Genomic DNA, 144,179 nt, shown 5'->3' on the forward strand with positions numbered 1-144,179 from the left:
TATGGGATTACATAGTTGTTCTGGCTCCTCTTTTCAATCTTTTCTTCGAAGACAGAACTGATATTCTTCATTTCAAGCATTCAGTAAATTAATCATCCATCCCTAAGTATAGCATATATTTCACTTAATCCGTTTTTTTCTTCCAGATATTTGAAATGGTCTTTGTTCATTCGTATTGTTATTCTAACCCATTCTTACCCACATCTTAAAAAGTCTGGGAAAGAACAATGTCTATCTGACAGCAAAATAAGTCCTCTTTCTTCAAATGTGCTGTCTTTGAAGCAGTGACAGTTGTTTGCTGTTTTACAGAACAGATTAGTTTCCCCACTCATTGCAAACTTCATTTTTTTGCAAGACCTGGGTAACCAACTTGCAATGTTAAATGTAGATTATCAACACTGTGAGGAACATACATTTGTATAAATGTTCTCCATATAGTTGTTTTCAGTAGATTTAGTCTCTTTAAGAATAACACATCTACCCTCTAGAACTGGAGTCAGTTTATATTATTTAAAATCAATTATTTTCTGAAAAAAGTACACATTCTACTTTAATATCAAGAAATTGGTGCAGAAATGAATTTGGTCAACTCATTCAATAGCTCTTGCAAACGTTCTTTGTCTCTGTGAGATGAGTCACTTCGAGGAAGAGGCTTTTGGAACCAAATATCTTCATGTAATTAAAAAATCTCTTTGTGGTTGAGCGCAGGACGTGGATATTTAAAGAGTTTTAAACCACCACATAAATCATGTTGGAGAAACCAGATCGAAGCTTTGAGTTGTTGTACAGTCTCAAATATTCCAGACCAAACATTATGGCAAGTTACTTTCTGCAACAGTAAGGACAGTGAAGCATAGAACCGTCCAAATTAAAGACAAGATATAAAACACCACAAAACACAAGATAGGATAAGTGTAACCAGAGTAAAAAGGCGTGGTGCAGCTGGGAAATACCTTACAAAATCAACATTTAACAGATGTACAAATCTTCAAAAGACAACAAAGAGAGGGAAAAAGGCAAGACAGCCATGTTTTCCTTTGGTGCAATTTTCGCTGTAGCTACTTGTTAAATTAATTACACTTCATTGATGAAGGTCCTATGGGTTAAGGGGAATGGAGTGGATTCTTCAGGTAGAATTTCTGTAATTGGAAGATATCTTACTTTTTTTGTTACAAAAAGATTTTTAGTGAGGTATGTTGTGCTGACCAAAACTGGACTTAGTTAAAGTTCAACTCATTAAAAAAACAGGAAACCCCCAGCTATCTCCACCGTAAATTATGAATAAGGTAGAAATAGTAAGATGAGAGTGAAGCAAATTTTGCACTTTGGCACCTCCAGAGACAGCGCGGGGACCATGCTGAAGGGCAACAAATAAGATCTTCCTAATAGTCATATGCAATCATATTGTTTTGGCAATAAAACAGGTGTACACATATCACCACCTTAGCAGTGGTCTTATGGAATGTGTAAGAGAGTAGTGAAAATGGGTTGAATTTCAGGTAAGCTATTAGCCAAATACAAAGATTTTTGAGTCAGAGGAGTTTCACTCTCAATATGGAGTACCTAATAGGGTTGGCAAACCAGAAATATCTGAGGATGTTACTGTGAATCTATGGCTTTGCATAATGTTAGCCATTGGGAAAAGGCTTTCATGTTGGTAAAATCTGTAAATAAGGCAGCACTGAAAAAGCGAGGTAGTGAAAATGTTTACAAATAATAGTAACATTAATATTTTTGAAAGGCCTGCACTGTGATCAGACATTCAGCGGAAGTCCAGTCTCTGTAGCACAATATAGAGGGTCGGGGAAGAAGCAAGTTACCAGGGTCAACTATGGATGCATTGCCGACGAAGAGCGGCCAGCAGGTGAATGTGCCCCATGTCATCACTCTGGGTTTTGTGGGACTGCTTTATAGATGAGGAGAAGTTGGCAGCACATTAGTGACAATTTGGTAGACTCTTGGGGGTCACATTGTCCATGCTGCATGCAAAGCTTGACATGCAGCCTTGAGCACTTTGGAGAGAGACCAACAGAAAGAGCAATTGTTTCATTTTCTAGCTGACCTCTGTTGAAAGGATAGCGAATTCTTTGCAGTTTTAAATGGTGCGAACATGCTCCAGAGTGATGGAAGTGCTTTACAAGATCACTGGATAGCATTATGTTCTCACACACACACACACACACACCCACACACACACTTAAATGTTTAAAATGAAACGAAACGGAGTTCATTGTATATACATCTTACATGGAACCGTAATAGGATGTGCATTTTAGCTATGCATACAAGAACCATCATAATGTGAGTTAATTGTATTGTGAATTACACAATGTGTTGTAAAGAACATATGGGCCAAAGGTAATAGCATCTGTGATGGGAGAAAAATGGAGGACACTAAATGTCAAATTGCACAATGGATTACAGCTCTAGTGCTCAAAGGCCTGATGAGATGGAGAAAGGACTAAGTGGTTAAATATATTCCACTGCAGTGGTTGGTTAGGCCCAGCTGAAAGCGTGAACCAAAACACGTCAGCCGTATATACTTTACGTTTTGTATGTTTTGATTTGGCATTCACTTGATAAAATTGAAGAAAAAAGATTTTGGGATGGGCTACCTGGCTTGGATTAATTTTTTTGCTATGCCGCCGTATCGGAGGTCTGTGAAAGGGACTGGATGTGAGGATATATATATATATATGCATCACCTACTCTGTCGCCAGTAAGTATTTATAGTTAGGTCTTAGGGGCATATTTATGAGAGGCTTGCATCTGATTTCACTACGCAAAGTGGTACATGCACGACTCAAAGCCCCAGGTCATATTTATGAGACCACACAAAGCCACCTTGCATGACTTTGAAGGGCTTCACAAATATGGAGTAATGCTGCATTGTGTTACTCTGTGCAAGTGAGGCGTTCCATGAGCGTTGCAGTGGGTGTTCCCCATGCAACTCCCATAGTTTTTGACACTTTCCCAGATTTACAAGGACTTGCAAACTTGGGAATGCGTCAAACTCCTACGCCTCCAGATGTGAGGCATGATGAGGAGAAATATCTTTGTTTCTCCATATTTCTTCCTCTTTCTATGTTTGCTACATTCTGCAACACAGATAGAAAGAGGAAAATGCTTCAATGGATTGTTTTTGTACTATAAGGTGCCCCTTTCATCACAAAAACAATCCTGCAGACAAAACACAACTCATGCTGTAAGGTTACTATGTCTCGAGCCCACGCCAATCACTGCTAAATACCCCATATATTACATCAGTAATGACATATTTTATGACATCATTCACAATATAACTGCAATATAAGTTAGAATACATTTTTTTTTAGGGGGAATCTTTCCAATTGTATGCAGAAGCAATACCAGACCGAGCATGCAACTGATAAAATCAGGACTCATGGCTTTAAGTCCAAGCAGGGTATGAAATGTGATGCGTTAGAATGATCATGCTTTGTATTTACTTGTGCCGCGGTCAGCCGCTCTACTGTACAACATGTAAAAGTTAAAAAAAAGTTTAAAAAGAATAACATTAATTGTTTTATTTTTTTTATTTTCCATTTCAGATTATTTGGAAGAAAACATAACACATTTATCAGCAGGAGTTCTGGTAGCGAGCAAGAGCTCCAGGTCCACCAAATTTCTAAGACTTGCACACAAGGACCTGCTACCAGTATGGTCCTGTCATACTGGATCAATAAATCCTTGATTTCCTTCTTGGAAGCTTCATCAACATATTTGTGTTAGTCAGCCACGAGCTACTTTGAAAGAGACTGGCGAATAGTGTAGACTTGTGCAACATGACCACCACCATTCACATTGACTCTTATGTCAACACCAGCAAATCTCTCTTTGCCTAGGAGAAGAACCAGCTCAAGAAGTTTGTACTGAAGTATTCTAGGCTCAACAATTTCCAGGGGTCTTCCGTTAACTATTATCAAGCCATTTCTTCTTTTGCAGTGATCAACAGCAGTTTCAGTTGTCTTTTGCCCAAAGGCCTGGACGGAATGCAGGGGTCCTTTGGTTGGTATTGTCCCTCTTCATGATTGCCCAGAGCAGGAAAAGAGAGAATGGGGTTTCTGAGGCCATTCACCAGGGGCTTTGCAATTAAAATATTGATGAGGAATCTGTACATGGCGGGGTGCAAGTTACAGTTACCTTAGGGCATGAGTTATAGTTTCTTGGATAAGTCTAACTGTAACTGTTGACTTTATATGGTTTTGTGAGTGTAAAATCTGAACCTAACTATAATGTCCCTCTAACCTTTGTTTTTTGTGTGAATTTCTAAGGAATTTTTTTATTCTATTTTCTAACAATAACATCCCTGTAACCTTTGTTTTTTTCAGCATATATATATATATATATATATATACATATATATATGTATAAATAAATATGTGTGTGTGTATGTATGTATATATACGATTGAAGGTTAAGCGATGTCTAATATGGTTGCTGAAAGGGTACTGTACAACTACTCACATGAGCGCTATTGGTTATATTAATTTTGTGACAGGTTATTAGTGATATTTAATAAAATCTAATACAGTTCCTGACATGCGCGCTGCCTAACCTGCTCACATGAGCGATATTGTCCATATTAAATTTTATGACATTGAGGAGCAGAGTTAATAAAGCTCACTTGAGCTATATGGTACAGCATATGCAGTTCGCGCGTGAGGAGGAGTGTCAATAAATTTACTTGAACTTGAATTGAAAAAAGCACGCGAGCAACAATGACAATGTGATTGCTATACGCCATGCTTTTATTAAATTTAAGCAAAGTGTAAAAATATATTGACAAAGCACACAGGCATTTAATGTTTAACTGTTATTTCGAAAACTTAATAAATCGTAACTTACACAGTATGGTTAAAAACTACGAGTCTGTTTTTTATGTCTATCCATGTGTAGTTGCTATGCAATGCACGTCACACACTTTTAAAAATGGCCGCAATTCAAATCCTATTTACCAGTGAGCAAGACTGCTTGGCAGTCGAAACGCGTTTGGTAGCGGCAAGAAATATAGATTGAAAATCGCACACGGCGTCGTCATTTTTTGTTGTGATATGGAGAGACTCGGCTCAAGGAGTCTATCAGGCGACGCAACTCTCGGTATGGTGTGGCTAAGAATGCTCGAGAAACACAAGGATATACATATGTGGCGCAAACTTACGCTGCTGAAAGCTGATGTTAATCTCCTGCCGTCACCAGAACAATAAAGGTGAATTGAAACAACGTGTGGGTGACTCCAAGCTTTTGGTAAACTGTTTTTGCAACATTTAGTGGCCTGCCTCGGTCACGGAGTCAACCCCCCGGCATCCGCTGGTCCGTGTGCTTTGTAAGGAGGCACTGAAGACGGAACCTCGTACCCGTTCTGGCTGACATCACTGAGCGGGGGATTGGCATGGCCCGATGTTAGCGACCCAACGGGATGCAATGTGGGAATAGGGAGAGACAGCAACTTTCACTACGACTTACAAATAACGCTAAAGAACTAAAAAGACCAGAATGCCTAGCGAGCACCTGCCAGTAGGCGGAACAATGATGGGCGTAAAAAACTCTACAAATACCTGCATACTGACTCTCCCCACCCAAACCGCCAAGCCAGTGAACAAGGAAGTATCCGAAACGCGTGTGGCATATGTGGCGCAAACTTACGCTGCTGAAAGCTGATATTAATCTCCTGCCGTCACCAGAACAATAAAGGTGAATTGAAACGACGTGTGGGTGACTCCAAGCTTTTGGTAAACTGTTTTTGCAACATTTAGTGGCCTGCCTCGGTCACGGAGTCAACCCGCCGGCATCCGGTGGTCCGTGTGCTTTGTAATGAGGCACTGAAGACGGAACCTCGTACCCGTTCTGGCTGACATCACTGAGCGGGGGATTGGCATGGCCCGATGTTAGCGACCCAACGGGATGCAATGTGGGAATAGGGAGAGACAGCAACTGTCACTACGACTTACAAAGAACGCTAAAGAACTAAAAAGACCAGAATGCCTAGCGAGCACCTGCCAGTAGGCGGAACAATGATGGGCGTAAAAAACTCTACAAATACCTGCATACTGACTCTCCCCACCCAAACCGCCAAGCCAGTGAACAAGGAAGTATCCGAAACGCGTGTGGCATATGTGGCGCAAACTTACGCTGCTGAAAGCTGATGTTAATCTCCTGCCGTCACCAGAACAATAAAGGTGAATTGAAGCGACGTGTGGGTGACTCCAAGCTTTTGGTAAACTGTTTTTGCAAAATATATATATATATATATATATATATATATATATATATATATATATATATATATATATATATATATATATATTTATATATATATATATATATATATATATATAAGCACAAAGTTCCCCTCTACGAGATTTGCGTTCGCGGTCAAAGCCTCCACGCCATCCACAAAAGGAAATACGGACCACCAAGTCAGCAAAGTTCTTGTTTTATTAATCCACAGAAGCCAAACCAGCGATGCGTTTCGAGAGCAAGTGCCCTTGTTCACGCTGCAGTAGAAATGAAACAATCACAAGCCTTTTTTAAATGATATGCTGATACTGAGTTACCACCCCCTGGTGGTAACCTCCTGTGTCACGTGGGTAACGACAGTGAAAAAAGACTTTTGCTGCAAGAATTACATGTAAAACGCACATTTAAAATAACAGTCACATATATATATATATGTACAGATGGCTCCCATGGTGAGGGAGGCATTATCTTTTTTATTTAAAAAAAATCAAGCTTTGGGATTCGTTTAAAAAAACATTGAAAACAAGTTGGGGCAAGGCTTTGTTATGGTGACAGAACCCTGCACCAAACTGCAAAAAGCATTGGCTGGAGCTGCTGCAATGGTGATTCTTGCCAATGCTTTAGATATGACTGCCTACTTCTAAATTTGGCGAACAGCATTTCTGCCAGGGCGACGGAGTAATCTACTCTGTCACCCTGCCGGAAAAACAGGCTGTCTGCCAGCAATTAAATTAAGCCCTAAATGATTTTCTCGGAATCACAAGATGTTGCGCCCAGGCTGGGACTTGAACCGGTTCCCCAGGTCCAAAGTAAGCAGCTCTTCCCATTAGGCCTCCAAAAATTAGAAATAATAATAATAATTGAGAAATATAGTAATTGCTCCTACAAATCTCCCTTCCACCTAGGAGAGGTTTTTTGGAAATAGCTGCCAATCTAAAGTAGAAGCAATGATGCTTTTTATCAGCATTATTTAGAGTAGTAGCTTCTGCACCGTGGTCATGGTTGCAACTATTGATATTTTTGTGTTGTGAAACTCCCATCGCACTCCTACATAGTTTCTGGAACAGCTTTCTCCATGATGCATTGACAGATGTATTTTAAAAATACAAGGACAACTTGTATATTATTGCTAATATTTCAGTGTAACATAATGTTCCTAAACATGCTGGGGTTGTTTTTTAGTACAGTTAACAGGAGTATGACCCATACCTAATTAGGACTGGGTAGGATGGTGTAAATGAAAAAACAATGTCCCAATAGGAAATAATAAACAGTCAATTAAATATGCATGCACATTGCATTGCTAGCAAGGGAAAAAGGAGACTCTCTAATACATTTTCAAGCAAGGTAGTAAATCATCTTGTTTTATGAAGTAGAATTATGGTCGGAATAATACAGTTATAAGCAGCACTGCATATATTCAAATTAGATGACAACCAAAAAGAAACTTGGTGCTCTACAAAAGTGACTGTGGTGCAGGTGGCGACGCAAGTGAAGAAGTGAAACAGCAGAAACGGCGCACTGTGAGAGGGTGCAATTATCTACAGTGGGTGATTCGGATCATGTGACAAAGTGAAATCACAGATACAATGCTATATATATTTCCATTTTTTGTTTTTAGGAACCACAATATAGAAAATGCACCTATTAATAAGCTGTGGGGTTGTTTTTTATGCAGTATTATCACAGGTTATGTAGTATCTATAGCAGGTAGATGTTCAGTGTATGTGAACAGACTATGCTTTTTATCTGTCTTCCTTAAAACATTCAACGTTTAGGAGTTTTGTGCCGTAGATTTGTCTATCCCTGTGATCTGTATGTTTAACCTTGTTTTAGCACTTAATCAAAATTAGGTAGACACCTTTGGACCCACCGCTTTCTTACAATCCTTGACCTGTAGTAACCCACAGACTACACTTTTCTTCCAGCTCTGCCTTTGCTGGCGCAGGACTTTCCAGTTTAAGGTCCACAAACGTGCAGAGAGAATTAAAGTCCTTGTGTTAAGGAACTGTTGACTTCCATATGACAGAACTCCAGCCCAAACTTTCTTTTGAGGTCCTATGAACCTGCTCTGTATGTTCTAAAAAGTATCCAGAAGGAGGTCATTTTATAGATCCCAAGAAACCCCTTATATTCCACCAACTTGCTGCCATCAACATTAACCTTGTACTCATCCCTGAAGCACGCTGTTCTTGAACCGGGCTTTTTCATGTGTGGACGAACAGGATGAGGGAATGTGATTGCGAAGATATGGTGATGAATTCTATAGTGCCCTGGTCACTTGGTCATGAGACTGGAAAGTTGTTTGTGTAATGCTTTGACATAACACATGACTGGATTTTGGGAAGGAGCACTCAGCTGTGTGCAGCATTAGACGATTAGGCAGGCCAATACCCAGTCCCGTCCAAAAAGGGAAACAAAGGATCAAGTGATAAAATCAAATCACGAGAAGCTAAGCATATGTCCAGAATACATGTCACATTGTCTCTCAAATGGGCAGTCTAACCAGCTACCAAAAACCAAAATGTTGTTAGCGTTATTATTATTGTATTCACGTCTACTGATTTGTGGACTATTAAATCCTCTGCATGTATCAAAGCACTGTCAGCCTTAGTGATGCTCACTGATACACATCCCCTAGTTTCAAGCTTTATTTAAAAAGGCTAGCTACCCTCGTGAAAGTGTCACTTGACCGGATATAATTGCTTTCTAAAGGAATCAATTTTGGCATATGTGTTTTCGTACAGAATATATATACACACTTTATTAACCATAGCACCAGGTTGGATGTAGAATTGTAGTGTTTCATTTCACAGGTATCGCATTTTTGTTGTTAACCCCTTACTTTACCCCGCACTGTTTTTTCCTCTTTGTCTTGCAAATTGAAGGCCTAACTAAGTCAGCAGCCCCTTGCTAAGAAAGGAAGGTCTGGTACTGTCCAACTCACCTCAGTATCTGGATTACAACTCACCAGCCACAGGATTTCAGGCAATACACTTCTGTTGTCTGGGGAAGCAGTCCTTGCCCTCAATCTTGTGTCATGCTACAACCAAGGGCCTCCAAGGGTATGCAACTTTACTTTTATAATTAATACTGTGAGCCAACATCACATTCCGTCCACACCAGCTTTTTCAGAATTTCCTTTTGAATGTGTGCAGTATTTATCCATATATTTTCACACATTGATGTGATCCTGAGACTGCGGCTTTCCTTCAAGCACAGACTAAAACTCTTAATATTTCCCAGTATATGCATTCATCCATTACTTTATGTTTCCAACCTCTGAGCTGATCAGCTGACCTTATTGGTAGTCTAGCAGTGGACAGACTGTTCACCTGATTCTAGTGCCATTTAAAAATACCTTACGTATAACTATTTTCACATACAAATTATGCTGCCTCTCTTTTTCTCTCTCTGCAGTCTTGCGTCTGCAAATTGCCAGCTATCGCAAAAAGCATCCTCATATTTCATAAATCCTGCATGCAAAAAAAGGAACTTTGTGTGAAACTTCAGATTCTTACCTCTTCTCTATTCCTTTCAAAGGGGCTTCTCCTTCCCATCCATCCCTGGCATGCATACTCTCTCTGAGCACAACCTCTCTAAGTCACAGGCTCTATTCCCTTAATGTCTATCAATGTATTTCGGTATTTTGTTCACAACTTACTTTAAAGATCGTAACCTCTGTTTTGTTGAAAATCATACCCCTTCAACTTAACAATGCCAAATCACTTCTAGCTCATCGATTAGCCCACTAAAGATCTACATGAACTCACATACCCCGCTTTCCCTCTAATGTTCACACTAATATCCTATTAATTGTAATCTACAACAAAGAAACTGGAAGGAATGAATGGTGGGTATGAGTTCACAGGAATTCCAATAATTAATGACACTGGACTAACTACTAACCTTGGGCTCTGGAGCAGGGCTGCCCAGCATGCAATCAAATTAGGAATATTCTCTGTATAACCTGCCCTCCGAACACCCAGTAAAAAGATTAGAAAAATGACTGTTGATAAAATTGAGACCTAGTAAGAGAACCGAATGGGTTGGTGAAGGGGTGGGAGGGGGCCCAGGGGCCCAAGTAGCGCTCTAGAGTTTTGGACTAGCTGTGTAAAAAAGTAACAGGGATAGCTATAGTGGGATTCATTTGATTTCTTTAGTCAACAATAACACATAAATGATTGTTGGACAAAAACATCATTCAAACAATCCATTGATGAAACTTCCGAATCCAGATGCCTCCTTTACTAAAACTATACATCAACAATTTGGTATGTAGACATTTCTTACAGACAAGACTACAAGGGCTTTAAGACAACAGTCACACTATCCTCGTATGTATATGAGTAGTTGAAACATGTGATGGGCCAATGAGTGTTTTCAAGCAAGGTTTGTCAGGGGTTAGTCCACTTTATCTGTAGCCATTCCCTAAATGCTTATGTGCAGGACATCCGATGAGATTAGGCCGGCCGTCCGTAAATTAATTTATCTTTTCCAAGTGTAAGAGTGGACTTCTCTTATGTGGGCATGAAGATAGAAGCTTGGCTTGGTACACGTCTCAAACCACATGCAGGACAAGGATTGCATAAAATCCCAGATATTGGGAAAAAGTATAGAACAATCCACAGCGCCTAATATCCCTTGAACAACAGCAAGGAACATAGAAAGTGCACATACTTACAAGCACACAGACGCACACCCTGAGCAGGACAAATGGAGGAAATGTGGAAAATGGAATACAATTGGCAATAGTATCTGTAGATTTCACAATGCTCTGAATGTCCACTGTATACAAGCAGGGACCTGTAAAAATGATAAAAATTCAGAACTATATTGGTGGCCAACACAGAAGGACAAATGCACCAGGACGAAGCAGGGGATTATGTAAAATGCGATAAAAGCAGGAATCATATCATCCACCAGATCTCTCACTTACACACAGACAAACACACACACACTCACTTCACTCACTTTGTCTGTCTGTCTCTCTCTCACTCGCTCTTACTTTCCAGTTGGGACTGCCCTGTATGGCATTGATGAATCCACAGCTTTTCCAGCAACAAACAAAAACAAATGAAACATAACTGGTGCTGCTTATTCCTCATTTGCCAGCCCAACAGAAATATCTTACAAATGAACGAGAATTTACTTAATTTTCCACAATCAAACTGGGATTGATGAGAAGTCTGGAATCGAACTCATGCCTCTTTCATTGGCTACCAGACTCCCTCTGCCCCATGTCTCACTCTTGACGGTCCATGCTGTCATGCCCAGGCCAGGGGCACTAGGACCCTGGGCAAAGGGCAGAGGCCAAGGGACACCGGACACCGCTTCCGGTGTAGTGGAGGGGACAGGAAGGGACATACAGATTCCAGGGAGGACCTCGAGACAAGAGGTCAGGGAGGAGGCATGCTGTAAAGAAGATTCAATAAAGTGTACCTGTACACCACCATCGCGTCCTGTGTATTACTTGGGCTGATAAACACGACACATGCTTTCACCTTTATGGCGGCTTTCCGTCTTTGTCTTTCTCCTTTGTTTTGCCCGTTCTTGTTCTTGGGAACTGACTGTCCATGAAGGAAAATAAGTGCCAGGAAAAAAACAAGCATTTACAATGCAACGGTTTCGCCTTTGGAAAAGTTTGAGCTATTGGCATTGTAAATGACAAAATTTGTATTTATGTGTTGGTTTTGAAAACAGATAAATAAATGGCATTCTCATTTACAATGCCAATAGCTCAAACTTGCGTAAATGCAAGACCAATTGCTTTGCAGATGCTTGTTTAATGTCACGCTTCATACTGAAGACTACCTAGCTTTCTAGCTTCCCACATTTTAGCAGGTAGGGGGCTGAGATTCAGGGAAAATAAAAATAAGGTGCTGTTTCCATGGTCACACAATGTGACCACTAGGAAAGCTAGGACCTGAACTAAAGTTTGCAGATTTTAAAGCAAGCAACATAATCTCTAGAATATGTTTAGCAAAAGGCATATTGACAGGCCTGGGAGAAATTTGCGTTATGCTGGCATAATTAGCTTAATTTTGCGTTAGTATTGTTACACAGAACTCCAGAAATTATGCTATTATGCCACATCGCTTGATTATTGGCTATTTGTGGTAACAAAAAAACTACAGCGAATGTGCTGTATTTGGTGATAAAATACCATGAGTGCAGGGTAACAACGTGAATGACAGAGTTCAAACAGCTGCTGTTCAAGTTGCTTTTGTTTTTGTTGCACTGTTTTTTTTTAGCACCAAATGCATTCTCGTGTCCAAAGTGGATGTGAGGGCGCATTTTGTGCTAAAATACAGTGCTGGGTATCTGTTTACAATTTAGCGTAATTTTACCCAACTGTGCAAAATAGCAAATCACACGATTTTTGCGTACCTACCCCTAAAACTGATCCTGTATCGCAACTGTACATTGATGTAGTGGTTTCTCCCTAATGGGGTGTACGATCGGTCGTCCACGTATTCAGTTATCCTCTTACACCTGTGTGATCTTTGAATAAATGCCTAGAAGAGACTGTAAACCTTAATTTCCGCAACACTTTTTAGAGTACTTGGGGAGGAGGTGGAATAGGGGGTGTGTGTTTGTGTCTGTGTGCATGTCTGCCTGTATGTGTCTGCGTGCATGTGTGTATGTATGTATGTGCGTGCAATATTCTGCATTAATGCACTGCTCTGCTTACCTATCTGTGTGCTTCACCTGTTTTATTAGGAAACGTTGAAAAGCAGCAAGCACTGTTTGAACCTCTTTCTTATTAATAATTCAATTAAAAGGGCCGAAAAGTCCGCAACGATAAGGATCTTTGTGACAAACAATGTTGTGGCTGTTCGGGTGTCTGGAAAAACAGTGGTGAAGATGCTGGTCGGGGAACTAGGAGCCCAACGTCCAATCCCAGCTTCACCATTTCCTCAAAATGTGTGATCTAGGGAGAACCAAGTTATCTTGCTGTGCACTTGTTCTCTTATCCGCCAAAAATTGGGAACGCTTAGAAACGCAAGTATTTAAATACCGATAGATTTAAATATTCAACCCTAAGGGGTGACTATCTCTCACCACAGCATGTGATTGATTACAGCTCTCTGGTAATTTGTTCCTGTCTTCAACGGAGTGGCAACATCAATACTCATCGGCGAGATGGAAAACCGGGGGTGTAATCAGGACAATCCCATTAATAAAAAAGGAAGTAATGCTAATGTACACACTCATTCAACTCAAAGAATGTTTATTTGGAAAATTTTAAAAAAAGCATGTCCCACCTGACGGTGGATTGCTCGCTGAGCGTCACTTCTCTCTCTCTCCTCTCTCTCTCTCGAGTGCACACTCTCTCTCACGGCATCTCATAAATCTCCGGCACAGCTGTGTGACATTGTGATTTTGTAGCACTTTGATGAATGCGCTCTGAAAGAAAAATCTGCTTTGGTGGGGCTGGGGAGTGCTGCAGGGCTGGCGGGCGGATCTGCTTGGCGGGGTCTGGCTTTGGCAATCAATCATACTGCAAGCGCCGGCTGATCGTGAAGGCGTGGAAGGTGGGTGCGTGGGGTGGTGTACGCCCCGTTACTTCTGCCCAGTGATGATCACCAAGATGTAACCCCGGAAAGAGCCAAAATAAATAGTTCAGTGGGTTCCGCGCGGGCATGGTGACATTGCTAACCGCTTCCTGTGTCATTCTGCATGCGACCGACAAAGTAGCAGCCGGCGTACACGAAAACCAATTAATAATGAAAAGGGTATTTTTTAATTTCAGAGCTTACATCCCAATGTGACGTCCTTCACGTTCATTTTGAATCTCACGCAGCCAACTCAGTTCGACACTTCTAACAACAAGCATGTACAAGTGGGACCGGAGACACGGACAGCGGGAGGGGGGGCGGAAAGCGGCACATGGACAGCGGGAGGGGGGCGAGAACGGGCACACGGACAGTGGGAGTGGGGTGCGGACAGCGGGATACAGCCATGCGGGACCAGGACGATCTTAGAAAGTATGAAAAACATCCATGTAAAAAAATAAATAAATAAACACGCCCACAGCCGCATGACTTAGCGAAAAGCCTAAAAATCACCGGAACGCCCACAAATCTGCTCGCAGAATGACGAGCAGATCTCTCTTCCAATGGCGAGCCTCCATTTATGGAGCTAGCCAATGGAAAGAGAGGGCGGAACAAAGCCACACAGTGTAAGTCATTAGATTTCGCCTGCGTGAAAGGCTGCTTGCGCAGCTTTCGACAGGCGAAACCTAATGAGCACCGGTGAGACCAGTGGCAACCACCAGATAAAATTAACCACTGGGTCAGGTAGTGAAAGTGAAAAGCCATGCACACTGTGTAGCCCCATAAACTTGACCTACGTGATACTATGCTTGAATAATAGAACCTTTGCAGACCCCAAATGCCTACACTCTTACAATTTACTGAGAGTAGGCGTTTTTGTATGATACTTCTCGATAGTATGTCTTTGATGTTCTGCAAACATTCTCAAATTCATGCTCCAGGCAGGGAAAAAATGTTCTACCATACTTTAAAAAAACGAGCAAAAATACGTATTCCCTATGTAAATTTGAAAATAATATATTTTATTTATTTGCAGCTATTTTTAAGCATTGACAATGCATTTCAAGAATCTGTACAAACGATATACCAATTAAAGTTCGTATCCATACTTTGACAGGGCCCGGTCCCCTTACACCGTAATGACCCGTCTAAAAGTACTTCCGGCTTGGACAAATAAACATGCATTGTCAGTCAGTCATAAAACTTTTATCCGGTTACAAAACTTTTGAAACCATAAAAAATACATAAAACAGGACATATAAAAACATCTCAATATTGTTAAAATAGAACAAAGACGGAAAAATAAAACAGCTAATTAAAAATTAACATTTCCATAGTTAGTGCGTGTAAATAACCAATCAATTTGGAGAAGCATTTATAAAAAGAAGAAAAGTTAATGCAATATAGTTAATCAATCAAGGTTAGAACGATATTTTAAACAGGATTTTAAAAAGCAGGCTACACATTTTGCAACATATTCTGAGTCCAAGAATTTCAGAGCCAAATAGGCCGGACGACAGGATCTCATACCTAATGTGCGTAAGAGCGGCACAATCCAACGCTTACGAGCAAAGACATAATATCTGCAAAAGAGGGTGATGTGCATTGTTGACTGTGGGGATATTCCATCACACGGGCACTTTATAATATTGGGAGACCAGTCCTGTTTTTTAGGAAATGTAACAATACGAAAAAAAGAATCAAATCGAAACCTCGTAAATAGGTACTTTTCATATGAAGTGAGATGGTAGGTTAAGTATGCTTGGATACCCGGGACGGTCTGTACTGTCAGAATTTGAACACTGGAGGGTTTATTAATTTCCTGAGAGAGACGAAGTTCTCTCAAGTGAGTTAAGCATAGCTTTTTTAAATCTTTCCTACTAATATCGGCTAAACAGGAAGGGTCTTGAAAGTAGGAAAAGCGGTCCAAGTCTCTGAAAAAATTGCTAATATATATTAGCCAGGGTATTTTATTCCATCTATCTAAGCCCAAGCAGTCTGTGATTAGTGAGCGTGTCAAATGACATTGGGTCTTTGTCCAAATACGGTGCCACAGGAGGATGGGTTGGGACCTAATGATGTCTATGAGATAGTCTACACCCAATTCTGTGTGGAATGCGTAATTTGGGGCGCTTTGTGGTACCGCCAACATATATTTTAAAAACCTGTTCTCTAAATTCTGGAGGGAGTCAACGTTTGAATATCCCCAGACCCCGGCTCCATAGACGGCTACAGAATGGCATTTTGCATGGTAGATCTTTAACAATTCTAATGGGGCCGGTTTACCCAATTTTCTTGAAAAAGAGACTAAAGCCGAAGTTGCACGCTGAAAAAGAAGTTTCTTGGTGTTCATAGCCTGTCTCCAACTTAAATTATCGTCCACTACGATACCCAAGTAAGGATATTCCTTGGTACATTCCAGCCTCACTTTATCATTGTAAATACTCTTTGATTTATGCACCCTAGGACCAAGGTGCATGACAAAGGTCTTTTTCGCATTTATTTTCAGGCCTAATGCACCTATAAATTGGCAGTATTTGTTGAGTTGGTTTTGTAGTTGGTTCAGTGTTCTGGCTAGAATTACTGAATCATCAGCGTATAATAGCGCCGGAATTGGGCGATGGGCTATCATTGGGAGGTCCTGGCTCCCTTCTAGCATGGCCACCTCAAGGCCGTTAGTATATAAATTAAACAGGAAGGGAGCCAGGACACAACCCTGTCTAACCCCTTTTGTGATGGTAAATGCGGGAGATAATTCTCTATTTACACCGTACCTGACGTGAGCAGTGGCATCTGAATAGAGTTTGCGGAGAAAAATAACAAGCGGGGGTCAACCCCCAGATCCACAAGTATGGTCCAAAGTCTAGAATGCTGAACGCAGTCGAATGCTGCGCTGAGGTCCACGTACACCAGGAACAAATTAGACTTTTTGGCTCCGGAATATTTCCCTATCAAGAGGGAAAGATTCAAAACCTGCTCCACTGTGCCGAGGCCCTCCTGGAACCCATATTGCAGGTCGGTCACGATGTTATTAGTGGTCGCCCAATCTTGAAGGCGCTCCAATATCACAGGGTCAGAGCAGATTTGCATATTGCCATTGTCTAACCCAGGGGGGTGTGGAGTGCAAAAAAACGATGGATTTGGGCCCAGATATTTGGACTGGGGTGAGTGTGTGACATTGATCCACATTCGGTCCATCACCTGTTGTGTTTGCATATTCCGCCCAATATCAACCGGCCTGCAACTTTTCCCAGGGAGTCCAGAAGGGAGATAGGCCTGTAACAGGCGGGGTCGTTGCGGTCGCCCTTCTTAAAGATTGGAAGCAATATAGATGTTGACCAAGAGTCAATTAAGCCGGCGGAAGTGACTGCCGCCAGGACCTGGATAATCAGAGGGGATCAAAGTTCGAGATTATGGACATGAATATCTACCGGTACCCCGTCAGGACCTGGGGCCTTGCCTATTTTGGAAGCTGTCAGGGCTTTAATGACCTCTTTGTGGTCAAATAAGAGATTTATCGGGTAGATTTTGTCCAAAGGTTGACCACCCATGACTGCGCCCTCCTTATTGGACTCAATTGGATTACCGTCAAAAATTTTGGAGAAATGGGAGACCCACTCGTCAGCCGTCAACGCGACATCTAGATGTCTCGCGGCCGATGAGTCAGCCAGAAATGGAGATTTGACTACTCGCCAAAACATAGCACTATCTTTATTTAAACAGCTCTCGTGGAGCTGGGCCCATAGATTACTCTTAATTTCTTTCCTGCGATTTAGTGGGGCAAGGTTATACTGCTTTCTTAGATTGGCTATTTCGGTTTTGTTTCTCACTGTATTCCGAAGAGCCGCCTTTAAGTTAGATAGGGCTTTACGGCAGTGAGAATTAAACCATCCATTGGATGTTGGCTTTTTAGAAGTATGTTTACGGAAAAGCTCCTCTCTAATAGTTCTAGTAATTTCTTGGAAGCTAGTAATAACCTGCAGTGGGGGGGGGATCTAACTCCAAACATTTTTGTACCCATGGAAGTGCTTTAGTTAACATTTTTCTGGTAATTTCTGTCGGGTCCGTCTTAGCCCATTTTACAGAAAAGCCGTTTGTTTTGTCCATAGTCAGGGTTTGTTGGGTTAACAAACTATTAGTTACAGGACTGAGGGGTACATTTTTTGGTAGCACCACTAAACTATTTGGGAAGTGGTCACTGACAGTATTCGAGCCAGTTTTGAAATTTACCATTTGGCCTTTCATGCTCTGAGAAGACAGTATAAAGTCTATAGTACTCGACAGCCCTCTCCTGTGAAAGGTTGGCGAAAAATCGAGCGGGGGATCGGTCAATTCGTTAGCGAAGACCAACTCCAGAGAAAAGAGACATTCATTTAGACAATTGCCAGTCAGTGTATGTACAAAATGAGACAGAGAAAGACCATATTCATCTAGTAACCCACAATTAGCATTTTTACAATTTTTACACAGTGAGATATTGAAATTCCCTCCCCAGATGACATAGACAGAAGAAGACAGATTCTTAATCCGCTGGGCGGTCAAAAAGGCTGTAATTTCATTTAAAATTCTCACACAGTTAGCGGAGTCCAAGTTATTATAAAAATTAACCAGGAGATACGTTATACACTTATTAAAGGACACTTCAAGGACTTGATAACTCTCTTCGCCCTTCAATTCCACTATATGTGAGGGAAAGAGATTGTTAGTTACATAAATTACTAAACCTTCTTTGGGTCTGCCAAACACACCTGTGGACGCCGAGACAAAAAAAGGTTTGAAGCCCAGCAGATGGATGGGGTCAGTTGACCATGTTTCCTGCAGGCATACTACTTGGTGTGGGTTTATCGTGTCCAGCCATGGTTGCAGGTTGGATTTTGGGCGTCAACCCGCTACATTCCAGAATAGTATGGAAAAGGTGTATGGATTATTGTGGGAAAATGTAGATTCCGGGGGTTTCATATCCTGTGGTTGGGTGGGGTCGTAGGATATCAGGGATTTGGTATGCATAAAATTTATCCTATCATTAAGATCTGGAGATGAGTTACTGTGACCCATGTTCTGTTGGGTAACTTCTGTGCTAGCTGCAACTGCTTTGTAATCAGGAACCAAAATTTGATTATAGGGGGTTAGGTTCTCTTTAGAGTCATTAATCCTATTCGACGGAGATATACTATCTAGGGGCCCGACCGTCATTCGCAGCCATCAAGGCCCAAGAAGGCTTCAAATCTATTAGTAACTTCCAATGGGGTAAATGGAAGCAAATGATCCATATCCCTCATGCCATGTGGATGTTCCCTCCCCCTAAAGCTGTTACCATAGCCCCTATAGGGCACTGTATCCCACCCAAAGGGGTTTTTTGGGGCCATGGGTTTGGGCACATGCGGCGGATACTGATTGCTAACGTTCATAGATGGATTAATCAGTGGGCGAAAGGGGACCCAGGGACACATTATAGGGGCCACCAGGGCTCTCGGGTAGAAGTACGTCAGATCGCAGGGCACAATTGTTTTACTGGTGTTCCCTGGCATCCAATTTAGAATGTGTCTGACCGCACCTGGTTCCCTAAAATTTATGACTATTAGATCACCCTTGATGTCTTTCTCTCGACTCCCCAACCAGGGGAGGCGACGCACATGCACAATTTCACCATTGATGTTACCTGGGAGTGGCCTATTCTGGGTGAGCCAGTGCATGGTTTTATTTTTTAACTGAACGGGCCCCTCTCTCGTGTCGTCCTCTAATAGGGGGACACCCGTGAGCACAACCACATAGGGGACCGCTTCTGGAGGTAGTTCAACTTGACGGGGTCTGCAGTGTTCTACTCTATTTGGGGACATCCTCCCTCTTACCACCGGTTTGTTTCTAGTAGCAGCTGTATTCCCCCCCTTCGAGGTTACCTTAGGGACATGTGGGGCAGTTTGATGGACAGATACATCTCGATTAACCCCCTGTTGATTTCGGCTCACAGAGTTACTAGATGGATGTAAGTCCTTCTGGGTGGCAAGATTGAGAGAAGGCACTGCGGCTATATGGGGTGAAGCTGAGTTAGCTATATCCTTAGGTAGTCCAGCTTTGTTGGTGATAGCCAATTCTAAATGTTCCATCCGTTGCTCTATCCTCTTCAGTCTTTCTAGGATGGGTGCTGTAAATGATCTAAACAGGCGTTCAATGGTATCTAGAGAAAGGAAAGACGACTGATCGTTGGGTATACAGTCCCTTACAAATTCTGGGCCAGATGTCAAAGCAGTTAATGTAGGGGTCGGTGATGTTACTTGAAGAATCGTTTGGGTTGAATCAGAAATTAAGGTGTCTCTTGATGTATGTGCAAGTATAGTTCTTGCCTTAGTGCCTTTACCAAAGTCAGTATGGCTGATCTTGCCTCTTTGTTGGACACCACCCCTCCTTCGTCTTTTATTCGGTGGCGGACCATGCACTTTGGGCACCTCCAGTTTCTTAGGTTTAGTTTTTGTAGTCACCATCACTACTTGCGGGGTATCGGATATTACATCTGACCCCAAGCTTGAGTTACTAGGAGGTAATGTAACGTTTGTATCCATATTGTTGGAGACAGTTTGTGTAGGGGATGTTTCTCGTAGGAGTACTGGAATACCCTGAGTAGATAGGAAGTCCTCGTTTTCTGAGATCAAACCTATACCAGGGGGGCTAGTCTGAGATGGTGGGGCTGGGGAAGGTTTACTCTTAATACATTCAATGGAGCGGCGTCGCTCAGCCCTACGTTCGGCCAGTAACTTCTCCTTGTCTTTATCAGGGGCAGCTTTTTTGAAATAATTTTCTAGGGTACCTTTACTGTTTCCCCCTTCTAATAGCAATGCGACTATTTAAGGGGTAGTAGCCATGAAGAATAACGCACCCAATGAAGATGTTAGCTACAGAAAAACGTAGCAGGGTGCTGAGAAGAGAGGACACAAGGGAGTGGCCCCAGCCCAGCCTCCTTCAGCCACCGAACGGCCACAAAGCGGCCCGCCCTTTGTTCGGGCTTTGCCCGGCGTCCAACGAGGCGGGGATGTGGCTTAGTTTTAAGCGCCTCCTGGCGCTCTGAAGTGATGCGGGCGGCTCCGGCCGCTGGGAATGCTGGGACTTGTAGTCCTCTGGTCCTGCTCACCTCTCGGCGGCCGCTAAAGTTGTTAACAATGCGGCGGCGGGGAGCAGGCACCCAGAGGAACTCCGCAAAATCCAGCAGCAGCCCACACAAAACAGGCAACAGGGCTTCTCTCCCTTTCGCTAGGAACAGGACCTGGCTCACGCTCCACAAACGGCAATTTCCCCACGCAGCAGGGGATGTGGCTTAGTTTTAAGCGCCTCCTGGCGCTGTGCAGTGATGCGGGCGGCTCCGGCCGCTGGGAATGCTGGGACTTGTAGTCCTCTGGTCCCGCTCACCTCTCGGCGGCCGCTAAAGTTGTTAACAATGCGGCGGCGGGGAGCAGGCACCCAGAGGAACTCCGCAAAATCCAGCAACAGCCCACACAAAACAGGCAACAGGGCTTCTCTCCCTTTCGCTAGGAACAGGACCTGGCTCACGCTCCACAAACGGCAATTTCCGCCAGCTATTTTTAAGCATTGACAATGCATTTCAAGAATCTGTACAAACGATATACCAATTAAAGTTCGTATCCATACTTTGACAGGGCCCGGTCCCCTTACACCGTAAAGACCCGTCTAAAAGTACTTCCGGCTTGGACAAATAAACACGCATTGACAAAGTCAATAGCTTTCGCCTCTGCCAAATCTATTGGTTTTGCCATGTTGATGCACGAAAAGAGAACCTGATAAGAGCACTGAGGGGAGAAGTAGGTCTAAAGGACCAAATAGGAGAGAGCAGCCGCAACAATTGAGACAAGGACAACCTCAAGGAGATGGAGAGAAGAGTCAGTAGACTGGCCACTGAGAAAAACACTGGGTCTAGCCACCACCTGAAGCCAGCTACTGAGCCCTGTAGCTGCATTGAGAAGTACTAAAAGGAACACAATACGATGTTGGAGTTCATCTAGTGTCTTAAGGCTCTTGCTCTAGAGTATTTTGCTCCTTGGCCGAAGGTGCATCACACAGTGCGAAAGATGGACTACTTTCTCATAATATTTATGCCCTCTGTGTGGGCTTCCTTCCATTCAGTTTGTATCTTAAAGGGCTGCCATGACCTTTCAGATTTGCACAGTCTATTATGTGCTAGGGCTGTGAGCCTCACCATAACGTAAATATTCCATATCTTTACAGATCATTGGCTTATGTTATGGGTGGTGACTGCTGATTTTTCCAAAAAGTAAGTTCGATTTATCATACCTGCCAATAAGAAATAAGATATCAGCCTGCCTGCCTAATGATGTTGTCATGGGTTAGATATGTTCCTCACTTGAGACGCCAAACAGTATTACTGTACGATCGAGTGATAACCAGACTCCCGCTATCTTTTTAATTCCTTCACCTCTTTATGATGAACTTGAATCTGAGTACATGGCCACCATAAGTGGATTATCTTTCCCACCTCTTCACAGCCCCACTAACATCGGTCTGAACTGGCACAGATAGCTTTACTTGAAAGAGACATAGGTTAAGTGTATAGCTCACCATTTTCGAGCAGCAGGGTGGTAGTTCTATAGTAAATATGATAGTATGTACTGATTCCACATTCTTTAAACTCTCACGAGGGTGAAACAATCCAATGCTCCAAGGTGGCATCAAGGACATCTTTGATGGCACTCCATGAAGTGGTAAAAGAGCCATTACAAGTGGAAACAATCCTTAAATACAACAATTCTTATATTCGAAAGGAACTGAAACTAGGGATTAGTAGAAGAAATAAAGATTCTTTGGTTGATTCACATCTTTTTAGAGTTTCTTGCCCATTATTTTCAGGCCTTGCACACCTTTGAGAAGGAGGCACAGGGTCATCCATTACTGCCCAGCATGTACTGTCATGCGCTTTCTTGCTTCTATTCTGCCACCAGAGCTGGCTGCCCTCTTCAACTGTGCTCTGGATCCAATTCTGCAACAAAGTGCAATCTAAGCCGCAGCAACGCATTGCTATATCTTGATTATAATGGAATTGTTTCTGGAGGAAATTTACCTAATGTGGTGTTTCAAGTATGCTCCGGGATCACTTTTCCATTATTGTTGTGAGTAAAATGTAATTATTGGTATTTATCCAATGCTCCAGGATAGGATCTTCTACACTACTTCTTGACTGTTTTGTATTCTACCCATGATGCAAATTTATGTGGTCAAAATATGGTATTAGCATACTCAGAAAGAGCTCAAATAAATTGGTGCATTTACTAATACTGCTAAGCATCTGACCCCTTTTCAGGGAGGGTCTGACTGACAGAAAGGAGCGTTGAACTCACAATCAGGTTCTAGGCAAACACAAGGAGATGATGGATGGAGCGCTGAAACTTTTCAGACACTCCCCCCCCCCCCCCCCCAGTCCCAGATCTGGGTTAAATCCATCATCCTTCTTTAGCTCACTTCGCCACCCCAGTTCAGACTCAGCCATATGCAAATCAGTCTTGACCCTGTTCCTCCTGGGAGCAGTCCAGCCCGAACTGTCAAGCCAGGTCTTCCCTGGACCGGAACCAAGCATCCTGGAACCAGTTTCGGGATTCCTAGGGCCACTGGATATGAAGGCCTTAGTCATGTAATGAGATCAGTTGCTAACTGGCAATTCTTGTTAACTTCTAATACGATATAGTCAAAAACATATATTTTAGGGAATGCGCATCACAGCCCTATAAATATTTATGAGCGATGTAACTCAATCGCTTGCAAGGGCTCGTTCTGGGTAAACATCTCTTGAAAGATGCTGACACTGATTAAATCCAACCGAGCTTCAGTTGAGTTTGACAACATAATGTTGTGATCAGCACAAGCGGTTTCTCATGTGCTTGTACAGACAGAATATTATTGGGATCAAGTGTTCTCGAAAAGATAATTGGATGGTTATGATGTGAAAAATATATGACTTTCCTTGAATGCCCTTGCATCTTGAAGCACCCCACCACTTTCAGCGACAGCCCATAATTAGGAGAAGCCGGCAGTTCCATGGCCAGAAGCCAGACAGCGCTGCTCCTTTCAGGCATAATTGTGTGTGTGCGAAGGAAATGAAAAACTTTCTTGAAAGTTTAATTACTAGGTTATACTGTATTCATAAATCTAGTTCTCAGAGCTGGGGTTAAATTTGTCTTCTGATCCTAAATCAAAAAGTCTAGGGTGGGATATTAGCAATTGACGGATGACGTGCACAAAGACGCCAACAGTTTGGCTATCTCCTTGTTAAGGTAATCAGTACTGCAGCTCCAGAGAATTTTACATAGATTAAAGTCCTAATTTATATATGCAAAAGATTAAATATTGTTTTTATACATTCGGGTGTGTCTTTTTTATTTTAAAGCTAAAACACTTTATATATTAAGTATACCTTAGTTACCTTATTGACACACATGGGGGGGAATTGTGACTCCAACGTACAGCACATCACAACACAGCTAGAGTGCTCCACAAACCACACACAGTCATAGACAATGGTGCAACGTTGTTTGTATCAGCTATGGTGAAATAAATGCATATAAAGCCATATTATTATTATTATACGAGCTAGGGGTTGGACTACAAAAAATGTTCTCCGGGTGAATGATGCAGCAGTCCAGACGACATAAAATGTTTGCATTAGGGACGAAATTGAACAAAGTGAAGGTTCTATTTTCGCTTTATTTACCTAATAAAGAATGGAAGAAATACAATTGATTCACAACCTGTTTTCTAAAAGTATGCCCTAGAGACATCTGCACGTAGCAGACACTAGATCTGATTACAAGCAGCAAAAAGTTCACTTTGGCACTGTTGTGCCCTATTAACTTATATTTTATTTGGTTTTACAGTACATATTGATGTACTTTTAGCTAGATGTATAAAAGAAAACAATTTTCCAACATAAATCAAGGAGCAGATAAGGGTGCATACGTTATAAGATAGCTGTACCGTGTAATATATAGCTTTTTCTCGAACAAGATGTCAGTATCTGGTCATCAGCTTCATCCCCTGGCATTCGTCACTGCATCTGGCATATGGCAGCACGGTGGCACGTGCTGTATCTGACTGATGATGGTGGTACTGGTGTTTGTGAGGTTCTACTTGGAGATATGAAGCTGCCTCTGGACATATCATGTCTGTAGTTGGACATACACAGCTTCACAAGGCATAATATGACTGTTTCTGCCATCTGATTAGTATGTTATGTTATGTTATGTTATCAGGGACTTATAAAGCGCTCGGCTACTCGATTGAGTGTCCCGGCGCTACAAATTCGAGGAGGGGCTAACCGTGGGCACTATCCTGCAGAAATCACACTATTGGTGATAAAGCCAGGTCTTCAATGACTTTCTAAAAGGGAGAAGATCCTACGTCTGTCTGAGTGCCGGGGGGAGACTATTCAAGAGTCTAGCTACTTGCACGAGGAAGGAGCGGCCTCCAATCCGGGCATAAGAGGATTTAGGGATGCAAGCTAACTGAAGTGCAGCCAACCTCAGAGCACGACGCAAGGACTAGAATTGGATTCTCTTCTTGAGATAGGGGGCCTCCATCCCATGGAGAGATTTAAAAGTTAGAACCATGGCTTTAAACCTAACCCTCTTGCGGATAGGTAGCCAATGCATGGTTTTCAAGTAGGTAGACATCCTAGTTCTGGGCCCTAGCATATAGACAGCCCTTGCCAAAGCATTCTGGACCACCTGCAAGCTTGTTAACAAGTATTCCGGGATTCACAGGTAAAGGCTGTTGGCGTAGTCCAATCTATATAGGAACAACGCCTGGACTACCGTTTGCCTATGTGTTAACGGCAGACGGGGCAGGAACTGTCTAAGCATTATAGGCACTCCACAGCATGAGCCCACCACTGCTTGTACTTGAGAGTTCATGGATAGATTATCCTCCATTCTGACTCCCAAATTTTTCACAGTCTTGACCGAGGTGCTGTGGGGGGACATGTCCTGTGGCCACCAATTTCACCACACGTTGTCTAATGGGAGGCCGAAAAGTATAATTTCTGACTTAAGTTGGTGTAGCTGAAACCAGGAAAACACCTCAGAGAGGCAGGCATTTATCGCCTCAACCTCTAAAGTCTGACTTTTTGTCACAGGTGAAAACCTGTTGCTTGTCATCTGCATAAGATACAATTTTCGCCCCATGGGCTTCAGCCAGATGCGCCAAGGGAGACATTTAAAGGTTAAAAAGTGTGGGACTAAGGATTGAGTACACAATTATATTAGTCTAAACATACTGTATGTAATAAGACTCTACATCAGCAAATTAATTCTTTGCAGGAAAACAATAGCAGAACTAGGGCAAAGGAGTCTCCATCTGGTATATTTTAGTACCTGGACATGGGCATGGGTGACTGCACACGGCGTGTGATAGGGATCTCTGGCATTTGCTGCCAGTACAACAGCACATTCAACAACACCAGTAAAATGAAACAGGGACTAGCCATGTAAAGCTATACCTCAGATTAGGATAGCTGTATTTGGAAATATACAGCTAGAAAAGCATAAAGTGGGCAGACCGGATAGTTGAGAACTTTATTTAGGCAAATGAAGTTGCATCTGCTATATGATGTTGTTAACTAGGATGTATGTACCATTGAGTCATGCACTGCGAGGCCTCCGGGTAGCTATGCGCTATACAAGTGCAATTTTCATTTCATTTCATTCATTTCATTTCATTTCATTTCACTTTACATTTGTATATATCTTGTACAATTATGGAAACATCTACACTTGGTTATATATCTTTTTATTTGCAAGGGGATTTTAGTTGGGGGTTCAAGTGGTTTGGAGCAGAATAAGTTAACTTTGAGTGCACAATTTCTAAAAACAAAATACGTGTAGAACCAGAAAACCATTACATTGATGTTTGCTATCATCTCTAAGCTCCATAAACCTAAACCCATTTCTAGTGTTCCATTGCACACAACCTCTTTAGCAATACTGTTATCGAAAACAAATATGGTGGGTTAGTTGTAAAGTTAAGCAAGCAAAGGGTAAACCTTATATTTGTGATCAAAACAAAAAGATGTTTACTGCAAATGTAAAGCCAGACCTACGAACTTTGACAATGATGTTCAGTATCAGGTAAAATCAGTTGCTTGGAGCCTTCTGTTCTGGACTACTGTTACTTTAACATAGTTCCTAACATGATTCTGTTCACTTTTAATAAGGCCTCATTAATAGTCTTGGCAGGCTGTTTGCCGCTTTACCTCTGGCTATGTCTTTTTTTTTGCTTCATCCCCAAATATGCTTGTGGTGCAACAATCACATCTGCTCTGATCGAGCCCAGCCATGTCAATTGCAAAAATTTGTGAAGGCAAATTAAAATGTAACATAAGAGTAAACTGAAATACTATTTGGACAAGTGGTAACAATTTACAGTACGATGACTGAATTATTACCACTTGTCCAAATAAAATAGTGCAATTACTCTGATGTCAAATTTTATCCTGGCTTTGTAGTGTTTCGCATTTTTGAATGCGCGCCACCGGTTGAACAAACCGCATTTCAGGGCGAGTTTTAATCAGAGGATTGGATTGAAGATTAGGACCGCGAGGATATTCAACTCAACTCCATCTTTGGGAATTCGATCAGAACTCTCACTGCCTGGTCTCCAGTTTTACTATAGGGACTTCATTATGAAAAGAGGAGTAAACAGAGAGGCGATACCAGGGACAGAGTTAATGGTTTCTGAGTGTTACCACAGCCCGAGTTAGAGGGCATCACAGATACTTCATCTCAGGATGGGGAATAACATGCTTGACCCTGAAATACTAAATGCATGCCCTTTTCTGGAACCTTTTAGACCGACATTTTCCACCTGGCTAGTGGCCCTATAAGAGATAAAACCCGAAATTGGGCGGGGTAGGTCCCCCACTGAGCATACCACTCTAATCAACTCATAATGAGGCCGTAAATGTCCCACCTGAAGATGCCAGGAAGTCTTCCTTGTACACCTGACAAAATCACAAACCGAACCTCACCAAAGGCCACTTTATTCGAAGAACAGCACTCCTGCCACGTCAGTGGCATACAGAAAGCTGTAGAACCTCTGTTTATCCATTTCTCCATTCTATTCAACCAACCATTCCTGTGATTGACTTGGGAAGACAAGATTAATGTTCATAATGCAGCCTAGAAATAGACGTACCTCCAGGGGCGGCTCCTCCACTAGGGCAGAGGAACGTCGCCCCACTGCTTTCTCGCAGAGCGAGAAGCAGAAACATAAAATTGTAATCACTTCCTGTTATAACCATTTTATGTTTAGTTGTGGGTAGGGGGTGGGTGGGGCTGCTCTGCGAGCAGGGGAGGAATGGTGTGCCCAATCGTGAGGGCGCAATGACTGTTTGGTCGGCCCTCTGGGGTCGCCCAAATCAGTCATGTGCACTCTGCCCTTTCTCGATGCAGGCTGCAATGGAGCTGCATGGAGAACATGACCTCCCCGTAAGCCCCTGGCTGGGCGGCATCCCCACCAATCACAACGCTGCCATTGCAGCATTGTGATTGGCTTAGGGGAGGAGAGGGAGGCTGCCTGCTTCCTGTTCTTGTCGGAGGCAGGAAAGCAGAAGCAGAAGCAGGAGCGGAGAAGATGCGGGACCCGGCGGGCGGAAAGGTACGTTTTTAAAAAATGATTTATTATTAAATTAAAACTCCCCCCTCCCCGCGTGACCCCCCCTCTTCCCGGCGTGACCCGACACCACCCGCGAGCTTTGAAGCCCGGGATTGCCTATTTCTAACCTTGAACAAAGTAACCCCTTCCATTCGCTCTTAATCAAGCCCTTGTCATGTGACACGTGTAACACATGACACATTGTTGTTGTTGTCTCTCTGTTTCTACTCACTTTAAGTATGTTTTGTGCTCCCTGCCCCTCAGCCAGATTATTAAGCAAGCTTGCATGGAGCAGTGGACACAGAGTATGCATTTTAGCCTCTTTTTAGAGAGGCACACATGAACCTAGCCATGGGATTTATTTTGTTCCTCTAATTTTTTCATACATTAAGTGTTGTTTCGGACCTTCCCACTACCAATAGTAGGAAGAAACTCTTAGAGAGCATCTCAGTCAATGGAAAGTGGCTCACAACAGTTAGAATGAAGAGTAGCAGATGTTCCAGGTTTAGCTAATTTTAGCCAAGATGATTAATGCTAGATCATGGCATGGGTGTTCAATCATGTCCCAGGAGGCCTGGCTTATTGACATATTTTCACGATAATTATTTGTTATTTATAGATTTATTTATTTTGAAAGTTTTATAGAGCGCGAACAAGATCCTTACGGATATCAGAGCGCTTTACATACAAATGGGATAAAAAGACAAAGGAATAATATTTAAATAAGTCATTTTGTGCAAAGATGAGCAAATGGTTAACAATACAAGGTAGCAACGGTGCATAAGTGGTCTGGCTGGACATAGTCATGAGAGGAAAAATTATGAGTCACGGGATTTCTTTAGTCTATATTCATGTGAATGTGTCCAATTTTGCATTATTATTATATGTTTATGTATCTTGTATCTATCCTTGAAACTTGGCACAGCTCTAGAACTTGTGCTTCAAATTTTGACACTTTGATTTAAAAGCATTATAGTACATCATTAACTGATTTGATGAATGATGGACATCCAACACATTCCTCGCCGGAATCCCACTGCTGCCAAATTCAGTCACAACATTGGAAAATTCGATGGAGTTATTTTGGAGTTTTATACTGTGCCAAAATGCTACCTTTAGACCGCTTCAAAGAACAATGTAAATAGTGGATGAGAAAACGTTGATGGTTATACATAGGTTAGAAGTGCTAGTTACCTATTCTTGGCAAACAGCACAGAATTGCTTCGAGTTGGAGTATCATTTGTAGGTAAATAAAGTCTGTCTGAGTAGCATCCAGGAAAAAACACTGTGCTTCCTCCTGTTGTTCAGCAATTACAAAGCAGTATGGGGGTATAGGACCACACTAGGCAGTGTCACGGACGCGTTTAACTGTTCCTGTGCCTGATGCACTTTTCACTCCTCGACTATAATGAGCACAGGAAGAACTTGGCTGACTTTGTCATATAACAATATAAAGGATGTCATTTTAATTAAGGCAGACCTACTGGTTTTGTCAATGAGTCAGCACACAAAAATATAAAAAGGGGGGACCTATTGGCATTATCAAGGGGTCAGCATATCAACATACAAAGCATACCTATTGTCTTTGTCAAAAAAGTCACCAATAACTATAATCAAATGTATATGTCATAAGTTCACACATTGTAATGTTTAATAATAGTGATTGTCACAAAGTATTTTCACTATAGCATTATTAAATAAAAACATTAAACATGCAATTGAGTCTTTTAAAAAAAAAATCAGGCCACAAAATATATCATTAGAACAAACCACAAGGAGTCCCTGCACTCCAGTTGAAGAGCATGCAGCTCCAGCTTGGAGTGCTTATGTAAAATATGGTAAGCTCTCCTGGGGTCATGGATTCAATGACACAGCAGATTAACTATGTTGTTTTATGTTGTATGGGGCCTATTAGGCTTCTTGCAGCCCTCCATAACATTAAGAAAAATATTTGTTCATGCCACTGCCCCTTCTATGAGCACCACCAGGATCCAAAAGTATAAATAAAAAGCACGTGCAGGGCATTATAGGGTGCTCCTTGATTGGAGCAGTGAACAATTAATTAACAGCTTCTGATGCTCATTTATTCTTCTTTTCATATTTTTTTTAAACAACTCTATTTAAATCAAGTTGCAACAAAACATGCAACAACCACATGTAAGGCCATAGAACAGAGATGCCTTCGATCAAGTACATTGAATTTTAAAAATGATACTATTGGGAGGACTCACGCTTTGAGCTTTATCACTCTATATACCACATAATGAACGAATGTAATTATAATAATCAAAACAAATCCATATGCCCCAGTGCGGATCCACATAGCAGTTATACATTGGGTGTGAGGTCCGAGAAATTGTGCATTCTTCACATACTAATGTTTTTTGGGTGCCCAGGGCACCCAAACTTTATATTAATTTTGGGGCCACTGGAGAGCCCCAAAGCCCCTGCGGTCCCTGCCAACTCCACAGTCAGCACCCATAGTGGGCGCTGGTGGGAGCCAGCCATTATTTTCCTGTGGGTACCCTGGTGCACCCACAAAATGGAAATCGTTGGGGGCTTCAAAGGGAGCTCCAAAGCCCTGTGGTCCTTTTTGGTGGCCCAGCCATCACCCATTATGGGTGCTGGCTCCATTCCTTTGCTTCCACTTGGGTAGGAGCAGCTTAGTTCTCTGCTCCCACCGGGTGGTAGAAAAATTGTGCTCCCTGTCCGGGAGAGTGTGGGCATGGAATTCAATTTATATTCCGTACTCGCATTCTCCCGGGAAGAGAACAGCAGTATCAAGGGGGATGGGGTCCCTGGGACACCACCTTGATCAGAAACCAGGGGATGGAGTCACTGGTACCAGTCTTCAGTTAAGGAAGGGGTGACCGATGTCCCCTCCTCATAAAAAATTGCCACACCCATAGAAAATGGCCTGATGGGTGGCTCCACCCTCCCTCTGCATAATAAAAGAATCAGCTTCGGGGGGATAGGGTCTAAGGGGCGTCACTGGGGCTCGGGGAGAGTGACTGCACCAACCCTCCCCATTGTAAAAGAATAAGCCTTGGGGTGATGGGGTCCATGGGGCCCTACAAAAGCTAGGGGAGGGAGCCCACACACCCCATCCCCAAATAAATAAATTTGTCTCCAGGAATGGGACACCCGGGGCCTTACAAAGACTCAGGAAGGAGGGGACCATATTCCCCTCTCCCCACAATAAAGAATCAGCCACCTGAAGTGGAGACCCCGGTACCCCCAAAGGCACACTCCCACCTCCCTAAAAAAATGAATATAGGCAACCTCTTAGGCCCTGGCCCACACTTGGGGGATTATTTATGAAAAGGGCAGGAGCCCACCTGTTTTTTTCTTCTTAACAGCATGCTGGATCCTCCATGGATCTCTGGTAACATTAATAAAAAATAGGTGTTTGGCCTTGAAGGGGGATCCCACCAGGCCGAGGGAGTCAGGGCATCCATAGTCTGCCCCATATCTATTTGTTTTTACTTTTTTTTAAATGGCTCCTGCTACATCTTTGTTGAGGTGGTGGCAGCCAATCAGATCTTATCTTTAGTTCTGTCAGATACATAGCTCCTCCGCAGTGTGCTATACAAATACATTTAGAATAGGCACACTTTCTGGACCAATAACTAGCTTTCTGCCAAATTTGGTGTAATTCCATTGCTTTTTGGCTGCAGCTGTGTCTAATTTTCCTATGCAAAATTGCCTGGGGAAACTCCCCTTTTTTTTGCCCCCCACTTCACGGATCACCCCGAAACATTCTAGGAAGGAGCTGAGGAGGATGATATTTTTTGGGAAAGGATTGAGAAGATTCGCCCAACAAACAGCACCAAAGTTATTAGCAAACCAAAAAATTAATTTCCTATGCAAATGTGGTCCTAACTATAACTACCCAGAGAGGACTGCCACTGGGTAAACTATGTATATTTGTGTTGCTAATAACTTTGGTGCCGTTTGATGAAGCTCCATCAAAGTTTGGGAAAATGTGCTACTTTTTCACTAGTTTGTGCATGGAAAGTTTCGGGTGATCCGTCAAGCGGGAACCGAGAAAAAGGGGGGGATCCCAAAACGCGTTTTCTTCATTTATTTCACCATAGGAACTTTAGACACAGCTACAGCCCAAACAGCTGAACGGACTTGCACAAGATTTGGCAGAAAGCCAGATGTTGGTCCAGAAAGAGTGCTTTTTGTGTTTTGGTGGTAAATCGTTTAATAGTTTTGGAAAAGTTATGGTTCAAAGCTTTGTATATTTTGCACTGCAGAGGATCTGCAGATCCAACAGATCTCCTGCTGAGATCTGATTGACTGCCACTACCTCAACCAGGAAGTAGTGACAGCCATCTTAGGACTCGATACTTAGTTCTGAGTCATAATACAAATGCAAACAAACGATATAGGGTGCGGGGTATAGCTAACCTGACCCTTAGGCTGTTGGTGGGGTCCCAGAGGCACCTGACCGAGGCAAAAAACTTGTTTTTGTTTTCAATTTGCCACTAATTTGTGGAGGATCCGCAAATCCACGGCAAACTTTTTTTCTAAAAACAAGTGCGGGCCCCAGCGCTTGTTTTAGTAAACCCCCCCCCCCCGGGGAGGGTCAAGGCCTGGGGTTGCAATGCAGTTAATCTTTTTAGGGGAAAGGTTGCGTGGCCCACCTCCTCAACCTTCTGAGAGGGCCCGAGGACCCCACACCCCAATGCCGATGCAAAAGCTAAGGGAGCCTAATTGGGCCTCAGGGACACCATCCACTGGGGCCAACATGTATAAAAAGGGGAGGGTGCTGCGTGGCACCCCTGCCCAAGGCTAAAAAGGCCCTGGGTACACATCCTCCCCGGGGCTGAGTAATTAAATATTGGGAGGGGGCTGTGTCCCCCTCCTTCCAGATCTGCCTTAGGCCCTGGGGAACCCATCCCCAGAGCCACCATGTATAACAAAAAGGGAGGAGGCAGTATAGCCCCCCTCCCCAAGCCTCAAATCGGCCCTGGAGACCCCATACCCCATGGGCAGTAACTTTAAAATAAAAGGGAGGGGCCCCTTTCTTGAGCCTTTATATGCTGTGGGGACCCCATCCCCAATGGGCGGCTCACTTGCTGTGCCCCGGGAAGCCCACCCCTGGGACACAGTGGTTTCCCTGCTTGAGCGGCGCCGGCAGGAAACTTGTGTTTGCTCCCATCTGGCAGTAGCATCTTCAAATCTCCCACTAAATGGGAACAAACACAATGTCTGCTTCCAGGCTGCGGGAGCTTTAAAAACGCTTGTTTCCTCGTCATGCACTGCTAATTACCCCACATATTACATCACTCATGACATCTATGACATCATTGATAATATCACAGTAACATTTGCAATGAAATTATTGATGAGAAAATTGTACATGGTGAGGGAGCGAGTTATAGTTACCCTATGACACGAGATATCGTTACTTGAAATAATTATTACAGTAATTGGTGAATTTCTGTGGTTTTTAGAATTTGAAACATTACGTTGATACTGAGTATTTCATCTAAGTATAACGATAAGTAATCTTTATTTTATCATAATATATATATAGCAATATGTGTTGTGCAATGTTATGCTATGTTATGTTATGTTATAGTATGTTATGTTAATTTGGGCTGAAATACGTCCTCTCAAACATTTTTTCCTGAATTTGGAAATACTTAGGAGATTGACAGGGAAAGATCAAAGCTCTTAGGTGGGAGTATACTTTTCAAATCTATTTGCTATGAATTGGTGGCTCATGCCCTTTATAGCCTGATGGTGAGGCAGCTAACTTTGAACTGCATTCAATGGTCAATGGGAAGCCATTGTAAGGCTTTCAAGACAGGGATAGCATGTGGACCATGTGAGACGTTGTAGAGCATGCAGACTGTTTTATTTTGAATAACCTGTAGCCTGTGTATGAGCGTATTAGACAAACTCACATAAATTGGGTCTGCAAAGTCTAACCTGGAGTAAACTAAGGCCACTGTAACAGTTTTAAAGGCATCCTTTGTGAGATATTGAGCAACCTTTTAAAAAATGTATAGCATAAAGATGCAGTTGGAGATCAGTGCTTTAAATTGGGTAATTAAGGAGAGGTCTCTGTCTTTATGACCCACTCTTTCTTAACTTGGTATATATACAGATATATATATATATATATATATATATATATATATATATATATATATATATATATATATATATATATATATATATCCAGAGGCACACTACAGGGGCTCCCGCAACACCAAGTGGCCTCGGCATCGCTGTGTCATTTGAGATGTCATCAGTGATGTCATGAGTGATTTCACTGACCATGTCATGAGTGATGTAATATGTGACATCATCAGCAGTGCATTGCGGGCACGCGAGTTATAGTTAGCTGAACTATAACAGGGGAATTTCAATGGTTTTGTACGAGTGAAATGTCCAACTAACTATAACGCCCCTGAAACCTATGGTTTTTTGAGTACACTTCTAAGGTTTTTTAAATGCTAATTCCTAACTATAACGTGCTTGAAACCTATGGTTTTTTCAGTGAATTTCAAAGGTTTTTTTAAATGCTAATTTGCAACTATAATGTGCCTGAAACCTATGTTTTTTTCAGTTAATTGCTAAGGTTTTTTAAATGCTAGTTTCTAACTATGCCTACAGAGGTAGGACATGTGAAAAAAGAAGAAACAACACACAGAAAGAAGAAAAAGAAATGCAGAAAGAAGCAACAGAAGTCATCAAAGACGAAGAAAATTACAGGAAAAAGGAAGACGTGCAGAAAGAACAAAGAGAGGAGCAGAAAGAGGCCTGGTTGCAAAATCACCCTGTACCCTCAGCTTTTTCAGATGGGTACTTGTGGTAACTGACTCTGACTAACCAGTCCTAGAGCCAGTGCTATGCTAAAAGACACTTAGAATACAGTTAAAACACCTACATACACTAGGGAACACTATGCTTTGGGGTACCCCTGTGAGTACCATTGCCTCCTCTGTAAGACCCTAGTACATAATAGGGCAGTGGGATTAAAACTACCTGTTAAAATGAGCCACAGGGCACGTTTGCACACTAATGAAGGGTTGGGGGGCTGAGCTGACATGTGCAAACACGCCCTGTGGCTGTTTTAATTTGGTGGATAAAGTCCCCTTGAATCCTGAGTGTCCCTTGGGTCCAACTAGCCCACCAGATACCAACAGTAAGCGCCGTTGCAGAGAGCTGTAAAAAGGGACACCTCCTGAACCACCTCTCTGCAACGCAGTGCAGTGGCGCTTACTGGAAGCACCTGGTGGGCTAGTTGGGCCCCAGGGGCCCTCAGGATTGAATGGAAATTATTTCCCCAACTTAAAACGCGCCACTATGCGTGTTTGCACACGTCACCTCAGGCCCCACCCCCTCCCTTCACCACTGTGTAAATGCGCCCTGTGGCCATTTTAAGTTGGGAGATTAAGTCCCCTTGAATCCTGAGGGTCCCTAGGGTCACACTAGCCGACTAGGTACCTCCAGTAAGCTCCATAGAGCTGTGATGCAGAGAGGTGTAAAAAGGAGAACGGCCTATATCACCTCTCTGCAACGCAGCGCAGTGGCGCTTACTGGAAGCACCCGGTGGGCTAGTTAGCCCCCAGGGGCTTTCAGGATTGAAGGGGAATTATTTCCCCAACTTAAAACGCACCACAGGGCGTGTTTGCACATGTCACCACAGGCCCCATCCCCTCCCTTCACCACTGTGTAAACACGCCCTGTGGCTGTTTTAAGTTGGGAGATTAAGTCCCCTTGAATCCTGAGGGTCCCTAGAGTCAAAGTAGCCCACTAGGTACTTTCAGTAGGCACCACAGAGCTCTGTTGCCGAGAGGTGTGAAAAGGGGCGTGGCCTCTGAACACCTCCATACAGCGCAGCTCCTTGGCGCATACTGGAGGTACCTGGTGGGCTAGTTGGCCCTCAGGGACCCTCAGTATTGAAGGGGAATTAATTCCCAAACTTACAACTCGCCAGGAGGTGCTTTTGCACAATGGTGAAAGAAGGGGGCGGGACTTGAGATGACATGTCTGCAAGCACGCTCTGTGACGTGTTTTAAGTAGGGGAATTAATTCCTCTTCAATCCTGAGGGTCCCTGGGGGCCAACTAGGTACCTCCAGTATGCACCAGAGAGCTGCGTTGCAGAGAGGTGTTCAGAGGCCATGCCCCTGTTTACAAGACTCTGCAACGCAGCTCCGTGGCGCTTACTGGAGTTACATGGTGGACTAGTTGGCCCCCAGGGGCCCTCAGGATTGAAGAGGAATTAATTCCCCAACGAAAAATTATCCACAGGGCGTGTTTGCACACATATCACCTCAGACATTGCCCCCTCCCTTCACCACTGTGCTAATGTGCCCCGTGGGGCGTTTTAAGTTGGGGGATTAACTCCTCTTGAATCCTGAGGGTCCCTGGGGCGCAACAAGCCCACCATGTACCTCCATTAAACGCCACAGAGCTGCGTTGCAGAGAGGAGTAAAAAGGGGCGTGGCATCAGAACACCTCTCTGCAACACAGCTCCCTGGTGCATACTGGAGGTTCCTGGTGGGATAGTTGGCCCCTAGGAACCCCCAGTATTCAAGGGGAATTTGTTCCCCATCTGCAAACGTGCCAGGCACGTTTGCAGAGTGCTGCAGGGAGTGGGCAGGGCCTCCGGCGTGATGTCGGTCTTTTAAAAAAAAAAATTAAGAAGGGGTGCTGTGTGGTCCCCCTTCTTTTCCTAATATTTTGGCCCTGGGGACCCCATCCCTCAGGGCCTGACCCCTTTTTTATTTTATTTTTATATAAATGTGGAAGGGTGCCGTGATGCCCCCCGTCCCGAGGCCATTTATGGCCCGGGGACCTCATCCCCCGGGGCCAGCCTTTCCTTTTTTGTAAACAATTTTATTTTTAATAATTGGAGAGGGGGGCGTGTGGCCCCCCTCCCGGGCCACTTATGGCCCTGGGGGCCCCATCCCCTGAGGCTAGCCCTCTCCTTTGGGGACCGTGGTGGGTCCCCAATCCTCCCACGGTCTTGACCAGCTCCCCGTGTCCTATGGGAGCCGGCTGCTTTTCCACATGGGAAGCTGCTAAGATGCAGCTCCCCGTGTGGAAAAGCAATCTGCTTTGGTATCTGGAAGAGAGAACAGGTTTCCTGCTCTCTCTTCCAAATACCAAAGCAGAGCTGCCCCCACCCTGCCATAGCAAACTGCAGTGTCCCGGGGGTGGGCACCCCGGGACACTGCAGGAGCCGGCCCTGGGGAGTGGCGGTCTCCAGGCCCATGACAGTGCTCCAGGAGGGGGGCCGCGCGGCCCTCCTCCCAACATTACGAAAGCCCCGGAGAGGTGGTAGTCCCCAGGGCTGGGGAGCTCGAGCCCCCCCACACAGGTCATTTTTTTTAATTTATTTTTTTTTAAAACACAAGCCCGAGGGGTGGTGGTCCCCGGGGCTGCGGGGAGGGCCTTGAGCTCCCCGCAAATATTTTCTTACCTGTGCGACTTCTTTTTGGGGGCAACCTTGGTGGAACGATTTAATGCGGCCAGCCCGGTCGCGAAGAAGTCCCGCCGCTTGCATTAGCGGATCCTGAGTGCCGGGACACACCGACGCTCGTTGGAAGGCAGGGGGACTTTAATTACAGGAATACACTGGCTAAAATGCAGCTCTGTGTGCTGGACTCTCACCCAACACGGCATTATATATTTTAATGGGCATTTGGCCTGGGTTTCCACGGGGAGAGAGAAACGCTGAGTCTGGAGGCATTTATGTACAGACTTTCATAACCACGATGCCTGCGCCCATTGGGGCTGGACTCTTAACCGCAATAAAGCATTGTTTTGAATCAGCCTGCCTCGTGTCCATATTGCCAGTGATCAAGCGTACAGAAGATGCTTGAAACGCGTTTGGCTTTTGGGATGCCTGCCACATGCTGCTATTCATGCTGCCTGTGATGTTCTGTGCTGTAACCCATACCTGTGCGACTTCTTCTTTGGGGCAACATTGGTGGAACGATATATATACGCCACCATCCCAGCAGACCAATGCAGTGCATGCTGGGAAATTGAGTTCGATGGACTGAATACGTACTTCACACAGGTGTGCCAATTGCATTAGGGGTAGGAGATAGGGATGCAAGCACGTACTTTACACAGGATGTGGATTAGAGGTGAAGGACTTACCATAGTGTTGGGCGCTGACGAAGGCTTTCACGCCGAAATGCATTCGCCGCAACTATGATTTAATCATTAAAGTATGCTGTTTACTCTGAACTCCCCTCTGGCATCTGATTTCTTCTCCTAAGAAATTTTCCGTGATATATTCTGCGCCAACCAGAGACGCAGCACAGCAGGCCCTACTACATACATCAAAGTGTCCCAGACTTGTTACTGGCTTCCCGCTGTCTCAGCGTGTTCGTGATCGAGGTATCGATGTGTCCGAAGACAGCCAGGAAACCCAGGCGAATGTGGGCAGAAGGAGGTATTTTGCTTCTAAAGGACGGGGTGTCTCCATTTGACAGTCCTTCCCCATGTTTGTTCCTGGGAGGAGCAGCGATAGCAGTACGAGGGGACTATGAGAGACAGCCACGGACTGTGATGTGATCCAGGGCGTCCTGTCACCACTCACCTGCAGCTTGCATGGACCTATCCTCCCTATTTGCCCCCCCCCCCCCACGCCACCATCCCAGCAGACCAATCCAGTGCATGCTGGGAAATTGAGTTCGCTGGACTGAATACGAACTTCACACAGGTGTGCCAATTGCATTAGGGGGAGGAGATATGAATGCAACCATGTACTTTACACAGGATGGGGATTAGAGGTGAAGGACTCACCATAGTGTTGGGTACTGAAGAAGGCTTTCATGCCGAAATGCATTTGCCGCAACTATGATTTCATCATTAAAGTATGCTGTTTACTCTGAACTCCCCTCTGGTCTCTGATTTCTTCTCCTAAGAAATTTTCCGTGATATATATATAGATATATATATATATATATATAGAGAGAGAGAGAGAGAGAGAGAGAGAGAGCGAGAGAGAGAGAGAGATAGATAGATAGACAGACAGACAGAGACACAGACAGACAGACAGACAGACAGACAGACAGATAGATAGATAGATAGATAGATAGATAGATAGATAGATAGATAGATAGATAGATAGATAGATAGATAGATAGATAGATAGATAGATAGATAGATAGATAGATAGATAGATAGATAGATAGATAGATAGATAGATAGATAGATAGATAGATAGATAGATAGATAGATGGATAGATAGATAATTAAAAATATTATTACAAACGCCTGGCAGACAACTAAACCCCGCGAGATCCTCCTAAAAGGGTGTAGCAAGGATTAAGGATTATTACAGTGCAAATCATCAATCCCCAGGGATTGTCAAAGGCGGCATTCAACACCAAAGCCTTTGCCTACTACACCTATCACAACACTCCTTGAGATTCCATGTAACAAAGCTCTGCTCTGTTGACTTTAACACAGAGTAATAACAATCCACCCTTAAGAGCGTACTAGCTTTAAGTTATTCTTCTCACAATAAATATGCAAATACCATATCCAGTGAAGTAGCACTGCTCGTCTGCTAGTGTACCAGTTACTGCAGTGCAACACACAAATAGTACAATGTTTACAGTGCGCGTATAATTGAGTTAGGCTCATAATGCATATCGTGCCCATAAAATTAAAGACCAATACGATTTTAATTTGGGTCAGCGGCGCTTGCTCTAGACACTTGTTTATATTTCCAGCAGCTCTGCGGAAGTATATTTCGTCTGTTTTCAGTAAACAGGTCTTTTCCTTGGAAGTCTGTAAAAAGATATTTCAATTTAGGAACAGTCTGCTGAAGATACACTTGAAAAGGTGTGGATTCCCCGTGCATAAACCCCGCTCAGACACACATCAAAGGGAAGGCCGCGTGAGCAGAAATAGATTGGCAAGACATAAAATCTGATTGTCAGAACACAGCGAGCTCGTAAAAAACAAGTTAAACAACTGTATTGTCGTTTCACTTTCCTATTTCTCGCGAGCAGAGGGGCTAGCATGAATACATGTGCATTGCCTCTTCTGCAGGTTTTACTACCCCCATAAAGATGTCTGTTGCTTTTTAATGAACTCAGACGGCCCTCCACAAACCCACGAGGGTGAACTACCAAACACCGGAGGGGCAATCCACAGAGGCATTCCCGAGTATGTGAAGTAATACTCTTGTGGAATCACTCCACTACTCATAAAGGCGTTGGGGATTGGCACGAAAACAGCAAAAATGGCAAGAATCAGTAAATGTTCAAATACAGTGAGTACAAAAAGAATGGACAGTGTCCTCTTTGCACATTTGCTAATAGCGAGCTGGACACTTCAGGGCCGTTTCACAAAAAAGCATTTATGAGTAGCAAAGTAGTACTAGAAAGGTACTGCTTCATGTTCACACCATTTCCTCTGTGAATTGGCCTCCCCTGGTGTTACTCCTACTTCTTGTTTACACAAAGTTTTATGCCTTCCATGTTTTTCATATTCAAGTCCTAAAAAGGTACTATACTGCCCCTAAAAAGAATTAAATGTGTCCAGTATCAGCAACGTCAATTAAACCACATACAGATATAAAAAAAACCATTCCAATTGTTCTTTTTATTTGTGCCAGAAATCCCTGAAAATGTTGTGTTTCTTTGAACGGTTGGATATGCAATTCATTTGCACCTCATAGCACCCTATAATTATTCTTTAAGGCTGTACGTTTCTATGAAGATGTTTTCAAACAAAAAAAAGCCTACGGATAAAAAAAAAATAGATTCAGAGGTACAATAGGGTTGATGAACATGTTATCTTCTTCCTGTCATTTCTTTATTATCCCCAGTACAGAGAGCCAATGTTTTCACCTGCTCAAGCTAGTACAACCCTTACACACAGGGGCATATTCACTAGAAAATGTCGGAGTGCGGAGCTGCACCAAGTTTGGCAGCGCCGCTTTCTGACATCTTCAAAACGCAGGGATGTGCCCTATTTACTACAATACGACGCACCGCTGCGTTTTCTCTAGCGCTATGCTAAATTTAACTGCCTGGCGCCAACACGGGCCCCCGTGCACCATAGTGCAAAGGGTGCCTCCGTTGTAGGGAGGGATTTTATATGTGCAGGAAGGTGCTCCTTCCTGCACTTAAACAATCCATAATGGCTATTTGTTACTTCTATGTGTGCTGCATTGTGCCGCACACATAGAAGTAACAAATCATCAGGAACACCTTCCTGCACCTAAAACAATCATTAATGGCTTTTTGCTCTTTTTTGCAGCATGTATAGAAAAAGCAAAAACGAGGCGAAATAAAAGCATTTCCACTCACGCACCACTTTGTAAATACGGAGAAGGGAATAATGTCACCAGTGTCGTTCTGGTTGCGTAATCCCCTTGTACCTATGCCCCTAAATGTTTATCAATCATTCCAAATAACAACCTTTTTACCACCCTTACCTTGGCACACCATCCACTGAAACATAAAAACTGTTAGAGACGGATAGATCCCAAAACTGTTCATTAATGTCTCTCAAACACAAGACTGATAAGCAGTGGCATTGTCAAGAAGTCTGGTTTTAATGTGCAAGCACGCACAAAGACAGACAATAACAAATGCTGTCCACTTTTTTGCATGAACAAATACTGTGTAATAATGTTAAAGACTGTCTTACTGGCTTTTCCAGCACTAGTAGGAAAGTAAATACAAGGTCTCTTTTCTGTATAGAATCCAAAAAAGATAACTAAAGATAAATAAAGAATTTGAATGCAACAGAATGATTATTGAGTGTACATTTCAGATGTAAAATATTTCACATGCATTCCAATTGAAGCATTTCCTGGAATTTAAAATGATACATCAAACAGCACCTAGCCTGAGGTGAGAGAGTAATATTCCTCTGGAAGGAGCCACAACTCACTCCACATATATTTTATAAAATTAGTAACAATAGGTCTGGCAGATAATTGTTTTACCAAGTCAGACCTAAAAAGTGAACTGGAAAGGCAATCAAATGCCCTTTTACAGCATATATATTTATTGCACTTATGCTGAGCAATCAGTTATAATCTTTCATCACGGCAACTTCATGCGTGTGAATGACCATATGTGAAAACCGACCAATCCTTATGTTCGCATCGGATCGATTTATAAAAAGGTCCCGCTTGTTTGGAGTCCAGCGAACAGCAGAGCAACTGTTGCTGTGCTACTCAATAAAACATTTGTTACAGTTTCAGAGTTACCCATATCAGATCGACATAACATAGCTGCCCTCTGTCCACCAGCTAGCACTTCCAGTGATGGAAAAACCAGATAAGGAACAGCCTTAAACACACCTGGAAGTTTGCAGCAGTAAATCGCATATGGCTCAAGGATGTAATATTTAAGAAATGGACCAGATGCACACACTCAAAAACACAAACAAAAGCTTAGCAGAGGGCCTGCATTCGGCCCAAGAGGTAATACCAGAACAATTGGCCAGTTGCATTCATCAGAATAAGACCAAGCAATGCCTAGTAGTAAGCGTTACCCTAGATTACACACGCATGACCACCCAGCCACCTGGACCACCTCAGAATGTGACCTCCAGTTAACATTGTTGCAGGGATTCTGCTCCACCACAGAACTATGCTTCGGATTATGGGACCTTAGGAGACAGGGACTGAGTTATCCATTCATCTAGTACCCATGAGCAGAGGAACGGCTAGCTTTAATGTCTCACTTACCCTCCTACTCACTCACAGAGGAACACGTGATTAGACACCCCAGAACACAACACTCTTGACTCTCTCAGGAATCGTGGTTGCAAGATACACCCATAAGCTCACACTCTTGTACTCGCCACAATAAGATCTGACAGAGACATGAGGAAGTTTAAAATATTTATTTTAACTAAAGTGCTCTAGTATGCAGTATTCGTGCCACAATTAGTAAAAAAAATGCCTAGCACAAATATGGTCAGCAAAGCAAGTAGTCCAAAAATCATAAAACAAGCTGCCATGATATACGACAGAATAGCCTAACCTCCTTACCCTTATATAGTAACAAGATGATTATATATTAGAAGATCTCTGGGTGTTATCAGCAGACCCTGTACCTTAGTCTTACCTTAGTAGGGCGATCTACATCACAGGTGCTTTCACGCTCTTCTCCCTAGAAAGATCCCTCTCCAAGTGTATGTTACCTACCCTTGTACCCTCATATGACCAAAGTACATGTTCCCAAACAACAGCTGAATCTGCATGTTTTGTCCAGGTGCTAGGGCCTGGCCAGAACAGAATAACAAGGGGCATTGTTGTTCGACCTTGTTAACAATGTTCAAACTAAATACAAGGCACCAGCAAAGAGCAAAAACAACAGCATGGTCTATGTGAAAATTTCAGTGTGAGACAAGCAAAATCCACGGGGTCAGAAAGAAAAGGCGGAGCCGCAGGGGGGCATTAAAGTAACAGAAGAAGAAACACACAGTGGGAAGAGCACAGAAAGGTCGAGGACAAGGGTAGGCAGATCCGAGCACAGGAACATAGACTCCGTGAGAAGAGGAGAACTACCCTATCCCTGGAAAAGGAAGAGAGATGTGTTGCCAGGTGCAGAGAGTGAAGGGAGCAGAACTTGAACGATGGGAGGCTACTAGCCACCTAGGGTCACCATCCAGCGGACCACAACCTATGTTCAAATCCCTGAGACATAGGACAGATGAGGAGATCAGAAAGCAAGGTCCTCTGATCCTCACTGAACCTTGATGCTCCAAAAATAAGATCCTGAAAGCCCAAGGACATAGCACCTCCCCAGAAACATAAACCGATGGCATGGCATGTGCACTTGGGGAAGGTAACCACACCCCAAAAGAGATAATTGCACTGAAGGAAGGAGAATACTATGCAAACCCTTTTAGTAGTTTGCTTGCCCAGTGATCAAGGGCAGAGAGTGGGTACACTAGACCCTGGCCACGAGAAGTGTCTTTTGATCCAGAAGACATGGCCATGGCAGAGGATTGCATTAGGCATGGGGAAAAACCCAGATTGGGACTGCCTCTACATGCAGTAATGTTTCACAAAGTGGGAAAAATACATCGAGGACAAGTCGACCACCCCCAGACAAAAAAGGAGATGCAAACATTCCTCTGTCTCTGCAATCATGTCATGCAATAGGTCTTCGACTACAACACCTGCATTACCCCCCTGCTGGCCGCAATGAAGAATGCGAAGTCCGGTGGTACCCAACTGACATGGACCCCTGAGATACAGGAGGCCTTCACCTGATTAAAAGAAGAAATCACGAACGCCCCAGTACTTGGGACACCAGACTTTAACAAGGAGTACTCCCTGTCCTACCATAGCGATGGACGGGTGACAACAGCAGTACTCGCCCAGAAGTATCCCTTAGGGCACAAACTTATCACGCATTACAGTAGTCCTCCTGACTCTGTAATGCAGGGTATTTCCCTTGTGAGATGGTCCCAGCCGCTGCCGCAGCCTTCATGATGGACAATAGCACCTCCCTTTTCATGGGTGCACCCCTCTCCTTAAACACCGAACATGCAGTGTCCACAATCATGCAAAAAGTAGTCGCAGGATATATGCTTATTCTTATCCAGACCAGCATTCAACATAGTGTGGTGCCATATCGTCAACCTAGCCACCTTCATTGCTCATTAAGTCCACGACTTCCCTGTGTGGGCACCAGCTTAGTCCTAAAGGGTAGAAGAACACTTAATTCCCAACAGCAAAGTCATGTTCATAGATGGCTCCTCTGTCATAGATCATGAAACAGGTGTTAGGCAAACAGGGGCGCTCACACCTTACTGGGAACAATGGTTAGAACGCCTGATCAATGCATTGATGCTGCCAAAATGAGCAGCAGTCGTCAAGTGCACCACACATACAGGAGGCCAGGCCAACGCACTCACCGACTTGGCCGCAAAGGAGGCGGCATGCGGGACCACAGGAGCAATCCACAAGTTCCCAGTTCAGGAGGCTGAGAAACAAACCTAAGAGGACTTCTCACCACCTTCTAAACTACCATACACTGAGACGGCTAGGTTGTACCCTAGTTAAATACTGAAGGAGGCTCTCCCACATGACCGAGAACTCTGGGAATATAGGGGATGCACTCAGACCCCCCCACAATCTCATCTAAAGGGTCACTTTTACATGGAAACATGTCATGCCCCAAAGCCTATTCTACACAGCCCTGAACCAGTGTCAACTCTCTGTACACACCGCTAAAGCAAGCATGCTTGCTAACCTACAGCTAGACTGGGTGATTCTCCATGTAGCAGAAAAGATCTCTATGTACCTCCAAGAGTGCATAGTGTGTCAGCTGCCCTCACCTAAACCCACACCTCATCTATCCTGAGTCCTTCTGGGCCATTCCAGGCACCACAACTAGATTTCATTCACACGATTGACATATGTGCCATTACTGACATCTAATTCTGGTGGTTTTCCCCTTCTCTAGGTGGATAGAAATGGGCCCCTGCACATGCTACGATGTTAAAGCTGCACTTTCTGGTTTGAGAAGTCATACCCAGGTGGGGGTACCAGAAGCATACGTGCCAACATTTTGGAAGAGGAAAGTGGGAGATTTTTAAAAAATAATCGGGAAATGTATTTTTCACATTGACGTCTATTATGGCCTGCGTCTGGTCTATTGATGTGTATGAGACTTGCAAGTGTGCTGCTGCAGGATCTGAAATCATAAATTCAAATATACGTTTTTTCTATACCTGTCAGAAGCACAGAGAAATTGCTATGGCAGGCAGAGAAAGCGTGCCAAAAAATCCCTGTAGGAGCAGGTTACTGGCAGTGCATAATTTGAGTCACAAAAGACCAGCCCCTGCTATCTGAACTCCACTGACGAATAGGGTTTTTGCATACAGGAATCAGAAAGTGGGAGACGTTCTTGAAATCGGTAGTCTCCAGCCTGAATCGGGAGGGTTGGCATGTATGCAGAGGTCATCCGATCAGACAACGGGTGACATTTTGTGAACAATATGTTCGAAAACATCTGTACCTTGATGGGCATAACCCCAGCTGGACTCAGGATACCACCCCAATGGAATGGCATAGTAGAACGCTTCAACGGCCTGCTAAAAAACAAGCTCAGCAAACTGAGCACCAATATGGGTAAGAAATGGCTGGATTGCTTGACCCCTCCCACCATCAGCTAGTCACATGGAACGTTGATTCAAACACCAATACCTCAGAGCAGAACCAAACTGAGTGGACTGACCTAAGCTTGCAGATTCTTACCTAAACAGGTTACTTAAAGGAAGATGGTGTGCACTTCCGTTGACTTAGCCTACATCATATTGCAGTCCGGCGACCGAGTCTTAGAGTCTTAAACCACAAATTCCATCACAGGTGGGGAGACAGCAAGTTTTAAGGGCCCTTCAAAATAATCTTTTTAACTCCTACAGCTGTCAGGGTCAAAGGGAAAGGGTCAAGGATACACCTCTCAGACATTCGCTTGGACCCATCACTACCACCACCTCCACTGAAGTAGTCACCATTACAGACTTTTCCAACATAAACTATGAATAATCTGGGGACAGAAGCATTGTTATGGCTTGCCCTGTACTTTGCAAACACTTTGTGGATAGAAGCACAGATAGGGTTCTCCCTGGAGTTTACGTTTCATACCAAGACTGGAATCATACACCTATGTATTGTCTTGTGCCCTATGTTTTTTCAGCTGTGTACCACTGAACAGGAACAGGTAAAGTATCGGCCAAGGTCACTGGGAAAAATGGTCCAGTGTGAGTCCCAAGATCTAACACATTTGACATACAACTTCACCACACACAACAACAGCATCCCACATGCATATAACACCACAGGAAGTCACAGAGAACCTAACCAAGTATGACATCATATCTAAAGTTCTTTACATCCTGACAGAACAGGATAAGATCCAGTCCGAGCTAGACAAGCTCCAGAAAAAGGGCCAGACATGGTATATGGACCCAGGGCCTAAAACCAGGCCCCATGAAATAACGTATCCACACAAGTATCAACTTGTGGATGAAGGCTAGCCCTTAGTGTAACTGGAGCTGTAGTTATAAACTACAAATGGAACCCCAACGTTCAGTATACCTTCAGGGCCAACAATTTGGGGATTAGAAATAACAATGTGCCTCAAGGGGGCAGGTTGAATGACACCCTACTGATCCAATGTCAAGACACCTGGGACTCAGAGGCAGGAGGGTACACATGGATAGAGGTTAAGGAGAACCCCATAGTAGTCTGGAAAATATCAACGTATTCCTTGTATTTTAGAGGGAAGGGGACGATACTCATTGAAATGAAAAGCGATTGCAGGAGTATAACATATAATAATGAGGCACCTTCACCTTGATGGACTATTACTGGCAATGCAGCAAGCACGCCTACACCCCGCTCGATCCAGACTAGAGAGGGGTCTGCTCACCTATCTTCCACTACATGCCCACCTTGGTCATACCCAGAAAAGATCTCTCTGCACTGCATCACCACTCCATGAGCAGAGGCCTGGAGCTTCTACACCAGCTACCCAAAAGAAGGTCAGTCGAGTACTTTGATTGGGACCGATTCATGGACATTCCTGAAGCATTTCAGCTCTTCACTGATGCGCAAAAAGGTGTAGGAGGGTCAGTCCCCTTCTTCACCGGGCAAACAAAGGCCGATGCCTGGTGGGTGCAGATCACCATGTGCAAACTAAAAAAAATGATGAACACCATTGAATATGACCTCAACGCAATCAAAGACTAAATGCGCGCTATCCGCCTCCAGGGTGATACAGCATCAGTATATGTTGGACTTAATGACTGCAATAGAAGGGGGAGCATGTGCCAAGATATGTACAGCATGTTGTACCTTCATCCCATTGAACGATCCGGGCAATGGAACGCTGTCAAATGCCATTCAAGCACTGCCCAACCTACAGAAGTTCATGGTTAAAGGAGGTGCCCCAAACATAGAATGGTTTTCCTTCTGGTTTGCCTTAGTACCAAGGTGGATTGCAGGCTTGTGCAAGGCCTTGTTACCAGTTTGTATTTTGTGCTCTTTCTTTTCTGTACCCTACATCTAATATGTGCCTGCTTGAAAAATGCTACTCCGAAAATAGGGGGAATACATCAGACTAGGATACTCAAAACTGGAAGAAACACACACACCTCAAGCTGGAAACAGGGATTCCCCATACTCAAGACACGGACACAAACAGCCAGGGCAGCAGTTGATAACTCAACTAGGGGCGGAAATGTTAGCATCAGATCGATTTATACAAAAGGCCCCACTTTAAGAGTCCAGCACACCGCAGAGCAACTGTTGTCTGCACTACCCAAATTTAAAACAAAACACTTGTTACAGTTTTAGGATCGCCCTTTATCAGATCAACATAACACAGCTGCCCTCTGTCCACCCCTAGCGCTTCCTGTGATGAAACACCAGATATGGAACAGCCTCAAACACACCTAGAAGATTGCAGCAGTAAATAACATTTGATATTTGATTTGATATTTGTGGGTATTTGTAAAGCGCAAACTTTCGCTCCGGAAGGAGCATCTTGGCGCTGAGCATGCGTGTGGGAGATAGGTGGTGAAAGATCTAAATAGCTGCCAATACATAGGTATTTGATTGCTGATATACCCATGTCTTCAGTTGTTTCCTGAAGAGACTCTCAGTCTCGATCAGTCTGAGATTTACGGGCAAGTTGTTCCAAGCCCTTGCTGCCAGGACTGTGAAGGTTTTTCCACCCCTGGTTTTGTACTTGAACCTCGGGATCTTCGTGAGGTTGGCCCCTGAGGATCTCAGACATCGTACGGGGTTGTAATGAGTGAAGCGATTGACAAGGTAATGAGGACCTGTATTTTTCAGGGATTTGAACACTGTAAGTAAAAGTTTAAAAAGAATTCTCTTATGAAGTGGCAACCAGTGGAGGGAGTTCAATGCTGCTGAGGCCGAAGATTTTCTGGGGAGTTTCAACACTAATCTTGCAGCCGCGTGCTGTATACTTTGCAACTTCTTAAGGGTGGACTTTTTCACTCCTGCCATTAATCCATTGCAGTAATCGAGTCGGGAGAGTATTAGTGCTACCACGACCGATTTCCTAGCGGTGATGGGGAGGAAGTCAAAGAATTTCTTTAAAGATTTAATTAGTCCAAAGCAGCAACCAGCCGTAATCCTGACGTGATCGTCAAAGGAAAGGGATGCATCGAATTGCACGCCCAGGTTGCGCGCAGAAGACACGCACTAGGCGGAGCCTCTGAGTCTTTGGGCCACCAATCTTTCGGGCAGAAGGATACATTTTTACCCAATGGTATGATTTCGGTTTTCCCACTGTTGCATCTCAAGTGGTTTTTATTCAGCCACTGGAATACCTCGGTGAGACAATTCCGAAATCGCAGCTCTGTATCCATGCAGTTTTTGTCAATGGAGACGACAAGTTGGGTGTCGTCAGCATATGATGTGACAAGGATCCCATGGGACTCTATCACAGCGAGGAGGGGTGCCATATAGATGTTAAAAAGAAGTGGGCTTAATATGGACCCCTGCGGTACACCCGATGTAATGGGTTTTTTGCTGGATAGGTAGGGACCCAAGGACACTTATTGGGACCTATTGGACAAGAAAGATTTTACCCATGCCAAAGCTGTGTCTGTCACGCCAATCTCTCGCATTCTATCAATCAGGATGACATGAGAGATAGTGTCGAACGCTGCTGTTAGGTCAAGCAGGATGAGGACGGCTTACCTTCCCTCATCCTGCAGTTACTTGATGGAATCAGAGAGTTCTATCAGAGCCGTTTCGGTGGAATGACCGGGGCGAAACCCAGATTGCTGGGGATGCAGGATGTTATGATTCTCCACAAATGTTTTTAGCTCCCAATGTACTATCTGTTCAGTGATTTTTCCTAGAACAGGCAAGAGTGAGATGGGGCGCATGTTGGTAAGATCTGTTGGAGATTTATTCTGCTTCTTCATCAGGGGTTTCACAATAGCCTTTTTCCATTCATTAGGCACTACTCCTGAATCAAGGGATGCGTTAATGATCGCGTTGATGTTAGGGTTTACTACCTCGATTAGATGGTGCAGAATGCGAGGAGGACAGGAGTCCGTTGGTGCTCCTGATTTGCAGGCCAAAATTGCCTTGTGGGTCTGCTGGAGGGAGACAGGTTGGAAGCTGCAAAGGGAAGGATGGTTGTCAGCTACCTGATGAGGAATAATCAAGGGAGGCAGAAAGTCCTTTTGAATATTGGCGATTTTTTCCACAAAGAAATCTGCAATTTGGTTACACAGAGTTTCAGAGGGAGGAATTTTGGGCAGAAGAGCTTTAGTGTAAAAGTTGAAGAAATTGATGTACATAGACAGCATTCATTTCCCTTCTTCTCCCGCTCATCTCCCTGTGAGCACCATGAATACCGTAAACTATTGACCGTATCACTCTGCCAGTAAAAGCCCCTACCCCTGTGCATATGTACAGCCAATTTAGGCACCATGGCCTTTTTACCCATTAGGATCTCTGGTTTCCCTCCTGCGCGTATCTTAACCCCCCCCCCCCTATTCCTTCTTGGAAAGGCATCCTTCGCCTTAGCTGACGTAGCCCTCCCCAGCTGCACCTGACTGCCCCCGCTCTCTCATATACGGGTCATAAGATCTCTCGCTCTCTGTGTGACTCTACCCTTGTGTCCACCCTGGCTACCCCTCCCTCCTCCTCACGTGGGCAGGTCATAAACCTTCTTCTTCTGCAAGACCCAGTCCTTGAGAGTCACGGCCGCGCCTGACCAACACCTCCTACCCTTCCATGAATGCCCCTCTGTTGACAAGCCTTCCCCCTGCGCTCGATTGTCCACGCGACATGAATACCACTCCTTTGATGACCCTTTCCCCCGAGTCCGGCTGACCACACATGTCCGAGGCCATCGCCTCGGCCAGGAGATACCATTTACTGCCCTTATTGTATGAAGTCACTCCTCTTCAAAGGATCCTCTATTGGTCTTAGCCACCCCACCCCTTGGGCTATGATCAGGCGTACACATCCTACGAAACACTCAGCTGCGTGATTGCCCTCCCCTCTTATCAGCAGGTCAAGGGTCCCCATTGTGAATGTATGTGGGTAGGATCACCACAAGGATTATAGGATCACCACGAGGATTATAGGATGTCTTTCTTTTGCGTCATACAGTCCTGATTGTGTTATCAAGTGTTTTGCAGGGTATAAAAGCAAGAGTCTCAGCTCACTTGTTAGAGCACCTCCCGAAAGACACTGTGTTTCGTGTCCGAAATGACTGGCTCTCCTCATGAGAAATAAACTCTGTTCTTGATTCCTGCTACCAGCGCCCGTCTCTTTATTTGGTAATTATTCAACATGGGAACTAAGAGGTGGTTTGCGCCAGCGGCCTGGGCATCGATAGGATTACGGGCTCGTTTTCTACAATTGGCGTCCCAACGCGGGGTCCATCAGTGACATGGGGTTCGGTAAGAGAGATCCAGACGAAGAAGTGAACATCTAAATGATCGGGGCATGCCTGCCTTGAGAGGGCCCTCGCCCGGCTGCCGATCGACAGAACTTCACCAATTCTGAACGGACCTCTCTTGAAGTGACCTATTGTCCTGACTGGAATCCCACAGGAATGCTACATGGAGTAAGAGAACGAACGGGCGCTGGAGGAGGAAGTCGAAGAACTGTCCGTATGGTCCGGTCCGGGTAAGATTAAGTAGGGCGTTTTTACGCCTGATTGGTAGGGTGGTTCTATCCACCTGATTGATTGTTTGTATTGAAAATCGGTATTTGTATACCGAAATTGTTGGTATTGGTTCATTTAGCTTTGAGGGCTACTTGACATATTGGTTCTCTTCTGAGAACGAGACATTCTCTGTTTTCAAACAGCGGCGAATAGGAACGTCGTCCCTCTTTGCAGATAGAGAAGGGTAGGTAATGCAGACTTTTGTCCCCGGTAATTAATCCGTCATGCCTACTTTTCTCCCCACTGAATTGTTTGAAGTCGATTAATAATCGATTGTTGTTCTTTGAGAATTGTTTGAAGTCGATTAATAATCGATTGTTGTTCTTTGAGAATTGTTTGAAGTCGATTAATAATCGATTGTTGTTCTTTGAGATCTTCCCTGTCTACAAACTGAGACGAGTAGAAATATTCTGTCCTCCTTTTTGGATAGCGAAGGGCAGGTAATGCAGACATTTGTCCCCGTTGTAATCCGTCATGCCTGTTTTTCTCCCCACTGATTGGTTGGTTGCCTGGACATTGTTGTTCCAGGAATTGTTTCGTTTGCAAACAACGTGGAATAGAAATATTCTATCTAGTCTTTGCAAGTAGTAAAGGGTAGGTTATGCCCCTTTGTGAATTCGTCAGTCCTACCCACTCCCCACTGTTTGGGGGGTAGCTCGCATGGTCCGCCCAGGAGACTACCCTTATGGAGGACATATGCTCCCCGCTCATGGGCCATTTAGTGGAGGTAGACCATCTGGTCCGTCCAGGAGGCTACCCTAGTAGATGGAAGTACATCGCTCGGTCTGTCCAGGATGATACCCTAATGAAGGAATATATGTTCCCCTTTTGATCGATAATCTCGTTCCACCCCGGACCATTTATTGGAGGGAACTCGTCTGGTCCGTCCAGAAGTACCCCCTAGTGAAAAGGACACATAAAAATATGAAGTGATCACCGTTCCCTACTAACAGAAAGCTTTAGCTCGAAACACGCTAAGGAAAAGAAAGAAAAATAGAAAAAGAAATCAGGCTAAGTCAGTAACCCCCTGATGAGCTTTTGACTTCACTAAAAATAAGAAACATTAGAAATAGTTCGTAACAAGAAATATAAAATGGCGAAAAGTTTGGCAGCAAAAATAGCCACGAGGTAGCTAGGCTTCACTGCCTGTTCCTGCTCCCAACATGTCTGCCTCATTGCCCGCCACGCCCAAATAACGGTCACATGAAATAGAAACAATCCAATAGGTACCTACCCCCATTCCGGAAGTTCCCAAAGTGCAACAGGTCAGCGGTTACGCCCATCCGGAAGGCGAGGCCTCGAGGCACGAGGGGCTCGCCTGACCACGGTCGGGAGGAGATGATGTTGGGCAGGCGGTCCAAAGAATGGCAGAGTCCTCTCCTTCTCTCCTCTTCCGCTGCCCTGCAGGCCACGGGGGGGGGGGCTGTCTTGCCTCAGCCACCGACCACCCCCCCCCCTTCTGTCTCTCGCCTGGTCCGACCCACGAAGAAGGCCGAAGCCAGGGGCGAGAATGGCGGCAAATCAAGTAGTCCCGCCACATGTCAAATTCCTGGATAGTTACAGGTAGTGCCGCCACATGTCGACGCCTGGACAGTTCCAGATAGTCCCGCCACATGTCAAGAGAGAAAGGGGGGGGCTGTCTTGCCTCAGCCGCCGACCACCCCCCCCATCTTCAATAGCCAGCACGGCCAATATCGAAACGACGGAGCCGAGTAACGGCGCGGGGTCGCTGGAAGGGGGAGGTGACGCGAACGAGCCTCCCCCACCTCCCTCCAGGTGGAGGCTTCCAGCGACACCCCACTGCTCTTACTTAAAGAGGGTCAACATCATAAAGCGGTCTTCTGCCCAGGACGGGCACACGCTCCATGCCTTCTCCCCTCAACCTTGAAGATTCTATAAGAGCCGGGGGGCACCCCGATCCCTCCGCATGGGTGCCCCCGCCCCCTTCACTGGGAACCACGACACCGGTGCAACTCCTGCCGGCACCAGCCTCGGATTGGAAATGGCTAAAATGAAGCCACGGCACGGACTTGTTCAGTTCCGGAGGAACGCCAGGATGACCCGGTAGGAAAATTGTTGCCGCCCTTCCCACTCTTTGACTCATGGTCCATATTTGCTAAACTGTTAACCACATAGCACAAAACTTTTTGAACTACCAACGGAAAGTTCTGGGCCAACCACGCGAGACTAGAGACTTTCTGACTGTGCTGGAACTTGCCTGACCCCACCTAAAATGGCGCCGCCACAAAATGAAACGTATTTGAATAAACTTTGTTGCACCCAGATTGCGCAGCTTGTTGCCCCGAGATCTATGTGCAGTTTTTGGATAATGAAAGTAGATATGAAGGGCGTTGAGTATGTGCTTGGATAATGAATTGACTTAGGGTGGGTACTGATTATGATTTGGAAAATGAATTGATGTAACTTAGATAACGAATGAGTATTGGATAATGCATTTTTGAATTAATTAAAAATGAATTCTTGACATGCATCATGCTTGCTCTGTAAGGAAATTTTAATACGATTTTATTTGCACTGCTGCACTTTATGCAATGAACTGCCACCAATTTCGTTTATTAAAAGTATTTTGAAGAAGAAAGCATGGTCGTAGCAGTTGCATTAATGAGTTTTGGATGCCTTACTACTGTGAGCGATGAGTAAGTATGATGAAGGATGTAGATCAAAAGGGATCAGATATTTAGCAGCTACCTTATGTGCCACAAGCAGCCGGAAAAGTGTTTCAGATACCCTTAAAATGACACCACAGAAAATGCCACCTGACCGTCACCCTTGCACCCGATAAAGAGGGTTACGACCAAGTAGCTCATGTAGATACTCAGATCATCAATGATTGTCTATCTGACACCACTGGTCCCTCTGGGCTTAAACGCCGAGATGGCAGGGGAATGCAGTACGAGGAGATGGGGCGAGTGTGTGGTAGGTGAAAGCATTTTCGAACTACTGCATGATGATGTGCTTTGAATGCTGCCCCCCACCCCTTCTTTTCTCCCTTCTGCAGGTCGCGTCAGAATGTCGGCTGAGGTGTGGAAGAGCGACGGTTGGACCACCGACGAAAAAGGGAAAGGGGGAATATGTGTTTAGTCGTTATAACGATAAGTTTTTAAAAGACGTAGGCTTAACATGACTGTTCCTCCTTAGGCATAGCGACTGAGAGGACGGACTGACATAGAAACTGGACAGGTACTGAATGACGAAAAAATTGACTAGAAATGACGTGTTAAATAATGTAACTGGACGTTTGACTAGGTAGGGAAAGGACAAAGAAAAATTATACGGGTAAGGGTTGCCACGGCACCACCCGTCTGGGAAGTTAGAAATGTTGCTGATGTTCAAAATGCACTACCCCCTTTCTCGCACTCTTATAGATATAGCCAAGCTGTCCGACTGTTCTCCCGATCAATACTTGCCGTTGCCTCAGCCTGGAGAACTTCCCACCAAAGGAGGGAACAGAAAAATGGCTTAAGATCCAACCATGGGTAACTAGCACGACCAGGTTAATTACTGATCGACCAGCCGAGGTGTGAGTATTGGTAATTGGGAACGCTCGCAGGCGTGACAAGCGAGAAGGGAAAGGAGGGAAGGGTAGAAAGAGCTAAGCACGTAGATAAAACAGGATAGTAAAGATACATAGGATATACATATAAAAACAGATCTTGTAGGCTAACAATTGTTTCCTGTCTTGTCATGAATGTCTTGTATATGTGTAATACATGTGCCGTCTTCCCTATCTGAGTTTGTGTGTGTGTAATGTACGAATTTATGTCTTCCCTCTGTCTGTATCTGCGTGCTACCTGACCTTTGCTGTTCCGTGTTGTGAGCGCACTAAATGACCTATTTTTGTACACGTCTCTCTCTCTCTCTCTCTCTCTCTCTCTCTCTCTCTCTCTCCCTACATGTCATACGTGTACCGAATGGCTCGTTTAGATTGCGGACGACTCTCACTCTCTATGAGAGTCTCCCTATTCTCTCTCCCTCATTGGTAAAATTGTGCCCCACCGGCACCAGTCTGATTTGATACATATTGAACGCGAAGGTGTTCAGCGAAATTGACCGAAACTAAAATGATTGTATCTCGCCATATTACTGCCTCTCCTTTCTGCAAAATGAATGAACTTGAATTGGCTGAGAAGGAAAGGACAGGTAAGACGACTAAAGTCCCCCAAATCTGGCCATTTATAGGGGAACTGTATGTCAATGGCACCTTATGTCTGTTCTTCAGAGACGAACGCCAACGTCCAGATTGAACCCCCAACGCCCGGATTGCCCCACCCCCCCCCCTTGCACCCAAGCGCAAGCCCCCGAAGCATCCCCGCCCCATTTTTGATAAACCCCAATTGCTGTACCGAATATAAACTTGATGCACATGAGTAGCTGTTAACCATCGAGAAGACCCTGTTTTGCCTGACTCTCGATAATGGCACCCCCGCCCTGTTCGAAAAGGTTAACCAGTCCTGATGGGAAATGCTCTGTAATGCTGAATATGATGTAATGCACAGTTGATGGGAACCTCATTTACCTCACTTGATTTATAAATAAGACGATGAATAGATCTGCCATGAGCCCAGTAGGAATACTGACACATGCACTGCTTGGTAATGGACCTCTGACTGTGACCAATGAGCGTATCTCCCAAAATGCGTAGAATTGAGGGAGGAATTCACATGTGTAGATATCTTCTTTTTGCCATTTCACTGAAACCTTGTCTTGTACCTATTCAAAGATTCACGATCACCGAAGGAGATGGGTCAGAAGTGACGTACAGCCCGGCTGCGGATCTTGGGACTCGTGTGACCTCGACCAAAGGTGGAGCCGCAGAGCAACAGGATACGGGACGAGACCGCAATTTCAACGTGGAAAATGAAAAACGGTGGGCCGCCTCGAAGCCCCCCCCGCCTGCTAACCCACGTGTGCCTGGAGTCTCCGTCCCCCTTCCTTGAGCCCGATGGATGGGCCTGCCTGCTTGTTATCCTTTGCTCCCTTGGTCCCTTTTGTGTGTCCCAGGAACTCTGACCCAACTCCGCCCTCTCCCCTATCGACTATTTGGACCACACTCACCCTCTTTTCCACGTGACTTTTCGCCAAGGGAAAGAACATCATCCCACTGGGATTAGGGTGCTGCCATAGAACTGTGGGTGCCGAGCATAAGGCGCCACCAACCGGATTGTTTAGGGAACAGGACGGTGGTCTAACAGCAGAGGACTGACCGCACCCTGCAACGCGTAAGGATAAGAACCGAGCTGGACCTATAGCTCCTCCGCCGGTGCTCAACAGCGCCAACGAAAGTACTCGGACTAGAGCCTACCAGTGATGGCTCACTGACAAAAAGACACTGGGACGAAGAAATATTGTGTATTGAACTGAATTCCGCTCTCAACTACCTGGTCAAAACTGTTCATTGGTCACATTTTTAAGTCGGAAAGATTTTTGCTATGTAGTGCGTTTAATTGTTAGGAACTCAATGCAAAGCAATTTTCCATGTACTGCATTCTGCCCATTACCTTAACTGTCTATGATTGTACGCCAAATGTTAGTATCGGCAAAATGCTAATTCATCAACGATGCCTGTCTACCTGTAAACCCATCAATTGCAAATATGACTGCTGCTATGTAAAAAGGGGCGACTGTAAAAGTTGAAGAAATTGATGTACATAGACAGCATTCATTTCCCTTCTTCTCCCGCTCCTCTCCCTGTGAGCACCATGAATACCGTAAACTATTGACCGTATCACTCTGCCAGTAAAAGCCCCTACCCCTGTGCATATGTACAGCCAATTTAGGCACCATGGCCTTTTTACCCATTAGGATCTCTGGTTTCCCTCCTGCGCGTATCTTAACCCCCCCCCCCCCTATTCCTTCTTGGAAAGGCATCCTTCGCCTTAGCTGACGTAGCCCTCCCCAGCTGCACCTGACTGCCCCCGCTCTCTCATATACGGGTCATAAGATCTCTCGCTCTCTGTGTGACTCTACCCTTGTGTCCACCCTGGCTACCCCTCCCTCCTCCTCACGTGGGCAGGTCATAAACCTTCTTCTTCTGCAAGACCCAGTCCTTGAGAGTCACGGCCGCGCCTGACCAACACCTCCTACCCTTCCATGAATGCCCCTCTGTTGACAAGCCTTCCCCCTGCGCTCGATTGTCCACGCGACATGAATACCACTCCTTTGATGACCCTTTCCCCCGAGTCCGGCTGACCACACATGTCCGAGGCCATCGCCTGGGCCAGGAGATACCATTTACTGCCCTTATTGTATGAAGTCACTCCTCTTCAAAGGATCCTCTATTGGTCTTAGCCACCCCACCCCTTGGGCTATGATCAGGCGTACACATCCTACGAAACACTCAGCTGCGTGATTGCCCTCCCCTCTTATCAGCAGGTCAAGGGTCCCCATTGTGAATGTATGTGGGTAGGATCACCACAAGGATTATAGGATCACCACGAGGATTATAGGATGTCTTTCTTTTGCGTCATACAGTCCTGATTGTGTTATCAAGTGTTTTGCAGGGTATAAAAGCAAGAGTCTCAGCTCACTTGTTAGAGCACCTCCCGAAAGACACTGTGTTTCGTGTCCGAAATGACTGGCTCTCCTCATGAGAAATAAACTCTGTTCTTGATTCCTGCTACCAGCGCCCGTCTCTTTATTTGGTAATTATTCAACATGGGAACTAAGAGGCGGTTTGCGCCAGCGGCCTGGGCATCGATAGGATTACGGGCTCGTTTTCTACATTAGGGTGGGTGAAGGATTTAACTATGGAGAAGACTTTTTTTGCTTCTGGTGGGCTTCATTGATGGCCTTTGTATAGTACTCCTTTTTAGCCGCCTTTATACTAGAAAGATATGATTTCCTCTGCTGAACATAGAGAGCTCTTGAAGCCTCGTCGTATGTTTTCCTCCACTTCCTTTCTTTTATTCTACATAGTAGATGACTCTCAGTTAGGGCCTGGGTGTACCATGGTGCATTTAGTTTCCTTTTAGGACATTTCACGCGGTCCCCTTTTGGATCAGATTTTTCCGAGATAATTTGATCCATCCAGACGTGAAAGTTGCGAGAATCGACCGATACATCTCCTATCAATTTAGGGGCCTGTGCCAGTGGTTGGGAGGCCAGCTTAATACGGTCGGTCCCCTTTCTCCAATTTATCGTGAAGGAAGGTTGAGGACGCTTAGTTATGAGTGAGGCATGAGCTTGTTTCTCGATGTCAAAGGGAATGAAACTATGGTTGTTCCAAATTTGTGGGATGGGGGGGACGTAATCATAGTGGTTAAGTTGGAGCAAATACCGTCAAGAGTATGGCCAGCTAGATGGGTGGGTGTGGTAACTAGTTGAGCCAGTCCAAAGATATTTAGAGTGTGTTGGAAACAGGTGGCCTGAGGGTTAACGCACGATTCCAATTGCATGTTCATGTCTCCTAATAGGGTGAAGTTGAGGTAATGTAACATAAGTGACCCAAGAGCTTCATCTAGGGAGTCTAGAAACGGGGTGGCATTGCCTGGAGGGCGATAGATTAGTCCTCCCGAGAAAGAGGTGGAGGCGTTAATTTTAATCGAGAAGCCGATGCTCTCACTTTCTTTAAGGTGGCCTAGATCAAATGTATGGCATAAGAAGGACTTTTTAATAATGAATGCAACCCCACCTCCTCGCCCAATTGGCCTGTCCCGCCTGAAGATAGTAAAATCCGGAGGGAGGGCAGTAGCCAAGTCAGGATTGGAAAAGTCGATGAGCCATGTTTCGGTTATAAAAAGGGCGTCCAGGTCGTGACACGTTATTAAATCGTGTATGTCTTGGCAATGGCAGCACAAGGACCGGGCATTAATAAGTCCCCCCTTAAAGTTATTAGAGCTGTGCCTTGGGGGGGCAGAAATATTATGCATCTCTGTAGGTATCTCAGGGGACATCCATTTACAGTGTAAACATGAAAAGGGGCCCCAGAGAAGGTCAATAGGGGGACATCCCTTACACGGTTCACCGACTTTAGATCGTAGTGCCAGTAATTCCTTACTGTCGTACCTGATGGTCAGTGGATGTTGGCCGGCGTGCCCTGCGCCCGACGCGATCCTGGGGCGGACGGGCGCAGACGGGCTTGGCTTAGGCGCGGCTTCGGCGCGCGTCCGGCGCGCCCGCTGCGCCTGCCCGCTGCGCCGTTTGGCCGGCCTACACATTATATCGGGAGAAAGGAGGGTGGGAGGACGGCGCGACTAGAGCGCTCTCCCCGCCTCACCAAAGATGGCGCCCACCGCCGCCGAGTGTCGGCTGGAAAGCGGCTGGGCAAAGTGTAGGGAAGTCAAAAAATGGTCAGAGTGTGAGTGTGCCTGCATTAAAATTCCCGTTAACACTAAAATAAGCCCCCAATAATAAAATCACAGCAAATGTAAAATCGCTCTAAAGTGCAATGAGTATCCGTTACAAGTATCAAGAATGTCACCACGTTATAGCAACACGCAGCTCGCAGCCCCAGTTACCCTCACTAGGGAGAGCTCCATATGGCTCAATGATGCAATGGCTACGAAACGAGTCAGATACATATACTCTAAACACAAACAAAAGCTCGGCAGAGGGCCTGCATTCAGCCGAAGGATAAGATACTAGAGTTACCGAGAAGTTGCATTAATCAGATAAAGCCCAAACAACGCCGAATAGTAAGCATCACCCTAGATTACACACACACACAACACACCTGGCCACCTGGACCACCTCAGAATGTGAACTCCAGTTGGTATGTTTTGCCCGTTCTATCAGGTTGGGATCAAGCATCTATGACGTAATTTATGGCCCACTGTACCTGTATTTAGTGCCCAAAGGGGATGGGCTTCTCTTTATGCATCCACTGTACAGTATAAAGCATGCCATGTACCTAATGCAAGTGGAATTTCAGCACGCAGCATAAGGAATAGTAGAATTCCAAGAGGCATGCTACCTCCTTTAACCTTGGATTCTTGTAGCAAATTGAATTCTTCCAGAGTGAGCCATATCCTGGGATTGTCTACTAACTATAATGGGGGGTGTAAAGGTGTCCACAGTCCAACAGATTTAGCAGCTCATACCAGGCTCATCTCATGGAGGCAATAGTGTTTACCATAGTAGCCAGCCATGTTGGTCTCATACAAAATATAGTTTTTGATATGCCTGTATCTGATGGGCTAGACATGATCACTGTTGCTTATGAGATGCAGTGTTGTAAACCAAATATTTCAAAATGTGCTTGTGTGATAGTATAGATGGAAGTCTGGATCCATCAGCCCTCCCTTCTCAGAGAGTCTAATTAGTATATTCTAACTAGTTCATTCATGTGTATTCATCCAGACAGGGAGAAAAAGTATCATCCTTATAGTATCCTACCCAGTCCGGGTGCTCGCCAGTGACTACGTCACACATGGAGAATAGCTACACACATCTTTATTCTTCAGCGCGTAAGCAAGAACTCAACATTCAAACCTGCATTCACTTAATTACCCTCCAAAGCTTATGTCACAAGGCTACAGAGTCCACCAGGAACCAAAAGAATGCAGTCATTCTTTATTTATACAACACTACATCTCCCCTTTTGTTAGATAAAAAATGTCAACTGTTTGCTATAAATTAAATAATTAATCAATTAGTAAATAAATAATTACAAATACATAACTCTTCAATGAGCCTTCATGGCACTTGAATCACACATCCTGATTGGATACCGGGACCTGGCAGTCGAAGTGTCAATGATCTGCATAGTTAACGTAGAAACAACAGCAGTTGCAGGATCATTAACTGTCTGTCTGGACCCAGTTTATATTGTGACATCGATGTTTGGTGAGTGATGAGCCACATGTCTGAAGTGAGAAGAATCTTTCACAAGGGACTTCCTAGGACATTGGGCAGTCACCATGTGTCCTTTAGTGGTTTTGACAGTAAAGAGCTCAGCCTCGAAAGGAACATCACATTTTCGTTTCTGGATTGTCGAACTAGGACTCGATCTCCTCTCTTGAAAGTGATATCTTTCACATGATGTCACTTGTCAGCATAGATTATCATTTTCCGTTTGTGAACAGAATCTTTTGTGCAAATGTCTTTTTCAATCTTTGATTTGAGGTTGGTCTATTGAAGTAACTTGGCCATCATGGCTCTCCTAAACATTAAGGTTGCCTTACGGCTAGAGCGGTCGACCTCGAAGCTGGGGAACCGGGTTAGAGTCTTGGTAACCACACTCAACATCCTGTGATTCTGGGCAAATCACTTAATCTCCCCGCGCCTAACAAAAATGAATGTGTGTCCTTGTGTAAAAATACTGGTGCTTGTGTAAAGCGCTCTAATACCTGATATCTTCGAGTCTAGTTTGCGCTATATAAAACTCTAAAAAAATGTTTAAAGTTGCAGGGCTTTTCCCTGTAGTCAAGTGAGGCATCGGTCAGTAGGCTTGAAGAGTGGTATTCAAAAAAACCTTGAGGTTGGGCTTCTCTAACGGAGCACGCCAAACAGCTTTATTTAGAGTACTCATGAATCGTTCTACCACGCTATTAGCCAAGCGCCAAAGAAGAGTACTTATCTGATGCTTTATGTTGAGATAGCTGAGAAAATCTCTCAACTATCGACTATTGAAGGGCGGGCCGTTGTCAGATTTCTAAACCACAAGGACACCCCATGTTGCAAAGATGCCACCTAATCTTTCTATAACCTTTTCATGAGTGATGGCTAAAAAATATTTTTCCAGTGGAAAAAGGGAGTTTCATCAACATTGACCATTATATGATGCCCGTTCTCAGGGGGAGCAAAGAAAACAACAGCAATTCTACGCCAAGCAAGGTTAGACATTTCTGACATGGTTAAAGGGTGTTGAGTAATATGTGATGAGAGACAGCTGCATATGTGACAGGCCTTTAACTCTCTTTCAACCGTTTCATCAAAATGAGCAAACCAGACTCTATCTTGAAGAGCTCTCTTCGTTGCAACTATTTCCCTTTGATTACTTGTTGTCTTGGACTCTCCCGAATGACAATTTGTGTACCTCGCAAGATGAGGCCTATCTGAGTTATAGACAGTTCATCCCTGACATTTCTGAAATGTAGGAACTTACTGTACTGGTAAGCGGTTGAGAGTGCTGGTTCCAAGATTGGTGAGCAATAATTAGGCATGGGCGGTGAACTCCACTCCATTTGCGGAGTTTGCAGAGTTTTCTGCACTCTGCGCCCCGCGGAGTTCACGAAATGCAGAAAACTCCGCTCTGCATAGTGCAGCAGAGAATTTTCCCAGCTCGCAAGCGGTAAATTCGCAAGCGGGAGCTGCTGCTCGGGTAGAATTTCTACCAGAGCAGCAGGAAGATCAATGCGAAAGGCAGTTGCCACAACACTCCGCCACTTCTGGAACTCTGCTGAGTTTTTTCTCACTTCGCGGAGTTCCGCGTAGCAAAACTTCATGAACTTAGCCCAGGCCTGGCAATAATGTCTTTCAATTTCAGCATGTCACTATCTTGGCTCATATCAGTGACAATTTGTTCTAATGACATTGCAGATGGTGTGCTCGATTTTACTGTGAAATTTATGCAGGCTTCAGCTGTCTTGAATGGGGTTCCAGGGCATGGTAATGGCATTCTTGAAAAATAATCAGCAGGATTTTTATATTCCCCTTGATGGTGAACAATTGTGTAATTGAATTCTTGTCATCTCAGACACCAACGTGCAATACGATGGGGCATCTTGGCTTTAGGGTTGCCAAATATTTTCACTAATGCTTGATGATTATTCACTACTGTGAAAGGCTTTCCATATAAAAATACATGGAAATATTCACAATCCCACACCACTGCCAAACTTTCTTTCTCAGGTTGTGACAAGCTTTTACTGGCGTAAGCCACAATATGCCTTGAGGCATTTGGTTGTCCACTGTGCTGTGCTGGAATTGAGCCCAATGCCACAGGGATAGCATCACTACAACCTCTGTCTGAAGCTTGGGATGAAAATAGACCATTTCAGTGGCATTTTTATGGCTTGCTTGATTCTCTTGAAACTCTCCTCGCACTCATGCGACCATTGAAACACCACATTCATTTTCGTCAATTCTCATAATGGTGCACTGAATGTGGCAAAGTCTTGTATGTATCTAAGACAGAAATGTGCCATTCCATGGAATGAACTTAACATAGAAATGTCCAGTAAGGAATTAGCAGTAGTTAGTGCTTGCACTTTGACTGGATCAGGTGTCATACCTCCATCAGAAAAGATGTGGCCAAAGAATTTCAATTTTGTCTAACGGAATTCACATTTGCAAGCATTCAAAGTCAAACCAGCATTGTTTAGCCAACAACATACTTGCATGAGAGCTTTGTCATATCTTATCACTGCAGTTGAAGGCATTTACAACAGGCTGCATGATACATCAAATGATGCCTTGGAAAAGTTCTGGCGCAGAGGATACACCAAAGCTCAGTCGCTTAGAGCGAAACAGACCAATCTGTTTAGAAAAAGTTGTAATGTGCCTGCATTTTTCTTCAAGTTCCAACTGGTGATATCCTTTGTTTAAGCAGAGAGAAAAACTTGGCACCACTCAAATGAGTTATCATATCAACAATGTTCGGTCCTGGATGTTGTTCTTTCTCAATTACCTTGTTGGCCTGGCTCATGTCAACACAAATGCATACAGCTCCTTCACTGTCTCTTTTAGGCACTACCAATATGGGAGAAACCTATGGCGTTGGACCAGTGGAGCGTTCAATGATATTGTGTTTGAGCAACAAATTACGTTCTGTTTCAACAGCTTCTAAGTAATATGCAATTTGTCTGTGTCTTTGGGCAATAGGGCAAATATCCTCATTTATATGTAACTGGACATTCATAGTCTTGAGCTTTCCTAACCCACGAAATAATGAAGGAAATCAACTTACTATTTCATGATGAGGAGTTATATTTAGTTCACTGATTTGAGTCCCATATCAGCAGCGATATTGAAACTGAGCAGACAAACACTCAAAGCTGTACCTTGATATACATGAATAAGAGTTTGTATCACTGTGTTCTTGAGTTTCATCATAGCTACAAATGAACCTTGACTTATTAAAGGGGTCAACGCTGTATATAGGTTTTGATTATGTAAATTGTGGTAATGGAGACAATGCACAAAATTTCTCCTCAGGCATAAAATTGATTGACGCTCCTCTATCAATAATAAAAGGTATCGAACAACCATTTATCTTGAGACAATGTTTGTACATTTTTTTGTGCTTTTTCATGTCGATCATCCTTTTGTCTTTGTGTTTGCTCACATTTGATTAGCCCCATATGTGCATGTCTCTCTGAAGTAAGCATTGATGTTGCGCAGTTATCATTGTCACTTTCACTTTGAAATCCAAACTGTGGAACTCTTTGACAATGATTTTGATGGCGATCAACTTTGACATCGATTTGCCTCAGTTGGTGTGATTGCTTGGCCTTGTCAGAGCTTGTCGAATATTGTTAATGCAACACTCAGTCGGCTTTTTTGTCTTCAGGCTGTGACGTCCTTAGTTTTCCCTTCACTTTGCATACCGTCACAAAATGGTTTGCTTTGCCATTGCAAATCTGTTTAATGGTGGAACATCTACCACCGTGTGGAAACGTCAATCCACACCTGAAGCACATTTTCTTTTTCTGTGGAGACATCACTTCTTGTCCCTCAACTTCATGCTTTGGGTTACTTTTCATGTTCATGACTGACTCACTCTGGTCACCTCCAACCTCCATGCCAGCCGCTTGTCGATTAGTACGCTTCTTCAGAGTGGGAAGCCGTGAGAACTTGCTCTAAGCTCAGAGTTTCCTTCAGCATTTATCGTCGAAAAGATTCTGTCAGACATCAATCTATCAATCTGAGGTGTATAGCTTCCTCATCGTTAAATTAATTGAACTTGCAGTGTTTCATAAAGCGATCCAGTCTATCAACAAATTAATTTATGGTTTCACCTTTTCTTTGGTGTTCTTGACTGAAGATTTAGCATTCATAATCTACGTCTGGCACTGGATTGAACTTGACGTTCAAGGCTGCATTGATGTGATTGTATATCACTCTACCATCCTGTGGTATTTTTTGTATGACCTCTTTTACACTTTCACCAGCCATGTTCTTCACACACTTGATAATCTGTCATCTGTCTCCTCTATTGCATCTATAAAATCATCAAAAGTATCTATCCAATCAGTCCATCTATTGCCAATATTGTGTTTTTTGAGTGTGGTCCTAATCATGCATGTCAATGTCAGTGTTTTCTTTTTTCAGTGAAGATATATGTGTGTGTGTGTGTATATGTGTGCAAGTTTGGGGTAAGCACAACAGAATACAGTACTCCATTCAGTCCAACACCACATAAGATAATGGGAAACTATAACTGCAAAACTGAGTTTGCAGTATACGTTCTCACCTGTACCTGTGGACTTAATTACATCGGAAGTACAAAGCTACAGGTACATGAGAGAATACTTCAACATCTACGTGCTATCCTACATAGCGATCCCAATTATCCGGTGGCACGCCACTTCAAACAAGTTCATGATAACAACTTATCTTGTTTGAAATACTATGTGGTATCAGCAGTCCCCAAACCACGCAGAGGGGGGAACAGAGAAGCTTTGCTTAGGAGATTGGAAACGAAATTTATCCTTAACTTCGATAGCAAATGCCCGAATGGTCTGAATAACACCGAAGACATGTACACATGCTTGTAATTATGTATTCTGATTGCTGCCCCAAATGATAAGATGCACACTGTACAACTTTAGAGTTTGTTTTCTGCTTAATCGAGATATTGTTATCCGATTTTTTTGATTGTGTTTGCATTGTCTATTTTGTGGTCAATACAGAGATGACGAATGTTCTTTGACATACGAATTATGACGATTGTTGAGTGTTTACCTCACTTTTTACACTATGGTAGGGACATTGTATCATGTCATATCTCAGCTGAGGTTAGGTTGAAAGATGCATCTTTATAATTTCACCATTTTTAACATGTTTTGCACGTAACACATCATTTGCACAGGGTATATATTTTTGTAAAAAAATCCGGGAAGCAGCTTCACCATGCACTTATCCTCTTGTATATCCCCTTTTTTAACTGAAGTCACAAATCAGTTTATAGTTATTTGCATTTACGCAGCTAGTATGAATTTTTGCACTCCTCTAAGTGCATTTGGATTTATCCAGGAATGTTTAACAAAAATGCCAAAAATGAAATTTGCACTTTGAAATTATATTGTAATTTCAAAAAAAGCTTTTACGATGCCACAATACAGTAAGAGAAATTTCCTATGTATATAATGATGTATTTGGAAACAGTATTGACGTCATGTATAAATGATTTATGGCACGATGGGATAGCTAAAGTACATTGATTGTGCACAAATCATGTAGTCTATTTGCTATGTCCATCGTTTTCTTTCCTGAACACGTGACCTTGGTGGGAAGGGCTTGTTATTTAAAAATGGCTTTAACCACATACAGCCTTTATGTGAACAAGGGCGCCTGAGCCCGAAACGCGTCATCTGTTGACTGCTGCTAGGTTAAATAAAACATCTTGCCTGAGAACAGAAGCGGTTCGTGTCTCTTTCTTCGCCGCCGAGGCTTTGGTGGAGGTGGAAGGAGAAAACCTGTTTGCGATTTGTAATTCACGGAAGCCCGACTTTCTTCCGTTTTGACGAACCGTCTCACCCGGAAGCGGCTGCCGCCCTGAAGTCGAAGAAGCAAGTGGTTCGTGGTGAAACATTGGCAGCAGCCCCCTCGCGCCGCCACACGTCACACGAGAGTGAAGGGATACTGACCGGCAAGGAGAACCAGACGGGTTCGACGGCAAAGCGGAAACAGTACCCGGTGAGTGACGACGGCATTGTGGCATAGGTGGGGAGAGAACAGGCACAACAAAGTGACTCGAGATACGATTCGGGTTGCATTTGCAATATTAACCTAGCAGTCAGCATGACAGACGAGGCTGTACGCCAGCGTGAAGCGGCAGCTGAGGAATTGTTCTGCAAAAGACCTACATCTAACTCTAACGTTGTACCCACTGTCAGCACACCGGCAGGGGCGGATGACAACGAGAAAACGTTACTGAAAGACCTTGAGAAGTACATGCGCTTGGAGATAACTAAGTGGTGGGAGCATTGCTCACTTACTAAATATGTAGAGGTTGGGCGGGTTCCGAGAGGTCTCCGTATCCTTTTGGCCCCAAGTTATGATAACCCCAACCCTGCGATGTTAAAAGAATGGGCACAGAATAACTTAGAAGCTTTCATGACCTCAGTCCGCATTCTAATTAAATATGCAGCAATTGATCGAGTGGAAATAGTGAAAAAAATCGAAAGTATTGAAGAAGAACTAAAGAAATCTGCCAAAGTTGATTATATCAAAACTGCGAGAATCGCTATTAATGAAAGGCTGCGCAAACACGAAGAAAAAATAAAACAACGCAAAGCGCACAAATTTGCCAGGGATGAAGCAGACTATAACAACGGGCAAATCTTCACTTTCGCCCGAAAGTACAACAATGAGAACCGCAAAAAATTCGGGGAACAAAAGGGCAAAAGCAATGTGGAGACAAATGCACAGAATTCTGCTGTAACAGGAGGAGCAGCAGCAGAAAGCAATAGCTTTGATTCCATTTCCATTTCCAGCGAATCCAGCATAGAAAGCGGAGAAAGGCCCCCACCAACAATTGTACTTAATGCAGGAGAGGAATTGGATTTTTTAGTAGCAGAGAGACTGCGGTCTTTGAGACCAAGAAAGGACAGCAAACAGCAGCAAAAAACACAAGAAAAAATAGCCGAAGAAAAGAAAGAAGAAAAATTAACAAACAAAAAAGGAAAAAACAAAAAGAAGAGCAACTGGACAAGGAGAAAGTAGATCTGGATAAAACCATTATTAACTTGTCCAAAGTACCTTTGTCTGATGCTGAAAAAACATTGTTGTCTCTGGGTCTCAATTTCTGTCCTGGCCAAACTTTTAATTATAGCTCCACAAGAATTGACGTCTTTAGATTTGTCAGAAAACTTAAATTGAAAAAACACTTCTTTTTGAAAAATGCCAAAGACAAAGGCGGAGAGCCACAACATGGAATGACTCCTCATGTGGAAAGTCTAGGGATTAGGGCTGCAGATATTCCAACTTACCTGGACCTACATGATTTGAATACTGGTGAGGCAGCAAATAACGAGGGTGAAAGTGATCCATCTACCCAAATCAGAATGAATAACATCAATCTGCTACAGAAAGGTGCTGGGATCAGCCCCTTCAAGAAAAAATCCAAATATATCCCCATGATGCCAAGGGATGCGTTAGATACGTTCCACGACTGTGTGGTTGAAGACATCAAGAGATTGAATAAACAAATACAGTCTGATAAATTCAAACAAAGAAAACATGTTGAGCAAAAGAAAAAGGACTATGCCAATTTGATGAAGAAACTGGGGGAAAACAACGAAATCATCATTAAAAATTCGGACAAGGGGGGTAACTTAGTAATCTGGCCCCGGGAAGATTATATTAAGGAGGCAAAACGTCAGCTTGGCAACATTGATTGTTATGAGCCATCTAACACCAAAAAATACAATTTGGCTACAGACTCGCTCAAGAAACTGTTAACACAATTGCGCAGCGATGGCCTAATCTCCAATGATGAGTTGAAATTTATGCACAATGAAAATCCTATTGTACCAGTACTTTATCTGATACCAAAAGTGCATAAGTGTGTTCTCCCCACCCCTGGCAGGCCTATCATTTCCGCTATTGGCAGCACAGCGGAACAGGTGGGCCAATACGTAGACTTTTTTCTGCAGAATCATGTAAAAACACTGCCTAGTTACATCAAAGATACTGGTGATTTCCTGGGTAAAATTAGGAATATTCAATGGTCAGATGGGATGTATTTAATTTCATTAGACATTGAATCCTTGTACACTAGTATAGACCACCAGGCAGGATTATCAGCTGTAAAATACTTTTTGGACCAAAGACCGTGCGAATTCTATCAGCACAACAAGGCTCTAGTGAGCATGATGAAGTGGTGTCTCCATAACAACTTCTTTCTTTTTGGAAAGGAGTTGTTTAAACAACTAAGGGGTGTGGCCATGGGAGCTTGCTTCTCCCCCAGCTATGCGTGCTTGCACGTTGGCTGGTGGGAGGAGCAAGTTCTCAAAAGGGAGTATTCTTCCATATATGAAGAAAATATCAAACACTACTACAGGTTCATCGATGATATTTTCATCGTGTGGCAGGTTAGCAAAGAGATGGCGTTGGAATTCATAAATAACATCAACACAAATAGTTTGAATCTCCACTTCACCCACCACATAGATAACTCCAGCTTGGAATTTCTGGATGTTAAACTGTATGTAGCAAATGACAGAATAGAGAGCACATTATTCAGAAAGTCCACCGCTGGGAATGTCACACTCCATGCCACCAGCGCCCATCCCAGGCACTTGATAGCTAGCATCCCCTACGGGGAATTGCTACGCTTGAAAAGAATATGCAGCACGGATGCTGAATTCAATATTTGTGGTGCAGAATCCAAGCGTCGCATGAAAGCTAGAGGCTATTCAGATAAAATCTTGACATCAGCTTTAGCTAAGACATCCACACGATCTAGAGCCAGCTTACTTCCAGATCCCATTGGGGAAGAGCCTGTCCCGCAAGACCAATCTGATTCACCAACAGTCTCCGGGGCAGTTGAAAAAGTCCAATGTCCAAGACTGATCACAGCCTATAGTGAGAACGAGCGCAAAATCAGATCCATCATTAATAAGAACTGGGGAATAGTACTCACTGACCCGGTTCTGAAAATGAGTTTGCCATCTAGCCCCACTATAACATTCAGCAGAGGGAGAAATATGGGAGCTATGTTAGACCTCACCAGCCCAGAGATTAGAACTAAACCCAATTGGTTAAAACCCAAAGATGGTTTTTATAAATGCTCCTCATGCCGGGCCTGCAAGTTTGGGGTAAGTACAACAGAATACAGTACTCCATTCAGTCCAACACCACATAAGATAATGGGAAACTATAACTGCAAAACTGAGTTTGCAGTATACGTTCTCACCTGTACCTGTGGACTTAATTACATCGGAAGTACAAAGCTACAGGTACATGAGAGAATACTTCAACATCTACGTGCTATCCTACATAGCGATCCCAATTATCCGGTGGCACGCCACTTCAAACAAGTTCATGATAACAACTTATCTTGTTTGAAATACTATGTGGTATCAGCAGTCCCCAAACCACGCAGAGGGGGGAACAGAGAAGCTTTGCTTAGGAGATTGGAAACGAAATTTATCCTTAACTTCGATAGCAAATGCCCGAATGGTCTGAATAACACCGAAGACATGTACACATGCTTGTAATTATGTATTCTGATTGCTGCCCCAAATGATAAGATGCACACTGTACAACTTTAGAGTTTGTTTTCTGCTTAATCGAGATATTGTTATCCGATTTTTTTGATTGTGTTTGCATTGTCTATTTCGTGGTCAATACAGAGATGACGAATGTTCTTTGACATACGAATTATGACGATTGTTGAGTGTTTACCTCACTTTTTACACTATGGTAGGGACATTGTATCATGTCATATCTCAGCTGAGGTTAGGTTGAAAGATGCATCTTTATCCTTTCACCATTTTTAACATGTTTTGCACGTAACACATCATTTGCACAGGGTATATATTTTTGTAAAAAAATCCGGGAAGCAGCTTCACCATGCACTTATCCTCTTGTATATCCCCTTTTTTAACTGAAGTCACAAATCAGTTTATAGTTATTTGCATTTACGCAGCTAGTATGAATTTTTGCACTCCTCTAAGTGCATTTGGATTTATCCAGGAATGTTTAACAAAAATGCCAAAAATGAAATTTGCACTTTGAAATTATATTGTAATTTCAAAAAAAGCTTTTACGATGCCACAATACAGTAAGAGAAATTTCCTATGTATATAATGATGTATTTGGAAACAGTATTGAGGTCATGTATAAATGATTTATGGCATGATGGGATAGCTAAAGTACATTGATTGTGCACAAATCATGTAGTCTATTTGCTATGTCCATCGTTTTCTTTCCTGAACACGTGACCTTGGTGGGAAGGGCTTGTTATTTAAAAATGGCTTTAACCACATACAGCCTTTATGTGAACAAGGGCGCCTGAGCCCGAAACGCGTCATCTGTTGACTGCTGCTAGATTAAATAAAACATCTTGCCTGAGAACTGAAGCGATTCGTGTCTCTTTCTTCGCCGCCGAGGTTTTGGTGGAGGTGGAAGGAGAAAACCTGTTTGCGATATATATATATATATATATATATATATATATATATATATATCTTGCTCCTCCGTTCGCCATCGGCGGGGCACTTTGCGGTCCGGTGCAGAAACGCGGTGGCGTACCGCGGTTAATATCCAGCTCGAACTTCCCCTTTCTTTTTAGTAAGGAAAAGAATAGCACTCGCGGGGGTTCTTTGGCTCAGCAATTCATTTCATTTGTCACCAAGTCGGTTTCAAATACCGAAGTGTACGCAAATATTTAACATGTTTTTAAAGTATTAAAAAACAGTTGATTATATATGATACAATTCATATTGTTACAATTTGCCGTGGATTGGCAATGCAGCCTTTTTGTCTCAAAAGGCTGCCTGTCCTTAATTACCAAAACATGTTTAATATTTGCTTACACTTCGGTATTTGAAACCGACTTGGTGACAAATGAAATGAATTGACATTCAATATTTACTGTTTTAAGATGGCGCCCGTTTACTTTGAGAGCGAAAGTAGTCTGGTTTTTTTACCAATTTCTTCACGTGACATGGTGTCTTTTAATATAAAAAAATAGCTGCCAGTGCATTGTTTAGATATTACGACACTGACGAAGGATGTAAATCCGAAACGAGTTTGTCTAAAAATAAACTGCTGCTGAGCCAAAGAACCCCCACGCGTGTTATTCTTTTCCTTACTAAAAAGAAAGGGGAAGTTCGAGCTGGATAGATATTTTATATATATATATATATATCACTGGTCCCCTATGCCTATTTCAAGAAAAGCCTAAATCATCAATATACCAGCTGAAGAACAGAGAGGGGATCCAACGTTCAGCTAGGTGGAAGTGTGGAAGATGTTGAAGGACTCTGTAACTTGGGACTTCTCCCCAAGAAGTATACTTTCAGTTACTCTCAGTAGAAGACGAGTCGATGCTGTACCTTATATGTTCCGGCACTCCAAAATGTCACAATCTGCCCTCCTCAATGGTCAAGTTAGATGGGACTCTTAGATGTTGTCTCTTTCTGCTAAGCGCCTTGAGACCTTTTGGTGATTTGTGCGCTATATAAGAACCTATGACTATGACTATGACTATGACTCAACCTACACATGCAAATAGTCACTTCTAGGATGCTTAGGCATAAGCTATCTCAAATATAAGATACCAAGTTGTGAAAATTAGAAAAATTAATGTACATAAGCGGCGTTCATTTGCCTTTTTCCATCCCCCTCCCTGTAGGCACCATGAACACCGTGAAACACTGACCGCATCATTCCGCCAGCAGAAGCCTGTGCCCGCATGTACCTGACAGCCATTTTGGCACCATGGCCTCTTTGCCCGCTCATTGAAATCCCCGGCTTCCCTCCTGCGCGCATTTTGAACACCCCCCCCCCACTCTCAAATGACCCTCTTCCTCCGCGCACCCCGGCTACCCCCTCTCTCACATGCACAAGTCCGCATGACCCTGTCCTTGGGAGTCACGGCCGCGCCTGACCAACACCTCCTTTCCTTTCATGAATAACCCCTCTGTTGGTAAACCCTCCCTTCGCGATAGACTGTCCACACAGGTCCGAGGCCATCGCCTAAGCCGGGAGATACTGTTTACTGCCCCTTAGTGTATGGAGTCACTCCTCTTCAAAGGACCCACTATTGATCCTGGCCTCTCCACCCCCTGGGGTACGATCAGGCGCACACATCCAAAGAATCGGCGGAACACTCAGCTGCGTGATTGCCCCCTCCCCTTATCGGCAGGCTCAGGGCCTCTATTGTGGATGTATGTGGGGTGGGATTGACACGAGGATTATGGGGATGTCTTTCCCTTGTTTCACAATGTCGTTATTGTAATAAGGAATGTTTTGTAAAGTATAAAAGGCGATGTCTCAGAGAACTTGTTAGAGCACCTCCCGAAAGACACTGTGTTTCGTGTCCGAAATGACAGGCTCTCCTCATGAGAAATAAAACTTTGTTCTTGTGATTCCTGCTTCCAGCGCCCGTCTCTTTATTTGGTAACTATTCAGAATGGGAACTAAGAGGCGACTTGCGCCAGCAGCCCGGGCATCGATAGTAATGTGGGCTCACCTTTTACAAAGTACAACCCTTGTTAGATCTAGATCATTCCACTAATAGGACGCACCAACTTGCTTCTGCGCTGCCATGACACAGTACATTGCTGTATTAATCACTGTCAGGACTGACTCTCAGTGTACTCACTTCGGTGGGCCTTGCTAGGTCCCAGATGACCCCCTATCTCAGGCATTCCAAGGCCCCTGCTTGGAGGCCATTTACAGTGTTACACCACATTTCTTCTACTGCTGGCAAGAAATGCGGTCAGGCTTCTCCTTGCAAAACTACACCCATCCAGCCAGCGGATGTATGACATTACAGCGCATGCTTTTACATTGAATGCTTTTACATCGCAACTTTTACAACGCATGCCTTTACAACGCATAGTGTTGAGGGGTGCTGGATAGTGAATAGTTTAATTTACTATTCCAACTCCAGTCCCCGCGGATAGTAGGGAAGGTGTTGGATAGTAAGTTAAATCTATTCCCCATCCTAGAGCGCCCCCCAGCGCAATGCGTTATAATGGTCTGCGTTGTAAAAGTTGCGATGTAAAAGCAGTGCGTGGTAAAAGTTGCGTTGTAAAGGATGTTTCCCGTGGGACCAGAGGAAGTAAAGCAAAGCCCCGCTGAAGCTGCAAGAAGTGGTCCAATGACAGCACTCATTATCCCAGAGATCAGGAGTCATCAGCTGTCAGTACCTCAACCAGGCCCCAGGCATCCTGGCCACCTCATGACTGATCTTCTCTCTCAAGGCTATCACTCTCTCAAAGCTATCACTCTCTCAAGGCTAACTTCTGTTAGGTACATGAGGTGGACCTCCTTCTTGCACCAATCTTGCAGTTTATCCATCTAGGAATAATTTTGAAACAGATTGTTGTAAATACCGTTTTTCCATAATTTATTTTTAATGTGCGAGAGTCTATTACAAGGTTTTTGTTTCAGGCAATATCCATATAAAAAGATAATTTTCGATCTCTACAGGATGTGACATATGAGAAATGGGAGAGTGTGACACAAATAATTTGCACTAATATTAGTGAGTTGCTGATTTGTTACGATACAGAAAAAACACACATCCCTGTCCCTGAATATGAGATGTAAACACATTTAGAATTTGACCAAAGAGGGCATGAAAGAGCTGAAACTAGATCATAAATTCAAAACTGTTCTGAACAGGGGCCCCAAAATACATTTGGCCCAGTGCCAAAATTTCCCTGAGGGAGCTACAGAAGAAACAAAAGCCTTCTCACCAGGTTCCTGCCACCGGAAAGAAGTGTAAACGTGCGCAATTGGTTAATCAGAAAATTTAAAGCTTATTTGGGAGCCAGTGTAGGCTTCATTTCCCACCTATTGGTTTAACTTGCATGTATTTATCAATTAAGGTTTGTGTGTTCGATTACATGCAGTTATTTGAACATGAAAGGCCAACAAAACAGACCAGAATATTTCGTCTGTTTTAGCCACGGCTTTGATCCCACTCCCGCACTCGCTGACCCCGCCCCCATTGCACTCTGGATGACAGTTTTCGTATTTCAGTCAACCGTTGTCCTCGCCATTCACGGCGGGTGTAACCATCGGACAGGGTGACTCCATCTTGTACTCCCTTGAAGGTGACTCCTCTCTGACCCCGGTTCATCCTTTCCGATGTGTCATCTCCAGGGAACAATGATGTCTTTCCTTTCCAGACAAGAAGGGGTGCCGGGAATCGGATCTGCAAACTTTGCCCTGGGCTGAGGGCTCCTGCCGATTAGTCAAGCTACAGTAATCTCCCCTAATGGCAGGTGTTTAAACGCACGTGATTTATAGCAGAAGATCAGTGCGTTCTAAGCGCCAATTAAATGCTCTTTCATCATCGAAACCGCAATAGCAGTTGAGTCTTTTCTATAAGTTCATTAATTTAGCAATAGGGCACTTTTCGCCTTCCACACACTTGTTAATGCATGTTTGTTCACACCGGAGCTCGCTTAGAGGCAGCCCACGCGCTGATGCCACTTACGTTTAATAACTGGCTCTTTACCTAGTACCAGTGTCGTAATTATTGCTCAGAGGAACCTACCTAAAGTGCTACTTTTATTCAATTGCGGTGCTTAATTTGTCCAGGTGGTTGCAGCTGGTAGATAATGACACTCATTTAGGAAATTATTATTTTAGCTATCACCATCGTCCAGAAGAAGAAAGTGAAAGGCAGTAAAGGGAGAATGGAGGAGGAAGAGAATAGGAAAACAGTGGCCAATGGAGAAAGCTCGGATAACAAGAGAGAGATGAAGTGACAAAAAGTGTAGAGGGGGGCAAGAAAGAGGCAGGGAATGAATCAAGACTATGTGTCCTATTAATTCACCAAACCCGTAATTTGGTTTCTAAGAAATCTTTGTACCCCTACACTTATTATTTTTTAATTTATCACCTGATCAATGGTACTTATTTTGGTGATCTTACAAGGATGAAAGTTTGGAGCGCTCAAGTTTTGCAGTTCCATGTGTGAGCAGTGGCGGCTCCTTCTCTGAGGCGGAAGAGCATGCCCCACTGCTTTTAGCAGTTGGAACCAAGAACTGGATGTTATTATCATTTTATTTGCTCCTGCGTCTTTTGTGGGCGGGGCTGCTCTGCTCTCAGAGCAGGAGAAGGAAGTGGTGACACTCTGTAAAGTACGTATGAATGTTTGACTGGCCCTCCAGGGCGGCCAGTCATGCGCACTTTGCTTGTTCTCCATGCAGGCTGCATTACAGCCTGGCTGGAGAACATGCCCATGGCCCCCATACCCCATCTGAGAGGTGAACCACAGCACTCAGATCAATCACAAAGCTGCATTGCTGCAAAGATGGAAACTTGAGTGTTCTAGAGATTGTGTAGACTGGCTGTCATGAGGGTAATTTTTCACCCAGTTCTTTATTTTCAGCCAATAGCACTTTTCACGCTGGGGCTTTTTGCATGTTGTCCACGAGGCTGGAAGTTCTAGCATGCCTAATGTATGAAAACCCAGGACTGGTTGAAGGCCATCCTCGTGACAGGCGCCTTTTCTTTACAGCTGTTTTGTCAGCAGGGTGAGTTGCAAACCTGTGACTTGCAGGCTAAATGCAAGTTTTATGAGTGCATTGTTATGCTAATGCATCTCACTTTGTGATGGACTGATGAAAACTCATATGTTACAAAATACCTGTTTAACTCTTATCTACTTTTAGTTCAATCTCTCCGGTCAGCAAATTCAATCAGAGTGATAGCTACAGGCTACAGTGCAGCACCTGTATTTCACACAAAATAAGCTATCAGCACTTTTCCCTACTCCTGAAAGTGGCAGAAACCACGAAGAAAATAGCTAACGTGCGGCTGCATATGCTTCCTACCGAAAAGACTGCATATTACTGAAAGAAAAAACGAGATTATGTATGTATGTATGTGTATGGTATTTCTATAGCGTGAACCTAGTCAAAATGCATCAGAGTTCTGAACATGGTTAAAGATAAGCATAAAGTCAATGAGTAAGAGGAGGGGAAGAGGCGAGTCTGCAACACTTTCCTAAATTGGAGCAGAATTGGTGCAGTCCTGATGGATAAAGGAATGTTGTTTCAGATCCTGTGTGCATACATTGAAAAAGCCTGCAATCTTCAGAGATTTGGCATCACCAATAAAACAGGTCTCTCGAAGAGGCCAGTTTGGACTGGAGATTTTTCTTTATTCCAGGTAAAAAGCCAGCCATGATTATCCGAAGACTTTGCTTCAAGGTGGGGCACATATAGATATTTTTCATCATACAGCTCGTTCTCTCGAGGTGTTGCTATCCTCATTAGAAACCTAGCCCTGTTCACTCCTGTAGATGGACAATGTTACATTGAAGGGCGGATAGTGCAGGTAACCTGTTTTTATGTGAGCAAAAATGTATATTACTTAATAACTATGCCCCCAATTCAGAGCTGCAACACTTTTTTGATACCTTTGAAGCAAGACGGCAGGGTGGTGTTGAGGAAATGATGGGTGGTGGTGACTTTAACGCCGTTATCAATGCTAAAATTGACAAATTGTGCAGATCAGCAGTGGGGAATGTACTGCATAAGGATCTAGTGCAAAGTGTACTACATGAATCCCACCTATCTCATGTATGGATAGTCCTTAAGGGAGAGGAGAAGAACTTCTCATTTATTCCACAGTTCATGCCAATCACCCAAGACTAGATTATTGGGCACTCGGATGCAATGAATCCACTGGGCAAGAGATGTTAGGTACCTACCTCGCACCCTTTCTAATCCGTCCACAGTGGAGTTTGTGCTTCATATTCCGGTTAATCCACCATACCATAATAACTGATGTTTCCCATCTATGGCTGTACAAAATAAAGTCTTCTTTGAGGAACTGATGATGCTGATAATTGAGTTTCTTCAAAGTAATGAAAATTCAATCACTCAATATGCCACATTTTGGAAAACATTTAATGTTTACATTTGAGGGATGCCTATGTCAAAACATGCAGGAGTCTTGTGGGGCATTAGACACCAAATGACAACAAGAATCGGCTTTTGTTAGCACTATGGCAAGATGGAGGGCGGACAAGCACTCCAATACCATTGGATCTTGCAAAAGAATTAATACATGCAGCAGTGATGAGAGAGGTAGTGGGGGCTTGGGTCAAGCAGGGAAGCAAGAGGGGATGGGGCTCTAGGCAAGCAACGACAGGAGAGGGTGAGATGAAACAACAATGAAAGGGAAAAAATAGCTTAATTGTAGCAGGATCAGCAACAAAAATGAATGTGTCATTGTGGAATGTAACTGGTGAGCACTTAATGTGCCCTTATACCATTGGCTTGTGTTCGCTATAAGACAAGATGGAGGATGGATGGAGCACTCCAATACCATCAGATCATGCAAAAACATAAATAAACAAGTGATATTCATGATTTAACAATTTTTGAAGAAATTGATTTGTTTATGTACACCCGCATGCATTTTAGTGGTATGTGTGTATGTGTGTAGTGGCGACTATAACAAGACGGAGGATGGAACGAACCCTCCAATATCATTGGATCGTACAAAAAAATAAGAAATAAAAGCAGTAGTGATGAGGGAGGTAGTGGGGGGACGGATCAAGCAGGGAAGCAAGAGGGGTTGGGGAGATGGGCAAGCAATGACAGGAGAGGGCGGGAGAAAGCAACAATGGAGGGGTAAAAAAAATATGTTAATTGAAGCATGCATTTTAATGGTGTGTGTGTATGTGTACAAGGGAGATGGCCTGAAAACACAAGTAGTCTGATGGAGTGCTTGAATACAAAGAAAAAAATAGCTCAGAAAAACAGGAGCAGCGTAAGGAGACATGTACTTGGACCATGATCTTTGGGAGGCCTAAACACAACAAGAGGCCATGATGCTTGAATCAAAGAAAATGAGAGCAATGCTTGAGTTTACCAATGGTAGGAGATAGGCGGTCTGAAAGCCCACAGATAGAACACAACACATCTCTTCGAGACAGCACTTGCGCTGTCTAGCCAAGACCTAAAAACAATAGATTTCACACAGGAGAAATCTACTGGCTTTTCCAATGCTTGTTGTGTTTAGAAATGGGGAGATTATGTGATTTATACGTAATCACAAAATTTGGAACTGAAGCTGAGGCTAGAGAGATGATATGGAATCCTTTCAGGAGAGGATGTTGTGTAAGGGCCAGAGCTGCCGATTATAGAGCTGGGAAACCGGGTTCAATTTTCGGCATCAGCTTAACATCCTTGATTTTGGGCAAATCACCTAATATTGCTGTGCCTACAAAAATGAATGTGCCCTTGTATAAAGAAACTGGTGCTAATGTAAAATGCTCCAATACCATTTGTTGGTGTTGGCGCTATATAAAACTGAACCAAAAAAAGTAACTAGTGCTAACGTAAGGCACTCCAATACCTTTGGGTGGTATTTTGCGCTATGTAAAACTGTACACAAAAATATTTAACTGGTACTTAGGTAAAGTGCTCCAATACCTTTCGGACAATGTTGGCGAAACATAAGACTGCAAAAATGTGAAAAACAGAGTTGGTGGAGGAGGGGTTCTGTGCAATGGAGTACAGCAGAGGCAAGCAGCGATGGACAGGAGTTGGAAGGCCAACTATCAGCAAATGCAGGCAGCCATAGGGATATTAAGTGATTTGCACGGAATAACAAAATGTGGAACTGAGCCTAGGGAGATGGTGTGGTGGCTTCTTGGGAAAGACCGTGGTGTAAGGGCCAGAGCTGCCGACTATGGAGCTGGGAAACCGAATTGAAATTTCGACATTGGCTTAACATCCTTAATTCTGGGCAATCAATTAATCTCTGCAAGCCTACAAAAGAATGTGTCCTTGTGTAAAGTAACTAATGTTAATGTAAAGTGCTCCAATACCTTCGGGTGGTATTGCCGGTAAATAAAACTGCACACAAAAAACAAATGTGAAAAGCAGAATCAGGGGAGGAGGGAATCTGGGGGAAGGGGGGATCTGTGTAATGAGAGTTCAGCGTGGGCAGGAAACCAACAGCAATTGCGGGCTGCTATAGTTAGATTAAGAGATTCTCCGAAGTTTACAGTGTCCTTGTGAAAAGTAACTGGTGTTAATGTAAAGCACTCCAATATCTTGGGCTGGTGCTGCCGCTATATTAACCAGCACCACAAAAGTAACAGGTGCTAATTTAAAGCCAGTGGCGGTTCCTCACTTGGGCGGAGGAGCATCACCCCGCCTGCTGAAAGGGCAGCAGTAAGTCAATGATTCAATAAAATGGTCACTACCATTTTACTATGATCTGCGTCAGTTCCTGCCACCGGCTAGTGTGAGGCTGGGGTGATTCTTCCTGCTGATTGAGTGGTAACGGTTCAGAAAAGGGGGTGGTGATGAACAGAGTGTCTGAATTAAGCAGACCACTCTTACCCAGTCAAGAGATCAGGGCTTAATCCATCACCGTTATTTAGCTCACTGCATCACCCCAGTTCAGAACCTGGCTATATTTAATTTAATTTAATTGCGGGTTTATATAGCGCTAGAATCGACTCCCGGAGGAGTATCTCCGCGCTTCGACCGCTGGGGAACCCGCACTGGCTCACCCTGAGAGATGGTCCCTAATGGGTATCTCTAAGGTGCGACCAAGCATCCCCGGCGGTCTGGGGGGGCCGTTGTGAAGATGAGGCAAGCTAATGCCCAGAGTTGCCGAGTGTGGTCCCTGACTGGAGTAGGCACCGAGGCGAGAATTATCGAGCCCGCTGACCCTGGTCCACGACCCTGCCGCGTCGGGAATCGAACCCTGGTCCCGGGCCGTCCTCTGCTTACGGGTCTGCCGCCTCTAACCAGGGAGCCACACCACTCCACCACTATATGCAAATTAGTCTGACCCAGTGCCTCATGGGAACAGGGCAGACCAAACTACCAAGCCAATTCTTCACCGGAAAGGAGACAAGCTTCCAGGGAACGGTTTCTGGCATTTCAGCCGTCGTCGGCCCGGCTTGCTTGCATCCTGGTGGTGCAGTGAGCAAGGGACTCATATCTGAGTATACCCTGCCACACCTATAGTGGCCAAAAACGATTCAGAAAAGGGGGTGGTGATGAACAGAGTGCCTGAATTAAGCAGACCGCTCTTACCCAGTCAAGAGATCAGGGCTTAATCCATCACTGCTATTTAGCTCACTGCATCACCCCAGTTCAGAACCTGGCTATATGCTAATTAGTCTGGCCCAGTGCCTCATGGGAACAGGGCAGACCAAACTACCAAGCCAATTCTTCACCGGAAAGGAGACAAGCTTCCATCACCACCCCCTTTTCTGAATCGTTTTATCCACCACAAGCGTGGAAGGGTATGCTCAGATGTGAGTCCCTTGCTCACTGCACCATCAGGATTCAAGCAAGCCGGGCCGAAGACGGCTGTAATGCCAGAAACCGGTCCCCGGAAGCTTGTTTCCTTTCCAGTAAAAGAATTGGCTTGGTAGTTTGGTCTGCCCTGTTCCCATGATGCACTGGGCCAGGGACAGACTAATTTGCATGTAGCCAGGTTCTGAGCTGGGATGGTGCAGTGAGCTAATAAACGGTGATGGATCAAGCCCGGATCTGTTGACTGGGTAGGAGTGTTCTGTTTAATTCAGATACTCTGTCCATCACCACCCCCTTTTCTGAATCGTTTTGTCCACCACAAGCGTGGAAGGGTATGCTCAGATGTGAGTCCCTTGCTCACTGCACCATCAGGATTCAAGCAAGCCGGGCCGAAGACGGCTGTAATGCCAGAAACCGGTCCCCGGAAGCTTGCTTCCTTTCCAGTAAAAGAATTGGCTTGGTAGTTTGGTCTGCCCTGTTCCCATGATGCACTGGGCCAGGGACAGACTAATTTGCATGTAGCCAGGTTCTGAGCTGGGATGGTGCAGTGAGCTAATAAACGGTGATGGATCAAGCCCGGATCTGTTGACTGGGTAGGAGTGTTCTGTTTAATTCAGATACTCTGTCCATCACCACCCCCTTTTCTGAATCGTTTTGTCCACCACAAGCGTGGAAGGGTATGCTCAGATGTGAGTCCCTTGCTCACTGCACCATCAGGATTCAAGCAAGCCGGGCCGAAGACGGCTGTAATGCCAGAAACCGGTCCCCGGAAGCTTGCTTCCTTTCCAGTAAAAGAATTGGCTTGGTAGTTTGGTCTGCCCTGTTCCCATGATGCACTGGGCCAGGGACAGACTAATTTGCATGTAGCCAGGTTCTGAGCTGGGATGGTGCAGTGAGCTAATAAACGGTGATGGATCAAGCCCGGATCTGTTGACTGGGTAGGAGTGTTCTGTTTAATTCAGATACTCTGTCCATCACCACCCCCTTTTCTGAATCGTTTTGTCCACCACAAGCGTGGAAGGGTATGCTCAGATGTGAGTCCCTTGCTCACTGCACCATCAGGATTCAAGCAAGCCGGGCCGAAGACGGCTGTAATGCCAGAAACCGGTCCCCGGAAGCTTGCTTCCTTTCCAGTAAAAGAATTGGCTTGGTAGTTTGGGCTGCCCTGTTCCCATGATGCACTGGGCCAGGGATAGACTAATTTGCATGTAGCCAGGTTCTGAGCTGGGATGGTGCAGTGAGCTAAAAAACGGTGATGGATCAAACCCGGATCTGTTGACTGGGTAGGAGTGTTCTGTTTAATTCAGATACTCTGTCCATCACCACCCCCTTTTCTGAATCGTTTTGTCCACCACAAGCGTGGAAGGGTATGCTCAGATGTGAGTCCCTTGCTCACTGTACCATCAGGATTCAAGCTAGCCGGGCCGAAGACGGCTGTAATGCCAGAAACCGGTCCCCAGAAGCTTGTTTCCTTTCCAGTAAAAGAATTGGCTTGATAGTTTGTTCTGCCCTGTTCCCATGATGCACTGGGCCAGGGACAGACTAATTTGCATGTAGCCAGGTTCTGAGCTGGGATGGTGCAGTGAGCTAAAAAAACGGATCTATTGACTGGGTAGGAGTGTTCTGTTTAATTCAGATACTCTGTCCATCACCACCCCCTTTTCTGAATCGATTGAGTGGTAACAGCACTGCAGCAGGAATGACACCTAAAATGCTGAGTTCGCATGCCAGATTGGCCGACTGTTTTGCGGCGCCTGTCTGAACTGCCCTGAGTTAGCAGGCTCCATCCAATCCTGCAGCTTCTCTCATGCTGAAAACAGCATGAGAGCAGCTGCAGGATTGGTTAGGTTTGCCTCATTGGCGTCACGTGAACCCATCCGACAGCTACCTCAGAGGTAGAGCAGCACGTGGGATCTCAGGGAGAAGGACTGAATGCCAAACTGAAACTGCTTTGCTGAAGGGGAGGCCAACTGTTCAATGGGGCAGATAAGCCTGTTTGCTGTGCCACACCACTGGACACATTGGTGCAGTTATTGACCCCCTGGTAACGTGCTCAAAATTGTAACCTGTGGCACTGCAAGCGATGGGACGTAGCCTGCGAAACCTTTATTGGCTTGTTTTGCACGTGCAGCGCTTCCCACATGCATGCAGCACGCGCTTGTACTCAGTGACATGCCATCAATTTGGTTTCTCATATAGCATGTGCATGACGTGATCGCCAGATAATGAGGCTGAAGTTTTGATTTTTACCTGACTTCATCAGTAGACTTCGGCCTAAAAGCTCGATTCTCAAAACAAAGCCAACAAGGTATTTTAAAATCTAGCTTGTGCATCAGGCTGATAAGAGCAGGCCCCCGTGTTATCTATCCTTCGGGCCTTTGCTTTCATTAGAATCCGAACCACTTCCTGAAGTGCAGATGAAATGGGAGCCGGTGTTGCTGAGCTGTTTACAGTTTAGTTTAACAGTTGAGCCTCGATGCTGCTAAGACAGATATGTGAGTCAATGCACCTGCTACACAAATCTGCGTGCACATAGAAGGTCACAAGGAAGTGTTGTCTGTGCTATCATTGCCTCTCATCCGATCAAGGTCGATAAAAAGAGTTCCAATTAGGTGGGGTAGAGTCATTTATTTTGTTTACATCAGCATACCCTCGGCATGAAAGCAAGCTGGTACACACCTCAGACGGCTCCATTATCAAGGCCAGCACAATCATTACTCATTTGGTGAAGTTAAGAGCCCTCACGGTTACAGTTCAATTTTCGGACCCTTTATTTGGAATATGAACTCATACTGCATGTGGCCTCTCCTGGGTAACAGTAGAATAAATAAGCACTGTGTCCTCCTCTGTAAATCCCTGATGATCCATGGGCAGCTGTGTGCGTTCAGCACTTTATGTAATCACCGGAGACTCCAGAGCACAGACCCATACTGCCAAAATGCTTCTCTTGTGCAAGCTGTAATTCTAAAATCGAGGGCCACAGATAGGAAGACATTCTCTTGTGGTAATATAAGCTGCCCAGCTTTGAATCTCAAGGGAACATCAGTTGATCTGAAGTTAATTTATGACAAAGTTCTGCAAAACATTATAGAGATTTGTAGAATAAAATGCACTTGTTAATGGAATGCAAGTCAGTCAGTGCCCCAAACCATTTAGTGCTCACTGCTGAAATTTGGTGTGGCCTACACGTGATGGATTTGAATCCTGACGAGGTCAACTCAACCTTTCATGCTTCCAAGGTTGATAGCTTTAATAGCATTATTATTCGATATTAGCCATTGTTTCCTCGACAACCTGTTTCAAGTAAAAGATGCTTCACCTTATTTATATATTTGACATTAAAATCCTCAGTAAAGAGGAGTTGTAAACATTCCCTCTCCTGCTCCTTCCTTCCCAAACAGATGCGAAAGATTGGTCACCACTTATACAAAATCTCTTATTTGGTTAACATTATAGCTCCTTGGAGACGATGATTGTATTCACTGAGATCTCTCCTTAATGCATCTTTCATGTTACCTCCTTTCCACCTGCCCTGTTGGCCCCCCCCCCCCCCTCCCGAAACTCCTGTTATGAGATTCGGCCCCCTTTGCTCGCTACGGGGCACTCATCCAGAACTTTTACGCCTCTCCACTTTTAAATGTCTCCAGCCGCCACTGTGTCAAGCACTCCAAAATCTTTGGGTGGTGTTGGCATTATATAAAACTGCACACCTTTTTTAAAGCAGAGTAGGAGGAGGAGGGGATCCTTGCATTCGAGTTCAGTGGGACAAGCAGTGAGGGGCATCAGGTGGACAGGCAACCAACAGCAAATTTAGGTTGCCACAGGGAGATCAAGTGATTTGGCCATAATCACAAAATGTGGAAGTGAGGCAGAGGCTAGGGAGATGATATGGTGTCCTCTTGGAAGAGGATGTGGTGTAAGGGCCACAGCTACAGACTATGGAGCTGGGAAACTTGGTTGGAGTTTTGGCATCGGCTTAACATCCATGATTCTGGGCAAATCACTTAAATCTCCCTGTGTCTACAAACATAAATGTGTCCTTGTGTAAAGGAACTGGTGCTCATGTAAAGCACTCCAGTACCTTTGGGTGGTGTTGGTTCTATATAAAACTGCACAAAAAGTAACTGATGCTAATGCAAAGCACTCAACTACCTACGGGTGGTGTTGGTACTATATAAAACTGCACACAAAAATTGAAAGAATCACAGCGTTAGGCTGGTTTACAGTAGTGAACATAAGGAAATACATTGTATCAGCAACCACATTAAAAGATTTACTTTTGCAATGGACACTAAGGGGAAGGCAGACCTTGATGACATCAAGACTCAGTCTGGTTTTCTTGAAGAGAATTCGAGTTAAGGAACAATGGTGCACATAAACACTTCACCAGTGAATGCGAGAAAAGTAAGAAAGCGTCCCGACGGGAGAAATTTGAAGAAATATAGTCCCATACTATGAAATGAGTAACAACATGGTGAGATATAAACAGTTCAATCATTTCACACAGGAGAAATGTGGCTATTCAATTTCAGTAGAAGACAGAGGTACTTTAGAAGCTACAGACTACAATGGGGGTTTAAAGAAGTTGATGGGTCGGGGGAGGAGGTGACTTATGGACGGGCGAGCACTGGGAGGTGCGAGGGAGCAAGCTGAGATAAAAAGTGGAAGAAATGAAAAGCAGCTATGAAGGGAAAAGCACTAATGGAGGAGGGGGTTATCTGTGGATAAGGCAAGCAACGGGAGATGTGAGGAAGTAAGCAGAGATGAGAGGGAGGTAAGAGGTGGGGAAAGGCTGATAAGCAACTAAGAGAAAAGCAGTGACGGGGAGGGGTGATCTTTGAAAGGGGCAAGCACTGGGAGGTACAAGGAAGCAAGCAGTGATGGAAGGGAGGAAGTGGGTGAAAAAAAAAAGCATCAACGATGGGAAAAGCAGTGACTGTGGAGGGTGTGATATGAGAATGGGGCATGAGGGCGGGTGGGAAGGGACAGAGCTGCTAAAAGCAAGAGCATTGTGTAGAGTGCTGAAAAAGAAAGACCAAAATAGGTCTTTAAAATGGTCGTAAAAACCGGAGCAGTGGATGTTTCCAAGTACGTGATCCATGCTCTGGGGGGAAGGCTGAAAACAAGAAGAGGCATGATCATGCATGCCAGGGACAAATGGTGTCTAAGAATATGATGGAGACAATGGAGCGAGCAAACGGGAAGCTTATGGATGAGCTGAAGCCCACAGTTTACACATAACATATCTCTTTGACATGGCGCATACCCTGTCTAGCCAAGACCTAAAAAGGGAAGGAGAACTATCTAAGATGGAGAAAGTTATGAGGGAAACTGTTGCAATCAACATTGGAACACATTAACAAACTACAACCAGAATTTAGAGACTGGGCTGACAGGGAGATTCAATATTTGAGCAAATATGCGCACGCTCCTTACTAAGGCCAAGAAGAAAGAACGGTGCATGTGTAAAATTTTACGGAGCACTGGCCCCGACAATCACCAATATGCACACTAATAACAGAGATAGAGCAACAATGAGAGAAGGTATTTTGAGTGAATTTAGTTCACTATATACATCTAAAATAGATCTGGGATAGGAAGATATATCATCACATCAGGTGACACTGACAGGGATTGATGGAAAACTCAGGGAAAACCCACTTGACCTTATCAACACTGAGGAGATCATTAGAGCAATCTATAGCTTTCTGTGTGGTAAAGCCCTGGGATTTGATGGACTAAGTAACAGCAGACTTTTATAAAAATTAAAAAAGCACTTCTGGAACCACACCTCTTGAAGGTGTATACTGAAGCTCTTGAAAGGGGTTGTACCACTCCGTCCATTCCAGAAGCAGCGATAACAGTATTGCCATATTCCGGGTGTAATCCACTAGATGTCGATCTTATTGCCCATCATCTCTTCTTAATATGGACAATAAGATATTAGCAACGATTGTGGCAAATAAGTTGCCCTCTTACATGCATCGACTAGTCCTCCTTGAACTAGCAGGATTTAACCATGGCAGGGTAACAACTCATAACTTACATACATTATTTGCTTTGATACAACAAATGCATCCTGCTGGAGATGCAGTTGCTGCCATTTTAGATGGTGTAAAAAGCTTTGATTCTTTACAATGACCCTTTTGTTAAGTGTGATTAAACGATTAGGTATTGGAAGAAACATGATGGGCTTGATTGCCTACTTTACTCAAAACCAACGGGTAGGGTGCTGGTTAATATACTAATACTGCTAAATATCTCTTTTTTTATCACCCTTCAAACCCTTCCGACAAGACTAATATGGGTGGGTAAACAGCCCACGATCCATTGGGAAGTAATGACAAGAACATTACTGCAGAGTGGTATGGGTTTTCCTGAGATGTGAAGATCTCACTTGGTCGTTCAAGCACAATTTTCTGTGGAGAGTTCACCTCCCCACCTTGTGATCGAGAGAGACCAGGTTAAAAAGGGTACTCTGCAAATGATTCTGGGATTGAAAAATCCCAGACCTCTGAGCTCCATACCCACAATATGATGCACACAACCGGCATGGTGGAAGCTCACATGCAGGGTGGCTATGACTTTATCATACTCTCCTGACCTACCTCACTCTAACAATCCCATACTTTCACTCATGCTGGAATAGGCTATAGTTGCAACTTTGCATAGATGTGCGCTCACAAGAATGAGACACTTGTTCCCACGGGGAACAATCCATTCCCATCATTCCCAGAGGCCCCTGCTGAGTTCCATCCTTTAAACTGGTGACAGGTTGGGTGTCTAAAATGTACAAATTGCTTGGAGATCTTGGTGACAATTCTGTCCTTCCAGCCAAACAACTATTGGAACGCGATCTTGGACAAGAGATCGCTAAAAAACATAGTAGTATTGCTGTGCCAATATAAAACTAATTTATATGAATTATTGGGTATATGCATCAAAATTCGGTAAAACGACTCCTTATTAGTGAAAAATAAGGAATCGCTAATAAGGAGTCGCATACCGCGATGCATCAACATATTCGGTATTAAATACCGAATCGCTAAAAATTGTAAAATAATTCAGAAAACGTGTTACCATGACTCCAAATCAAAGATTAGCAAATACCTAAGTAGCAAATACCGATTCGGTATTTGCGATTTCGGTATTAGCGAAAAGTCACATTGGAAGCAGGTTAATGACATCACAACCAGGAAGTAACACAGCCCATGCTTCATTCAGTGCCCTGAGGAGCTCAGAGGAGGAGGCAGAGCACAAGAGCTGAGGAGTGAGACAGTGACAGCACAAACCAGCTATTGACCAGACAACCAGGATGGAGAAGAATGCACCCCAGGACAAGGAGACGCCCAGGAAGAGAAAGCGAAAGTTTTCGGACAAAGAACTTGTACTGCTCATCGAGGGGGTGAGCAGCAAACACAACAGGCTTTTTGGCAAGCTGTCCCTAAAGGTGCCAGAGGCAGAGAAACACAAAATGTGGCTGCGCATCAAAGAAAGAGTCAATGCTGTAGGAGTCACCCACCGCAGCATTGACGATTTGAAGAAGAGGTGGTATGATCTCAGGAAGAGGGCATAGGAGAGGATAGCAGAAAGGGTGAAGGATGCAGGTGGGGGGAACATCCAGCTTCACACCAAACACAGCCCCCGAGGACCTCGTTGAGGCTACAATTGAGCCAGAAGCTGTTGTGGGGGTCACCCAATTGGACACTTCCGGCGCTGCAGCGGAGGAGAAGGTAAGATGCATGCCAGCGTAGATATGCAGCGTGTTGTCCTCCCCTGCCCATTCCCCAAGGCCAAACACAGTGCATATGTAGCCCTGCTTAAAGCATATCCCCTCACCAGAGTGTTGCATCATGGGAGTTGTAGTCATATCATGAAAGAATGACCCCTAATGTAAACGGAATGAGACCAGCAGCACAGGGCCAAATGTCAGTACAAAATGTCCTTCATGTAGATGAAAGTATGCAAAACAGATACATAATGGCAAAATAATAACAATGCACTGTTTCACACACAGATGCATCACCCCTTGAGTCAGATGACAGCGGACGCCTCGTCATCTCTGAAACCCCAGTGGTGACCGATGCTGAGACCCCGCAGGGACGTGAACCCACAACACCACCATCACGACCGCCACAACCATCACCACCAACCCCACCACCACCACCACTGCGGACAACCACACCACCACCAGAACCGCGGACAACAACACCACCACCACCACGGCGAACAACTACACAAAGCCGAAGGGCAAATGTCCCCTACCTGCAGGTGATGGAGACAGAGCAGAGGCCAGCAGCCACAAATGTCCCACAACAGACAGTCGTTACTCCGACCGCCCCTTGAACCTGCACTTGTCTGAGTCCGACAGCGGGCAAGGCCCCTGGGTAGAGCTGCAGAGAGATCTGATGATCCAACACACGGATACGGAGTGGTAGAGACACGGATGCTGCGTGTCCAGCGCCTGCAGGGGAGACACATGGGTGCCATGAACATTAACATCACAAAATTGACAAACAAAATTGGCACCATGACTGATGCAATGCGTGAAATGACCACAGCCATTGCTGAGGGCAACAGAGACATCAAACAGTGCCTGCAGGAACTCAGATGTGCTGTATTTGCAGGCCAAGAGACGGAGCACCGGAGGCATCGGCAGAACATGCTCCGTTCAAATGCTTAATTTAGGGCCATCACTAAGCTGTGCAACAGCACAGCTGTGCTTTCACGCAGGTCTGTGTCCCTGCAGGTCGACTTGGGCCATTATTGCGGAGATGTGGCAAAGTCCTTAGAGAGAGTGACCACTGCAGTGGAGCATCTGCAGTCTGGGACTTTCAGTGCCAGTAGTTTGGAAGAGGAGGAGGGGAGTGAGGCTGCTTCAAGCGTGAGCAGCATCTCTGTTCCGGAGGCCAGCGAGAGGATGCGCAGTGCGCGCAGCACCACAGCCACAGAAACGTATTGCGGCGATGTGGAGGAGTGACGTGACAGGAGGCTGGGGGTACGGGGTAAGCGCAAATAGCCATGTTCCATTGGCTCCCTGGACATGGTGACGTAACCATGGGCCAACTATACTGCAACATGATACACCTGTGATGACAACGGCCATGTATCCATTTATTATTTTGATTCTGCTTCATTTTGGCATATCATTCATATGCTCCTGATAGGTGCTCATGTGCATTAAAAATTTGCAAACCAGAACATGTTGTGATGGCTCATTCATACCTGTCTCAGCAGTGATGTTGTGTGATGTATGTCCGTCTCCTTTGTCCCTCAGCTGTGTTAGGCACGTGTGCCTGTTGGTGTTGGGGGGGGGTTGCTGTGGACGTAAGTCGTCCTCTCCGTCCACCTCTATTGGTATTCCCCTTCTTGTGGCAATGTTGTGCAGCATGGCGCAGACTGCTATTATCCGGCAGCAGGTAACTGGGTCATACTGCAAGGCTCCTCCTGTCTTGTGTAGTATCCGGAAGCGACTCTTGAGGATGCCAAAGGTTCGCTCTACCACATTCCTGGTGCTGATGTGTGCTGTGTTGTAGCGCTGCTCCTGAGGTGTTGCAGGGTTGAGGTAGGGAGTGAGGAGATATTCACGCAAGGCGTAGGCGCTGTCACCTGCAGGGTTGGGAGCAAAGGGTCAGCTGCATGAATGTATTTACATATGTGAGGATGGAGTTAATTTTGAGGCATTTATATGTTCCTAGTAAGTGTCCATCTCCAAATTCACCGTTGATCAGACACCTGTGGATGCCACTGTGTCTGAATATGTATGCGTCATGTGTGCTTCCTGGGAATTGGGCTACGATGTCTGTTATGATGTGCTTGGCACTGCACACGACCTGCACATTGATGGTATGGTATGACTTCCGGTTGCTGAAGATGTATTCGTTGGCTGAGGGGGGACAGATGGGGACATGGGTGCAGACAACGCATCCTATCACATGTGGAAATAGTGCTACCTGGTAGAACTCCTGTTTGGTGCGGTTCAACTGCTGTGGGGTTGTGGGGAAGGTGATGTGGTGATGTATCAATGTCAGCATGGCATCAAGGAATTTGTGGAAGAAGCGTGAAAGTGCGCTTTGCGACACGCCTCCAGCTTCTGCTATGACCCCCTGGAAGCTTCCTGACGCCAGCATGTGCAGGCTGCATAGGACCTGGACATGGGCTGGGATGGCATTGGTCCTGCGGGTCTGGTGCTGCAGCAGTGGTTCCAGGTCGGCAATGAGGTGCATGATCATAACCCGGTTCAACCTGTACTTGTCGTCGATCAGTTACTCTGTCTGGCCCAGCAATGTGATGCGCACCCTGAAGACTCTGTCCTGGATCATCCTCCTGCGCTGTGCAAGGGCGTTGATTCTCCTCCTCTTAACAAGCACTTAGGGGGCAGCCATTTTGGTAGACATACAGGATCTCCACATGCATATTTGAAGGGTTTCAGATTATCTGCACCTGTGTTAAAATGTTTTTTTTTCTTCCTTCCAATAACTTTACCTCCAGTTTGTGATTCCCCTTATTTTGCTCATGCAAAATAGCGATTTTGGGCATTTTCGTTATTTGTGAGTTTTGATGCATTTCGTTGCGATTCTTTAATAGCGATTCCGTATTTCCGGAGGCTGATTTCTCTGTCGGTATTACCGATTGGCTATTTTGCTAATCGGTAAATTACCGCAGGGTTTATTTAGCGATTCTTTATTTTTTAAAGGGATTTGGGTTGATGCATTGCATTTTTTAGGTTTTGCGTTCTGTATCGGCCTGTTTTGCGGAATCGCAAATTTACCGGGAGGTATTTTGCTTGATGCATCTGCCAGTATATGCATAAACTCTTGCATTTCAGATGTCTTAACCGTCTATACCACGCCCCTTAACAAATTTCTACATTTGAGACAACCATAAGTCACAGTGCCAAATATGTCCCACAAACCCTGCAAGTTTCTTACATCTGACCTGACTTTGCTTGCCATCAATGCTTTCTGGCTTTATGTAATTGACACAATGGCAGATATTTTGGAACACTCTAGGCAATTGACCCCATTGGTGGCTCTTATGGGTCATATGGCGGACTTTAATAAACCAGAACTTAGATTGGCTTCTTTATTGCTACTGTTGGATAAACTGAGAGTTGCCATGGTCTGGTCAAAGAGCCCTCCCCCTGAAGTTAAAGATTGGTTGCAGGTTGCAACCTTTTACAAAGGCTTGGCGGACTGCTACGCCCAAATGCAACCTGTCTGCAACCGCCCTAAATCATTTTGGGGTCCACTTCGACTCAGTTTTGTGAGACAAAATTCCACTTGCATGTCTGAAATCTCTGATTGGGAGGCAACCTTCCTCTCACTCTTTGAAAACAGGATTGTATTTCTTTAAAACAAACCTGTTGCAGTTGTACTCTGTCGTGCAGAATGTGTAACAGTAATGGGATCTTGGTCTGACTGCCATCGTTGATGTCTGCTATAAAGTTAATTAAAAAATAAATAAAGATTTAAAAAAGGCCGCTATGAAGAAAACAACTTGATAAAAAAAGGTTTGTTTTGGGAATGCTGGGTTGGTTTAGTGTTCCCTTCACAAACTTCCGTGAGAAACTTGTCCTAGCTGAAAATGTTGCTAATTGTCCCAGACAATGGATCGAGAAAAATGAATGGAGAAAGGACAAGAGGCACAGTTACACAAAAATTACTTCATATGCCCAGGAGTTTCATGTCAACCTGTGCCACAAGAGATCTCCGGAAGGAAAGAGTGTCAGAGGAGAAACTGCCTTCTCTCAGATCCACATCCTCATCCACACACACAGTCCTGATTTACATCACACTCCTAAATGCAAAGTCATGGTCATCATACACTTGGGGTGTGAAGGAAAGGGAACACCCATTACTTAGACTGTTGGACCTTTACACAGAGAAGGCTTGAGTGGTTGGCCTCACTCCCAGGGTGAAGCCAGGCTGTACGTTCAAAAATGTCAGTCACTGACACCAGTCAGCAGCATTCTGCAAGGGAATTGAGGGGGAATCCCTCCTTGAGACCAAAGGCTGCTGAACCTATTTTAGGTCACCCTTTCCTCTGCAACAGCCGAATTCTCTGCACAGCAATACTGGAGTTGGAATACAGGTGGTTACTTAAGAATTGATCACCCCATAAGGCTACAAGCAAATATAAAGAGGAGCCTCTTGGGGAAAAATAAAAATATAATTGTGGGAGGCTGGCTTAGTATATGATGCACACTTTTTAAAATGATGCACCGTGCACTAATCCAGACAATGCTTATGGTGATTTTAGTGGTCTTTCATTACCATAGAAAGCTCTCAACGTGGCTACTGTGGAGAGCTGCCTTCGGTCTTCTCTTCAAGGAGTGTAAAGCAGCTTGTTTTACCAACTGTAATCAGTAGGGTAAGTTAAATGAAAAAGAACCACACAGTGTGTATATAAAAATAAGTCTATTTATTACTCAATACACTCATAAACACATTGGTGTATCTCCTACCAGGAGATATCAACACAAAACATGAGACTACTTTGAAATAATCTGGTAAGTAGCACAAATATACACTGGTCTCCAGGCGGAGACCAAACCATATATTAAGGGAGTGGAATGTGAACTGCAAAGGAGAACAGAACTTGGACCAGAAGACTCAGTGGAGCTGGGGACACAAGGAACCACCCAAGATAAGTACCCAGGAAACCCATGGAGGCTGTGTGCAGAGTGGAATCACAGCCGCATGATCAATGGAACTTAAGGGAGAAGTTGTGGTTGTAGTTTTAAAGAAGAAGGACCCTTCGCGGAGGATCGCAAATAAACCCTTTGGAAGACAGAAGGTTGGCGATCCACCCAACCCATGGATGCCCCAGATACCAGGTTACGTGCATCAGGGAACCCGGGTGCTTAGGGGTGAAGTGACATTAGAACCTTCCATAGACAATGGGAGACTACGAAGAAGATGCTTCTGGAGAAGATTTTGAAGGAGTCCAGGGGAATCCAATAGTGGATTCTGAAAGTGAACAACCTGCAAGCAGAGGAGACAGACTCTATGTCACTCTGAGGTGAAATTGAGGCACGGAAGAGCAATGCCCACCAATGTCGAGAGGTTCAGAAGAGACGACGGTGACCTTTTTGCTGCAGCTGTGAGTGCAATGTGTGGCCCACACCTCACTGGACAGATGAAGCAAGAACAATGCAATATAAGAAAAACGGTATAGGTGAAAGGATAAGCACAGAGAAATAAATGTATATATTAGTAATTGTCCACCAATTCAAAAAGTCTGTATGCTCAACTGAAGAACCGGGTTTTAGAACCCAGCGGCGCCAGGGGAAAACGCCCGATGTTTCGAGTTTACCTGTCCTAGAGTACAGAGACACGGGATACTTCTCGATGACGTCAAGGACCAAAGTTTATTGGCTGCAACCAGGAACAGAGGTCTACGAAGCACACACGGGTGGTTCGCTAGAGACTGCACAAATTCAATGAGCGGAGCATGGTCTTTTATGCCAAAAATCACATTCCAAAGTAGCATCAATTACACACAAACCAACCAATGACAATGTGACATTTCAAAAGTAGCGCATGATGACAATCCCATTTTCTGTTGTCCGGCCCACCAGAAATGACCAAGCACATTTCAATATTCCTGTTCGATCAGGCCGGACAAACCCATCATAAAACCTCAACCCAAGTCAGTGATTATGTCGTAAAGGAAGGAGCAGAAACAGATTGGAAGCAAGATAGAAAGATGGGTGCAGTGTACTGTAAACTCGGCATGTCCTGCTCTTTGATCTTTATCTGACCAGCTGTTTAACAAGGAACTGGCTCAGCGAGGTCAGCTTTGGGCAAGGGAGTCAGTTCGGCCAGGTCACTCAGGAGTCAGCTAAGATGTACGTGTCCCAAGGACTCTTTCGGCCGCAGTCATCGGCCTATGTGAGGGCAACCACACAAAATGGCTGCCGTTCACAAAATGGAACGCGAAGGTTCAAACGAAATCCCTGAACACGTAGTGTTCTCATTGATCGATTAAGATGAAAACACTCGTACACACCGCATTCATGATTCTATTTCCGACGACCTTTATTGAACGGGTTCGGAACACCGAACCACAGACCCTTAAACTACGGAACTACAGACCCTCCTTTTGCCCTTACATAGGCAATAAACCCAAACCCATGTCAATCTGAATGTAGGTCTATCATCATGAGATCATCGATATGTTGCTGTAGCATCATCCTAGTACTTAGTACCTCTCTCTGGAAAGGTCTCCTTGCACACGAAGTAGCACAGAGGCCACAAATAGCAGGAGCACTCTGTACACAGAGACAGAACAGGAAAAGGATAGCTAAAACCATCCCAATAACCATCAGAATCTTCCATCCCCAAGTGGATATCAATCCCCAGAACCATCCCATCAACGACCAATCTCCTTTGTCTATATGGACAGAATCGGAGATCTTATGTAGTCTGGAAATGGCCTGAAAGACTGACAGAGCATTGTCTGGAATGAAAACGCAGCAGCTCGATTGAATCAGTTTACATACTCCACCTCAGTCTGCAAGTATGACGTCAAGTGCAACTCTATTCTGAAGTGTCATAAGTCTATCCAACTGGAGCTCAGCAGTCAAGTTACTAAGGGCACCAGCAGTTTCGACTATGGTGGATTCAACCACTCTCGTCAACGGGCAAATGTTCCTGCTGTTAGCCATCGGTCCCTAGAACGGCAGAAAACCCATAAAGAAATCTCCCAACTCGTGCTCTGCGGTATCTTCCTGACTGAAGACACCTCTAGCAACTCTCGTCTTATGGTAATCTGCCGCAGCTGTAAAAGTGGGAGGCAACAGGAACAAAAAAAAACATGTGCCCGAGAAGTCAGGGGGCAACCATGTATACGCCTTGTCGTAGCACACAAAACAAGTACCCTTAGCGGCTAGAAATGCTGGGGAAGTCTGAGACGTAAATAGATAAGTCTCAGTGCAGACACTCTTCCCTAACTGAGCTTCCACATTCTTGCCATTACCCTGCAGACAATAGCTACCTTGATGGGGCACTATCCAAATCGGTGGAGAACTTTTCGCTCGCTGGTTAACACTCAGACTAACTTCATATCCAGTAACGTCCCAACCACTATATGGTTGTCTCTCATCCTTCGGAATAGTCTCAATTTGATTAGTCCCTTCAACCATGTCGACTATGCCTCTAGCTAAAGCACTATTCTTTAGATTGTCTTTTGGTGAACGCAGGGGGTATACACTATGGGCATAGATGAACATCGTTCTATAAGCCCAAGCTGAACCATTAAGGCTGAAAGGCAAAACCAAGTACGGAATACCTTTGCCAGTCGTATGGGGCATTAGGCCACAAATCCAACAATTTGTTGTGTTCATAACTAACTGATGTTGGTGCAAAAGTTGAATAAAGGAATTGTTGACGAATTCCAATCTTCTAACTACTTCATGCTCAGGCAAAGGGTGAAAAGAATGTGAAGAAATAGTAGATGGAGGTGTAGGTTGCACAGTGGGAATAGACGTCATTTTAAAAGAGAATGTCACATAACCAATTAAAAATATCATTGCACTCCGTAGCATAAATAAGCACAGTATTAAAAATCTTTTCCGGATATTCAGTTTGTGTATCTTGCTTTTAAAACTCATTGTCTCTACAGGTCTCTCCAACTCTAAGAAATCCATCCTCACTAAATATGCTGCTCGCGGTGGTAGGGTGCTCTATGCTAAGGAATGCCTGTCAACCCAGGGCAACTCCCTTAGGCCAACCAGAACCTTCGACCTAGTGTCTCAGGCTTGCACTCCAAAGACTTCGGCAAACGCGACCCTACAGCTAAACCCGGATGGCTGTTCTAAAAACAAAAATGAGTAGATCCTCTGAGGAGAGTTAACCTGTAAACAGAAAAATCATAAAAACTTTATTTATTTTATTAGTCCCACTACTCTTGGTCGCAAATTATAACGATCTTTCCCAGGCAATGTCTGTTCCTTGAATAGGAGTTCAGGCTCAGTAGTGTTCAATCGATTCAAAGGAGGCCCAGCTTCTTGCAAAAGATCGTCACTTTCTTTCTCAGAATTTGTTCCAATCAGACAAGCATCGCTGAATGGTAAAAATTGTGGCACAGTTTCAGTCTCAGAGTCTGGGAGTCCTTCCTGGACCCACCGGTCGTACGGTAAGGGCAATGGGGCCCGTTTGCAGTGTACGCCGTGGATCCAGTTTTTCTTGCCTTGCACTCGAACTGCAGAACGGGTAGATAGTAGAACCAGGTATGGTCCTGTCCAGCGGGGCTGCTCGTTCTTGCTCCGCTGAAAGTTCTTTACAAAAACCCAGGCACCGTGTTTAATGGCGTGGCCTGGATCTTCGGAAACCTGTGGCAGACTATTGTAAACCTGTTGATGTAAGACACGCAGTTTAGCTGTCAGTTCGTGCAAGTAATCAAGTAACACAGGGTATTAGAGATCACTGAACTTTGTCGGTCTTGGCACACCCCAAATATTCGCTGGGCGACCAAACACGACCTCCTACGGACTCAAACCCATTCGCGAATGCACAGTCATTCTTGTGGACAAAAGAGCTAAAGGCTAAGCATCTGGCCATTGTAAACCAGAACTCGCTTGAATTTTGTCTAATTTTAATTTCAGAGGCCATTATAGCACTCGACTAAACCAGCTGATTGGGGGTGATTTGCAGCGTGGAACTTCTGCCTAATTCCTAATCCCTCACATACTTTTTTCATCACTTGACCCACAAATTCACTCCCATTGTCACTCCAGATAATTCTTGGCAAACCGAATCTAGGGAAAAACTCTTTAATAAGGGCTTTCGCTGTGGACAAGGCAGTATTGTCCTTCAAAGGGTAAGCTTCCACCCATCAAGAAAAGGAGCAAACAACAACCAAAACATATTTCAGGTTGTTGCACCTCTCCATGTGGATGAAATCTAGCTGCAAAGCCTCTAACGGGTACGTAGGAGGAACAAAATGACCAGCTGGTGTTGGAGTTCCCTTACCAGGATTGTACATCAAACACACCATACAGTTCTTAACCAAGTTCTCTGCACATTTGGGAATTCCCACATTCTGCCAAACCGGAGCCAACAACTTGCAAATTCCTTTCACGCTGATATGTGCCATCCCATGAGCCATTGTAACAACTGGAAGCACATATGCGTCGGACAACAACCATCTTTGATGCTCAGACAAATCAGTCCAACAACCATTTGAATCCAATCTACCCTTACTTTCTCTTCATTCATTCAACTCTTTCTCTGTAGCTTCAGCTTGGATGGATTTCACACTCTCAATCGTATCTTCACACATACTTCCATCTGGAACCCATCTCGCCGGACCTGCAACATACATTCGGCTCATCACATTTCTCGCAGTTTCTTTTGCAACTTCGTCCGCAAACGCATTTCCGCGACCAACATCATCCGTAACTTTCTTAGGGGCACTGCATTTCACAATCGCTACTTGTAATGACAAAGTAAGTGATTCAAGGAGCTCATTTACCAACTGCCCATGTTGGATCTTTGTTCCATGCGAAGTCAAAAACCCACGTTCACGCCACAAACGTCCAAAACTATGAGCCACACCAAATGCATACTGACTGTCAGTGTACACAGTCACTCGTTTCCCTTTTGACAACACACACGCTCTTGTCAATGCAACCAACTCTGCTGCTTGCGCTGAATTGCGTGGAATACGTGCAGCTTCAACAATCGTATGCAAAGTCGTAACAGCATATGCCGCAGTCGTATCACCATTCGGCAGCTTAAAGCACGAACCATCAACCCACAAAGTACCATCACACTCTGGAAGAGGAGTATCCCTAAGGTCTATTCTCCCTTTTGTTTCTTCCTCAGTTCTAAGGAAACAGTCATGTTGCTCATCAACATTATCTGTCTCAGCTGAAATCGGCAACAACGTGGCTGGATTCAATGTGTTGCATCTTTTAATGTGCACATGACTCGCTAACAAGGTCAACTCGTAACCCGACAACCAAGCACTAGTTAAGTGCTGTGTCTTGGTACGATTCAACAAGGTGTCCACTGCATGTGGAACCATTACAATCAAAGTATTGTCCATAACCAAACCAGCAGACTGTCGAATCGAAACAGCCGCTGCTGCTGTCGCTCTTAGACAACTCGGCAACGCTTTTGCTACCGGATCCAAAGTCGATGAATAGTAAGTACATGGACATTGCCTACCGCCGAACTGTTGAGTCAACACTGACAATGCACATCCCTCTCTCTCATGGACATACAATGTGAAAGGCTTACTGTAGTCGGGGGTACCCAACACAGGAGCCGAACACAACGCATCGCGTAATTCTGAAAAGCTCTTCTGACATCGTCAGTCCAAGGTATCGGATTTGGAGTATCCTTAACAGTAAGAGCTAACAAGGGTTTCGCAACCAAAGAGAAATTAAGGATCCACTGTCTACAGTACGACGTAATACCCAAAAATGCACGTACTTCTCTCTGTGTCGTAGGCACGCTTACTTTCACAATAGCTTGAATTCTTTCTGGGGTCAGTTTCCTTCCATCCTTTGATAAGAGGTGACCTAAGTAGGTTACTTCTTGTCGACAATATTGCAACTTGGAGAGAGAAACTTTGTGAGGAAAATCAGACAAGTGACGTAACAACGACAAAGTAGCCTCTCTACAAATCTCTTCACTGTCAGCGGCAACTAACAGGTCATCAACATATTGAATTAGGGCAGCACCATCTGGGAAAACCAACAGATCCAGTTGTGTTTTCAAAGCTTGGCTATAGATCGATGGACTCTCGCCATAGCCTTGAGGAGCGCGCTTAAAGAGGAAACTTCATCCTCCTAAAGAGAATCCAAAGATATCTCTACTCTCCACGGCGATCGGGATACTGAAGAAAGCATTCTTCATGTCAATCACCGAAAACCCTGTGGCTGTAGCCGGGATCAAAGTCAACAAAGCGGTGATATCAGGTACAACAGGAAATTGCGGAATAACAATCTTGTTCACTTCGCGAAGATCGATCACAAACCTATATACAGGAGGCTGTGAAGAATCAGTTCACTTCAGAACAGGCAAAACAGGTCTATTGCACACATTACCTCTGGTTTCATCAATCACACCCTTTTCGATCATATCATAAATGATCGCTAAAAGTGCTCGCTCACCATCACTCGAAATACGGTACTGTGAAATGCGCGGTAACTTAGCATTCACCTTCAATGTCACAACATACGGTGGAATCTCTAAGACACCCACATCATTCGGACCATTAGCCCACAATGAATCAGGGAGAGAAGACAATTCAGGTGGAAGTCTATCTTTAGATAAATACATCGGAGAGACCACTCTCTTTCCCAATGTAAGATGTACTCCTGATAGAGAACAATACAACGTCGCATACAATCTTTTCAACAAATCCAATCCCGACAAGTTCTCACCACAACCTGTAGTCAAAATGAGGGGTGCTTCAAATCTATGAGGTCCAACAGAAAGAGGCAATGGAGTAGAAATCGGATTCGTAACCGAGGCGCCAGAAAAACCTACCGAAGCATTCTTCAAGACAGACAAAGGTGCGCCAGGGATTTTAGGGTGCATAATAGAACTCTTTGCAGCACCAGTATCCAACAGAAAAGGCTCTGACACACCTGATGCAATTACTTCAACATAAGGTCCACTCTGATCTACTGGAACTGAAACAACTCCCTCTCTTTGTCCATGGCTGTCCTAGCAATCATTACCATCACCTTCCTCACTTTCAACGTAATAATCGTCCATGTAGTACTGAGCTGTCCTACCAGACGAACCATCCTGTTGATCAAAACTATTCATTGAGTTCTGTGATGGCAAAGAACGCACATTCTGACCACGACCTCTACCTCTAGGCGCTTGTTGAGCACCTCGACCTCTCGCACCAAAAGCACCATTCGTGCGCTGTAACAAAACCGGACAACCACTCTTAAAATGACCCTCTTCTTTGCAATACGCACACTGATTAGGCCCATACGGAAAACGTTGTTGAGAAAACTCGTTCCTTTGCGAGTTTCTCGAATATGACTGATTCTGCTGATAATTGTGTTGATTATTAGTACGGGGTGGATAAGCTTGTTGTAGAAGAACTTTAGTCTTCAATTCCTTAGTCTTCTTATCCGCTTTCTCTACATCAACTTTATGCCTATTTTCATAGTACTGGGCTGTAGCTAAAATCTGTGCTGACGTGGAAACAGCCCAAACTGTATACAAATGAAGGTATTGGATCCTACAGCTGACCAGCCCGGATCTCAACAATTGATAAACAGAACAAGATGGCTGATCAGATTGCCTACGAGCGCGGCATTGGAAAGGAATCCTTCTTCCGTATGACGGTACGCGGTAGAATCATACCCGCTTTATTTCCCGGACTTGACCCGTGGACCAACCGTCCCCCTGCCATTGTAATCGCGTGCAGCTGACATAAGAAAAAAGTATGTGAGCCGTCCCCTCAACTGATTGTGTACCGCTTCGCGGGCACCCAGATTTATGACACCTCTTCAACTTACCACAGAATACTACTCTGATTTACAGTCCACCTCCACTCCTGCAGCCTTTTGTGCTCGTTGTGCTGATAAGCTTCTACCCAGTCCCTGTCCTGAGGAGAACCTACAATATCTACAATATCTACGGTTCGAAACGCGTTGACCCCCAGCCTGTGACAAGAAAGAAGGGTGCAGCTAGGGACTAATTAATACCACTTTTGTGGGCCCTTGCTGTCAATCTTATAAATATTCCCTCACAGGTGCTGTGAGACAGGCAGGCAACCCTATTCCACCTTAGCTCCGCCTATCCACTGGTATTCTAGTCAAAGGACTGGTTCTTCCATACTTGTAAATATTGTTTTTTTGTATAAAGGTTGTTTATGTTGCAATTGACTTGGAATGTAACTACTTTGTATTAAGTTTTCTGGTCGGTGTTGAGAAATTTTGAGTATTTACCATAAATGTCTGTAGATTTGTATATATTGTACACACAATTGTATGTTTTAGAACTGACTGTTTGACAGAATTTTCTTTTTATGTCAAGTTTGGATGAATTAATGAAACTCGATTATAAATGAAAATAAATTCTTTTGTAATATAAACTGTTTGCCACGCAGTACATACGGGCTGTGTGGGTCCAGATTCTTCTTGAAATAATCCTGATCAGCCATCTTGTTCTGTGGAAACAGCCCAAGCACTCTCTGAATCTTTCAACTTATTACACAACTCGGGAAGCAAATTATGTACAAATTTATTGACGAACAATCTCTGTCCACCCTCAGTGGCCATGTCCTGACCACTATGATCTACGAAGGTGTCTTCAAACCGCGTGAAAAAGTCAGACACGTTTCATCTTTCTTCTGCTTACACGCAGACAATTTGTCCCAATTGACACGCACCTCAGGCATTAAAGTCTTCATATAAGTAATAATTCTACTAGGGAGTTCAGTAATCAAATCCTCTGGCTTAGCGCCACCTACTTGTCTATTGTCAGCATCCCTAAGATGTGCCCATGTGTCACCTAATTCATGTGCATGATCCGTGTGACGAATCTTACCCCAAATAGGCTGTGGAACAACATTCCCAAACAGCATGTCTATATCTGCCAAATTCATAATACACAAACCCACAGTCTGAGTCAACTCTTTATAATATCCTGCCGGATTTTTGCGTGGATCAGGCAAAGACTGCTTAATAGCTAAAACTTCAACACGCTTCCAAGGTACATGTACCCAAACACGCTGGAAATGTGCAACAACAGGTGGAGCAGCATTTGGATCAGCAGGTCTCCAAACTGGAGGAACCTCACGCATCGGATATTGACACGCTTTTCTCCCTATTGACGAATCGGGCTCAAACAGTCGCTCAGAAGGAGTGTCACTACGAAATAACAATAAAGTCGCAACTGCTTTCTGAATCTCATAAGGACCCACAATGGTCCCTTTCGCAAATTCGGAACGTATTCGGTACAACTCAGAAGGAGCTTTACCTACTTCTTCAACCCATTGTTCATGAAGGAACACACACATCATCTCAAAGACGTAACGTTGCTTTGGTGCTTCCCATTGATGGTAAACATCCATAATACCCTCAAGATCATGCTGTGTAGCATACGTGACCCATCTACGTGCCATGTGATCCAAAACGGTACGTTCATCAGCATCAGGCAACTGGCTACGTGATTGTCTACGCTCGTTAACACGAGACGTACCCATTGATCCCAACAAAGGAGAAAAGAAACTAGAAACTGCAGCAGTCATTCTCTGTCTAGCAGAAGGAGAAGGTGACAGAATAAGAGAAGACGGAGCAGTGTTAGAAGAACCCAAAGTCAGAACAGAAGGAGTAGTATAAATAGGCGTAGGAGTAGTAGACGAAGGGGAAGGCAAAGTTGGCGGCCCCTGAGGAGGCTGCGCCAAAGGAATAGGAGCCAACGGAAGAGGAGCTGGCTGTGGAGGATTCACAGGTGGCACAACAACCGGAGGTTGCACAACTACAAGTGGCGGCAGTGGTGCCGTAGCATTCTGTGCATAAGGGGGTGGCGAACTCAATAGATGCGACATTAAAGGATCCTTCGCAATGTCTCCCTTTTCTTCCTGCTCTTTAAGCGGCAAAACTGGGTAGCACTTATCTACCGTTAACTTCCTAACCCTAAGCATCTGTTCGCTCTCTTGTTCTTCCTCATTATCCCTAAACGCTATAGCAGCTTGCACCATTGACAAACCTCGTTCTCGTTTATTCTTCTACGCTAATTTAATTTCTTTCTGTTTGGCTTCTTTGCGCCATATGCGGAAAGAGTCAAACATCGCCGGCCGAGCTTTCTTCTTGAACAGTTTAACTTCGAGATTATCTAAAATCTCTGTTTCAAAGCTACCATAACGGGGCCACGCTAGGACACCGTCTTTCTTCGTAAATTTCACCCAGATATCATTATAACCAATGGGGCCCACTCCATGTTTCACGTAAAGTTCATAGGTCGGAGTTCCAATCGGAGGAACCGGACCCGAATCATCTAACCAGGAATCCTTAGAACAACCACACCCAAATATCTTTCCAAGTCTGCTAAGACCAGGCATCTTCGCTCACTAGTCTAGCTTCAAACTTCAAGGGGAATCACAAAAACAATAGTCCCTCGGCTTTGGGACCTGCAGGTACCAAATCAAAGCGATCCTCAAAGGGATACCAAAACAAACTAAGGACTGGGAGACGCTCCACTCATACTTAACTGAAATATCGATGGCGTCACCAGAAGACCCGTCTATCGTCTCGCTCTACAAACCTCTACGGCTCCAAGACAGGGCGAAAGTCAGGGCAGCAGTCCTTCCTAGCCGTCGGAAAGCGGGGAACCTCGCAGCAAAGACTTTCGGACCACGACGACATACAGGGGTCGATGAAGTGGCAGGCCTTCCTCCAGAATTTCCACACGAAGCTCTCCACGATCTTCGGGCTTGGACCCGTACCGCTGAAGTGGCCCAACGTTGGGCGCCAATTGAAGAACCGGGTTTTAGAACCCAGCGGCGCCAGGGGAAAACGCCCGATGTCTTCGAGTTCACCTGTCCTAGAGTACAGAGACACGGGATACTTCTCGATGACGTCAAGGACCAAAGTTTATTGGCTGCAACCAGGAACAGAGGTCTACGAAGCACACACGGGTGGTTCGCTAGAGACTGCACAAATTCAATGAGCGGAGCATGGTCTTTTATGCCAAAAATCACATTCCAAAGTAGCATCAATTACACACAAACCAACCAATGACAATGTGACATTTCAAAAGTAGCGCATGGCGACAATCCCATTTTCCGTTGTCCAGCCCACCAGAAATGACCAAGCACATTTCAATATTCCTGTTCGATCAGGCCAGACAAACCCATCATAAAACCTCAGCCCAAGTCAGTGATTATGTCGTAAAGGAAGGAGCAGAAACAGATTGGAAGCAAGATAGAAAGATGGGTGCAGTGTACCGTAAACTCGGCATGTCCTGCTCTTTGATCTTTATCTGACCAGCTGTTTAACAAGGAACTGGCTCAGCGAGGTCAGCCTTGGGCTAGGGAGTCAGTTCGGCCAGGTCACTCAGGAGTCAGCTAAGATGAACGTGTCCCAAGTACTCGTTCGGCCGCAGTCATCGGCCTATGTGAGGGCAACCACACAAAATGGCTGCGGTTCACAAAATGGAACCCGAAGGTTCAAACGAAATCCCTGAACAGTAGTGTTCTCATTGATCGATTAGGACGAAAACACTCGTACACACCGCATTTATGATTTGCGGTCCACTGACACCAAAATCGTCTATTTCCGACGACCTTTATTGAACGGGTTCGGAACACCGAACCACAGACCTTTAAACTACTGAACAACACAACCACAAGGGATCTAACGTTAGGACCCCAAACAATCCAGAAAGTCACTATTACAGCTGAAGGAGCATTGTGTTATTAAAAAATGTTCGCAGGTTCAAAATTGTTGATTCACAAAGTTCTTTATTGAAGTCAAGTTCATCAAATTATGGCGACAGCGTTTCATCAAAATCAAAGGTTCCAAATTAATCCAAAAGCATAAAGTATACAGAACACAATACAGCCAACGCATTTCGTCCGGCAACGGACATCATCAGGGCTGCATAAACAAAAGTTCAAAAACACAGAATCAGTCGAACATAATAACATGTAACTGCCTGGCAGGTATATATGGATGTGATATCATTAATTCTGGCTGAGCTAGCAATGATTATGTTCTGTTGAAATTACATGTTATTATGTTCGACTGATTCTGTGTTTTTGAACTTTTATTTCTGCAGCCCTTATGATGTCCGTTGGCGGACGAAACGCGTTGGCTGTATTGTGTTCGGTATACTTTATGCTTTTGGATTAAATTGGAACCTTTGATTTTGATGAAACGCTGTCGCCATCATTTGATGAACTTGACTTCAATAAAGAACTTTGGGAATCAACAATTTTGAACCTGCAAATTTTTTTGAATAACACGACGCTCCTTCAGCTGTAATATTGACTTTCAAGAACAATGCAGCTTACATCTAAGCAACAGCTGGGCCTCTCTCTCAAATTAGTGCAGACACCAGAAGGCAGCGGAGTGGCTAACCATTTTTATAAATCCGGACTAGCAATGATGAGTAAGTCTGGGAGGTGTAGGCTGGAAATGGTACAGAGAAGTTCTCTTGCCTTGGAGGTCAGTCTCCCACACTTTTAGAGAGCCTCCCAGACCAAGTCCCCCTGGCATTTCCTGGGTGGCTGCAGCACAGGTGTATTAAGCCCCAGCGTTGCCTAACATCCCACATCATCTGCAGCACTGAGGAATACAGTGGTAGAGGTAAAGTTGGTCCAGTCCACTATTTTGCCCCTCCAGTCGCTGCACAGAGGTAGCGATACCAATGCAGGTTCTGGTTCTGTTGCAGTGTTCAATGGTATTATCTATCTTGCAGCAATGGATGGTACATCTTTCTGATTGAGGCATGGCTTGCATGGGGGCATTTTATTTCCCCATTTCATAAATTACTCTTCGCATTTTATATTGATTGTTTAAAAGTTTTGGGCAGCCTTACTCTGTTTTTGATGTTTATGGCATGTGACACTTGTTTTTACAGCCAAGTGTTAAATTCAGGTTTCTGGATCAGCTTCTTGCTTTTCAAAGCACCATGGTTCCCGTGGGGCATGATGGCAGGCACCTAACCATGCTGTAGTTGTTTTTTGTGTAAAAGCGGAGCTTGCAGGGCACCGCTGCTCGTGCTATTTTGCTACATTGTAAGTATAATTTAGTCCTGCTTTGGAGGCCGCCTGTTGTCTACTTGCTGCATGTGACGTTTGCAATGTTGCCACCTTTGCTGTACCTCTTTTGTGCATACAAAGAAACTGCCCTGCACCTGCCTGTCTGCGCTGTATCCCTATGTAGTGGAGCTGTCATTCCATGGGAACCCACCGGACTCCAGTTCTAGCAGTTATACATACTCAACAGTATGCTTGGTTTCACTACAGGCTAGGAAACTGTGCCCTGGTACAGTGTGCCAACACTGGGACACACAGGAGCAGAACATACAGTCTACTGTGTTTACCCAGCTCACTATGCTGTGCATTCTGTAGCCAGACATATGGACAATGTCCTTTGAAGTCAGAACGCAAAATTCTGGGGCCCTCTGTAGAATGTGATGATGGGACCCCGAATCTACCACATCATACAGATATTTCTTCTTCTTGTGCTAAATGGGAGATCCCTTGAAGTGTTGGGCCCCCTGAAGGGCTGGGGCCCCTCTGTGCCACATGGGACTCTGTTACGCCCCAGTTTGAAGTGACTGCAAATCACTTGTTGTGGTGCGGCCTTTTATCAACAAGCTATTTCCCTCGTACAGTGGGCGTGGTACCACTAGGGGCATAGTGCAGAATCTTGCAGCCCCTGCGGTGCAGGGGTTCCCGACAACTCAGGGGCCCCCAATTCTTCAGAGGGGCCACATTCTTCCCAAGGCCAATGACTGTCTGCGAGATATGGGAGACTTAGGGGCCCTTCTTCCCATTCTGCAGGGGGGCCACATCACTTTACATTGCACTACTGTGTGGCACACGGTTAGCTCAGTCCACCGTTCAAAACACATTGACCCAGGGCATGGCGCACTCACAAATGTATGTAGTTGACAAGCAGATTATATTTCCTACCAAGTTCACACACAGTCAGTGCACGGAAGGAAAATATTAAATGGCCACAGATTGCTTGCATACCCCACAAGGAGCAGGAACAACTGAACCTAAACCAGAATATGCAAAACATTCAGGGCTCGAGTTGGGGTACCACGTGGGTGGACGGAGTCCCCCAATTTATTTTACCGGGAGCTCGATAACTGGAGCAAATGGAGCCACTCAATTCACTCTTTGGTCTCTCTGGGGCGAGATCGGAGCCCATTCAGAACGCTGCTCACGCGCTGGCTTCTCTGATGCAATCGCATCTAAGGGTGAGAGAGGGTAGGCAATAGTCTGATGGTGCAAACCACCTTTCGTGACGTTACTTCCTGTTGCGACGTCAGCGTCCCCCCCACTTCTTTTTTTAGCACTAGTGCCCTGAAAACATTGTCAATGTCCAGATGGTCTGTGATGCTAACCTCTGCTCCATCCACTGCATTGCAAGGTTGTGGGTTCTTCTAAGCATGCAGCTATGTTATTGACATTACTGCAGTGCACACCATGGAGACACGTCACCGTTTAATCATGTGGCTGCTTTAAACCACCCATTTCCCGGCAGGTCTGTAGATATTCTAATATGCCCATCCGAACGCAGCCCAAGCTTTATGTCTATTAGACCACTCTTTTAGTCTTTACATTCCTTTCCACTACCCTATTGTTCTCACCGCCTAGGGGTGTAGCTCTATTCTCCAATCACTCGCAGATGCGCCTATTAAACTTACAAATATCGCACTGCACGTCACAGAAATAAGGCCAAATACAAGATGGCGTCGAACGAACGAACGCAGGTGGATTCCAAGGAGGACCCGGATGAACAGCTTGCTTGGATTATGAGTGGAGTTTTCCTCCAGGAAGATATTGTAAACATTGAAGCCTTTGCAGGAAACCAGACTCAGCGTGCCACTGATCACAGGGGAGATTGGATTTTTTTGTTTATCAACCTTCTCAGATTCTTTTGTTTTCCTATCAATTAAGATAAGAATGGCAGCGCTAACCGTACCTGCAGGCAGTGTTTGGACGCGGCTCAGACTAAAACAATTCCTTTGAAAATTGATCTTAGCCTCGGAGCGGATCTCTTTGCACGACTTTCCGAAGGAACTGATTTGTGCTGTCACCCTGGATTAGTGTAAATCTTCCTGTGGCTTGACCTGATCACGTCTGTCTTTTTTCACATCTGTCTCCGGCTGTCTCTGCCCCTCTGTCTAGCGGTTTGAAGAGCGCTTGACGTGGGAATGATGCTTTCGTTTAGGGGTGCAACGCACAGTCTCTGCGGTACAGGAGGGGGGACCCATAGGGCGACCAGTTTTTGAATACGAAAAAAAACTCACTCATCCACAGACAAAGAAGAAAGACTCCGATTCTGTGGCAAATTAGCAGCAGGGATTGAATTAATTGACCACGCTCACCAATATAAGTACACAGGCAACAATGACGCACTAAGAGTAATTCATTAAATGAAAGTTTTGAATTCAGCATCATCTGTGGTAACTAAATGGCTCCAGCTGATCCTCTCTGAAAACCGAGATTGTGCTAAATTCACTGATTTTTCCGGGGCACATGGTGACATCTGAGACTGTCCTGGCAAATGCATATCAGCCCCATTACCAGAGGAACCGGACCAGATCGATTCCACAAAAGCTACAGAGAACCAGAGAAGGAAGGAAAAAAACGAAAATAATATGGACATTTTCAGCATAGACATAGAAGTCCAGGCCTTGAGCAGAAATAATAGAACATAAAGGGAAAGTATAACGAGAGATATGAAGCAGACCTAGGACAGAACCCTCTCTAACTGCAAAGTGTAGTGGACAGAAAGAGCCTATCCAGCAGGCAGGAAAAGAGCACCTGAGAAGTATAAAGAAAGTAAGGGCAAAACAGAACTCTTAATTTCCATAGATTGCAAAGAAAGTAGAAGAATTAAATCGTGAGCCTGGCAGTACAAAGAAGGCAAACACTTTTGATTCAGAGATAGAAGTGAAGGAAACAAGGTGCAGGGAAGATTAATCAGTGGCTTATGATGTGTCAACGATAAATGCAGCAAGTCCAGAAGCAGATCAGGGAGAAGGATGTGTGGGAAAAGAAGCATGAATATTAGAAATCTTAACAGTAAAGTGAACAATAATGACCACAGGGAATGAGAAAACGAAGTTAAGGGTCTAATGTAGGGGTAAAAAGAAGGACAATAAGAGTGGATAGCGGGATGTGAGAGTCAGGTGCCCCCTCTAATAGTACTTTCTGAAAGAAAGGTTCTTGGGTTGTTTTGAGTTGAGATGTGCATCTACCATGAGCAAACAGAAAACAGGATAGGGGGCTGGCGATAGGATGCGTGTGCCATTATGACTCAAAATGGCGTACAAAGCAGAAAGCTAAGTTGTGGGTCGAGTAGTTTTCAAAATAGGCCAGAAATCTGTAAGGAGCTCAAGAGACTGGAGTAGCGAGGAGAGTAAAAGAAACAAAAACAAAGAAACCTTGGGGCATATTTACAAGCCCCTATTGCCACCACAGTGTCACCTTCAGGGACACTGTGAGGGCGATAGGTGCTACGCCTTATTTACAAGGCAGCGTTTAGCCACTTAATGTGGCTTAACACTGTCTTGTAAATAAGGCATCCTTTCACGCTGTACTTAGCGTGAAAGGAGAAGGCAATTTACAAGGGTGGCGTAAATAGGAGGCAGCACCAAAATTAAGATCACGGAAAACCTGGTCTTAAACAAGCGAAACAAGGAGAAATACTTTATTTCTCTTCGTTTTGGTGTTTCCATGTGTGCTGCGCTATGCAGCAGATAGAAACAGCAAATTGCCATTTACTGTTTATGTGCAGGAAGATGTCCCTTTCTGTACATAAACAATCAAAAAAAGAAATGTCATTTTGCAACTTCTATGTGTTCTGCATTAAGCTTCATAAAAGTTTCAAAACAACATTTAAAGATTGTTTATGTGGAGGAAGGGGGACCTACTTGCACATAAACAATCTTCTCCTCAAGGCTGACACCCTTGCACTACGGTGCAAGGGGCTTGCGTTGGTGCTAAGCTGCTAAGGTTAGCGCCAGCGCAGGGGGAAAATGCAGGGTTGCACCATATTTTTGTAAATATGGTGCAGCCCTGAGTTTCTGAAGTGGCGGAGTGCAACGTAAAGCCAGGAAGGCGGACGTCACACTCCGTCATTTCATTGTAAATATGCCCCCTTGTCTGGGAAAAGAGAGGAGAAATCATTAATACTGGGTACAGAACTGAAAACAAGAGAAACACCTGAATTTAGAAAAATGTCTTTCAAATTTCATCAACAATAGGTGGGTAAGGATGCGGCAGCGGCACTGGGTGAATAGAGGCAGAGCCAGCCTTAGGACTTGTGGCACCCAGGGCAACAAATATTTTTGGTGCCCCTCCCCATGGCCACCTTCTCCATGGATTCCCTCAATATCACCCACCAACAGTGCCTCATATCTCCCCTTCATGTCTCTCTCTCATTCATTTTGTGTTTTATAGAGCTACTCTTACCAGTGTTTGGTGTCAGCGCACTTTATATCACACATGCATTATACAGAGACAATGAATCATATGAGTGTAAATCAGTCCAGAGGAAATTTTACGTAAGACAATGAAAACTACAAGGTGTATGAGTCACATATCATCCATACTAATAGGCAGTATATTGTAAGAGTTTGTGGTCTGGAGAAGCACACGCTTAGGATTTATAATGTACCACAGTGGATGGGGTTAGCTTTACTAATAAGAATGTATTTACACTCAAACTAACCTTTTTAGTAACAATAGGGTAATGAAGCCTGGGTATAAACATAAGGTTCCAACCCTATACCTTGTCTTTGCATGCAATTCTTTAATGACAATTCATAAGTTACTCTGCTATAATAGGATTGCAACTTATGAACTGCAAGTAACAAAAGAGTCCCTGCGACAAAAGCAGTAGCCCACTGAACTATCCACGTAAATACAGTTCTGTGATCTGCATGGTAGCCCTTCTTTGCAGCACGCATATTTACCCTCTGCAGTAATTTATGTTGAGTCAGAACTGTTATTAGAGAAAGCTCCATCTCTCTCAAACAGAAATATTAACCACTAGCATTATCTTGACATTTTTATTGTTTCCTGAAACCTGTCCAACACACAAGGTACTCTGCAGCAGGTGCTTTTAAACCTATAAATTACTTCTAAACACAACTCCCCCACTCCCCCACGTCAGCGCGGGTGCGGTTGCACTGGCGGCACCACCTTAATGCTGGCCCTGAATAGAGGCCAGGAGTGTAGTTGACATAAGAAAGTTGTCAGATGAAGGACAGTTGAAGAGAGAGGAAGTGAGATCTTGAAGGAAAAGGCAAAAATATCGGATCCAAGGTACTAACCTGGATGTGAGTAGGGGGAGAGGGCAGATGAGAGAGGTTAAGAAATTCAGGAAGGATATACGTTTTGCCAGTGACTAAAGTTGAAGATAACAAGAAGAAGAACTGAAGAGGTACCTGGGAAGCAAGAGAGTTTATGGGATCCAATTTTTAAGTTCGAAAAAGACTTTTCAGCTCCATTGCTTGTCCACATTCCCACATGCTAGTCCAACAGAGGCATACTGCCTTTCATTAAACTAGATAATGTGTTCAGGCCCTTTTTTTGAAAGGTCAATATGGCTAGGACAAAGTAGGTCACATGCAAGGCCAGTACCAAATAGGGAGGTTGAGCTAAAAAAGTTAAATAATAAATGAATTACTTATTTTTGATTGGGTGATACATAATGCACTTCAGCCGTTTCTAAATCCAAACAATGCGAAGACAATACTATAATACAATTTATGGTAAGTCAGAGACTGACTTCAAAAGGACGTCTTGCAAGGGTCGAACTCTCAGCCCCGAGAACACCACATCTTTTCAACAGAAGGCATTTAACTCACTGAGCCATCTTTCCAATAGTAGGCACATGTCAAACATAGCCTGGCAATCGACTTAAACCACCACACACATAATGGGCATTATTGAGGACATGGACCTAAAAGGGACCTGTGGACCATTCTGCCTCAGAGTCTGTCACTGCTTGTCCACCTGAAAATTATTCCTTAATTAGGGCAGTCTAATAGGCATTTGTCATGCATTTATTTATGGTACGGAACGCCATTGGAAATCCACATAGCACCATATCAGAAGATTAAAAAAACACAATTATACATTAAACATATTATATACAATGATAAATATAAACAATTCATTCATAGGTTACAAACATGATTATAAAGGATCTTCATGCTGACTGTAATATGGACAAACCTCTAAAACAAGAAGGTTATTAAAATCATTGGAACAGTATCCTTAAGAAAGTGGCATCATGCATACTACAGGGGAGAGATGCATCTAAAATGTGAAAAAATCTTGTCATGGTCCAATAGGAAAAAATGCTAAACTATTACTGTCCTCATACAGTAGTTGAATGCCATATTTAAAAAAAAAACAATGTCTTTAAAATATAGCAAATTGCTTTGTACAAGGTAAATATACAAACAGTCCTATTGTACCTCCAACCCCTCAGCCAATATCATGGACAGAAGCCCTCCTAGGCTTGTCCATAAATATAACTTAAAAATCAGTAGTCTAGGAAGGGAACAAACTGCAAATCAAGGCATGTAACACTCCAGCATACCTATAACTAAATTAAGGGTTACAATATTCCAAAGATACCCCCTTTGTAAGTACAAACAACCTAGGGCATTAATGCAGGTTTAACAAAATCTCCAAAATTGGAAGATCTCATCACAAATTATTCCATTTAGAGGAGACATTAGAGACTTATGGGCCTCAGCTATGGAATGAATATTATATTTGAGAAACAGTGGTCTTAGGAAGTGCTGACGTACATTATGCAACACCGGACATGCAAATATTACTTGATTAAAGTCTTGAACATGTAACTGACATCATTTGTGAATTCTCTCCTCTGGCACTTTATCCCAAATACCAGTAATAACATGTAGAGAGAATAGATCCAATTTCATCAACAGATTCAATCCTCGGATCCCATGAAAGAGATTTCAGGTTAGATATGGTTGGGGTTTGTTACCAAGATTACTCTCCCGTACCACCAGATTTCGCACATTTAATTGACACAGGGCAATATCTCCATCCTGACATTGTATAAGAAATATTTTTGAAATGGCTTTTTAAGAGAGATTTAGAGAAACCGGAGCCTAAATTCAAGTCCGACCCAAAGGTATCTTTGACCAACTCAAACAACCTAAAAATTTTACTCTTTTCTTTCTGAAGGGCACATATTTCACACCTCAGGGCTGCACGCAGTGTAGCAGCTTCTCCACCAAAGAGCAGATTTGACGATCACAAGACAGCAGCCAGAACCAAGATATGAGTTGACATTAGGCCAAATTCCAGGTGGAGCCCATGAGTGGCTGCTAATGTATTCAAACCACAAATCTGGCAAATAAATCCGACCATCACTTGCATCAAAAAAGCACCAATAAGCCATATCCACCACCTTAGAGGTATAACTTAGGGCCGACTGGATTTTAGCATTATATACCGATTCTATTTTTGTCATTTATTCATTTATGGTACGGAACTCCGATGGAGAGCTACATAACACCATATCAGGCAGTCTAATAGGTTGGTTTGCCTGAAAGGCCAAAGAAGATGGGAAAGTGTCAGTGGCCTGAATCAGTGAAGGGTTTTGCAGCTTCACCTGCCTTTGCCCTGGACCGTGGTTAAGGAGAGAGCAGCCTGACGGCTGAGCAGGATATTTTCCAGTTCAGTATATAGGCCATTCCCACCTCACATACCTGCTCAGTGGATATTCAGTTGCACGGACTGCTTTATTAAACACATGTTCTGTTCCACACCAGGGTGCGGACACACCATGCCTCTGGGTGAGCTGCGTGCATTCTCTGGACCAAAAACCAATGGTGTGGCATTTCATAAGACCCGGTCACACCCAAGGCCCACCATTCACAGCTCAATATCCCCTCATCGGTTTCTCCCTTTCTTCCTCTAAACTTCCATCTTCTGGATCTTCTTCCCTCGGTCTTACGAGAAACGCAGTTTTCTAGAAAGGCCAAGGAAGGCACTCTCTGTGTGGTCTCCTAAGTTAATGTGAACATCTACATTAAACCTTTAGGATTCTGTTTGGTTGATCACTCAATCACTGCCAGTAAGCAGAAGGCACCAAACTATGGGCCTGATTCTTGGTGCAGGGCCCCTTCCTCCACAAAGCGATGAAGTAAATTACTGAGTTGCTCTGACTGATGTTACATCCACCAAATTTAGAAATATCTTCTGGCCCAGAGGACATTTCAAGCATTGGCAGGAATCATTGTCAAGGTTGTTACAGCCGTTCCTGCCAATGCTTTTTATGTTTAACAGACAGCTCTGTCAACTTGATGGAGCCTTACGGCAAGCTTGCAATTTTGTACAAAGTGGGATTTTCTTTAAAAAAATCAAAAAATATACAATTTCCCTCACTGCCAGGTTCTTCCTGGCGGTGTTGGGCAAAAATAATCATCTGTATGTACCCCCACCTAAATTAGGTGAGTGGGCATACTGCCAAACCTCTGAAGCCGTTACTCTGTTGGGCCGTTGTAGTGGTTTGACCACAGTAGGGAGGGGGTAATCTCCACCATCATCACACCGATACTCAGTGCTTTAAATAAAAATATAGAAGTGCTGGCAGTCACTTTTTAGAGTACCTGTTTGCTCCTGAGATGGGGCAGTATTCGCCCATTAAATGTTTTGCAGGAGTGCTGAGAATTTGTGATATCTCCCATTCGAATGAAAGAAGTTCAGGTACTCAGTACCAGAGAGAACCTGCCCATTTAAAGCACTGCCTATGCTCTGACCGACTCTAAATCAGGCTGGCGGACCACAGTGGCAGGAAGAGAACTCCAGCCCCATTGTAATGGAGTTCCCTCTCCGGTAATGTTTAAATCAGGTACTAAATCTCAAAGTTTTGTCAATCAACAACCTCCATTTCTTCAATTCCCACAAGAACATGCCATAAACCTAAACACAATTAATTTGAGGTTATTCTCATCTGCAAACACACCAAGTACTTCATATTCAGTCATAGCTAGCAGGCATGGGCCCAGAAAGACTCATTGCTGACTTCAGAAACTGAGCAAAACCATTGACTTCTACTTCTACAGCAATCTTGCCTTCAAGAATCACATATGGAGGAAGTCCAGGTGGAAAGGTATCAGCATTCTGTTCTCTGGAAAGTAAAATCATGCCTACTAAAATCAAATTTTCAAGCTGTCATTTTAGCCTGGTGTTTGCACAGAGAGAACACCAGGCACCTCCGTTCCCCCCATAGGACTTACCTGTGCCTGGTCCTCTGACAAGGCAAGGCACTTTTGTGCCTCACTCCTGTGAGTCTTAGGCTCCCACCTCGTTCCAGCACTTCTTCAAAGTCTGGCTCTCACTTCCCCATTTTTCTCAACTTTTACCTCTGTTTTGCCTACTTTCTTCCCTGTTTTTCTCAGCTTTTGCCTTTGTTTTGCATTGTTTCTGCCCCGTTCTTTCTCTCTTTACCTCTCACCGCCTCCTGCTCTCCCCTCACTCCTGGACCTGCTTAATGATTACTGCAGCATGGACGTGCAGCGGGCATACTGCTGGTGCACCAAAGGTGCACGAAAGACAAGTTTGTCTTCGCCCGTCTGTGTCCATCTGCCCCCCAGCAACAGGAACCCTTCTCCTCCACCCACTGCCACTTCCTTGCCATGCCCAGGACCCTTGTTGCTCTCAACCCCAGACGCTGCTGAGCTCTTTGCCAGCGCATCACACCACAAAAAACTGAAGGGATGTTCTTCTGCTCAACCTTCAACTTTTCCTGAAATCTTCCACATCTACTGTTCTAAACAGTGCGGCTATCAGGAGCCGATGTGGGGTCAACCTGGTCTCTGTGAGGAACAACAACAACATATCTGGTGCATAGCTGTGAACCAGGTTTCAGGTCTCTGCTTCATGCTTAGTGAGTAGGTGTTCCTACTTTCCCTCCTGGCTTCTAGATCAACAGACAGGACAGAAAACACAACACTGATGGAGGAATCATCATCATCTTCAAGGACTCCATCAGCTGCACCACCGCCTGGCAACATAGAACACCTGCTGCTCAACCTCCAAATCACAGCTAATTTCACTCTTTGAGGCATCCTTATATACTAACCCCTAGGACTACGCACAAACTTTGCTCACACCATTGCGGACTTTGTTGCACCCCTGATTCTCGACTCCAGCACCTTCATCTTCCTTGGAAACCTAAGTGTTTTGCCATGAAAACCGCACAGACCCAAATAAGACCGTACTATTCAAAGAACTGGGTAACATTGTCCTCACTCCCCATTTGAATGCACCCACTCAGTCCACCAGACACCCCTTGGACACGTTTCTTACCACCTTCAACAACATCTCGGTCAACAAGCCCACGTCAGTCCCCTGGACCAACCACGCCCTCATCAAATTCACCATATCATCCAGCATCACATCAGAACTACAACCATCAAGGCAGCCCGCTACGACTGAAAAAGAGTCCCAGAGGAAAACTCAGACAGGTTGCTGCTGCACCTGTCTGCACAGCAGCAACCTGTCTGATTCCATCACAAACGTTAATGTCTGGGTCACTGCCTGCGTTAACATACTGGCTCCCCTCAAACCTAACCAAGAGGCAAATTCTCAAGGACTTATCGCAGAGTTAGCTGCACTTTAGCGCAGCAAAAGTGGCAAAATAATTATCACACCATTATCAAGCAGGTGCAAACTGCCAATATCGCCAGTTTTACAGGGATAGCTTCCGCAAAAAACATCGCCACGGATGAGAGTGACAACTAAGGCTAATGATATGCAGAGTAGGCATTCCCGGGCACAAAACACACAAAAACACCACTTCTGGATATTCTCACCGACCTGCCAGATCTGCGATGCGATCCCAAAACAGGTGATAAGGTGAGTTAGTAGCAGGGATTTAACACCTGCCTTTTACGGTGTAAAGCAGGATGACTACCTGCAGTATGAAAGGGAGCCCAGCCCAGAGCCACATCTGAAGACCCACACATATCATGGAGACACTGATCATACAGCTCGGACACCCAAGAGGGCCACAACATCCACTGCCACCAACTCCAGGACCACCTCTGCCCCATTAACCCCCGGACTACCACTGAGGCAGCACAGAACAAGACAGCAGACCTTCCAAAAACGCACCAGCCTCAAAGACTTAACTCCAGAGGATGTCATTGCCCACTCCAGGCTCAAAAGGACAAACATCCTCTGCATCCTGACTTACATTGCCCACAGGCTGCGGGTACCAACACAGCGGACAACCAACATCTATCCGCGGACAAAGCTGCTGGCTGTGCTGCAGTTGTTGGCCTCTGGTACCTTCCAACCAACAACTGCCAGAGTCGGAGTAGTCTGACAGCCAGCCCTATCAAACTTCCTCACACATGTCTTGGATGCATGTCCACAAAAGCAACGGCAGGCCCCTGTATCTGCACCACATGCTAGTCCCAATTCGTATTGTTCCTTCGCAACCAACCCCAACCCCAGCCATTGCCTGGTGCCTCTGTTCTCCAGATCCAAGATTGTAGTTACTGTAATGGGTGTGCACCAGGTCATGAAATCCAGTAGTCACCAGTAGTGGAAAAACAGTTATTTATTACAAAAACATAAATTAACAATACAAAACATCAGCCAATGCGTTCCATTCTAAACGGGGAACTTCATCAGGGCAACTTGTGGATCCAATTAACTGCATATGGTCCGGGAACTCCCCAATACAATTCCATATTATGGAAGTCCGTATTCAGAAACCTGTTAGATAAATGGTGAAGATGATCAAGCGTTCGTATAGTCACAAAGGTAACCTTGTAGTGTATTGAACTTGGACAAATAGGAATGCTTACAGGTATGGTCAATCCTGCAAAAAAAGACCATAACAGAAGTTTGTATGGTCGTAACCTTCATTTGAAAGAAAAGGAAGGTTACGACCACACAAACTTCTGTTACGGTCTCATTAGGCAGGATTTATCATACCTGTAAGCATCACGGTTTGTATCATCTTGATACCCCTGCACCTTCACTTCCCCCACACTACACAGGAACAGCTGGAGACCAAGCAAGGGAACTACGCCATAGTAGGCTTCCTGCACGTGTTGGGGGCAATTGACTGTACACATGTACTACTTGTGCCCCCTGCCGACACTGCACATAATAACTGCAACATAAACCACACGCACTCCATCAATGTGCAGGCAAAAGTGGACCACTGGGGTCTGTTCATCAATGTTGTCGCAAACTTCCCAGGCAGTGTGCATGATTCCTACGTCTTCCACAAGCACCCCAGCCCTGGTCCCCAGACCGGTCCGCCACCCAGTGATGACTGCCCGACCCTGCGCACCCAGGCCTCTATGCTCACCTGCCGCCGCAGGTGTGTCTCCAAGAGGGCCCATCAGCTCAAATTTCAAATTGGGTCTTGATTGGCAGGATGGCTTATCGAGGCCTACACATCATCGCAGGCTGTATACCCTCTTAGCTCTTGTGCCACTAACTCTGCGCACCACAAGTCACCATCTCGTGGCGGTAAGCCCGTGCCGGCCAAAGTGCCTCGGCTGCCACCAACTCTGTGCACCGCAAGTCACCGTCTCGTGGCGGTAGGCCCGTGCCGGCCAAAGTGCCTCAGCTGCCACCAACTTTGTGCACCGCAAATCATGGGACCTTGATAATTGAGTCACGTGGTGCGGACACCATCATGTCACCTCCGGCAGTGGGGAATGTGATGTGGTAGGGCCCTAGGCCTTCATGCATAAATATTGACCACACAGACACTCTCCAATAGATAGTGGAAATGGCCTCAAGCATGTGCGCCAGGCCCATTTATTTGGCAGGGGCACATGTCCTATGACGCCTGTGCTTGATGAGTGTGGTATAGGTATAAACCAGCCCTCAGGGAATGGCTGTGGCATGCTGACAACTAGACCTGTGATCAGCAGATCACTACAGGGAAGACCTGGGACATGTAGCATTGCCGTCATCCCTGTAAGCGTAAGCGGAGTGGGCTGGCCTGGCATATGCCAGTCCAGCGTAGGGGTGTGAACAATGACCCCGGGGCTCTTGGCGTGGTTCTGTTCTGGCCTGGACAAGGAAGTAACTAATGCGTGTGACTCTGTTGTAGTGTCGGCGCCACCCAGACCGCAATCAGTAATGTTGCACTCTGTGACTCAAGTTCCACAACATGAGCAACATGGACGGCAGGATCATTCGCAGCTTCGTACTCTGATGTTTTATGTGCCTCACATGTGGGTGGTGGTGTTCTGTCTCCAGCACTGTTTGAGACTGACACATCAGGGGGCGGAGATGTGGATGTCGAAGCAGCAGCAGCATTCATCTGTGCCAGGCCTTGTGGTAGCAATCGTCGTCAACAAAGAGGGAGTGTGATCAATGGATCAACCGGGCACCGATTACCACCTCAAAAAGGGAGGTGGAAGGTCCAGTTACAGCGTGTGCCCGTGTGTAGTGTACTCAAACAACAAGCGGGGTTGCTGAACCGTTCCTAAAAAGGGGAGAGGGAAGGAGAATGGGCTGTACCATAGGGGTATAATATCACCCTTGGGCATCCATTAGGTTGGACATGTTTGCCTCACACACCCCGAAGGATGTCATGCTTCATCATCGGCGGTTGCTCCTCGTCGGGGAGGCGGTGCAATCCCCGACGGGCTCACCTCAAAGAGGGGCTCTTTAGCGGAGATCTTTTTGTCCACTTGCCTGTTGATGAAGTGTGGGTGTGTGGGCTGGGGCAATAGTGTCCTAAAAAAAGGTAAGTTTAAAAGATAATAGAGGGTCCCGGAAACAACTTTATTCTGGAGGTCCTCCTACTATCATTAAAAGGTGAAGTTTAGTTTGTGAGGTCACGGAGAGTTACGTGCCGTGTTTCAAACTAGACTATTGTGATGGTCGGTCAACATGTTTCTCGCTTGGGTTCTTCCCGCGATTCTTCAGGACCTAGTGAACGTGTGAGTGAGAGTTTTAAAACAAGGACATGCTAGTGTCATGAACCTAGTGTGTTACCTCAGGGGAATCCTGTGCCTAAAGGTCTTGGATTACTAACCACCTGAGTACTCGGCAGGTCGGAACAACAGAAGTTGCCTCAAGATCAGGCTCTGGTTATCCGTGTCCGTACTGAGTCACCTACCCATCACCGCCGAGCTCGAATAGTGGTAGCAATGCCATGATGAGGGTTTGCAGAGCATGGTATATCCCAGCTACATCATGCTGATGTGCAGCCATGGCAGCCTTTCTTTCCCCCTGCATCCACTCCATATTCTCCATGGTCCTCCGCATGTGTCCCAACTCCCGGATGACACCGCTGGAGCCACTCTGACTAGACAGTTGTCTTTGTCTCTGAGTCAGGACTCCAGCGATGTTATCCATGGATCATTGGAGAGCATGGAGCGGACTGTGGGTGTCCGTTAGAGTGGTCCCCGATGGATTGGGTGCTGAGGGTGTCCATGAGCTGCTGGAGGGCATCAGTGTCGAAGGTGGGGAGGTTCTCTTCGTCATCAGTGAAGAGTTGTTGGGTCTGCTCTGCAAGAGGTGTTGATTCACCCTCTGCAATGTGAACTTTACCCTCCTTGGGGATTTTAATCTCCATGTGGACAATCCCTCGGATTCCATCTCTTCCAACTTTCTATCCACCTTATCAGACGGAGGCCTAAACCAACTTATTAGTAGCTCTACACATAAGGTCGGTCACACTCTTGACCTAATCTGTACCAACCTGGACGGACTAACCATAAGTGATCCTCTCCCGGTGATCTGGTCTGACCACTTTTATATTCCATTTTCGTTTTCCCTGCACCGCCAAGATCGTCACATACGCCCGGTCAAACTACAGGGCAGAAACTGGAGTAAGATCTCCCCTGATAGCCTTGCCGCCCATCTTCCCCCTTTCCATCCTTCGGACACGATCTCTGACTTAGACGCCAGACTGACTAACTTCAACGGCTGGATTTCTTCCGCCATTGACCTCCTCGCCCCTGTTAGGCCCATCAAAACCTACCGTTCTGCCCCATCTGCTCCCTGGTACTCCGATGAACTTCGAAAATGCAAATCGGCATGTAAGCGCCTTGAGAGACGTTGGAGAATAACCTACTCTCCCGACCGCAAATCCCTCTATAAATCTGCTCTAAAAGATTATAGAAAAAAAATAATCGAACATAAAAGAACTTTCCTGGAAGAAAAAATCAACCGCTCACAAGGATCATCCAGGGAAATATTTGACACAGTCAGAACCTTCACCGACCCCCTGGCTCTCAAACGACCCCCCTGGTGTCACAGACACTTTGCAACAGTCTCTCTGATTTTTTCGAAAATAAAATTGCCACCATATACGACTCCTTCCCTAGCAATACTAATCCAGATAAACGTACAACCAACACTGCCATCACTGGATCTGATTGTACGTTCTTCACCTTTCAAGAGATTACCTTAGATCAATACATTAAAGAACTCCTAAAATGCAAATCCGGATCTCCCCTTGACCCTTGGCCTGCCAAGCAATATAAATCACTGGCACCTATCCTCAACCCCATTCTGAATGGGATATGGAACGACTCGCTGCATACAGGAGTCTTTCCAGACTCTTGGAAGCATGCTCGGTTAGTCCCCATAATGAAGAAAGCTAATGCCGACCCCAGTGAACCCTCCAACTACAGGCCAATCTCTCTTTTACCAGCTCCTGCCAAAGTGCTCGAAAAACTTGTTCAGCAACAACTAGCAGGTTTGTTAGAAACATCTGGTGCTTATCACGACTCTCAGCGCGGTTTTAGACCAGGATACAGCACTGAGTCAGCGCTAATCGAGATGGCAGATGCCGTACGCTGGAGGATGGACGAGGGATCAAGAGCGGTGTTGGTGCTGCTCGATTTGTCAGCAGCATTCAACACCGTCTCCCACCCCTACTCCTGGACCGCCTACAATCCAAAGGCATCCAGGGTATGGCTTTAAATTGGATTGCATCCTTCTTGTCCAACCGGACGCAGGCAGAGTTTACCCCTCCCTATACCTCGGACAACCGTCCACTTCGGTGGGGAGTCCCCCAAGGCTCCTCACTGAGCCCCCTCCTATTTAATGTTTATTTTTCACCCCTTGCTGATATCATCGCCCAAACTGGAATAAAGGCCACTTCCTACGCTGATGATATTCAACTCTTATTTTCGTTCAACAGTTTTACCCAAACCACCTTTGACCCACTAAAAAACTGCCTATGCACAATTGCCCAATGGATGGACAATAACTTCCTCAGGCTAAACGCAGGGAAAACGGAGGTTTTATTTTTCCACCAGCCGTCCCCACTTGATCCCAACATCTGGTGGTCTCTTGATTTGAGTGTACCACCCCAGCTCAAAGATTCGGTGAAAAACTTAGGGGTTAAATGGGGCTCTAACCTCTCATTTCAACAACAAGTACACACAGTCTCTGCAGCATGCTTTGCCAAAATCAGGATGGTGAAAAAATTCATCAATTTCCTACCTAACAACACCAGGAAGACCATAGTCCAGGCGTTGATCACCTCGCATCTGGACTACGCCAATGGCCTGTACACCGGACTGTCTGCTGGTCTATGCCATTGACTCCAGACAGTCCAGAATGCTGCAGTACGACTGGTTGGTGGCATTCCCCTACATGAGCACATCTCGCCCCACCGCCGTAGACTTCATTGGCTGCCCATACAAAAAAGGGCAGAATTCAAAGCACTGGTACTGGCCCATCATGCAATGAGGGGCAAGGGCTCTGCTCACCTTTCCACCTGCCTCACCTTCTACAGCAATACCAGGTCCCTTCGTTCTACTTCAAAAAATCTCCTCACCACTCCCAGATTCAAAAAAACCCGCTCAGGCGGAAAAACCTTCCAAGTATGCACCTCTGCCCTCTGGAACAAGTTACCGAATTCTATCCGGATGATCCAGGAAGAACCCCCATTCCGGAAAGCATTAAAAACGTACCTGTTCTGTTAAACACCCCCCTCTTAATATAACATCTAACTCAGCTTAAGATCGCACAGGAGCGCCGGGACACCCCGTTGGGGTAACTGTGCGCTATACCAAAATACACTAAATAAATAAAATAAATAAGGGGAGATGCAGTTTAACATTGTGTTCACATGTATGTAGATGCATTGCACAAGTTTACATACAGACTGAATGACAATGTACATTGTGACTGTTTAGGAGGAGCTGCTTCTTTGATGTGGGACAGTGGACACTTCGACAACATCACGGATGTGTGTTTGTACTTGTACATCATCATCTCACATTTCCCTGCTATGCCAGATGTGATTGGCCAGTGTTACAATTTGTACCACATTGTTGTTGCACAGTCGACATGTCGACCGGACGGAAAAGGGTTCAATATGGTGTCGGTGTCTGAAACACACCGCCAGCCATATAATTTGCATTTTGGAATGCCTTTCCGTGGCACCCATGCGGAGTATGCTTGGGGGTCGGTTGCGGGCCCCCATGGAGGGTACCTATGGTACCCACCTGCCTTTCAAAGCACAACGTGGCAGGTTACGCGCAGGGCATGTCACGTTGTGCTTGGAAGAGTACAACATGTATTTTTAGCATTGCGGCGGGTGGTGCTTTCAGCACCGCCCGCCACAATGTTAAAAATACATGATGCGCCCGCCACTGTGGTGGGAGCATCCTAATTGCCCCCACGGGACCCCTGCCCTTATGGCGGCCGGTCCCTTTTATCGTGAGGATGGCGATGAAGCCCTAAGTAAGTAAGAGTTGTTGTGAACGTTTGAAGAGTGAAAAAAGACACCCTTTAATTGGCATTAGGGGCAGGAGTATTGAGTAACCAATGGCTTCATATATCTGTGATTTCAACTCCACTTTGAAAGTTTTATGGAAAAGACTAAAAGTCAGATCAGATCACCTGGTGTTGAACTAAAAAGTCAAAGACTGATGGAAGGAAGAAGCACGGGGTAGATTTAATATTTATTATGACTGACAGAGAGAAGGATATGTGTGATGCAAGCATTTGTGGTATGTATCTATCCTCCCACTTGCTTGGGCTTTAACATTTGCAGGATTGTTTTCAGGCATTCAAACAACCATGCATCAGATTCTTTACTATCAGCCACCTTTGCAAATGTTAAAGCCCAAGCAAGTGGGAGGATAGATACATACCACAAATGTTATGTACTGTGCTTTATAGTGCTACCATGCCACTATGTGTATAATTAACTTGACTTACTGTTTTTCTAAGAGTATATTTTACAATTGTCTTCTTTTTTCTTTTTAATATACAGCTACTCCTTCCAAACCTGACCGGAAGGAGTTGTCCGCCAAGGCACGGGGCCGCAAGCTGGAGGCAATCCAGCGAGAATATCGGCGGCTGGTGGTCTTGGAAGAGGAGGAGGAGGAGACTGCAGCACTTGAAGCCTCCTCCAGTGCCCCGGGCCCCAGCCACCACCATCCAGCAGGACGGCGCCACCGTCTGGTGGCCGGGGCCGCCCACCACCACATTGCAATCTCTGTTGCCCCCCCCCCCCCCACTGTGGCTGCAACTGCCGTGCTCTAAAGCGCTGCGTCACCCGACTAGAGGAGCAAGTTCGTGTCTTCCAATCCCGCCACACATGTAGTCCCTGTCTATTGCCCCTTTTTAATTCTTGTTTTGGTGGGTGGGAATAGGGCGTTGGGGTTTTGGACATTTAGATTTTCTCATTACGGACATTGGTTGGGGTTAGGGAGGGGGGTGGGTCAGCTTTTGTGGGTTGTTGGACATAGTTTATTTTTGTTAGGGTATTAAATCTATATTTCTACTTTACATGCAATGTTGTTAATGTTTTGTAGGTGGGGTTACTGTTTTACATCACACTGTTTCCTTGCTGGTGAAGGTCCACCCATAGCCAGTGTTTGATTTAAATAATTGGCTGACTGTGTAACGCACAAACAGATAGATGCGCCACCCGTCACTGATTGAGTTGTCCTACTAGTACTTTCAGTCACTCTCTTCTTTATCTGGACTCAAAGGGGTGTGTGAATACATTGAAAACATGTCCATTATTAATTATGCCTCCCCCAAACTTCTCTTACCTTTTCTTGATGTTTAACTTAGGCACAGCAATAGCTGCATGGTGATGAAGGTTTCTTTTTTCTAACATGCCATGATTGGGGAGGTGATGGTGATAGTAGTAGTAGTAGTAGTATACACTGGCAGGGCAGCAGCATTTCAAAAAAAGAAAATTAGACAGGCAGTTGACTTTGAGAGACTGTTCGAGGAGTAGTAGAATGAAGTACAGTATAGAACTTACAGAGCAACAATAATATGCAAAAATATTTTACGACAAAACATAATGGTGGTGGGGATAGCCTACTAGACAGAGCTACAAACTATTGTGTCGAGTCACTTGACTAGGCCTACAGCGTAACAGTTAGTGCTGTGTATGAGGATGACAACAAATCCAATCAATGCCGGCAATGAATGCGGAGGTATATGTTGCTTTGTTAAATAAAAATCACCTCTAAAATATAATATACTGCTCACGGGCGGGCAAGCACAAGAAGATCATGACTCTGCCTTGAAATTGAAGACAGTACTGTTGCTTTCGCCACATCCGCCCCAGCAAGCGTGTGATTAATTATTGGTGTACATTTAATTTAGTCACACCTCAATAAGTCACACAGCCTGGGGGAAGAGGGTTAGGGTTTGTTAAATGGATGAGAAGGAGGGGTTTGGGGAAAGGTTTGAAAATGAAAAACAGACAGTACGCATGGACAAACACCAGACAACAAACTCTGTAGACTACCATATCACTATCAATATGTTAAGGGAGAAAAAGGAAATGCATGCATGATGATGATTGATTGATAAGGAGACCGGGATTACATACACTTCTTGTTCTGTTGTTCCGGGATTAATACTTTTACAGATAGCAAATAACATTTTTAAATATTGGTAGGGATGAATCATAAACAGAGAACAAACCTAATGATAATAACAACAACAAGAAGAACACACTGCTGTAAAGATTGTAGACGAAAAAAAATGAATCAAAGTATTTAAAAGATCGGTCACGTAGTGGTGGGCGGGAAGGGGTGAGGCCCTAAGGGTTATGGGTGGTCAGTTGGGTATCCATTGGAAGGGTTGGTACCGGTCCCCCAGTTGGAGACCTGGCTCCTATCTGACCGCAACAGATTCTTCCATGTTTGGGAGGTATGGGGTGGGTGGGTGGGGGAGGTGTTGGGGGGGTTTGTTTAGTTTGTTTGATTGCGCATTCACGCCGGTTACTTGGAACTCTTGCTGTGTCTTGGAGAACACGTATTTTATTTATTTATTTATTTATTTATTTATAGTGTTTTGTATAGCGCGGACAAGACCCGTGGGTATCAGAGCGCTTAACAGGAAGGAATTGCATATAAAGATAATAAAAGCAATAATAACAACAAGAGCATAGTGAGGTAGAAAGGCAATATACTGTATGGACGCGATTAAATATATATATTCATAATGATTGTGCAATTGTCATTATATGGAGAGCAAGGCTTGTTTGTGTCATGGTAACAAACCATGCTCGTTGAGGTAGGGTTATAAGGCGATTCAGTGCATATCAAGGATAATAAGTATAAATAAATCAAGTGAGGTAGAAGTTATATATAGTGGTTGAGACAAATAGTTAAAGTTCCACATATATGGGTAAATAAATCAAGTGAGATAGAAGTTAAATAGTATGACTGTGAGATATAGTTCAAATTCAAATTCACACATGTATACGAGGTAGCTGTGAAGTGTCAAGCCTCGGCTTGCACACGGTATCAGTTCATTGTTCGATGATGAACTTTCCATTTTCCATGGAGAGGGCAGCACTCCGTTAGCGTCATTGAACATCCCGGTGATCCTTAAGTTACTCTAAGTAGGGTATTTACTCATCAAGTGGCTCTTCAATTCTCGTTTGAATGTTACTGTATTTTGAATCTTCCTGATGTTTGGAGGGAGTGAGTTCCAGATTCTGGGGGCAGCTCCGGAGAATGCTCTGTTGTAGGTCTTTTTCTTGTGGAAAAAGGCTGGTCGTAATAGCAAATCTTTTGCGCTTCTCGTTGTTCTGTTACCTCCTGAGATCTGAAGTTTCTTGGCTAGGTATCTCGGTGTGTTGTAGTGAACCGCTTTGTGCGTGATACAGGCCATCTTCATTTGAATTCTGGCTTCATAAGGTAGCCAGTGTAGTGCTTTCAGGTGAGGAGAAATGTGATCGAATTTCTTCGTTCCCGTAATGAGTCTCGCCGCTGCGTTGAGGCAGGCTTTTAGCGGTGCTGTGGATGTTTTTGGCAGGCCCGCCAATGTGGTGCAGCCATATTCGATCCTCGAGATGACTAGTGATTGTATAGCCAGTTTTAGATCTGTCTCAGTGATAAAGGGTTTCAGTTTTCTTAAATAGTTCAGGTGGAAGCGGGCGCTCTTGGCCATTGCGTTAATATGGTTTTTCATGTCGAGGTTCTTATCTAGTGTAATTCCTAGTGATTTGGCTGAGTTAACTAGGGTCGGGGTGCATTTTAGCGCAGTCACCAGTTTAGTCCACTCTATAACTTCAGATTGGCTCCTTGTCGGTGAGATTAGCAGGAATTCGGTTTTCTGGGCGTTTAGTTTCAGATGGTTCATTGTTAGCCATCGCAGAGCACTCTTTAATGTCTTGTTCATTAGGTCGATGTCCTCAAGGGAGGCGATCTTTATGTATAATTGCGTGTCGTCCGCATACATGTGATAGGATACCTGTGATTTTTGAAGGATCTCCGTAAGAGGTTCTACGTATAAGTTGAATAGATCTGGGGATAGCGTAGAGCCTTGCGGGACCCCTATTGCGTTGGGGCTCGGGGAAGAGATTGCTTGGTTAACCAGGAATCGCTGAGTCCTGTTCTGTAGGAAAGAATTAAACCATTTCAGCACGTTTCCAGACAAACCCATCCTGTTTTGTAGTCTGGTCATAAGCACTTCGTGTTTAACCGTATCAAATGCTGATGATAGGTCTAGGAGGATCAGTAGGCAAGATTGATTTCGGTCTAGGGCTTGTAAGGCGTCATCGACAATGTGCAGGATCGCAGTTTCGGTACTGTGCCCTGTTCTGAAACCTGATTGGCAATCATCCAGTAGCGAGAATTTAGCGATGTGTTGACTTAGTTGGCCCTGCACGCATTTCTCAATGAGTTTAGCCAGTAGAGGGATGTTGGTCACTGGTCGATAGTTGTTCGGGTCTGTGGCAACAGCTGTCGGTTTTTTAAGGATGGGCATCACCTGCCCTGTTTTTAGACAGTCAGGGAGGGTTCCTTGTGCAAGTGAGGCGTTTATTATCTCAGTCCAGATCGGAACTAGCGTGTGGCTGATTTCTCTTACACACTTTCCTGGTAATGGGTCTTGAAAGTGGTTGTTCGGTCTAAGTGCCGCCAGCGTTCTGGCGATTTTTTCCTGGTCGTATAGATCAAATGTGTCCCATTTTGCCTTATTTTTAGTTTGGAGGCACTCTGGTGAGAAATTGGACTCATCACTGGATTGAGGTAGTGCCTTAAGGTTAGTTGCTGCAATTGTGAGGTCATCTTCAAGCAATTTAGATTTTTCGGTGAAAAATGAGGAGAATTCCTCGCAGCTTATGGGCATTTTTGTATTCTCTAAAACCGTTTTGGTTAGTTTATTTGACTGTTGTTTTAAGATCTCGAAGAGTTTTCGTGGTCTGTTTATGGCACTGTCCAATTCATCTCTGAAAAATTCTTTTTTGGAGTTGATTATTCTTTTGTTGTATTCTTTTCTTGTTTTTCTGAGCGTTTTCAGCTCCGGGGAGGAGGGATGTTGTCTCCACCTCCTTTCGGCCATTCTCAGTTTGCGCCGGTCCTCATTCAATGATTCATTAAACCAAGGATTTCTTGGTTTCTCTGATACTTTTTTCGTTTTTAGGGGCATGGTGTCATTGACGATATTACCAATTGAGGTTATGTAATGATCGGTCAGCTCATTGACATTTTGCTTGTTGTTGGGTGGCTTCAAGTCTCTCTCACACCTTTTAACCAGTAGTTCAGTGTTAGCCTCCTTTGTGTCTCGGATCAGTTTCTCGAGCTTGCGTGGTTGCACGGTCCTGCCCTTTGTCAATGTAGGTATCGTGAATGATATGATGTGATGGTCAGACCAGTCACATGGGTCTATAGCAAGGATAGAGGTCTCATCCTTTTTTGAGATAATCCAGTCTAAGGTCGCTCCTAGTGAGTGAGTGGGTTGGTTGCAGGCTTGTACAAGTTTTAGGTCATTGAGGAAGTCTTTAAGCGCGTTGACCAATTTATCACCGCCGTCATTCCAATGGAGGTTAAAGTCGCCTAGGAATATATTATTGGCGTCCGAGTTAGAGTTGGTCGTTATGATCTCCATCAGTTGTTCTGTGAACTTAGCGTTCTCCCCTGGTGGGTGGTAGAATGCATGCAGTTTGCAGCTTTGATTCTTTGGTGTTCTCACATTAATGCCAAGGTATTCACAGGATTCTAAGGGGTCAGATTGGAAATGACAGACCTCGATCTCAGACCGGTGAATGCAAGCTATGCCTCCTACCACATTCCTTGGTCTGTCTAGCCTGACGATGTTATATTGTGGTGGTACTAAGAGATCCATGGTAGGAGATGAAGATTCATTGAGCCATGTTTCCGTGAGGATGGCCAGGTCAATTTCTTTATTGATGATGAGGGCGGCTATATCTGCTGCATGTTTAGTTGCCGAACGACAGTTAAGTAGAAGACAGTTCAAGGGTTTCTGTGGTTTAACGAGTTTTCCATTATCCGTTTCAGATGCAATAAGCTGAATATGTTGAAGATTTTGGTGGATTGCTTTCCTGTCATTCTTTCTGGTCGATCTATTAGAGTCAATAGGTACAATTTTGATATTCTCCTCCTTACTGCGGGCATGTTGCTCATAGGACCTGAGTAAGGCTCGAGTTTCTTCAATCGACAAGGGCTTTGTCCTGTTAGGTCTGTTGTGTCTAAGTACCAGATTCTGGATGTGTGAGACCTTGGTGTGCGTGCTTATCGTCATCTCCCAGATTTTTCCAATTGTCTGTGAGACTTTCATTGAGTTTTGCGCTGGATTCCCTACAAGTTTTTGGAGCTCCTTGATTTCTTTCTGAGTTCGGGATGAGTTCTTGTGTGAGGTAGACCTGGCTGGATGAGCAATGTAGTTTGCTCTTCTCTGCAACTGATCAGATCTCATTCCCACAAATCTTTTCTTGGTAAGGGGTGTTTTAGTGGATCTGAGGGATTCTGGTCTTGTATTCGGGGAAGGAAAGTAGGGGTCGATCTCATCTACTTTGTTCATTTCGTTGGCTTCATAGAGGGGTTCGCTTGGAGCTGGGATACATTCTTCCAGCGCAGTGGCGTTGTGCGTTCGCGGCACCGGCTCTATCCTTGGGACCTTATTCTTCACTTTGTTTCCAAGGTTGGTGGCCATCGTTATCCTTTCTCTCTCAGTCTCTGGTGTTGCCATCGCATTTACGGTTAAATCTTCAGTGTTATCGGTTTGGTTGTTCTGGCCATCTGTTAGATTGGTGTCTCTAGTGTTGGAGTCGAAGTTATCGCGTGTGATATCTGGTAGTGACCCGTTTTGTTGAAGGTTTGGTCCTTCTGAGTCAACCTCTAAGTTTTGGAGAGTTAGCTCAAAGCTCTCAAGTTCTCTGTTAGTTACTTGCATCGGTTCTTCCTTGTGGGTCAGGCTATGCTCTTCATTAGCCGGATTGGAAGACCTCCCTGTTCTATCGGTACTAGTCTCTAAGGTTACCTTCTCAGTTTCCGTTATGTCTCCACGGCTGGGGGTTTGCGAGTTGTGGCGAGTTGTGGTATCAACTGGTTGGTTGATGTCCCCAGTTGAATTGACACTGTTGTCCCGCATGATTTCATGTTGGGTCATGGGTGGTTGGTGTCTTGGTCTCTCCAAAGATTCTTTTACCATTAGGAAAGTCTTTTCAAATTCCTCAAGGTCCTTATTGGCTGCTTGTATCAGCACTATTCCCGTTTTATATAACGTGATGCATAGTTCAGCATTGCAACTTCTTGATGGGGAAGTTATTAATTTTGTGCCATGAGGGATGTTTTTCAAATCTACTATGATCAGCATTTCTGTGAGTGCATTGCGCCATTTCGCTGTTTTATTTGTGTGAAAAATCAAGTCATTCATTATGGTGCCTTTGACCATATCAAAGTATGGGTCGGCGAACAATGTGTCCGGGTTTTTTCTCAATGTGTTATGTTTGAACTTTTTGGCCGCATTTTTGGATAGAGTAGAAGGATATTTTATACTCTGTGTTTTAGGGCCTATCGTCATTCGGCCTCTTACATCCATATTCAGTTGCTGTTATCAGACTGTTTAGATTTGATCAGAGTTGTTCCCTTGTCAGTGAACAATGGTAATCTCCTTCTTAGTTCCAGTATTGGCAGATGGATCACGTACCAAAATTTCACAATTACGTGGAGGGTGCAGTTCCTCTGCTGAGCTCCAATTGCACCTTTTTAATTCCGTTACCATGTCGTAGGAATTAATTTCACTATCCCTTAAAGAGTTAAGAGAAGTCTTGTGTAGGACTAGCCATTCCAAGATGTCCGTCTTTCATAGTCTATTGTTGTTCTGGTGGGGAGGGGGGGGGGGGGGGGCAATATTCAAGAAGTTTCCGCTTCAATAGTAAGTCCGCTTTCATTTAGTAATATATCCAGCCCCCTTTCATAGATGGATTGATCTATCACATGTTCTGTTAAATATGTAGCACATGTTGATGTTTTATGTTTTATTTGTGATGGGTACACAGACCACTTTCAGTTTCAATGCTCCTGTGTTGGTGGCGATGGGTACACAGTCCCTTTTCAATGTCTATGCCCCAATGTTGTTGATCTTAGCTGGCGATGTGTCGATATTTTATAATGGTTGCTCCTCGCATTTGCCCTAATGTCAGACCCCTTTCGCTGATCCATCAAGGCTCCATCAAGGCTGTGTCTTTTGCCCAATGAATTCTATGCAGTAACTGGAGGATCGAGTGAGAGAATGTCTTAAGCGGCCGCCATTTTAGAGTCAGGCGTGCCGCTTTCTCACTCTCCTCCTAGTTCCCCCGTGTTATTTCCACGAATGTGTTAAGGGGGGGGGGGGCGCGATCTGGCGCACCTCGCCCGTCGTCCGCTGAGTATTGATCCGCTCCCTCTCTGTGCCGCGGTCAGACCGTGCCCGTAGTCCTCGGAGGCGCAGACTCACGTACCTCTGGACTCCAGCGTCGGGGGTATAGTCGCGGAAGCCTCCTCTCTACCAGCACCGAGCGGCTCCGGTTGGCGTCGGAATGGCTCCCAATGTCAGCCGCTCCTCTTCCGAGGGTCCAATCTGCAGGACTCGTCCTCCGAGGTCCGTCGTCCGTGGCGTCCGGTAAGCAGGATCAGCCTTGTTGACTACTGGCCACGTATGTTGTCTCCCGCTATTTTACTTCGTTATGCTCCCGCTATTTTGCTTCATTACGCTATTATGCCCACTGCTCTGTTCTTGCAATGTAGGTTTGGGGATTCTCTGGGTCGCCCCGGGGTTAAACAGGGATTTATTTCGTTTTGGAGATCCCTAACCCCAGAGCTCTTCCCCAGGGCTCTTGTCCGGCGGCCACCTTATCGTATGTATGTTGTGAGAATGTTCGCTTCTTGACATGCTTGGTACGGAGGTTGAACGGCAGATGACCCCTTGATCCATGTGTGTGGTCAGTTGAAATGTCAGTGGGGCATTGGATAAGGTGAAGCGGGGTGCCCTTCTTCAGTACACTAAGAGGGCTGGGGCCAATGTGCTCCTTCTTCAGGAAACACACCTATTGGGCACCAAAGCCTTATGCCTCCAATGATATGGATATATTCAGGTGTTTCACTCGGGGTTCACGAGAGTCTCGCGTGGTGTGGCTTTGTTGGTTCATTGTAGGGTCCAGTATGAACACGAGAGACTTTGGTCTGACGCGCAGGGACGGTATGTCTTTGTACAGGGCAAAATTGGGGGCGAGGGCGTGATCTTGGGATGTGTACATGCACCGCCGCCAATACAGTGGTCCCTGGTGGAGCTGCTACTAACACCATGGGGGGACATGCCAGATGTACTCTCTGTGGTAGGGGGAGATTGAAATGATGTCATGGACCAGGATTGGAATAGAAGGAATAGTGAAGGGGTGGCGGGGGCGAGGATCCCCCACCAAGCTCCATTCCCTGGCTGCCAGATTAGACTGGACAGATGTCTGGATACACATACAGGGTCCTCGCAGGGAGCACACATATTTTTCCTTAGCACACAACTCCTTTTCGAGACTCAATTACATATGTATCCCTAGGAGGATGGCACACAGAGTGATGTCAGTGAACATTATGCCTATGGCCCTGTCTGATCACTCGCCCGTTGCACTCAAGATTCGGATTGGCCCGGGGAGGCAGTCTCTTAGATGGCGCATTTCGTGGTGGCAGCTGCAGAAAGAGGAATATAGGGAACACCTGGCCAAAGAGATAGATAATTACCTGGTTGCGAATGTGGGGTCAGTTGAAACATCAGCGGTGCTTTCAAAGGCAATGAAACCCATGTTGCGGGGGGGTAGATATTTCTTGGTGTGTGGCTGCGCGGAGGGAGCGGCAGGAGGATCTGGTGCGTCGAGAGGCGGATATTGAGGCACTGGAGCGTAGGGGTAGGGAGGTGGACGGGGGATCAGCTAGGAGACAATTGGTGTTGGCTCAGCAGCAGTACGCCGCACTCCTACTGGATGAGGCTCGTCAGACGTGGCTGGCAACGCACAGTAGGGTCTATCAATAGGGGGATAAATTGAGCAAAATGCTTCAACGTCTATGCCAAGGTACATTTCATGCCCAGCCTTTACCACGGGTCGTTGACCCGGTGGGGGAGCTAATTCTAGAGCCCTCTGCTATAGCCGAGAGCTTTGCAGCATAGTTTGAGGACCTGTATTCTCCCAAAGAATGTCTCGAGGAAAAGGTTATTGTGAAATTTATCGATGATCTCCCGCCTAAGACCGTTTCGGATGAGGTGCGAGAGCACTTGGATCGGCCTTTGTCGGATGTTGAACTGGGTGTGGCCCTGGGAGAATTGAATCCGGGGAAGGCCCCGGGTCCAAATGAGTTCCCCAGCGAATTTTTAGAAAGATTTTTTATGCAGCTGGCCCCATACTTTCGGCCAGTGGTGGGGGAGGCGCAGGAGGGTGGTCTGCTTCCCCTGGACTGGAGGCATGCGGAGATAGTGGTGTTCCACAAACCAAGCAGACCTCCGGAGCAGCATTCATCATATCGCCCCATCTCCCTCCTCAATATTGAGGCAAAGGTGCTGGCCAAGGCTTTGGCCAATCGACTTAAGCCACACATCACAACTCTGGTACATCCAGATCAGGCAGGGTTCATGTCTCAGAGGGCGACCCGCCACAACATAAGGCGTGCGCATGTGGCTGTGTCGGCTCATGGGCGGCTCGGGGAGTCGGCGGCGTTACTGCTGGCAGATATGGACAGGGCCTTCATTTCTCTGAGTTGGGTATACCTGCTCGCATTGTTGCGGAGGCTCAATCTGGGACTGCGTTTTTGGGCTTATTTGCAGCTGTTATATACTACTCTAACGGCTTCGGTGAGGGTGGGGGGGGCGATTTCTCGTTCCTTTCGTATCCGGAGGGGTACCCGTCAGGGCTGCCCCCTCTCCCCCTACCATTTTGCGCTCGCCATGGAGCCGCTGGTAGCCTGGGTGCGCATGGATGCTCAGCTTAAAGGGTTTCGATGGGCGCCAGGTCTTACAGACAAAATAGCATTGTATGAGGATGATGTTCTGCTCTTACGGATTTGGATAGGTCGGGCCACGGTTACTGCGTATTCTCCAGATTTTTGGCGAGACTTCAGGGTTATATATGAATCCCAGTAAATCCACACTCTGGGTCCTGGGGGGTGGTTCTGGGGTGGGGGAATGGGCATCAGCCCTTCAATTGTTGACGGGGGGATGAAGTACTTGGGGGTATTCTTGTCTGATATCCCGGCAGTTTCTAGGGATCGCAATTTGGTCCCTTTGTGGGATCGTACTAAGGAGGATCTTAAAATGTGGTCTCGTATGCCCTTGACGATCTATGGTAGGTCAGCTATTTTAAGATGGTGGCGCTCCCTCGTCTTCTCTACCAGTTACAAAACCATCCCTACCAGATTTCACCTCTATGATTCCAGCAGGTCAACTCGACACAGAGTGGGTTTTTATGGGGGGGAGGCGCGGTTAAGGTTACCCTGCGCACATGCTTCCTATCTACATACACGAGGGGACTAGCTACTTCGGATGTCCTCTTCTACTACCAAGCTGCACACTTGCTGGTTGTCAACAAATGGTGGTATGGGGATATGAATGACCCAGCCTATGCGGTTGAGCGGCAGCTCATGGGCGGTCGCTCTTTGCATACGCTACTGTACTCAGCGCCGTGGTGGAAGACTCTGCCCCCGGCCACACAGGTGGTGTTTCCTATTTGGAGGCAGGCCCTGCGTAGAATGGGGTGGTGGAATGTTCTGACTAGAGAGACTCCTCTTTGGGGTAATGGGAACCTACCCCAGCTTGCTGTCCTTCAGGGCTTTAGGGAGTGAGACTCCATTGGCATTTCGGTTCTGGGGGACGTGATGTCCGATGTGACGCTTAAATCATTTCAAGATCTTCGGGATGAGTATGCCATGCCATGCTCCCAGTATTTTAGATACCTCCAATTCCGTCACGCGCTGGCGCCTTGTTTGGAGGGACTGGAATCTCTTCCTGAATTCAGCCCCATCGAAGCTAAAGTCTTTATGGGGGAGCGGCTCAAGACGGTTTGGGAGGAGGATGTAGGGGAACTGGAGGAGGAGGATTGGGCAGAGGCACTCGCAAGTCCGCGAGGGGCAGCAATAGCTACGCGATTGCACCTGATTCAATTAAAATACTTACATCATGTGTATTTTACCAGGGTGCGCTTGTGGAGGGCAGGAATGATTGTATCCCCCGAGTGTCTTAGATGTGGCTCAGAAGAGGGCGCCTTCTTGCACACAGTCTGGAGTTGTCTTTCGCTACACAGGTTTTGAGGAGGGGTGTTCTCCTGTCTGTCAGAAGTGCTTGGTTGGGAGCTTCCTCGCACACCGCGCTTGGCACTGTTACACGTCATGGAGGGGGTGGGGGCAATAGATATAAGCGTTATCTCTTATTGCTTGGTCTCACGCTCGCAAAGAGGGACATAGCGAGGGAGTGGAAGGCACCCCAGGCTCCGTCACTGACTGCATGGAGAAATGGGCTAGATTTCTGCATGTGCCTTGAACAGCCGGTTTTCACTGCCCAGGGGGTGTCCCCGTAAACATTATAAGATTTGGAAACGATGGGCAGACTACCGGGGACTAGATTTGGATCCGCCGTTGGAAGGGGATGCTCCTCTGACAGGTTGATGAGTGTGAAGAAGACGAGATTTTGTCGGGGGAGGAGGGTGGGTATTGTATGTGATTCCAGTGTACTGTTACGTGTTTCCGAGGGGGCGTGGGCGAAATCGGGGGGAGGCGGGTGGGGAGTTCTTGTTAGTTTCTTCAATATAAAAAAGTTAATGTTATTTGCTATTGTATATTGGATGTGTGCAGCTGTCTCCGGGGTTGCGGGGCTCTGCAGTATATATGAAACATGACAAATAAAGCTTATTTTAAAAACATTTTTTTTAAAGATGATGAAAGTTGATACTGTTACTGTGTTATCCTGGTCAAAAATGTGGACTGGATTTGCATCTTAGCATTCCTCTTGGTCCTCTCGTCCATCAATCTTGGGTGTCGCCAGTCGCCACTGCCTGGCTGGAAAATGTAGATGTACTGGTAAGTGTACATTGTAATGTTTTCCCAAGAATAGGACAAGGCCCGGCCTGTAATTGTAGATGGAAAAACAAAAGGAATATTGAGAAACAAAGTTGAAAGAAATGCACAAGTTATGGTGAAGTGCAACAAGAACACTTTCCGAGGCAGCATGCATGCATCATCTCTACTCAAGTCTGTTTCCAGCATTGACCTTCAACAACAACAGGACAGAGCAGGCCCACAGTGAAGGCCTGTCGCTTAGCACATCCTCCGTTTAGAGTACTTTTTTTGAAAGAGTTTGACAAAGCACATATCCAAACATAGCATTTTACAATTTAAGTTAGTAAATCAATGCACCGCAGTCATCCCACCGCTACACTCAACTCCACTTCTACACAGACATTTGGGTCTGCTGTGGTTGTTGTTGACGTGTTTACCTTTTATGCCACTCATGAAACGTCCTCTTGACTTTCTATTATTCCATCAATCATCTCCGATACTTGTACTGACTGACTGTGAAGATCGGCCTGCAGTAGAAGTAAAATTGTGTTACTACACAACAAGAGTAGAAAGATTATTGACCAGAGTGACTCTTTAGTGTGTACAGTAAGACTACTAGTACACTTTGACTTCACTTCATGCACAACAAAAAGACAAACACCAATCGCTCAGAGTCAGGTGTCCAATGCATGCCATTCATTTTCATTACCTGTTCCTTCCTATCTTAAGTTAACGGGCCGTCTTTTTCGCTATCATCATCATGGACAGTACTGTTGTCATACTCAGTGTGCAGATTGAGTCCCCTTCCTGTATTCAATCAAAAGCAATGTATCAAGCTGCAGTAGAAGTACAAATTTCTTATTAAAAATATTTGCAAGAAGGGGAAAATTGCCTTGAGTTACGTTTAGTGTGTACTGTAGAAAGATGTTTAGTGCACAATGACATAAGTAACTTCATGCACAACGAACAACAAAAAAATCACTCAGTCTGCAACTCTGCGTCCAATCCATGGCATCAATCATTACCTGTTCCATCTCATTTTCAATTAATGGGCAGTCTCTCTCGGCTCTGAAAGGAGGATAGCTATAGAAGTCATCATCATGTTCCACTTCATTTGGCGGGACTAGGAACGTTTTTAATTTTTCTTCTATTTTCCATCATCCAATCATCATAAGGGCAATGGCTTTAGGGAGATTCAGTATGATGGAGCGGAGGAGCTGGATTCGGAGGACTGTACTGTGAAATGCAGACACCTGAACGTATATATTTATTGAAATAAGAAGAGTAGAAGACTGTGGTAATGGATTTATTGTGATTCAAAGTTTGTAACCAGAACGACAGTCAGACACACAAATAAAGGAAAATAAGGGAGGAAGACAGTAAGTGCAAGCCTAATTGTCAGGGAATTGTCAGGGAAGTATAGCTTGTCCTCAAATTCTGGGGGTTCAGCCAGTAGTAGGTAATCATGTGACACACTACATCCGTCACCTGAGCCGCTGTCCTCATCTTCCTCCCTTGATTCATGCATTGTGTAATTCGGTGGTTTGAAGTGCTGATTCATTTTGATCATTGTTAACCTCTCCACGTTTTTGGGTGAGAGACTGGTCCTTCTCACTGTTACAATGAAACCAGCAGCACTGAAACCATGTTCGGAAGAGACACTTGCAACAGGGCAAGCCAGATAGCTTATCGCCAGCCTGCTGAGCAGTGGCCATTCAGCCCTTTTCCTATACCAATACTGCAATGGGTTTTGATCAATGTACACCTCTGTTGGGTCGTCCAGATAGACCTGGACCATCCGCTCAGTGTTCAGGGGTGCTGCTGATAACCTTTTGGGCTCTTTTCTCTGTGCATCAGCACTGTGCTTATTAATGCCTAACTGTAAATACCAATTGTGTAACAATTCTACTGGGCCTATTGATCCAGTTATTGTTGTGTTGTCGATAGAGATGGTGAGTGTTGTGAGCCAAATGCACTGCCCTCAGCCCCCGAAGTTGCACTTGATGCTGCAAGCCCTGCTGCAGTACTTCTTGTGGGTTGATCTAGCGTGCTTTTAAGTGGCAGCCGTTCATTTTCCAAATTACTCGCTGCCTCAGCTATCCAAGTTTTATAGCGGGCAACATCCATCTCTGAAAAATGAATGAAAGTCTTCAGTCCCAATTTTGTCCGTGGATCCAGAATTGTGGCAGAAATGAAATGTTCTTGCGACAAAATCTTATTGTGCACCCTTATATTTTCAGCTAAGCGACGGGCTAAGCTCTCTACCAAGTCATAGGCTTCCTTTTTTCCTCTACAAATTGGTATGATTCAGACACCTTCTTGAGCTGATGCTCTAGCATTTGCAATAATGGGATAGCTTGGCCCATTGTACAGTCCTCCTTGCTGACTTCACGTGTGAAGACCTCAAAAGGACAAAGCATCTCAGTCAGGCATTTAACTAGGCACCATTGGTCCATCTGAAGGGTCATGCTTTTCACAGTAGCATCCCCTCTTTGCATGACATATTCATTGAGTGGCCTGTACTGCTCAAACAGACGATCAAGCATGTAATACATAGAGTTCCAATGTGTTGCCACCTCCTGGATGAGTGCTTTGACTGGCATGTTATATTCACGTTGAATGATCCTCAGCTGCTTCCGAGCTTTAAAAGAATGGCTGAAATGAGTACATATTCTTCGGCAGGTGATCAGTAAGTTGCTGACTATAGGTTCTTTTTTCAGAAAGTCTTGAACTATAATGTTTATGCAGTGAGCCAAACACGGAACCCTGAAATAGGAACCAAGGTCCATGGCCTTAAGTACATTACTGCCTCTGTGGCAACAAAACCAATACTAAGCCCTCTTGGGCGCAGCCAATCAAAAACCTTGCTTCAAAACTCATCCAAAATGTTTAGAGCAGTATGAGATTTCTCAATGGTGAACATGGCCACAGTTGCATGTTTCCAAGAAGCTTTAAAAATCTCAGCTGTGTCAACAACACCTCGTTCAGATAGCTTATCTCTTTACCCCCACAAAAGAGTTGTCAGGTGGATATTGTGAACAGCACTCTGCTGCAAAGCTTGTCCAACCAATTCCAGCACATCATGATGTAGTACCGGAACAGCAATTCTTGCGAAATAGGACCGGCTGGGAACCTTCCATTTAGGGCAGATGGCTGAAACAAATTTAAGGAAACCCACCCCTTTCACAAATGAGAAAGGTAGAAGGTCCAGTGCTAACATTTTAGCCAGCTTCGCATTGCGCAACAGGCTCTCAATGGTAGGCTGGATTACTTTCCTTTGTAGTGCTGGTGTTTTCATTAACCCACTTAGGCTGAACAACGCTGTTTGTCTCATTGCAGTACTCGTCGCCTTGGTGTCACAGGCTGACTCTGAGTATGGCTCTTACTGCTGTGCCACTCGGATGTTACTGAGGAGGATGTGGGCGGTACCACTGGGACAGGGCTAGAAATGCCTTCTCTTCTTCACCTTCCACCGCAATAATATTGTCCCCTGATTCTTCATGCCCTTCATGCCCAACTTCAATGGGTTGAGTTTTTTTACTTTGTTTTAAGTGAAGTAGGTGATTCTCCCACACAATAGTGTGGTGTATTCTGAGATGACTTGCTTGGCCTCCGGTACAATAGTTTGTACCAAGCTTACCGCGCCGAACACCTGTGCGACAAATTGAGCATATAGCAATGTTCTCCTCCCTGGTGCTAACAGAACAGAAGTCCCAAAATGGGGAGGAGAACTTTCTGACACTGCTGGATGTGCCACTTTCAATACCAGATGAACTGAAGGGTGTGCTTGAATGTGACTCTGTGCAGCTGCACTGTGACTTTTACTACCACCACTACCTACTGAGATGGTTGAGCTAGATGTAGTAGGTCCCTGCCGGGCCTTTGAAAATATGGAAGCTGGAGGTTGTGGTAGTGTAACCTGTGTTGGTGGTATCCGTGCTCCATCCCGCTCAGTAGCAGCCTTTCTGGATAGGTTGAGAATGTTGGTCTCCATCCCCTTTGGGGCGGGAGTGATGTGCGTGATGACTGGCTCGTCTGACTCTTCATCCACATCATCCCCCTCTTGTACATCTACCTCCATAACTGTAAGTTTTTCTGGAACCTTCCTTTTCAAAAGCATTGTCTTGTGGCGTGCATCACTCTCAGACTGAGCTGGTGGCTGCCAAGTGGCATCACGATCATCAAAAGCGGGGCTTGACGAAGAAGATGTTGAACTAAGCCTCCTTTTCTATGCTGGTGGTACCTTTCTTTGGGGCCATCTTCTTCAGATGTCAGGCAGGACGCAGATGCACAACAAGTTGTGGTCACACGTGGACATGATGTGCAGCAGGACTTCTGTCTGGCTGACAGTAAAACGGGTGATGATGATGACACGTCCTCCTCTGTCTTATTGTGCACCTAAAAGCAAATAAGCCAGGAGAAGAACATCAGTGAAATGTTGCATTTGTTGTTGTTGTTCAGTTACTACTGTACTACTGTACTACTGCAAACAAAATATATAGTCTAGCCATTTCTGAGACTTTGTCAACTTTGTTATACTACTGTGTGCACACACTACACTCTCAGGAAGGATAGGAAAGAGAATAAAAACTACCAAAATAGAAATGTAATGGAAGTGGGGTAGACCCTTTTGCCATTAAATTATTAGAGCATCACATCATTCATGGAGCTGCTGCTGGCAAAGGGGGTGGATGGATTGAAGCAGTAAGCCAATAGGAAAGCCATGCAGTCCTATATGGCAAAAGCAGAACACTAATAAATCCCACCACAAAAAAAAGCCACCAGCCACATGGACACTCACAAATCACAAGCAACAAGCAGGGGGCCTGGGAAACACCAGGAGCTGACAAAAGGCCTATAAAAGCCAGGCAAAGGATGCATGCGAAAGCACACTGCTCGGCCTTTTTAATGTAACAAAATGCAAATACGAATATTCACAGGCCCCACAAAGGTCTACAGGGTGCATGCATTGCACACCAACAGACACCAGACACACACAACAAAGGCATGTCTTTAAGACACCCAAAATCAGAAAGCCCACACCAAACAAACACACTTCCGAACTCAATCCAATGCCATCCATGCCCTAAATTATGTCTAATTTCAACAGACCACACAGAAACACTTGATTAATGCAGCTGTGGCTACCTGCTCTGAGCCTACCAGATGAAAGCAGGCCTGTTGGCAGACAAGGCCAGACAAGCTTGCAGGCCTAGGCTTCAAGATGGCCACCAGCCACATGGCCAGGCCCAACACCAGAAGGCCCACCCCCAAAAAACACATTTCCCAACTCAATACAATGCCATCCATGACCTAAACTATGTCTAAATTCAACAGACCACACAGAAACACTTGATTAATAAAGCTGTGGCAACCTGCTCTGAGCCTACTGGATGAAAGCAGGCCTG

At 44.8% G+C, this 144,179-nt stretch overlaps 1 pseudogene; it reads right to left on the reverse strand.

Annotated features, from left to right (window-relative positions):
• Positions 1-3,670: 3,670 nt before the first annotated feature.
• Positions 3,671-65,887, reverse strand: LOC147690180 (small ribosomal subunit protein uS9 pseudogene; annotated as a pseudogene).
• Between the last annotated feature and the right edge of the window lie 78,292 nt (positions 65,888-144,179).

This window comes from Lissotriton vulgaris, chromosome 9 (assembly GCF_964263255.1).
Source record: "Lissotriton vulgaris chromosome 9, aLisVul1.2, whole genome shotgun sequence".
Classification (NCBI taxonomy): domain Eukaryota; kingdom Metazoa; phylum Chordata; class Amphibia; order Caudata; family Salamandridae; genus Lissotriton; species Lissotriton vulgaris.